The sequence below is a fragment of the Ictidomys tridecemlineatus genome, chromosome X (genome assembly GCF_052094955.1).
Source record: "Ictidomys tridecemlineatus isolate mIctTri1 chromosome X, mIctTri1.hap1, whole genome shotgun sequence".
NCBI classification, from domain to species: domain Eukaryota; kingdom Metazoa; phylum Chordata; class Mammalia; order Rodentia; family Sciuridae; genus Ictidomys; species Ictidomys tridecemlineatus.
The window spans coordinates 113,782,925-113,917,431 of NC_135493.1; the positions used below are offsets into that span (position 1 = coordinate 113,782,925).

The 134,507-nt window shown below is 37.7% G+C and overlaps 1 protein-coding gene, 1 non-coding gene and 2 pseudogenes across 3 annotated transcripts; 2 read left to right on the forward strand and 2 right to left on the reverse strand.

Annotated features, from left to right (window-relative positions):
- Positions 1-10,810: 10,810 nt before the first annotated feature.
- Bend2 (BEN domain containing 2) lies at positions 10,811-76,454 on the forward strand. Of its 2 annotated transcripts, XM_078035079.1 has the most exons (14): positions 10,811-10,948; positions 15,801-16,007; positions 30,679-30,830; positions 34,677-34,751; positions 35,418-35,522; positions 36,161-36,575; positions 40,011-40,118; positions 42,071-42,220; positions 43,579-43,614; positions 44,259-44,408; positions 47,730-47,852; positions 49,172-49,279; positions 68,185-68,388; positions 73,691-76,454. In XM_078035079.1, exons 1-14 carry the CDS (start codon positions 10,933-10,935, stop codon positions 73,894-73,896), a joined length of 2,055 nt encoding a protein of 684 aa, XP_077891205.1. In that variant the 5' UTR covers positions 10,811-10,932; the 3' UTR covers positions 73,897-76,454. The 2 variants fall into 2 exon arrangements, with proteins under 2 accessions (XP_077891205.1, XP_077891206.1); XM_078035080.1 differs by lacking the exon at positions 35,418-35,522.
- LOC101968175 (mitochondrial import inner membrane translocase subunit Tim9-like) lies at positions 16,363-16,795 on the reverse strand (annotated as a pseudogene).
- Positions 21,120-21,858, reverse strand: LOC110597558 (dnaJ homolog subfamily A member 1 pseudogene; annotated as a pseudogene).
- Trnaa-agc (transfer RNA alanine (anticodon AGC)) lies at positions 64,301-64,372 on the forward strand. The gene has a single exon. It is a non-coding gene; the product is annotated as a tRNA-Ala (tRNA).
- Positions 76,455-134,507: the final 58,053 nt, after the last annotated feature.

Sequence of the window (134,507 nt, forward strand, 5' to 3'; positions counted from 1 at the left end):
CTGTTTTCTTCTCACTAAATACTTGTAAGAAAATGAAAATAATGAAAACACATGATGGCCTCAAAAACTAAGGTGGACAGGCAAGCTTTTGCTAGTCTGGAACAAGGTTATTGATGCTGGATTGAAAAACTCCATCAATTCTAACATGTCCCTCTCTCCCTTCACAAATGAACACATCTGATTTTTGGATGTGTTTTATAATCTGCAGCATCTTCCATTTGTGCAGTTATTATAGTGACTTGGCTGTGCTTCTTCATCTTGTGCTTTTTCCTTCAGGCCATGTTAATTTCAAAGTACCCAGCCAACCCTAGCCAAGTAGGCAGAGGAGACTGATGCCATTCTTGGTGGTGGAGCATGGGGTGATGCATCTACCATCAGAGGCAACACACTGTATGTAAAAGCTGAAGAAAAAAGAGCCCTGGCAGGAGAAAAGGCTACACTTCCTATTTAACAAAACAAAACAAACAAACAAAAAACCTCATTGTCAGGCACATTGGCACACACCTGTAATCCCAGCAACTCATGAGGCTGAGGCAGGAGGATAGCAAGTTCAAGGCCAGCCTCAGCAAATTACCAAGGCCCTAAGCAACTTGGTGAGACCCTATCTCTAAATAAAATATAAATAGGACTGGGGATGTAGCTCAATGGTAAAGTATCCCTGGGTTCAATCTCCAGAACAAAAACAAACAAAAACTTATTGTCAAAGAGGTGGGATAGAAATGCCCCTGTAAAGAATGGATTAAAAAATGTAGCATATATACACAATGGAATTTTACTCAGCAATAAAAGAGAATAAAATCATGGCATTTGCAGGTAAATGGATGGCATTGGAGAAGATAATGCTAAGTGAAGTTAGCCAATCCCCCCAAAAAAATGCCAAATGTTTTCTCTGATATAAGGAGGCTGACTCATAGTGGGGTAGGGATGGGGAGCATGGGAGGAATACATGAGTTCTAGATAGGGCAGAAGGGTGGGAGGGAAAGGGAGGGGGCAGGGGATTAGCAAGGATGGTGGAATGTGATAGACATCATTATTTAAAGTACATGTATGATATGTCAAAATACATTCTGCTGTCATGTATGACTAAAAAAATAAAAATAAATCATATGGTTAAAAAAAAAGAATAGTGAATAATCCTTACTTAATACCATGCTTTTGCTATGGCCAGTAATAAAATTTTAACTAGCTAAAAAAAAAGTACATGTATGAAGACACAAATTGGTGTCAACATACTTTATATACAACCAGAGATATGAAAAATTGTGCTATATATGTGTAATAAGAATTGTAATGCATTCCGCTGTCATTTATTTTTTTTAAATCAATTAAAAAAAAGGAAATGCCCCCGTAAAGGTAGTAAATAATGACAGTCAACTTGGTATATAAAAGACAAGTTAGGAAAGATCCCTGACCTCAGGAAGCTTATAGTCTGCCTGGAAAGAAACAGCAAAAAGCATAGGAAAAAAGGCATAACGTGTCAAAAGACCAGCTTAATTTAATGATACTATGTATAAAGAGATTAAACAAGGGCTGGAGCTGCAGCTCAATGGTTAAAGTGCTTGCACACATGTGAGGCACTGAGTTCAATCCTCAGCACCACATAAAAATAAAGATATTGGGTGCCCATCTATAACTAAAACAATAAAAAATTTTAAAAAGAGATTAAACAGAAGTCTCCCATCCATGTTTTTGATTTCTGCAGTTTTAGTTACCTGCCTGCAGCTGCAATCCAAAAATATTAAATTGAATGTCCCAGAAATATGGCAATGTATAAATTTTTAATTTTTTTTGTAGTCGTACATGGACAGCATGCCTTTATTTTGTTTACTTTTTTTAATTCGGTGCTAAGGATCAAACCCAATACTCCACACATGCTAGGCAAGTGTTCTGCCACTGAGCTACAGCCCAGCTATAGTTTTAAATTGTGTACCTTTGCAAGTGAAATCTCATGTTATCCTGCTCCATCCTGCATGGGATGTGAATCATCCATTTATCCAGTGTATATATAGTCCCTTAGAAGTCATCTCAGTTATCAGATCTACTGTCATTGTATACTAGTAATTGTGTTCCAATAACTCTTATTTTACTTAATAGCCCCAAAGTGCAAGAATCACAAGACTGGCAATTTTATTATAGTATATTATTATAATTCCTCTCTTTTATTATTATTGTTGGTAATCTCCTACTGTGCCTTATTTACAAATTAAACTGTACCATAGATATTTGTGTATAGGAAAAATATAGCATATATAGGATTTGGTAGTATCGCAGTTTTAGTTATCCACTGGGAGTCTTGGAATGTATCCCCTTGAGAAAAAGATTCAAGGGTTGATTTAAAAAAAAAAAATTATTTGCTTTTACCTACTTTGTAGACACAGCTTCTTTCTGGAACTTTCTTCTTGAATTCTAGGACTTTCTTCTTGAATTCCAAGCCCACAGGCATCTCATACATGTTGTACCCATGTATTTTCCCAACTTCTTTTTGTCAGTTCCCCTCTCTCCAATTCCTGCTTTGTAAATTAACAACACCCTCACTTATCATACATCTAGTCTTCCATAAACAGTGACTTCCAATGACATCTCCTCCCCTGCCACTGCCCCATAGCCCTGATGAGGTCACCAGGTGTCACTCATCCCACCTCTCATGGGTCCCTCTGACCTTAGGTCTTCCTAGTCTGTTCTTCCTGGAGCTTACAGTCAGATACACACTTCGGCAATGCTAAGTTCCCACCCTATGAGCACTTTGAAGGCTGATACTTTTGTTTTCATATTTCCAGGGTTTAGCATATTATCCCCTCATAGTAGACACTTAGATAGATGTTGGTTGAATAAATAAAAAAGCACAAAAGTAAAATTTCTTTTTAAAAACATGACCATTTCCAATACATATCCCAGTTTAAAATAAAATAATTCTCGGGCTGGGGATGTGGCTCAAGCGGTAGCGCACTTGCCTGGCATGCGTGCGGCCTGGGTTCGATCCTCAGCACCACATACCAACAAAGATGTTGTGTGCGCCCAGAACTAAAAAAAATAAAATAAAATATTAAAAAAAAAATTCTCTCTCTCTGTCTCTCTCTCTCTCTCTCTCTCTCTCTCTCTCTCTCTCTCTCTCTCTCTCTCCCCTCTCTCACTCTCCCCTCTCTCACTCTCTCTTTAAAAAAAAAAATAAAAAAAAATAAAATAATTCTCATTGATATTTGCACTTCATTAATCTGGTGTGGCTCCCCTCACTATCATGGAGCATGTCAGGTATTTGAACAATAATGAAAGACAGGTGATCTGGAGGACCCTTACTGTGGCAGAGGCAGATAGTCCTGGAAGTTTGGGCCTTGAGATAGAAGAGATGAAAGAACTCAAATCTCTAACTGAATATCTTGAAATGTTTGACTAATAGGGCATTATGTAAAAATGTGGATGTGTAACCGATGTGATTCTGCAATCTGCATTTGGGGTAAAAATTGGGAGTTCATAACCCACTTCAATCTAATGTATGAAATATGATATGTCAAGAGCTTTGTAATGTTGTGAACAACCAATAAAAAAAAGAAAGAAAAAAAAAGAAATGTTTGATAGATGGATCAGTTTTGTTTTATTTGTGTGTGTGTGTGTGTGTGTGTGTGTGTGGGTGTGGGTGTGTTTAGGATTTGAAAATCTAACTATAGGGCTGGGGTTGTGATTCCGTGGTAGAGCACTTGCCTAGTACATGTGAGGCCCTGGGTTTGATTCTCAGCACCACATAAAAATAAATAAATAAAATAAAGATATTGTGTCCATATCAACTAAAAACTATTTAGAAAAAAAATCTAACTATAATCTATAAAATTTTAAGTTTTAAGAAAGCTCTCCTATGTTCTATAGACCGTTTATATGTCTCCAAACTCTTGGATGTTTCTTTTTCTTTGAGCCAAGCTAATATTCTTGGCAATTTAGGAACAACCTTTTTATGCTGTGTAAGTGGAATATAAAAAATTAAAAAAATAGAAGGTAAAAGTTGTGCTGTGTTGGTATCTACTATAAACTTCTGTTTCCGGTAGCAAATATTGACTTTATTGAATATCCCCTTCTCTTTTAAAAGCTTTATTGTAGTACATTTAAAGCACATACAAAAATAATATTGTAAAAGGAAACCCCTACCCATTACACAGCTCATGATGAACTCATGACTATTCTTGTTTCATCTATACATCCATTTCCATTCTTCATTCTCTATTCTCCATTTCCATGTGATTTTGAAGCAAACCTGACACACCATTTAATCTATATGCAGTAGAAGACAGGAAAGGTAGCAGAATATAACAGTTACTAATAGGGCATCATGTAAAATTGTGGATGTGTAACCGATGTGATTCTGCAATCTGCATTTGGGATAAAAATTTGGAGTTCATAACCCACTTGAATCTAATGTATGAAATATGATATGTCAAGAGCTGTGTAATGTTGTGAACAACCAATTAAAAAAAAGAAAAAAAAATCTATATGCGTCAGTGTGTGTGTTCCAAGGATAAAGACACTTTTAAAAAAGTAACTACACCATTATTGTACTTTAAAAATTAGTTATTCAGTTGGTCATGGTGGCCCACACCTATAATTTCAGTAACTTGGGAGGCTGAGACAGAAGGATCACAATTTTGAGGCCAGCCTCAGCAACTGAGCAAGGCCCCACTCAGTGAGATCCTGTCTCAAAGATGGGGGGATGTGGTGCAGTGCAGTGGTTAAGCACTCCTGGGTTCAGTACCCATACCAAAAAAAAAATATTCCTTCATTAATTTCTAACACCATTCTCTAATAAAAGGAACCAGGAATTCTTGGTGAAATATTTGGTTCTAAAATTGGGAAGGGGAATATGCAAAAGGATCCTGGAGTATCTTTTAGTATCAGAAGTATGTGCTCAAAAACAAACAAACAAACAAAAAACCCTAAAACACAAAAACAAACAAACAAAAATCCACAACAGTGATCTGGGTACAGTGGCACATACCTGTGATCCCAGCTACTCAGAAGGCTGAGGAAGCCAGCCAGGACAACTCATTGAGACCATGTTTCAAAGTAAAAAATAAAAAGAGCTGGCAAAGAAACTCAGTGATAGAGCATCCCTGGATTCAATCCCCAGTACCAAAAAACAAACAAATCAACATACTAAGATCATCGAAAACAAGCGAGGCCTGAAATATTACCATCACAGTGTAGAGGAACCCAAGGAGACATAATAACTAAATGTAATGTGGTCTCCTGGATGGGATACTGGAATAGAAAAAAGAATTAAGGTAAAAACTAAAGAAATCCGGACTCTTTAGTTAATAGTTGGTTCAAGGGGCTGGAGTTGTGACTCAGTGGTAGAGTGCTTGCCTAGCATGCATGAGGCACTGGGTTCAATCCCTAGCGCCCCTTAACAATCTAAATAAACAAAATAAAGATATTGTGTTCATCTGCAACTAAAAATATCTTTTAAAAAATAAATAATTGGTTCATAGTTATGGCAAGTGTACCATACTAATCTAAGCTGTTAACAGTGGGAAAGATGGATATGAGGTAAATGGGTACTCTCTCCACTTTCTTGGCAATTTTCCTGTCATATAAAACTCTTTAATTTTTTTTTTTTTTGTACCAGGGATTGAACTCACAGGCACTTAACCACTGAGCCACATCCCCAGACCTATTTTGTATTTTATTAGAGACAGGGCCTCACTGAGTTCCCTATTGCCTCACCTTTGCTGAGGCTGACTTTGAACTCGCAATCCTCCTGTCTCAGTCTCCCGAGGCACCGGGATTACAGGTGTGTGCCACTATACCCAGGAGTCTAAAACTCTTTGAACATAAAAGTTTATGTAAAAGTTAACAATACTCTAGGAGAGAGCAGAGTGTCCTGAGGCCCACTCTCTTGGTTGAAAGAAATAGGGGATCGTAGGATGAATAGAGGCTCCCTGGCAGGACACAGCAAAGGTCAGACACCCAGGTGGGGTTTTCTTCGCCTCCGGAAACAAGGCAACAGGAGCAGGTCTTGGAGTTGGCACCTGGCAGCCATCAGCATGGCCTGCCAGTGCGTGAGGAGGTGGCGGCTGAGGTTACCCCTCACCATGAGGCCTCCTCCAGCTGCTGCCCCCTGAACTCCACCCCACCTCAGGGTCAGTCCTAGACTCAGCCTGGGAGGCCGACGGCAGTTCTCAAATTGTACTCTTGAGGTAAACTTTTTGCAGGTAAAATAAAAATAGGGAGGTGTTAGCCTGTCCCTCTGTCCTGCTCTCAGATTCTCTCTCATTCTCAGCACCCCTCGTAGCCTCATCTCTCCCTCACTATTTCTGTCTGTGTCTGTCTGTCTGTCTTTCTCTCTCACACACACAGGCTCATACTTGCCTGCTTAATGAACAGGTGGGATCCAGTTTCACAATCACTAGAATGTAGCCTCGTGGCCTGCTACAGTTCTTCTGGGGCTTTTCTGTCTTTACAAAGAGAACAGTTTTGTCATCTGTGCTCACTTCTTGCCCACCACCACCATCCCTTTCCGTCCCACACTGAGAGGACTTCTGAAGGCCCTTGGGTCCTCATTTGGACACAGAAGAGGCTGCAAAGCAGCAAGAACACAGAGGCTCAGCCCGAGTGTGGTTTTCATACTTGTCCCTGCCACTTCAAGCGGCGTTCAGGGCTGCATGCCTCAGGTGGCATTCCTTTGTGCATTGCACAACCGATCCTCAGGTTGCAGTGCTTTTAACAGAGCAGGTTAGAAATGACCGAAGTCCAGAGCACGCCATCAGGGTGAACATGGCTCTGTGAAAAGCTCTATCACACCGGGTGACCAGGTGCAGTGGCCTATATGCTGTGTGCCTGTAAATCCCAGTAGCTTGGGAAGTTGAGGCAGGAGGAACACAAGTTCAAAGCCAGCCTCAGCAACTTAGCAAGGCCCTAAGCAACTTAGTGAGGCTCTGTCTTAAAATTTAAAAAAATTTTTAAAGGGCTGGGGTTATGGCTCAGTGGTAAAGCATCCCTGGGTTCATTCAATGCCTAGTACCAAAAAAAAAAAAAAAAAAAAGGATAGTGGTATCACTTGTATGCCCTGTGAGCACAGTGGGTTGAGATGCTGTAAGTTAAATGTCACTTTGTTCCCTCTTCTTGATGGCACAAGGGGCACTTCTTACTGATGATCTAAACCTGCCCAACTGGTGAGCTGGTGTGCAGATTGGATGTCATGATCCCAGGACAGATACCATGTGGACCAGAGAGCAGTGTGTCCTGGCCTGGCTGCCTGTGACAGTGAGTTCCCTGGTGCTTTTCAACCTCAGCATCTCTCTGGCCAGATATGGGAGAGTCTATGGGTCATGGCCTGGGCATCAGGAGTTTCAAGAGTTCTCCTGGTGATCCTGGGTACAGCCAGGGTGCAGAAGCAAGCATCTGGCAGAGTGACAAATGCCAGCTGTGACAGGTGTCCCCTCGCCCCCCCTCCCCACTCCAGGGCAGTGGTGCCAGACTGGGTCTGTGCTGCAGTGGTCTCCTTTCTTCCTCAGGCTTCTTGGGGGTCGAGTGCCCTTTCCTTCCCTCTGCTGATTCCAAGATCCCCAGCAAACTTTCCTGAATAAGTAGCCCTTGACCCCAGAAACATTGGGGCCGTCTCTGCAGCTCTACAAACTGCAGTGCACGCTGTCCTCTGGCCCTTGTTTTCAGCTAGGAGGTGATGCCACTGAGTCACAGGCCAGGGTGTCTCCCTCCCAGGCTTTGTGGCACCGTGGTTTCTCATGAATGAAGCGTGAGCGGGCTTCTTTCTGAAAGCTTGGACCCTCTGGGATTTTCAATCTGGACCTTTCCCCTGGTTGTCCTAAAATACAGTCCTTCAGGGGACCAAGATCACTGGCCAGGTGGCTGCATCAGGATCACTAGGTCGGGAAGTTCCCTGTGGTTGCTGAGTTGGGGGAAGGATGAAGCAGGCTACCTCCCCACAGCGTATACATTTTTCTTTTTCTTTTTTTGGTACTGGGGATTGAACCCAGGGGCACTTAGCCACTGAGCCCTATCCCCAGCCCTTTTTATTTTTTGTTTTGAGGCAGGGTCTCACTAAATTGCTTAGGGCCTCACCAAGTTGCTGAGGCTGGCTTTGAACTTACAATCCTACTGCTTCAGCCTCCTGAGCTGCTGGATTACAGGCATGTGCCACCATGCCCAGCAGCATATACATTTTTATTGCTTCTTTCTCCTGCTGTCATCCATATCTAGTTATATTTCATTTTTACTGGCTATCCTATTTAAAATTTCTTTGTAGAAATAAATTCACAGGGGCTGGAATTATAGCTCAGTGGCAGAGCACTTGCCTTGCACTAGTGACGCTCGATCCTCAGCACCACATAAAAATAAACAAATAAAAATAAAGTTAAAAAAAAGAAAGAAATTCACATTATCTTCACCATATATAATTTTTGTATGCTTTTATGCCAGACACCTGGGAGTGCTAAATCCTTTGGTGAAATGAGGCTAACCTCTAGCCCATGCAGTTAGTTAACTGTTGATAAATTCTGGATCACTTTTACTCTGAAGGTATCTCTTTGTGGTCCCAGTCTGAGGAAAGGTGTGGTTACCAGCTTCCCTCCATTTGTGTGTCTCAGATTCTGACGTTTGTCCTTCAATCTCACAAAACCACTAAAAGTGCAGCCCAGCCTCTTTCTGCCTTTTTTTTTTTTTTTTTTTTTTTTCAGTGATGGTTCTGTGATGGGGATCTTACCCAGGGCTTTATGCATGCCAGGAAGTGTTCTACCACTGAACCATATCCCCAGCCCTCTTTGGGTCTTTTCATGATCAATAAATGCCCAAGAGCAGGGGCACTAGGTTCAACCCTCAGCATCCCATAAACATAAAGTAAAGGTCTTAATTAAAACAAATAAAAAATTAAAAAAGGTATTGTGTCCACCTACAACTAAAATATACATTGTGTGTGTGTGTGTGTGTGTGTGTGTATATCCCCAAAGGCAAAAGCAATTCTTTCAGCTTTTCATACCTCTCTATATTTCTGATATTTCCCAGATCATAGTACAATCATTGCTCAGTGTTTTGTCAGCTTAATGTTGTTCATTAATGTTAAAATATTAAAAATATGTCATCTAGCTTTTGTAGTTGCCTTCCAGGGGAATGGCTGCATTACATTACCCAGTACACCATTATAGGCAGTGTAACTTCAGGTTGCCATGACTGCCCTTACTGTTGACAAAATACTTGATGTATTCATTGCCCAAGTGGTCCAGCTTGCACGTGAGAATAAATGGTCAGCATTACGTGCATCTCCTCCTACTTCTCCCACAGCTGGCACATCTCTCTTACTTGTTGGTCACTATTATTTTGCCATACAGGGCAGATCGGAAAATTTAAAGCTAGCTGTATGAATGATAGTAAGGAAATCCTTTCTTTCTTCCATTCTATCTTCCTCCATGGAGAAAAGGCATCAATCAAGTCAATAAATGGAGAGAATTGACCAGCTATGAAATGGATAGGGATTGTTGAACATGTGTTGAATTTTCAGTTACATTCCCTGAACAAACTGTGTGTACCTGCTGCGTTCTAGGTGCCTAGGAAATTCAAAAGGGCAAGTGGATCAGTCCAGCTGAGGCAGTAGGATCACTTGATCCAAGGCTATGTTCCCACAGCATAGAGATTTTTATTGCTTCTTTTTGTCCTCCATATCTAGTTATATTTCACTTTATGCTGCCTCAGAGATCCGGGACCAGCCTGAGAAAAATAGTGAGATTCTGTCCTAAATACATTTCTTTCCTTTCTTTTTCTATTTGGTATCAGATGATTGAACCCAGGGGTGCTTAACCACTGAACCACATACCCATTCCTTTTAATTTTTTTTTTTTTTTTGAGACTGCCTCGCTGAGTTGAGTTGCTGAGCCTGGTTTTGAACTTGCAATCCTCCTGCCTCAGACTCCAAAGTTGCTGGGGTTCTAGGCATGTGCCTCTCTCTCCCCTCCAGAAATATATATCAATATCTATCTGCCACAAGCCTTGTGGCTTTGAGCAAGTTAAATTCTCATAGCTTCAATTTTCTCATGTTTAAAATGGGATGCTAATACTGATTTCTTATGGTGTTGAGCACCAGCTAAGGTTAGACATGTTACGTGGCTTGTGGTGAGCACTAACTAAATCCTAGTAGTTATTAATAAAAGAAGCAAACAGTGAACATGACTGTTTGGAGAATCACAAATAGAGCCACATAGCTGACATGGAGGATTCAATGGATATACAATAATAATTAAAGGCAAATTTCTTTTTTCTTTATTTTTTATTGGTCCATTGTAATTGTACTTAATGGTGAGATTCATTGTTACATATTTTTATATGCATACGATCTCAAATTATAATTTGGCCAATATTGTTACACATGGGGCAGATTTTAATAGTTGCATTGGTTTGGGATTTTTATTTTTCCCTAAGCGTCTTTGGCAGTGAGTAAGCACCCGAAAAACATTGGAGAGTCTTTTATTTCTCTCACATTGTACACTTTTAAACTGATGTGCTGTGTGGCGAGCATTTTGGGAAGGGCAGAACTGCACGATTGGCTACCGGCTCCTCCCCTATATGCGTATGTATATATTACGTTATATACTATATTAATATATGCATATATCACATGTACATTTTATGTAATATATACATATGTCATGTGTATTATATATAAGATAACAGTTTTATTCCAAATAGTACACCTTTTAAAAAAATAGGTAGAAAGTGGGGGAGGTAAGGCGCCAAACTTGGAGTTGACCCTGCCCCCCACAGCGTTGCGCAAGCACGCTGGGCACTACTGCGCAGCCGTGGAAACCACTTTCAGGTTGGGAATTTGGCGCCCCTTCCTGTTCGGCGCCTCAGTTTATCGCGGACGCCTCGTGGGCACAGTCGCGATAGGGCAGCTGTGCAGACGCTGAGTCTCGGGCTCTTGGAGTCAGAGAGAGCCACCTCACAATGCCGGAGGAACAGGGTAAGAGACCTTCTCTTAACTGTCCCGCTAGCCTCTGCCTCTGACAGGGTTTGGACCGCGCCCACTTAGACGGCCGCATGGACGACAGCCGGATTGGTTGTTCATCTGCTGGGTGTGTCCAGTGGCGGCCTCTGGGCGCTGGCCGCTGGCCTCTGGCTGCCTATTGGCGAGCCAGCGGGGGGATCTCCAGTTGATTAACCCGCGCGCGCGTGGGAACCTGGGCACTACCGACCGGTAAGGGCAGTACCGACCGGTAAGACCCAGGTCCAGTGGCTCTTTGGTTTGAAGTGGCCCTGGGCCTTAGGGAATCCCTAGTAACTAGAGGAGATCCTAGGATTTGCTGCAGCAATGGAACATGAAGAGTCCCCGGGAGCTCCAGGTAATGCGAGGGCTCGCGGCGTCCTGGGCGTTCGTGGTGTCTTTGGGACTCCCAGGGCTCCAATGGATCCTATTCTAGAGCTCGCCGCGTCCTGGGAGCTCATAGTGTCCCTGCGGCTCGTAGCATCTCCTGGGTTCCAGGGGGTCTTAGAAATCTCGGTGGTTCGAGGTGAACCTAGGATTTGCGGCGTCTCCAGGGCTCGTGGCTCTCTAGGACTTGGGGTGATCCTAGGTTTAATGGCGTCCCTGGGGCTCGAGGGGATCCCAGGGCTCGCGGCGTCTCTGGGACTGGACGCATACCCTGGGCTCTAGGAGATGGGAGTTAAAGGTTATCCTAGGGCTTGTGGCATTTCTGGGGTACAAGGTGATCCTGGGCTTCGTGGTGGCTTCCCTGGATTCGGGACGATCCAGGGGTTCATGGCGTCCCCGGGACTCGAGGGGATCTCAGGGTTTGCGGTGTCCCTGGGGCTCACGGCTTCTCCAGCGCTCAAAAAGAAGGGAGCTCAAGGTGATCCTAGGGCGCGTGGAGTCCCCATGGCTCACAGCGTCCCTGGAACTCTTTCTTTCCAGAGCTTCGAGTGTTCATAAAACAATTTCGGGAATCTAGAAACTGGGCCACCCAGAGGGGCTTCCCTGCGCCATGCCTTTCCAGGAGAGGCGGGCGGAGGGAGGGGGGACTTTACAGCCAGGGCAGGTCGCACCCTCCCCTCGTCGTTTTTCGTGCAGTTGCGGAGCACAACCGTGTTAAAGTGGGAAAACAATTTAACTTAGCGGCTGGGTCACTTGGCAAGAGAGAATTTTCTTTGCGGGAAGAGCGAGTCTGCACTTTTGCTGCCTCGAATTTCAGCAGAGCCGCGGGGCATTGGTTTGTGTGGTTCCCTCCGTTTCTCTGGCGGCAGAGCTTTTGAGATTTGACTATTTATTAAGTATTTGGTGCTTTCTGGAACGAGTTGAACCTTTTTCATTGTCTTCCTTGGCGGAGACGGGTTGGGGATAAGGAAGGACCCGTACTCTCAGACTTTTATTTTGCTTTAAAGAGTTGGCAAACCAAGCATGGTTACGCACACCTGTAATCCCAGCGATTTTGGAAGCTGAGGCAGGAAGATCGCCATTTGGAAGCCAGCCTCAGCAATTTAGCGAGGTCCTAAGCGATTTAGCAAGACCCTGTCTCAAAAAATAAAAAGGACTGGGGATGTGGCTCAGTGGTAGAGAGCCCCTGAGTTCAACCCCCAGTTCCCCTCCCCCAAATTTACGAACTGGCGTGTTGATTCAGATAACATCTTTCTCTATTGCTATGTAGATTTTCAGGCTTTGGTGATAACCGACTTTGGTTACAGACAGCGGCAGCCTTTTTGATTTTCAGGCTTTGGTGGTAATCGCCTTTGGTTAAAAGTCAGCGCAGCCTTATTGTTTTATTGTAAATACAAGAATGAGGGAGACCATTTGTGTACAGTGAGTTGAAATGCATTCTATCCTGTATAACTAATTAGAACAAAAAGGGTAATTAAAAATGCGGAAGAAAATAAAGATGTAGCGTGTTGAGGAGACATCTCAACGTATTGAGCCTATTCTTTGCTTCAGGGAGGCAGATGCTAGAGTCAGGAAAAATTGCAAAATGTGGAGATCCCTGTAAAGCGCGTGGGGTTTGGGTGCGCTCGTGTCCCAGGCCACCTGCTGTGTGGTCGTTGGATAGAAAAGGATCTAATTTAGGCTGTTGGGGATTGCTTCCCTCCCTCCTTTGCGGGTTGTCTGCAGTTCTGATTGCTCTGAAGTTTTGTAACACGAGGTGGTAAAAACCGTTTAATGTTTACAATAGCAACTTTTCCGCGGGCTAGGTGCAGTTTGGAGCGTGACTTGTCTGGCCCGCAGCAAGTGCTGGGCAATGGGATATAATTTGGCTGCCTTATCCCCACGTGGCGGATTTTGTAGTCTTCAAAGTTTGATAGGGAGAGTCTTACTAGAAAATTTAGCAAGTGATTGGTTGGTGTATTCACACGAGGTGTGTGTGTGTGTTTGTTTGCTTGCTTTTTTAAATTGGAGCAGTCTGGCTGTTGTAAGCAGCTCCCTATTTCCGTAAGAGGTCCTGGGGCTAAATGCCTTTTCCACTCCTAGTTGTGCACTATGCCTTAAGGGATAAACTGATGGCAAGTGAATAGCTTGCACTTTGGGAACTTGTTCTTAAAAAGAAAAAAAAAATACTTCTAAATGTTGTATGTCTTTTAAAATTTCATTTTGAAGGCTGTGTGTATACCTAAATGATTAAATGGAGTTTTACACATTTACTGAAAAATCTTAGTGAAGTTGTCAATAGATTTACTAGTTCAAGTGTGAAAATTCGTTAATATCCAAAATTTGTCTTAATACAATTTCAATAACATTTTTTATTTTCTTCTGATGGTAAAACCTAAAGTTTACTGTAGATTTTCACAGGGAGGTCTAATAAGAGAATTATTTTGCTACTTAGAAATAGTCACCCAAATAATCTTTGATATGTTTTCTGTGGCTTTCAAAGTGAGTAGTATGATGCATTTTTCTGTTTTGAATCCTTTCCCCTTCCTTAACAATATTTTACAAGCATATCTAATATTTTACAAGCATGTTTTTTTTAAAAAAAACATGCTTCTCATTAATTATATACTATAATTTATTTAATTTTTACTTAATCCTTTTGTTTAGATTATTTGATAGTTTCTAATTTTTTTCCAAGAAGAATATTAGTATTTGGAGTGACTTTTAAAACCCAGCTACACATTTAAAAAATATTTTTTAGTTGTTGATGGGCCTTTATTTTATTTATTTGTATGTGGTGCTGAAAATCGAACCCAGTGCCTCATGCATGCTAGGCAAGCGCGTTACCACTGAGCTAAAACCCCAGTCCCCCAGCTACACATTTTATAGATGAGAAAACAGAGGCAAAAGAGTTGATGTATCTGTCCCAAAAGTCATACTTTTGTATAACTTCAAAATCTGATCTGGAACCTTCATAATTCCTAATTTAGTACCATTTGTATACCACCATATCACCTCTGTCTAACTGATGACTTTATTCATCTCTTTTGATCTATTTGAAATATAGGAATCCAAGTTATGATGAAACCAAAAAACGTGATCTCTGAGTAAATAGTTTACACTTAAATATTCTTTTTTGGCCAACTCTAAGAAATAAGTAAGGCCATTTAGATATTAGACACTCTGCATAATGTGTTGTTTTTCATATCCACTAAAATGGTGTACTAAGTTGATATTTTTCCATCTAATTCCTTTGTGGCTACTGGATCTCACATTTTGTGAGATTCAGCTTGAATTTAATTTACTTCATAACATTTACTTTTGTACTTTATTTCTACATTTCTTTAAAATAATTTTTTAGACACAAAAATTTTTTTTAGACACAAAACATTTTTGGACATAATACCTTTATTTTACTTATTTTTATGTGGTGCTGAGGATCAAATCCAGCACCTCACATGTGGGAGGCAAATGCTTTGCCACTGAGCTACAACCCCAGCCCTATTTTTACATTTTAATCATCACAAGTATTATTATTATTTTAATAACTTTATTTTATTTATTTACTTTTTTATGTGGTGCTGAGGATCAAACCCAGTGCCTCATACATGGTAGGCAAGCCCTCTACCACTGAACCATAATCCCAGCCCCACAAGTATTATTTTTTAGAGAACAAAATTTGAAATTCATGGTCAGCATAAGTGTGGCCATGTAACATCAGTTTCATCATTTAAGAGTTAAAAGCAAATCATTGAAGGAACGCATTGTAGCATGGAACAAATGGTGACATTCCCTCCCTCCCATCAGGATTGAACCCGGGGGTGGTCTACCACCAGCCCTTTTTATTTTTTATTTTGAGACAGGGTCTCCCTAACTTGCCCAGGCTGGCCTCAAATTTGTGATCCTCCTGCCTTTGTCTCCTGAGTAGCTGGGATTATGGATGTGTGCCACTGGGCCAGCATATTTCTAAAATTAGAAGAAATTTATTGCTCCATTGTAGAAATGTATTGCTCACTGGGCACAGTGGCACATGCCTGTAATCCCAGCAGCTGGCCTGTAATCTCATCAATTTGGGAGGCTGAGGCAGGAGTATCACAAGTTCAAAGCCAGTCTCAACAATTTAGGGAGGCTCTAACAACTTAGTGAGACCCTGTCTCTAAATAAAATATTAAAAAGGGCTGGGGATGTGGCTCAGTGGTTAAGCACCCCTGGGTACAATCCCTGGTACCCCCCCTCAAAAAAAATGTATTGCTCTAAAAAATTGGAAGTACTAGAAAACAATCCTCTAAATGTGTATACATACATAATACATATATGTATTATATAAATGGTTTGCTAGCTAACTTTTAATGGTTACAGATATAAAAAGACTTCATACAATTTTCCAGCTAAAATAAGTTTTTTAAACACCCATAACTTATGTAATGCGATATCTAATTTAAACTTTCTCTTTGTTTATTCTTAGATTATATTATTATTACTATTGAAGATGAGAATGAGAACAATGTTGATGATGATGATGATGATGATGATGATGATGATGATGTAGTGGTAATAGAGGATTCTGAAACAGAGATTGCTCCAGACACATCCACTGAGGACACATCGTCCATACAACCAAGTTTTCAAAGCCATGATGATAACTATCAGCAGCCATCCCAAATGGCATATGGTAATTTTTTTAGTGATATTTCAACTTATTTTAGTAATTTTTTTCTATCGTACATGATTAGACATATATTTTGCTTTAAAATTAACAATCACAGTGGAGAATACAATGGTTTATTTTTCTAATCAAATGACCAAGCTGCTGAATCTTAAGGCCTCAACAAATGTATCTTATTATTGTCTCTGAACAATAAGATCTTCTGTTGTTTTGTCATTAGTTTCCATTGCCAAAGAGTCATGACAGATGGTTTAACATGGTGCCTACTGCTTTTGGAGGATTCCATCTGATGAATCCTCATTTCCAGTGCAATAGCTGTTGGCAATCTTTCATTGAAAGTCCATCCAGCAGGATTTCTCTATCATGGTTGATGGAGGAGTCCTGCTTTGGCTGCCAGGGCATCATTCTGCTGATTATGATATTCCTGAAATCTCATGGATATTCTTTGTGTCATTTTAAAATATTTCTTTTTTTAAAAAAATATTTTTAGTTGTGAATGAACACAGTTCCTTTATTTTATTTATTTTTATGTGGTGCTGAGGATCGAACCCAGTGTCTTACACGTGCTAGGCAAGCACTCTCCCACTGAGCTACAGCCTCAGCCTCTCATTTTAAAATATTTTTGTAAGCAATGTTCTGAATAGGTGGTCTCTTCAGGTTTTACTTCTATTCTTTTGAAGTCTTTTACACAGTCCAAAAAGAATGTTTCTTAAGTTTATCGCAGATTTCAAGGAATTCCCTAAACTGTTTTATCTGATCAGATTCTGGTATTTGTGCAGCCATATTCTTTTGGTATGCTTACTAGTCACCTTTTCTTTTTTTTTAAATATTTATTTTTAAGTTTTAGGTGGACACAATATCTTTACATTTATGTGATGCTGAGGATCAAACCCAGTGCTTCGTGCAAGCTAGGCGAGCGCTCTACCACTGAGCCATAATTCCAGCCCCATTAGTCACCTTTTCTGATGCATGAGTTTCCTTTCTTTTCTAGAAAAGTGGTTGTCCAGACTTTGCTTGAACCTCTGTCTCCAGTGAGGCTTGATTTCTTACTTAATCACAGGCTCTCACATCCGACACTGGTATGAGGCTGGGGGACTGCAATGCAGGTTGAGGCTGGGGGCTGAGCATCGGGGTCAGGGCACCTTGGCCTCTGGGTGAAATTTTGCTGTCTGGTCTCCATTTCTAGTAAGTCAGTTAAATATTTCTATAAGCTTTACGTTACTTAGTTAGGACAAGGAGGCCAAACTTCCTGGTAATATCACAGTGTTTACTCGTGCTTGCATTTTCTCTTTATTTTAACTTTTCCATGTCTTCCTTTGTCCTTTTTACTCTATTAAGGGATAGTCTCAGAAAAAATGGGGAGACGATATTCTCTGTCTCTGAAAAATTATTTATAGTTGGCAACCATGATTATAACTGGTGGAGAAACAAAAGTAAAAAGCTGAAATTACAGGAAAAATAGTTTGGGTCAAGAATCCAATGGAGTAGATGACATGATTGTCTAGGTAGAAAATGTCAAGGAATTGACATAGATCTCCTGGAACTAATATGTGATTATTATTGTCATGAAATAAGGTTGATATACAAAAGCCAATCACTTTATTATGAACCAGCAATAAGCAATTGGAATTTGAAATTCAAAACACAATACTCTTTACATTAGCATCCAAAAGAGTCCAGAAAAAGTGGAGTCCTGTAGCTACTTGCTGTGGCTACCTGTTCTTCCAGTTGTTGCTTCCCTACCACCCTACCACAGTAATGAAGAAAATGTGAAACTATTTGCATTCTAAATTATCCAGAAAACCAAGCAACTTCTTACAATATTTCTTCAACGGCTAGGTGACGATTTTTTCTTTGCCCTTTACCTAGAGAACTAGGTTCTGCTCTTTAAAATGTTGCTCAGGTTGGAGGTTGGTACACTTTTTTTTTTTTTTTTTTTGTAAAGGGCCAGACAGTGAATACTTTAGGCTTTGCAGGCTATAAGGTCAAGACCTTAAACATTTAATCCTGCTATTACAATGAATGAAAGCAGCTGATATGTAAAACATGTGTGGCTCTATTTCAGTAAAATGATTGAATTTCTTATAAAATTTTCTTGGGCTGGGGATGTGGTTCAAGCGGTAACGTGCTTGCCTGGCATGCGCAGGGGTGCTGGGTTCGATCCTCAGCACCACATAAAATAAAAAATAAAGATGTTGTGTCCACCGAAAACTGAAAAATAAATATTAAAAAAATCCTCTTTCTCTTCTCTCTATCTCTTTAAAAATTTTTTTCTTATATATTTTCCCTGAATTTTTTTTCTTTCAGTTACTTAAAAATGTAAAACAACAACATTTTTAGCTTATGGCCTATAAAAGCAGGCAGCAAGGTGCATTTGGTCCCCAGGCTATGTTTTGTTGATCCGTGTTCTAACTGATCCCAGAAAGTCTTTTAATTCCATTTATCAGTTCTAGTTTGAAAACTATGTGGGGAAACTGGGTGTGTCGGTGCATGCCTGTAATCACAGCGGCTCAGGAGGCTGAGGCAGGAGGATCATGAGTTCAAAGCAAGCCTCAGCAAAAGCGAGGTGCTAAGCAACTCAGTGAGACCCTGTTTTTAGTAAATACAAAAGAGGGCTGGGGATGTGGCTCCATGGGCGTGTGCCCCTGAGTTTAATCCCTGGTACCTCAGGCCAAAACAAAACAAAATGCAACTATGTGGGATCAGCTGGATATTTCCTAACTGTGTAATAGAACATCAGCTAACTCCAGTAGCTCTCCTTAGTGGGAAAGAACTAAAAACTAAAGGAAAAAAATTTTCAAATGTGGCTACCCTTTGACCCATTGTTTTTACCTCTGGGAATATATCCCATCGAACTACTTTCAGAAGTGCAAGACTGTATTTTCTGCAAAAGCAAAACTTTAAATGTTACTTGAATATCTATGCATTAGGGACTGGTTAAATAAATCATGGCTTATCTACATAAGAGAAAACTAAAGAGTTGTTAAAGTGACTATAGTATATTTAAAAGTATTGATTTGGGAAGACCAATACATGTTTAACAAAAAGGAGGTTTCAGAGAAGTATTTATGGTCCAACCTCTTTAATCTGCCTGGCACAAAACTCAGAATAGGTAATTTCAGGGCTGGGGCTGTGGCTCAGTGGTAGAGAACTTGTTTAGCATGTGTGAGGCACTGGGTTTGATTCTCAGCACTGAATATAAATAAATAAAATAAAGTCCACTGAAAACTAAAAAAAAAAAAAAAATTAAAAAAGACCACTTAAAAATAGGTAATTTCACAAAAAGTAGCTAAGTAGTCTTTTATATTTTATGTGTGTGTGTGTGTGTGTGTGTGTGTGTGTGTGTGTGTAATATTAAACATTTTAACCCTTTGTAAGTGGATAATTCAGTGTCATAAAATACATTCACAAGGGGCTGGGGTTGTGGTTTTGAGGAAGACCGCTGGCCTAGCATGTGTGAGGCCCTGGGTTTGATCCTCAGCACCACATAAAAATAAAATAGGACTGGGGCTATAGCCCAGTGGCAGAGCACTTGCCTAGCATGCATGAGGGACTTGGTTCGATCCTCAGCACCGCATAAAAATAAACAAATAAAATAAAGGCATTCTGTCAATCTACAACTACAAATAATTAAAAAAATAAAAATAAAATAAAGGTATTGTGTCTATCTACAACTAAAAAATAAATGTTTTTTTAAAAAAACTTTCCATCATTTTCAACATAAAATCTGTGTCTATTGGACAGGGATATGCCTCAGTGGTAGAGTATTTGCCTAGCATATGTGAGGCACTGGCTTCAATCCTCAGCACCACATAAAATAAAGGTATTGTGCCCATCTATAACTAAAAAAATAAAATATAAAAAAATCTGTACCTCCTCTTTCCTCAGCCCCTGGTAGCCTCTAATCTACCTTCCGCCTCTATGAATTTGCCTAATTCCAGGTACCTCATATAAGCAGATTCATACAATATTTGTCCTTATGTGTGTAGATTATTTTACTTAGCATGTTTTCAAATCTATCCATGTTGTAGCATGTAGCATGTACCAGAATTTCATTCCTTTTGTTTTGTACTGGAGATTGAGTCCAGGGGCACTTTACCACTGGGTTATACCTCCTGCCTTTTTATCTTTTATTTTGAGACAGGGTCTCATTAAGTTGCTGAGGCTCACCTCCAATTTGAAATCCTCCTGCCTCACACTCCTAAGTTGTTAGGATTACAGGTGTGTGTCACCATGCCTGGCAATTTTTAAGACTGAATAATATTTCCATTGCATGTATATACCACATTTGTTGATTAGTTCACCTGTTGGTGAAAATTTGGGTTATTTCCACCTTTTGGCTATTGTTAATATGCTGCTCTGGACATTGGTATACAAATATCTGTGCATGTTCCTTCCTTCACTTCTTTTGGGCATGTACCTAGAAGTGAAATTGCAGGATTGTACGATCATTCTGTTTATTTAAAAAAAATTTTTTTTTAAAAATTTTTAGATGGATAGCATAACTTTATTTTATTTGTTTATTTTTATGTGGTGCTGAGGATCAAACCCAGTACCTCACATGTGCCAGGCAAGCACTCTACCACTGAGCTACAACCCCAGCCCCCTGTTTAATTTTTTTAACAATATATATTTTTAAATATTTTTTAGTTGTACTTGGACACAATGCCTTTATTTTACTTATTTTTATGTGGTGCTGGGTATCGAACCCAGGGCCTTGTGCATGCCAGGCAAGTGCTCCACAGCTGAGCCACAACTCCAGCCCGCCCTTGTTTAATTTTTAACTTTTTTTTTTTTTTTTTAAAGGAGCACTAGGCAAGTGCTATACCACTGGGATGCATCCCCAACACTCTGGCCTAACAGATGCTAGGGGAACTTTTTTAAAAGTAGTTTTTACAGGTATCAAACAGCTTCTTACACACTGAAGTCATCATACATACTGAGCAAAGTCAGAGCTTTTATATTTGCATTTATTCTTCATTTAACTTTTGAAACACCACTATAATTTAATATTGAAACAAAAACAATAGCAAGTAGTGAGCATATTATGATTATAGTCCTTCACTCATTCACTACTGCATGTAAAATGCCTGCAGTGGGTGTTATTCACTGGCCCCATTAAGAGGTCTAACACTGAACACCACCTCTGGGATGATGTTCATCATCCTCATATGCTTCTCCATTATAATGGCACCGTCTTTCTTGATTTGGATCAAAGTCCACCAGTTCTACCTGATCCATTTCATCAGTCTCTTCTACTTCCTTCCTCTCAGGTAGGAGTTTTTCCAGCAAAGAGAGTTTGTCAGGAAAAAAAAAAAGCCATTTCAGGAAAGTTTACCTTAAACTCGATGATTAGGTGGCCCTTTTCATATGGTCTATGATAAATTGGCATACCTTCATTTAGCACACACTTTATATCTCCATGCTTGACAATCTGACCTAGATGAGAGGTGATTGATGACTATGGTTCGATTATCAAGAGTAGATATTGGCTCCTGGAAGCCACATAATGCTTCCACCAGCTGTATGTCCATACACATGAAAATGTCTTCTTCTCCTTGTTGAGTAAAAACAGCATGGTCCTTCTGATCTAACCCAATGATAATATCTCCTGGTTCCAGTCCTGGCTCTTGGTCTCCTTTACCATGGAATATTATCTTCTGTCCATCTTTTCATGCCTTTGTCAACATGAACTTCCAGAATCTTCTTCTCTCGAACTATCTTCCTTCCATTGCAGCTTTTACATCTATCTTTAGGACTGATCTATTCCCCCATGGCACTCCATGCACACCGACTGAATTTGCTGAAGCTTTCTAGGTCCTATCTGATGAATTTTTATTTGCATTCCAGTACCTCGGCAGTTGAGTTAGGGTTTCATTTTTTTCATTTCTCTTCCCCTTTCCCCTCTCTTGTTCTCCTATATCTACTCTACTGATCTTTCCTGTATCTTTATGATAGCTGATCCCTTCCCCACTTCCTTCTTTCTTCTGTTTAAACTTTTTTTAAAAAATATTTATTTTTTTTAGTTGTAGTTGGACACAATATCTTTATTTATGTGGTGCTGAGGATCGAATCCAGGGCCTTGCATATGCTAGGCGAGCGCTCTACCACTGAGCCACAACCCAGCCCCTCTTCTGTTTAAACTTTAAAGGAACTTCCATTCTGTTTTCTTTAGCACCTGCAGCATTTTACATTCCCACCAGCAATTCATAATTTTTCTGTATGCTCATCAACATTGGTTATTTTTCATTTTTTTCATGATAGCCATCCTAGTAGATGTAAAGTGGTTTCTTATTGTGATTTTGATTTGCATTTTCCTAATGAGTAATGATACTAAACATCTTTTCATGTGCTTTTTGGATGGTTTTGTGTCTTCTTTGGAGAGGTATCTATTTCTGAAGTTCTTTGCCTATTTTTGAATTGGGTTGTTTGTTTTTTTGTTGTTGAATTTTAGGCGTTTATATATTAGATATTAATCTTTTTCAAAAAAATTTTTAGTTGCCAATGGACCTTTATTTTATTATTTATATAGTGCTGAGAATTGAACCCAGTGCCTCAAACATGCTAGGCAAGTGCTTTGCCACTGAGCCACAACCCCAGCCCCCCCATAGTAATCCTTTATAAGATATATGATTTGCAAATATTTTCTGCCATTCTGTAGATTGGTTTTTTTTTTTGCTTCTTTTGTTTGTTTGTTTGGTACTAAGGATTAAACCTAGGGGCACTTTACCAATGAGCTACATCCTCATCCTTTTTTTAAAAAAAAATTTTTTTTTAGTTGTAGATGGACATGGTTTATTTATTTATTTATTTATGTGGTGCTGAGGATGGAACCCAGGGCCTCATGCATGCAAGGCAAGTGTACTGCCACTGAGCTATAACCCCCAACCTCTCAGCCCTTTTTTTATAATTTATTTTTAGTTGTAGATGGACACAATACCTTTATTTTATTTGTTTATTTTTTTGCGGTGCTAAGGATTGAACCCAGTGCCTCTCACATGCTAGGCAAGTACTTTACCACTGAGCTCCCACCCCAGCCTCATCCTCAGCTCTTTTTATTTTTAATTTTGAGACAGGATCTTGCTAAGTTACTCAGGGTCTCGCTAAATTACTGAGGCTGACGTCTGAACTTGTGATTCTCTGGCCTCAGCCTTCCGAGTCACTGGGATTACAGTCATCCCCCCGCCACACCTGGCTTATTTTTGCATTCTTTTTTTAAAAATAGTTGTCGATGGACCTTTATTTTATTTACTTATATGTGGTGCTGAGAATTGAACCTAGTGCCTCACACATGCTAGGCAAGCAAGCGCTCTACCACTGAGCTATAATCCCAGCCCTGCATTCTTTTTTTTTTTTTTTTTTTTTTTTTTGTGGTGCTGGGGATTGAACCCATAGCCTTGTGCCAGCTCTGCATTCTTGATAATATTCTTTGATGCACTAGCATTCATTCTTAATGTTGCTGAGTATGATGGCACACACATGTAATCCCAGCTATGTGGATGGCTAAGGCAGGAGGATCACAAGTTTGAGGGATAGTCTAGGCAATTAAATGAGATCCTCTCTCAAAATCAAACAAACAAAGAAAAAGGCTGGGGAATGTAGCTCAGTAGTAGTGTCCCTAGGTTCAATCCCTAGTTCTGGAAAAAAAAAAAGTTCTTAATGTTGATAAGTTCAGTTTTGCTGTTTTTACTATTGTTGTTGGTGTTTTTAGTGTCCTATCCATGATATTGTTGCCAAATCCAATTCATGAAGATTTTTCTCTATATTTTAAGAGTTCTACAGTTTTAGCTCTTACGTTTAGGTCTTTGATCCATTTTGAATTAATTTTTGTATATTAAGATAATGGTCCAACTTTCGGCTTTCGTATGTGTATATCTAGTTTTCCTGGCACCATTTGTTGAAAAGATTGTTCTTTCACAATTAAACGGACTGGCACCCTTGTTGAAAATCAATTAAGGGTTTATTTCAAGTCTCTCTATTCTATTCCACTGGTTTATATGTATGCTTTTATGTCAGTACTACACTGTTCTGATTATTGTAGCTTTGTAGTAAGTAGGTAAGTCAAGAAATATGAGTCTTCTGACTTTATTCTTTTTTTTCCAAGATTTTTTGGCTGTTCAGGCCTCCTGGCAATGCCATATAAATTTGAGGATTGACTTTTCCATCTTGGTGAAAAAGGCTGTTGAGATTTTCATAGTCATTGCATTGACTTTGGATTATTTTGAGTTTTTGGTTTAAATCTTAGGTTGTATTTCCATTTACTTAGGTCTTTCATTTCCTTTAGCAATGTTTTGTAGTTTTCAGAGTATAATTGTTTTCCCTCCTTGGTTAGGTTTCTTTTTTTCTTTTTTAATATATATATTTTTTAGTCATTGATAGACCTTTTTATTTTGTTTATTTATATGTGGTGCTGAGAATCGAACCCAGTGCCTCATGCATGCCAGGCAAGTGTACTACCGCTGAGCCCTAGCCCCAGCCCCAGCCCCAGCCCAGTTAGGTTTATTTCTAAGGATTTAATTTTTTTTAGATGCTATTGTAAATGGAATTGCTTTTTAAATTCCCCTTTTGTTTGATTATTCATTATTGGTTTGTAGAAACACAACTGATTTTTGTGTGTTGATCCTGTACCCTTAAACTTTGCTGAATTGTTATATTAGCTCTAGTAGCCTTCTTTTGGATTCTTTGGGATTTGCTGTACACAGGATGATGTAACCTCTGAATAGAAATAGTTCTACTTTTTCCTTTCCAAGTTGGATAGCTTTTTACTTCTTTTTATTGCCTTATAGCTCTGGCAAGAACTTTCAGCACAATGTTGGATAGTGGTAATGAAAGCAGGCATCCTTGTTTTGTTCCTAATCTTAGGGGGAAAACTTTCAGTCTTATCATTGAGTATGATGTTGCTTATGTGTTTTCCATAGCTACTCTTTATTTGGTTATGGAATTTTCCTTTTATTTCTAGTTTTCTGAAATTTTTTGTCTTGAAATGGTATTAGATTTTGTCAAATGGTTTACTGTATCAATTGAGATAATGATGGAGTTTCTCCCCCCATTCTATTAACATAATGTATTACATTGATTTCTGTGGGAGACCAACCTTGACTGAGTTAATTCCCCTGCTGGGCCATGTGGCGTCAGGCACCCATGCTGCTAGACTGCTCCGCTCTTCTAGGATTGGAGTGACTGTCTTCGTGCCTGAGCGTGTCTTGCTACAGCCCCATGGGTGGAGCTGTGCTCACCTGTTCCTTTGTAATATAACCCCTTGCCCTGTTTAGGATAGAATGTTCCATGGAAGTGCCTTGTGTGTGTCCCCTTTCTTACTTGCCCTTGGGTGTGGCTTACCTAGATGTCAGTCAACCTGCTGACAGTGGACCTCTTGAAGATAGACTCAGCCCCCTGAAACCTGACCTTTTGCCTCATTTGAATAGCTTCTCCTCAATAAAAGGGGTCAGCGTGTGCTCTCGCTCTCTCTCTCTTTCTGCGGACCCTTAAGGTCAGAGGAGCCTTCACAGCGATCCCAAAGAAAAAGGTATTTGTGTCTCTTGGTTGATTATTTTACACAGCCAGCCAGCCCAGTTTACCTGGAGTGACACCTGAGCCTTTTAGTTATGAACAGAAACCTGGCAGATTTCTTCTGTTGAAGCTACCTTTGCATGATCAGGATATTGTGGCCATTAAACATATATCACTGGACAGTCAGTGCCTCTAATACTGGTGATGTTAGAGGTGATGTTTTTGGTAAAAAGATGGGGTTTATGTTTGCCAAGTTGCTTTTTAAACTCTTTCCCTGATGCATACCTGTGTTGGGTTAATAGTATGTTTAATAATGATTTGATTGTTTGGGTTGCAGTATTAAATTTTTGACTATCAGTGAATCATTCAGTCTGATATTAACTTATACAGGGAGAAAGAATTCTTGTTACTTATATTAACTACTGCTTTTATAGTCTTATAGTGATGAAATAGGAAGTTAAAGTAAGGTTATTGAAATTAAGTTTATTTGATATATTATGGTTGAATGCTTTTTAAATTGATGACTACTTTTAGGCCAATTGTGAATTTTAAATTTGTTATCTAAGGTTATTTCCTTTTTCTAATGATCTGTCCTCTTTAGATTAACATTTAAATTTATATTATGATTCTGGATTCTTCTTTTTTTCAGTATTGAGGTGCTGAAGCACTGAGCCACATCCCTGGCCCTTCTTTTTTAATATTTTATTTAGAGACAAGGTCTTGAAAAGTTTCTTAGGGTCTTGTTAAGTTGCTGAGGCTGGGTTTGAACTTGATCCTTCTGCCTCAGCCTCCTAAACTGCTGGGATTAACAGGTCTGTGCCACCACACCTGGCAGGATTCTGTATACTTTAGGTAAATTTAAAGTTGACTTAAAATTCTGGTCTGAACAATCAGCAGTTACTGGGCCTGATTGGCTTTTCCTCTCTATGCATAAATTTTTTCACTATTTTGCTACATAGATGGATTAGCTCTTTTAGCTGCTTGTGAGTAACTTGTCTGGTTTCAGGGTTCTTGGCTTAAATATTTTTTGTGAATTTTATTCTGGTAGCTCTGGTCTGTTGAGATTCTCTGTTTCTTTAAATTTTTTTTTTAGTTGTAAATGGACACAATACCTTTATTTTATTTATTTTTATGCTGTACTGAGGATCACCCAGTGCCTCACGCATGCTAGGCATGTGCTCTACCACTGAACTACAATACCACTCCTTCTGTTTCTTCTTTTTTTTTTAATATATTTTTTTTTGTTATAGATGGGCACAGTACCTATTTTTTTTGTTTATTTATTTTTATATGGTGCTGGGGATCAAATCCAGTGCCTCACACATACTAGGCAAGTGTTCTACCTCTGAGCCACAACCCCAGCCCTTCTGTTTCTTCTTGAGTCAATTTATCTAACTTTTTTTTTTTTTTTTTGGTGGTGCTGGGGATTCAACTCATGGCCTCTTACACACTAGGCAAACACTCTGCCCCTGGGCTGCATACCCAGCAGTTTATTTAGTTAATTAAAAAAATTATTTTTTTTATGTAGATGGACACAGTACCTTTATTTTATTTATTTTTATATGGTGCTGAGTACCGAACCCAGTGCCTCATCTGTGCTAAGCAAGCACTCTACCACTGAGCTATAACACTAGCCCTTAATTTTTAAGTTATTGGAACAAATAGCTTTCTTATACCATATTCAAGCAGTTAGAAAATATTTAGGAAAAAATATACTCCACTGATAATAATTACAAGAAATATCTAAAGGAATTAACAAAAAATAGCAGAACTTGTAGGAAAGAAATGTGAATACCAAGAGTCATAAAATGAGGCTCAAGTGGAAAGATGCAAATTATTATTGGATGTGAAAAAATATTTTATACAACTTAAGAAAACTTAGAAAAAACCTGGGACAGATGTTGATTTACCATATTAAATAATAAAATATTTTAAAGGTACAATTATTAAAATATTGTGATACTAGCTCTGAAATAGGGAGCCAGATTTAATTCAATGGAAAGTTCATAATCAGAATAAAAAATTTTTAGTTAATGTACTATAAGACACTAACATGGGAAAAGATGGAGGATAAATCATGCTGTGACAGATGCTATGCTACGGTGGGGGGCAGCCTCTTAGAGTTTATTTCACATCACATAGTTGAATAATTTTGAGATGGATTAAAGGGTTGAATACTAATAAGGAGAAATATGGAAAAACTAGAAAACAGTTGAATATTTGTCTAATCCTAGTGAAAGATTCAATATAAGAGCAATTAAAGAAATCACTACAAATATTAATGAGTGTGATGAAATAAAAACAAAGAAGCTGGCCTGGGGTTTTGTGGCTCAGTGGTAGAGTGCTTGCCTAACATGTGTGAGGCACTGGGTTCAATCCTCAGTACTACATTTAAGCAAATAAATAAATAAAGGTTCATTAATAACTAAAACAAACAAACAAACAAAAATCACAAAAAAACAAGCCCTTTCTTAAAAAAAAATTGGACTCCAAAATCATACCACCACCTGAGAAAAGTGTTTGCTGCAATTGTACATTTTCAAGGATTATTGTCCTAAAGATAATAATCTCAAGGCCTCATACATATTAGATGGGAAACACTGAAGCCCCAATTAGGCAATGAGAGGAAGATATGAAAAATATCAATTCATGGAACAAGAAATATTAATGGATAGAAAACACCTGAAAAATATTCAGCTGAATTCATAATGAGAGATATGCAAATTAAAATGGTAGACAAACTTAAACCTTTATTATCAAATTAGCAATTTAAAAATTTAATTCACTTTAGTGAAAATGGAGACAAACCATTACATTTTCAGGCTTCTTGGAATGCAAATGGGTGTAATCTTTTTAGGACATTTTGGCAGCACCTATCAGAAATCCTCCAAATGCTTATAACCTTTGACTCAATGATTTTCCTAGATACAGATTATAAGGAACTATTCAGAAATGTGCAGAAATATTTCCATTTGAATTGTATACATCATTACATCAATATAGTTAAAATTAGAAGCCATGTAAATGTCACTTAATAGAAAACAGATAACATAACCTAGGGGCATATGTAAAAATACTATGAAGGCGTTTAAAAATACTTTAAAAATTGTAAGTGACATGCAGAATTGCTCAGAACATATGTATGTTATGATTTAAATTTTATAAGAAAAAAAGAAGGAAATACATCTAAGGTTTACAATATTTATTGGTGACAGATTACTTCCCTATTTAGATTCTGAATGTTTTATAAGGAGCTGAATTTTTTGGTTAAACTTTTTATAGATGTTGATTACATACACGATATGCATGCACCATAAACATACAGCTTAGATAATTTTCAAATGATAAAGTATCCACACCAGGAAATGTGAGTTCCCCAAAATCTACTTCCATCACTTTACAGTCACTGACCCTCTTGCAAGGTAACCATGATTTTGACTTCTCCAGCCATAGAATACTTTTGCCTGTTTTTTGCTTTATATGAATTGAATCATCACTATATTTTCTTTTTTGTTGTTTTCTTCTTCTTCTCTTTTTTAGTACTGAGAATTGAACCCAGGGTGCCAGTGCTTTTTATTTTTTTTTTATTTGACACAGGGTCTTGCTAAATTGCTGAGGCTGGCCTCGAACTCTCAGTTTACCAAGTCACTGGAATTACAGGCATGCACCAACATGCCTGGCTTGTGTCTGTTTTTTACTTAAGTTTTTTTATGGTTGTGAGGTTCATCCAGGGACGCTTAACCACTGAGCCACATTTTCAGCCCTAAAAAAGCCCTAAAAAATATTGCTAAAAAATATTTTTTTAGTTGTAGATGGACATTAGGTTGCATTCATTTGACCTGGGATTAACTCTCCCGTCTCCTTTATCTCCTGTTGATTTCTCTCCTTTGGGTCTTTGGTCATTAGTGTCTCCACGGTAAAATGAAGGGGAAACACAAAAGCAATGAAACCTGAATCCCTTAAGTTGTCTCTCACTGCTGCTCTGGATGGATAAAGTGAATTACCTTTTTTTTTGTACCAGGGATTGAACCCAGGGGTGCTTAACCACTGAGCCACATCCCCAGCCCTTTTTTGTATTTTATTTAGAGACAGAGCCTCATTGAGTTCTTAGGGTCTTGCTCAGTTTCTGAGACTGGCTTTGAACTTGTGATCTTTCTGCCTCAGCCTCTGGAGCCACTGGGATTACAGGTGTGCGCCATCCTGCCTAGAGTGAATTGGCTTTTTGTTGTTTTTAGATATATATGTCAGTAGAGTGTGTTTTGACATATTATACACACATGGAATGTAACTTATTCTAATTAGGATCCCATTCTTGTAGATATATGTGATATTGATTAATGTGCCCCTCCCAGTATCTGTGATGTAAGGTGTTCAAATAGAATTTCTAGTACAAGATCAATATTGTTGTGGTCAGTGTCTTGTTCTGGCTCCATGGTTAAATAACTCAGACCCATAAGTGAACCTCAGAATTCTAAACTTTTTGGCTTGTATTTCACATCCTTTTATGTAGGTTTAATGTACAGTCTAATAAGGCAATTATAATTTTAGAGGTGAAGTTTTCTTTAGAGCCGCTCTGAACAGGTTTGCACGTGCAGGTGAGGAGGCAGTGTCTGTAGGGGTCTCTCTCCTCCACACGGTGGCAGTGGTGGGGCCCAATCCAGAGCTGACTCCTGGTGCTCCTTTTAGAGGCATGCTGCCTCCCCAGGTCAAGAGCCCTTTTGATGGGCTGGGGATATAGCTCAGTGGGTAGAGTGCTTGCCTTGCAGGCACAAGGCCCTGAGTTTGATCTCTAGCAACACACACACACACACACACACACACACACACACACACACACACAGCCATTTTGAGCTCCTTTACAAAAGCAGTTAGCAATGGTGTTCTGTTGTTCACTTGTCCCAGCACTCACTCTAGGGATTTCTAAGTTGTTAAGCATTCACTTCACATTTGGGAATTGCACTGGATTTTGATTTACATTCCTGGGCATGGACAATATAGCCCTTCAGTTTTAAAATACTTACTCTGAATTGCTCATGGAAGAATTCTTGTTTTGTCACCCTCTAAAATCCAATCAGAACTCTAGTTTGAGGTGGTTTTCTCAGAGCATATCAACATTAAAGTTGTGTAGGCTGAGTGTGAAGTGACCTTTTTATGCATTGCTTTTCAGGTATTGAAGGTGCTGTAGTCCCAGGTGAACAAGCATTTTCACTAATGAATCGTCCAGCAAATTTAAAAAGATACAGTGCTAACTCAGTGGGGCTGGATTTTATGCCATTGCAGAAAAGAGGACGATCATCTACTCCAAGAGACAATAATATGGTTTGTACACTAAAGTGAAAATCTTTGTTTTTCTCATTTTGCTGTATTTCTTTTTAAATTTTATCCAATGAAACGCACAGGTCTTAAATGTGCAGTTCAATAAGTTCTACAAATATTTGTACCATATCTCTCTATCAAGATAATGAACATTTCCATCAGCCCAGAAAGTTCCCTCATACACCTTTCTTAGGAAGTTTCTATCTTCTCTAACCTTGGTGGAAATATTATTTTGGTGGTTTTCCCATCCTACCTTAATTTTGCTTGTTCTACAACTTCATATAAACATAATTGTACAAATGGAGCATGCTGCACAGATAGAATTATATATTTTGTGTTTCAGTTTCTTTTCCTTATAATGATATTTTGGAGATTTATTTTATAATATCAATATTTCATTCATATTTATTGCTCATTGGTATTTTATTGTATGGACGTCCATAATTTGTTTATCTATTTTCCTTCTGATGGATATTTGGGTTGTTTCCAGTTTTTGGCTGTTATGAGTAAAGTGGCTATGAACATGCTTATGGAAATCTCTTTGTGAACATATGTTTATGTTTAATTAGAATGAACACTCAGGAGTAGAAATACTGGGTCATGGAGTAGAAGACAGTTTAACTTTTTAAGAAAGTGCCAAACAGTTTTCTAGAGTGGTTATATTTTTCACATTTTCATTATATTCTACTATTTGATCTCTGAAAGTCAAATACAATAGGTCATTAAACTATATAATTGGGATTAAAAGAAAATGCACTTACATAAGGATATGGGTATTAACGTCATATAAGTGGTAAGAAAATTCTCAACTTTGATCAACCCCAATATTTTAATCTTTGGGGATAATGTTAATTGTCTACCAAGTGTCATGGTTTTGGATACAATCATCTGAAAGCACATTTGAGAGCATGAAGCACTATACAAGGGTATGAAGGTAGTATTGTATTTATAATTATTGGTCTGTATTATAATGTCATATAATTTTGGCTGTCTGATAAGTGTGCAATTCAGAGATAATTCAGGTCATTTAAAAAAATTTCTTTTTGTTGTAGATGGATAAAAATGCCTTTATTTTATTTATTTTTATGTGGCGCTGAGGATCGAACCCAGAGCCTCACACATGCTAGGCAAGTGCTCTACCACTGAGCCACAACCACAGCCCTTAGGTCATTTGTAATCATGTGTTTTGGAACAAATACGTTGATGACTATTCAGTATGTTTGCATTTAAATTATCCTGATAGTCCATATTTCATCCTTAGAATAAAAAGTTATTATAATTAAATGTAGGGCTGTGGTTGTAACTCAGAGGTAGAGCACTCGCCTAGCATGCGTGAGGCACTCGGTTTGATCCTAAGCACCATATAAAAATAAACTGAAGATGTTATTTCTACCTATAACTAAAAAATAAATGTTTTTTAAAAATAATAATTAAATGTAATGGTTACTTGCCATTTATTTACTTATTTATACCCTGTTTTATTCCAAAAAAGGACTTAAAGTGATTTAGAGATTAATTTATCAAGAAAAACAAGTGCTCAAGTGTTTCCTATCTTGTCCACGGAGTGTCACTGTTGGATTATTTGAAAATCAAAAACTATGAAACATTTAGTTCTTTGTTCATGGTTGGAAGTACTTGCTTTGAAAGCAGTAATGGTGATAGATTACTAGAGGACTAGCCTTTGTGCCCTGCAGTATAGAAGGGAGTAAACTTGATGAAAATGAACACAGTTCTGCAAGTACATCTTTTTGTGTAGCCATAATGTATACAATGGGTGGAAGTCCTTTGATATCACGAATAGGGCTTTGGTGCTTCATGAAAATGAAAGAAGTCCTGAGCGTTTTGTTCAGTTTATTCTTTTATCTTTGCTCTTGGTTTATTAATAAGGCTTCCTTAGACAAGAACATGACTACAGTACCTGACTCTGAACAAGGTGGAAGTGTCATTAATGAGTCTATAGACTTTGAAAACTTGTGTAGTGTTGCTAATTGCAAAATACATTCACACTTACCAAGAAAATGATTCAGATTTTTTTTTCAGTCTTCATATAACTGTGTACTTACTCTGAACAGATGCTCAAGGAAATATTCTCCTGAATTTGTATGCTTCTTTTCATTTACAATGATTTCTTACTATTTGTTTCCCTCTTTCCTTATCTAAAAGGAAATTCATAGCATTTTCTTTCAAGTGCTGGGGATAGAACCCGGAGCCTGCCACATGCTAGTCAAGTGTTCTGCCATTGAGCTACATCCCCAGCCCAATTGACACCAATTTCAAACCCTATTTCTTTGGCTTTCCTAATTTTGAAATAATTTTTAGAAGAGTTATAAAAATATTACAGAGTTTTCATGTATACTCTTCACATGGCTTCCCTTAATTTTAATTTACCTGTACAACATAAAATTATGGTAATTGTACAGTAATCAAAACTAGGGAGTTGACATTGGCACAGTCAATGTTTGTGTTTGAATTTGCCATTCTCCTCATATCTCTTGAATTTAGTAGTGAAATTAGCTTCTCCCAGTCTGTCACAGTTCCTTATTCTTTCCCTTTCAGAACCTTGACACTTTTTTAAAAATGTTTTTTTAGTTGTAGATGGACACAGTATCTTTATTTATTTATTTTTATGTAGTGCTGAGGATCAAACCCAGTACCCCACATGTGCAAGGCTATTTAAATTTTTTTAAATTGTTGATGGACCTTTATTTTATTCATTTATTTGTATGCAGTGCTGAGAATCAAACCCAGTGCCTCACACATGTGAGACAAGGTGCTCTAACACTGAGCCACAACCCCAGCCCACCATTATTTATTTTTGATTTAAATTTCCAGCTTTGGCCATTGGAAGAGCCTTCCATTTGGCTCCTACTCCCATCCTTTTTTAGGGGGTGGTAGTGGGGACAGTGTGCTAAACCACTGAGCCACATCCCCAGCCCTTTTTATTTTTGAGTCAGGGTCTTGCTAAGTTGCTTAGGGCTAAGTAGCTGAGACTGGCCTCAAATTTGCAATCCTCCTACTTTAGCCCCCCAAGTCACTGGGATTATGGGCATGTGCCACACATCTGACTCCCCATCCCCCCCTTACTTGAGTACTTTCTTATTTTCTGAAATCATAAGATGTTCTAGGCTCATCTGAACTTTCTCTATCCTAGCCCTGAAATTTACTTTTTTTTGAAGGAACCTTGGTTTATTTCACTGGAGAATAGTATTTAGAAACCAAGATCTGGATAGTATGTGTGTTCATTGCTGCTCTTATACCATTGTGAGCACAGAGGTTGGAAATAAACCTGTATATCCTGATCCATGCATACATATAAATCTATATTTCTGTATCTATACATATTACAAACTGTTTATACTGATATTCAGTAGCTTTTTTAAAACCTTGGTTCTTATGTAATAAATTCTTTCATTTTTAGTCTTTATTATTTATTTATTTGCTACCAGGGATTGAACTCAGGGGCACTCAACCACAGAGCCACACCCCCAGCCCTATTTTGTATTTTATTTAGAGACAGGTCTCACTGAGTTGCTTAGTGCTTTGCATTTGCTGAGGCTGGCTTTGAACTCGTGATCCTCCTGCCTCAGCCTCCTGAGTTTCTGGGATTACAGAGTATATGCTCCTTAATCCCTTATTAATCAATGTTTTCTTTTTCATTTTCATAACAATGTGGATTTTGGTCTTACTTTATTTCTGCTTTATATTATTAGACTTCCAAAATCCTTTCGAACATAGGTAAAAAGTAAAAGTAATTGAAATGGGTAACTATTTAAAGTGTTATTGTTTTCTGGGGCTTAATTTGGCTCCAGTGATGTTAAGCGTTGACAATTTGTTTTGCAATATTCATAGGGGAGCAATGTATCTGGAGCTTTCTATGATGGAAATCCTCGACATCAACTTAGGGAACTTCAGCACTACTGCGAGGTATTAAGATTTCTCTTAAATATAATTGTCTGAAACACTGAGATAAAATTTTCTTTTTTATGTTTATTTGAATGAATGACTGAGGAAATGTTTCTGGCCTTTTATTTAAGTGTGGTTTTGCCTGAAATTTCTGTGTATTTGTGTCATCACATACTGATGGGCACATAGGGGACATGTACTCAGTGGTTTTATAAGATTAATTGTTTACTGCATGATTTTAAAGTACTGTGAAGCCAAAAGTCACATCTGTTATATTTGGCTCTTTAAGGAATGCTTGCTTCTTTTAGTTCTTAAGTCCTTGTGTGGATGGTGACTTTTTGGACTTTTGGTAGATATGAACACTTCTTTCCTTAAAATAGCACTTTCCTCGATGTGAAATGGCCACATCCATGGTGTAGAGGGGCTGTGACACATTTACCTACAGCACTGGAGCTGCTTCTTCCAGTGTCTGCGTGGGCTATAGTGGTATAGTGGCAGTGGAGGCTCCTTGTTTCAGCCAGGTGGGCTCCGTGTCACCCACAATCAGGCCTCAAGTAGGAAACACAATGTTTTTGATGACTAGACAACTTTAGCTGTACCTAGCAGTTAAATTTGGCTTAATGGCATTTTCACACATTTGACTTTCCTTTTGAAATAGGAATTACTAATTTTTTTAAATTTTAATAGGGTTTGCAAGAACTTATTGAAAACACAAATAGGCAGGTTAACCAGCTTTGTGGAATCATTTCAAAAATGCAGCAGTCTTGGGAGAAATCACCAATGCAAAAGTGTGTAAGTATTTTAAGAACATTTTACAACTTTGGCAAACCTCTGTCAGCCAGAAGTGATAAGGACTAGTAATTGTGAGATTAGCAAGGCTTATTTATACTTCAGCAGCACATGGGGGACGAAAACTCTGTTGAAAGAAAGCTGAAGTTTAGGTTTGACACTGAGTGTCAAACTCAGTGACACTGAGTATTTTTACATTAATAATCATCATGTATTGGTCTGGGGCTGGGGCTCAGTGGAAGAGCGCTTGCCTAGCACGTGTGAGGCACTGAGTTTGATTCTCAGCACTACATATAAACAAAATAAAGGTCCATCAACAACTAAAAGATAAACAAAAAAGAATCATCATGTATAAAATGTAATTAAAATGTAGTGTTAAGGGGGAATAAAATCCATATATTGTAAATCTGGCATGTGCCCTTAACAGTAGAAAATGATGTGACAAAGGAATATAGGCGTGAATGTTTCTACCAACTTTTTAATTCTCATTTTTACTCACAGTTGTTTATACTGCGTTGGTATCATTTTAGACGTCACGTGGATTCACACAAGGAAGTTTTGATTGTGTGTCTTGTGGAGAAATTAAAGCCTATGTACTGAAGAAAAGATCTTAAACTCATTCTCTGTTCTTCCATGGACAGGGAAACTGCAGCACATCCGTGCCAACGGAAAACTGGGCGAACTGTGCCCAGGAGGAACCTGTAGGAGCATCTAATCAGCCTGAAGCGTGCCTTGAACTACAGCAGCCTGATCACCAGGAGACTTCATCCCTTCCCAGGATTGTCTCCACACATTCGTTGCAGCCATGTCTCCTGCCAGAGAGCCCACTTCCTGGTCTCACTATAGTATCCTGCATTTTCAGCGGAGGTGTGGAAAGTACCAACAATGTCATCCCACCTGCCCAGCCTGACATAGCAGCACCTATAGCAGTTCTGCCACCAGGAGAAACCAGCGTGGCCAGTAGCCATGTTGAGATGGATTACCTGGCCGTTGTGGGGAATGAGGGCATGAATCCAGATGCTACCTTGCCGTGTGTCTGCATCCCTCCCAATTTTGGTGAGTTTACAATGACATATGGTATAAATGGCATTCTTTAACTTAGATTTTAAAAATCCGGCATGTAAACTAGTGTTATTTTCTCAATCAAAAGTTTTATATTGAGATCACTGTAGATCTATGTGTAGTTTTAAGAAGTAATGCAGAGGGATACTCTTTACCCAGATTCCCTCAATGGTAACATCTTGTGAAACTGTAGTTGTATTAATTTGTGTGTCTGTGAATTTAGTTCTGTGCAATTTTATCATTTGAGAAGGTTCAAAATTCAGAACATTATATCATCACAAGGTTCATTTCTATCACACAAGGTTGTATTGCACTTTTTTTCCTTTTATTGATTTTATTTTTTTTTTATAAATACACGACAGCAGTGGAATGCATTACAATTCTTATTACACATAGAGAGCCAATTTTTCGTATCTCTGTATATAAAGTATGTTCATGCTAATTTATGCCTTTATACATGTATTTTGTTTTTTTGCATTACAATTCTTTTATTTATTTGTTTATTTATTTTTAAACACATATATCATGATTTTTCATATCTCTGTACACAAAATATGTTGACACCCAATTCAAGTCTTCATACATGGTATTGCACTTTTTTAAAAAATATTTTTTTTTCATTGTCCATGGACCTTTATTTATTTATTTTTATGAGGTGCTGAGGATCATACCCAGGACCTCACACATGCTAAGCAAGCACTCTACCACTGAGCCACAACCCCAGCCCCTGTATTGCAACTTTTATAAGCAAACTCATTCCTCTCTATCCGCCTTTCCCTTCTGCTTTCATGTATTTCTAACCCATGGCAGCCACTGATCTGTCCTCCATGTCAACATCATTCACTGGAGAGTCAACCAGATTGTGTGTATCAGTATTTCCTTCCTTTTTATTGCTGAATACTCTACCCCATGGTATAGGTGTACCATGGTTTAACCATTTATCCATTGAAGGGAATTTAGTTATTGTTTTTTCCTAGTTTTCGACTATTAGAATTAAGACTGCTAGGAACATTTATGTACAGATTTTTGTATAAATTTAAGTTTTTGTTTCTCTGACACAAATTCTCAGGAGGATAATTGAGGGCCACATGTTAAGTGTATGTTTAGTTTTTCTTTCTCTCTCTTTTTTTAGTGTGTACATGTGGTACTGGGGATTGAACCCAGGGCCTCATACATGTTAGGCAAGCTCTCTACTACCGAGCTATACCCACAGCCCCTTGTTTATTAGTTTTTATAAAAATAACTTTATCGAGACATAATTGATTTCTTTGTTTACTCATGCTGCTATAAGAAAATGCCATAGACCAGATAATTTATAAAGAAGAGAAAATTATTTTCTCTTAGTTCTGGAGGCTGGGAATTTCAAGATCAAACCTTGCCTCTGTAAATTCAGTTGTCTGGTGAGTGCTGCTTCCTCCAGAGGGGAGGAACACTGTGTCCTCACATGTTGGAAGGCAGAAAGGCAAACTCAGAGACCACTGCATGAAACCTTTTCTGTAAGGACCTCAACACTCTTTATGAGGGAGGAGCCCTCATAGCCTAATCACTTCTTGTTTTTGGTACCAGAGATTGAACCCAGGGGCACTTAATCACTGAGCTACATCCCAAGCCTTTCTTTCTTATTTATTTATATCTTGGATACCAGTGATTGAACTCAGGGGCACTGAGCCACAGCACCACTGTGTGCGATACAGGAGCTGGGGTTGTGACTCAGTGGTAGAGCGCTCGCGTAGCATGTGTGAGGCCCTGGGTTTGATCCTCAGCACCACTGAGCCACATCCCCAGCCCTTTTTTTTTTTTTTTTTTTGTATTTTATTTAGAGACAGGATCTCACTGAGTTGCTTAGCACCTTGCTTTTGCTGAGTCTGGTTTTGAACTTGTGATCCTCCTGCCTCAGCCTGCTGAGCCACTGGTATTACAAGTGTGTGCCACCATGCCTGGCCTTTTTTATTTATTGACTTTTATTTTATTTTATTTTTAAAATTCTTTCTTTCTTTCTTTTAGTCATACATGACAGCAGAATGAATTTTGACATATAATACATACATGGAATGTACATACATCAATCATATTGTCAATTCTATTCTGCTGCCCTTCCTATCCTCCTTACTCCTCCCCTCCTCTCCCATCCTTTCTCTCTATCCAATCTAATGTGACTCACTTTTTTTTTCTTTTTCTCATTACAACATCATATATATATTCTGTATAATAATGAGGTTCTCCTTCCATCTTCCGTGCAACTCCCCTTCTCCCTCTTTTTCCTTCCCTTTTTTATTTTTTGAGACAAGGTCTTGCTAAGTTGCTTGGGGCCTCACTAAATTGTTGAGGCTAGCTTTGAACTTGTGATCCTCCTAAACCGCTGGGATTACAGGCATGCGCCACCACATCTGGCCCTCATCACCTCTTAAGGGCCTCTTCTCTTAATTCTGTCACGTCAGCAATGCTGAATTTTGGAGGGGACACATTCAAATCATAACATTGATATGCAAAACCTGCACATACTTATCTGGGATGGTGGTGAGGCAGGAGGGTCACAAGTTCTGGGCCAGCCTGGGCAACTTGGTGTCTCAAAATAAGAAATAAAAAGGGCTGGTGATGGAAATAGCTCAATCCTAGGTACCAAAAATAAATAAATACCTGTAGTACTTAAGGTGCACAATTTGATGACTTTGGCCATATGCATGTTTAGCTCAATGAGAAACTGCCTGACTTTTCCAGCATGGCTAGACCACTTTGTATTCTTATCAGCTATATAGGAGTGATACGGTTTCTCTGCATTCATATTTTCTGCTTTATTTTTCTCTCCTTTCCCAATATTTTAAAGTTGATTTTTAAAAATTGGTGCATTATAGTTATACATAAAGGTGGAATTCATTGTGATATGTTTATACATGCATGTGACATAATTTGGTTAATATCATTCTGCTGTTCCTCCAGTGTTCCATCGCTCCTCCCTTACCCTCATTCCTGTTCTAAGACTTCACTGTTCTCTTTTTTAATTTTCATTATCATATCCTTTTTTTTTTTTACTGAGGATTGCTTTACCACTGAGCTTCATCCTCTGTCCTTTTTATTTATTTATTTATTTATTTATCTACCTATTTATTTATTTATTTATTTTGAGGCAGGGTCTCACTAAATTACTTAGGGCCTTGCTATGTTCCTGAGGATGGTGTTGAACTTGCAATCCTCCTTCCTCAGCCTCCTGAGTTGCTGAGATTACAGGCATGCACCACCACACATGGCATCATATCCTTGTTTGATTGAAGATTTTCTTTAGCCTTTCTTTAGGGATAAGTCTGTGAGGGATAAGTAATTTTAGTTTTCCTGTATGTGAGAATGTCTTTGTTTCCCCATATGTTATTCAAAGATAGTTTGGCTATTGTATAAATTCATAGTTGAGGGTTCTTGAAAATATTTTTCTTGTAGATATGCCAGGAATAGAAGAAGCCAGCCTGGAAAACAACCCTGAGATAATGAATTGCCCTGCTGTAATGGGAAATGACAATGACCAACATTCTTCTTCTCCATCGAATAGTGAGTTTCAGATGATATATATTATATGTAGCTTTGTTGAATTTGGATCCATCAGCATCCTTAATGCAAATCAGTTATAATTCACTTTTTAAATTAAACTTTTTATTTTGAAATGATTTTAGATTAACATGTATTTATACGAAATAATACAACATGATCCCCTGTACACTATACACTTTTTTTTTTTTTTTTTTTTTTTTAAAGAGAGAGTGAGAGAGGATAGAGAGAGAGAGAATTTTTTAATATTTATTTTTTAGTTCTCGGCGGACACAACATCTTTGTTGGTATGTGGTGCTGAGGATCGAACCCGGGCCGCACGCATGCCAGGCGAGCGCGCTACCGCTTGAGCCACATCCCCAGCCCACTATACACTTTTTTCCAACCATAACCTCTTGCAAAATTATAGTCAAATGACACAAGCAAGATTTTTTTTTTTTAAAGAGAGAGTGACAGAGGGGAGAGAGAGAGAGAGAGAGAGAGAGAATTTTTAATATTTATTTTTTAGTTTTCATAGGACACAACATCTTTGTTTGTATGTGGTGCTGAGGATCGAACCCGGGCCGCACGCATGCCAGGCGAGCGCGCTACCGCTTGAGCCACATCCCCAGCCCACAAGCAAGATATTGACATTGATACAATACACAGATGTGATTGAGCTGTCCCCAGTTTTTTTTTTTTTTTTTTGGTATTGGGAATTGAATCTTGGAGAACTTTACTGCTGAGCTACATCCCCAGTCCTTTTTATTTTTTGTTTTGAAACAGCGTCTGTGCTAAGTTGCTGAGGCTGCCCTTGAACTTGTGATCTTCCTGCCTCAGCCTCTTGAGTCATTGGGATTATCAAGCATGACTCACAGTTCCTGGCTGCCCAGTTTTACTTTTAGTACTTTATATGTGTTTATATCTATTTTTGTGCAGATTTATTACATGAGTAGGTTTGATTGCCAGCATCACACTCGAGATACAGGACAATCCTATCACTGCCAGCTGCCTCATCTTGCTTTTATACTATACTCACCTCTCTCAGCTTACCCTTTCCTTCCTCAGGGCCTGTTTTCTAATGCCTGGCAAACACCAGTCTATAATTTTACCATATTAAGAGTATTATATACAGATTGCAGAATCACATCGGTTACACATTCACATTTTTACATAATGCCATACTCGTGACTGATGTATTCTGCTACCTTTCCTATCCTCTGTATTTGGGGTAAAAATGGGAGTTCATAACTCACTTGAAACTATTGTTCGAAGTATGATATGTCAAGAGCTTTGTAATGTTGTGAACAACCAATAAAAAAAAAAAAAAAAAAAAAAAAAAAAAAGAGTATTATATAAAGGTAATCTTACGGTATGCAGGTTTTTCCCCCCTGAAGACTCATACAGGTTGTTGTGTATGTCAATAAATAGTTTCTCTCTTGTTATTGCTGAATAGTTTTCTGTGGTTTGGTTATGCAATAGTTGTTTGTAATCATTTACCCATTGAAGGATATAAGTTTTTTCCCCCCAGTTTTTGGCATTAAGAATAAACCTCTGTGAACATTTCATGTACTGGCTTTTGTGTAAATATAAATTTTCTTTTCTCTGTTATGAATGCCAAGAGCACAATTGCTGGGTCTTATGGTAATAGCATGTTTAGTTTTACAAGAAACTGCCAAACATCTTTTCATAGAGGCTATGCCATTTTACATTCCCAGTAGCAAGAATGGGTGATTCAGTTTCTCTACATCTGTCTGTCTGATTTTTCCATTGTTCTTTCTTCCTGATGCTCCAGATTTCCTTCTTTCATCATATCCTTTCTGTTCCAAGATCTCCTTTAGCCTTTTGTATGGGTAAGTATGCTAGGGACAAATGCTTGGAGTTTTCTTTGTTTGAGAATGTTTTTAGTTTACTTTTTTCCAGAAGGATGGTTTCACCTCATATAGAGTTTATAGTTGGGCATCCTTTTTTTTCAGCCATTGAAAAAGTTGTACTGATAGAAATGCCGGGAAAAGCAGAAGCTAACCTGGATGGCAATTGTCAGACAATATATTACCCAGCTTTATTGGGAAATATCACTGACTCAGAATCTGCTTCTTCATCTATCTCCATCTCCTCCAATCTTGGTGAGTTTAAAGTGACATTTGTACAAATAGTACTTTAAAAAATTTGTTTTTAGTTGTTGATTGGCCTTTATTTATTTACTTCCATGTGGTACTGAGAATCGAACCCAGTGCCTCACATATGCTAGGCAAGCACTCTGCCACTGAACCACAACCCCAGCCCACAAATAGTACTTTTTAATTTAGATTCATACGCATGTTTATGTGTGTATGAGGTACTGGGGAGTAAATACAGGGGTACGCTACCATTAGGCTCTATCCCCAACCCGTTTCATCTTCTATTTTGAGATGGGGTAATGGGATCTTGCTATGTTGCTGAGATTGGCCTTTAACTTAAAATTCTCCTGCCTTAGCCTCTGGAGTCATTGAAATTACAGGCATGTGCCACTGCATTCAGCGACATTTTTTTTTTTTTAAAGATGATGCCTGCAATCCTGATGTCTTTTAAAAAAAATTTAAAAATTTTTTTTAGCTTTCAGTGGACCTTTATTTTATCTATTTATATGTGGTGCTAGGAATCGAACCCAGTGCCTCACGCATGCTAGGCTACCACTCTACCACTGAGCCACAACCCCAGCCCTCAGCAACATTCTTAATATTAATTCTTAGTGATAGCTTTTTAAAAATTAAGCATTTCATTTTTAGCTGTTTCAGAATCACAATCAAATATAAGAAATAATACAGAGCTCTTGTGTCTCCTCTCCCCCTCCCCTGATAGTAGTATTTTATAAAAATACAGTAAAATATCACAACTTTGATTTTGTGATTGGTGTAAGTCACAGATTTATTGCAATGTCCCCAGTTTTATTTGTGTCTATTTGTGTGTGCACATGTATATTTAGCACTATGTTATCTTATCCCATGTGTAAGTTTGTGTGTCCACCACCACAGGTAAGGGAGAGATGATATCCATCAGCACAAGGCATTCTCCAATTGCCTGACGATAACCATACCCAACTCCTCAGGTTGCCTTTCCCTGCCCGCCCCAACTACCAATGATCTCTTCTCCATCTATATAATTTTTGTCTCTTCAAATGGTTTTATAGGTGAAATCCTATTTGGGATGGCTTTGTTTTTCACTTAGCTAAATTTCCTGGACTTTTCTAGGTTGTTGTGTATATTCAGTTTATTTTTTTTATTGCTGAACATTATTCCATAGTTAGAATACACTATATTTTATCACTCACCTGTTGAAGGACATTTGGATTTTTTCCTAGCTTTTGGCTATTAGAAATAAATGTTCTATGAATATTCATGTGTATATTTTTACATAAATTTTAGTTTTAATTTCTTAATTGTTCTTTCTGTTGATGAGTAGCTTTTCATGGTATAGTTATGAACAATTTTTTTTTTCTCTGCAGTGCTGGGGGTTGAACCCAGGGTCTCACACATGCCAGGTAAGTGCTCTGCCGCTGAGCTACATCCCAGGCCCTTTTTATTTTGAGATAGAATCTTGCTAAATTGTCAAGGCTGGCCTCTAAATTTAGATCCTCCTGCCTCAGCCTCCTGAGTAGCTAGGATTATAGTTATGTACCATCATGCTTGACTAGGAACACTTAAAAAAAAACCTGTTCACTCATTGAAGAACATTTGGGTTTCTCTTTCTAGTTTTTGGATATTACAGGTAAAACTGTTATAAACACTCATGTAGTGACTTTTGTGTAAATATAAATTTTCTTTTCTCTGCCACGAATGCCAAGAATATAATTGCCTGGTCTTATGGTAATAGCATGCTTGGTTTTATAAGAAACTGCCAGTTTTTTAGAAAGGCTGTGCCATTTTACATTCCCAGTAGCAGTGTATGGATGATCTTTCTGATCATTCCATTGTTCTTCCTTCCTGATGCTGCAATATTCCTTTTTATGTAATGTTTTTTCTGTTTGTAGACCTTCTTTTAACTGTTTTTTGGGGCTATTTCTTCTAGGGATGCATTCTTTTAATTTTTACTTTTTATGAGGATGTTTTTATCCTCCCTCATTTTTTTCCTGAAGAATAATTTCACTCAGAATAGAATTCATGATTGAGAATTCTTATCTTTCAGTAATTGAAAAGGTTATACTGATAGAAATGCCAGTTAATATAGAAGCCAGCCTGGAAAACAACCCTCAGGCAAGGAATAACTCAGTTTCACTGGAAAATGATGAAGGCCAAGATCATGCCTCTTCATCTCTTGTCATCCGTCCCAGTTGTGGTGAGTTTGAAATGATACATGGTCTATAGCACTGTTTCATCTAGATCCATTAACATCCTTAACACAAAGCTAGAAGTAGCTTTTTTTAAAAAAACTAAACTTTTAATTTTGTGGTATTTTTTTTAATGTTTATTTTTTAGTTTTCGGTGGACAAAACATCTTTGTATGTGGTGCTGAGGATTGAACCCGGGCCTCATGCATGTCAGGCGAGCGCGCTACCACTTGAGCCACATCCCCAGCCCCCAATTTTGTAGTAATTTAAGAGACACAAGAAGTTGTAATAAATAACACAGAGGAATACCTTTCACACTTTACCCATTTCTTTCAATAACAGTCTTGCAAAACTGTGATAGAGGGGTTGGATTAGTAGCTCAGTGATAGAGCACTTGCCTCGCACATATGAGGCACTGGGTTCAATCCTCAGCACCACCTAAAAATAAAATAAAGGTGTTTTGTCCACCTATAACTAAAAATAGATTTTAAAAAACCTGTAATAGAACATTGCAACCAGGATGTTGACATTGACACAAACCACAAATCTTGTTGAGATTTCCTCAGTTTAACTTTATTAGTTTGTATATACAGTTCATTTGGTTCTATTGAATTTGGTCATCTAAGGAGCATTGATGTCCAAGATGTTTCCATTACTACCAGGATGCCGCATCTTGCCCTTTTATAACCCCCACCTACCTCAGTATAATTCTTTAGGGATTCATCTGACTTATTGCATGTATTGGTAGTCTTTTTTCATTATCATATACTATTGCCATGGGATGGATTACTATAGCTTATTTACCTGTTTTTCACCCGTTGAGGGACATCTGGGTTGTTTCTAGTTTGTAACTATTACAAGTAAGTTGCTATGACTGTTTACAGGGTTTTATGTAAACCTAAGTTTTGATTTCTTTTGGATAAGTACAAATACTTGGTTGTATGAATTGCATGTTCAGTTTTATAAGAAACTGAAATGGTTTTCCAGTGAGACTGTACCATTTTATATTCCTGCCAATTATGTGTGAGATATCCAGTTTCTCTATATCTCTACTTCTGCTACATTTATTGTTATTCTTTCTTCATTTTTGTTGTTTTAAGATTATTTGCTCTTTCATCATTCTTTTATATCAGAAGATTTTCCTTTAGACTTTTTTTTCATTTTAACAAAGTCTTACTAAGTTACTCAAGATGGTCTTGAGCTTGTGGGTACAAGAGATCCTCCTGCCTCATCCTCCTGAGTAGCTGGGATTATAGGCATGAGCCACCATACCTGGCTAGTCATTCTTTAAGTATACTTCAGCTAGTGACAAATATTTCTACTTTTCCCTTGTGTGGGTATGTTTTCCCACCCCTCCTGTTTTGGTACTGGGAATTGAACCCAGGGGCACTTTACTGCTGAGATACATCCCCAGCCATTTTTTTTTAAATTTTGAGATGGGATCTGATTAAATTTCTGAGGCTGGTTTCAAATTTGCAATCCTCCTGTCCCAGCCTCCTGAGTCTCTGGGATTATAGGCATGTGCCACTGCACCCAGCTGCCCTGTATTCTTTTTTTTTTTTTCAAAAGATTTTTTGTAGTTGTAGAAGGACAGCATGCCTTTATTTATTTTTATGTGGTGCTAAGGATTGAACCCAGTACCTCACACATTAGCTAGGCAAGCGCTTTGCCACTGGGCTACAACCACAGCCCCTCCTCTTCATCCTTACAGGATTCATGGTTAAAGTTTCTTTTCTTTCATTTTTAAAAATATTCTATTTATAGCAATGTTGGCAAAAGCACAAACCATCCTGGAAAGGAACCCTGAGAAAATTAACTTCCTTTATTAGAAGGTGACATTAGCCAAAATCTTTCCTCATCATCTCACTTCATCCCTTATTGTTCTGGTGAATTTGAAATGGTACTTATTATTTGTAGCACTATTTATTATAGAGTCATTAACATCCTTAGTGCAAGATAGTGGTAGCTTTTTCTAATTAGACTTTTTTTTTCGGGAAAAATTTATCTGCATAGACAGTTGTAATAAATAATGCAGCGAGATCTCATGTTTTCATTCCCCAGTTTTCCCCAATGGTAACATCTTGCAAAACCATAGAAAAATTTTACAACAAGGATATTGACATGACACCATCCCCAGATATTATTGAGATGTCCCAGATTAACTTATATTTTATTTGTGTGAATGTTCATGTGTGTGTTTTGGTAACTTTTATCATGTATATAGGCTTATGGATCTTTGAGCACAGGCAAGCTACATTACCATCCCTCATATTGTTTCTTTTTTTTTTTTTTTAGCCACATTCCTGGCCCTTTTTATTTTTTATTTTGAGAAAGCGTCTTGCTAAGTTACTGAGGCTGACTTTGAACTCAACAATCCTCCTGCCTCAGCCTCCCGAGCCACTGGCTCTCATATTGTTCTTTTATAACCAAACTTCGTTCTCTCCAGTCACCATTCCCTCTCCTCCTATTGTCTCTAAGTTATGGTTACCCTATTTGTCACTTCAGTATTATATAAATGGAATCGGGAACCTTTTGGGGTTGACTTTTTTCTCTCTATAATTCTCTGAGGGCTCATGCACATGTGTTTATCAATCGTTCCTTGGTTTTTGTTGCTGAGGTTTTTGGTGCATCCATGGTCTAGATGCTCTATGGTTAGTTTATCTATTCACCCATTGAAAACCTATGGGTTTCTTATTTTTGGCTACTAAGGTGTAAAGCTGTTTCAAACACTCATTTAAAGTTTTAGTTTTGCCTTTTCATTTCACTTACTCACACAAGTTTTCATTTTTCTGTAATGAATGCCCAAGAGTATAATTGCTGGCTCCTCTGGTAATTACATTTTCAGTTCTATGTGAAACTGTTTCCCAGTGTGGCTGTACTGGGTTCCATTCCCCACCAGCCATGTATGAGAGATCCAGTTTCTCTGTAGCCATATTGCTGCTCTTCTGCTCTTCTTCCTTCCTTCCTGATGCCATTTCTTCTACCGTATTCTTTTTTTTTTTTTTTAAACATTTATTCTTTAGTTCTCGGCGGACACAACATCTTAGTTTGTATGTGGTGCTGAGGATCGAACCCGGGCCGCACGCATGCCAGGCGAGCGTGCTACCGCTTGAGCCACATCCCCAGCCCCTTCTACCGTATTCTTTCTGATCAAAGTTGTTCCTTTAATTATTTGAAGTGTTAGTCAACTAGTGACAGATGATTTTATTTTTTTCTTTTGTCTGTGACCATCTTTTGTTTCACTTAATTCCTGAAAAATCGTTTTGCAGGATATAGAATACGTGGTCAGGAGTGTTTTCTTAACCATTTGAAAAATATTTCCTTTACAGAAATATCAAACCAAGAAGAAACTGGCCTGGAAAAGGACCCTCAGGTGATGAACAACCCTTCTTTATTGGAAAATGGTAGTGACCAAGCTACTTCTTCATCTTTTTGTCTTCCTGCCAGCATTGGTGAGTTTGAAATGATATGTAACCCTGTGTAGACCATTTAAAGAAATTTTTTTAGTTGTAGATGGACACAATATCTTTATTTTATTTATTTATTTTTATGTGGTGCTGAGGATTGAATCCAGTGCCTCACACCTGCCAGGCAGGCGCTCTACTACTGAGCCACAACCCTAGCCCCACGTGTAGACTATTTAATCTAGATTCATTAACTCCCTTTGTATGAGATAGTGGTAGCTTTTCCTAATTAAAAATTAATGAGAAACTAAAAAAAGTTTTGAGAAAATTTTAGCTGCACAGTATTTCCTTAATGAGATTATCTTACAAAGCTATAGTACAATGTCAAAGTCAGGATATTGATGTCAATACTATTATAAGTTTTTTGAGATGTCCTCAGTTTTACTTGCGTTTGTATGTGCATAGATATTAAGCTTTATATAGTTTCCTTGTATGTGTAGGTTTTCAAATCCTCCATCACATATAAAATATAAAGCATCAGGATCCCGCCTATTGTCACCTTTCTTCTTTAAACCTCCTACTTCTATTTTGTCCTGTCTCTACCATTGGCTGATCTGCACTCCTTTATAATTTTGTAGTTAACAAGGATTTATGTAAATCAACTCATATAGTCTATAATCTTTTGAGATTGGCTTTTTAAAAACTTACATAATTCCCTAGAGATTCATTCAAGGTGCTGCCTGTATCCATAGTTCTTTTTTTCCTGCTGTGTACTATTCCATGGTATGAATCTACCATAATTCATTTCTGTTTTTACACTTTGAAGGATATGCTGCTTGTTTCTAATTTTGGGGTATTAGAGGTAAAGCTGCTATATGAACACTCAAGTACAGGTTTTTGTGTAAACATATATTTTCATTTCTTTGAGATACTGTCTAAAAGATACTGCCCAAAAGTGTAATTGCTGGGTCACAGGGTAATTGTATGTTTAGTTTTACAAAATACTGCCAAGATATTTCCCAGAGTGGCTGCACTACTTTCCATTCCCTCCACCAGTGTAGGAGTGATGCAGTTTCTCCACATGTACATTTCTGCTCTTTCTGTTGTTCTTTCTTTCTTCCTTATGCTGCATGCAAGATACCTTCTTTCATCGTATCCTTTCAGATTGAAGATCTTCCTTTAGCTCTTCTTTAAGGGTGAGTCATCCAGTGCCAACTTTTTAAAAAAGTTTTTTTTTTTTTGACAATGCCTTAATTTCTTCTTCATTTCTGAAGGGTAGTTTTACTTGATTTAAAATCCCTGGGTGAGATTTCTTGTTTTTTCAACACTTGAAAACGTTTTATGTATTGTAATGTTGTTCAAAACAGAATCTGGCCCAGAAATAGGACCTGAAACAATGAATCGCCCAACTCTAATGGAAAATGGCAGCAACCAAGATAATAATGCAGCATCTCCCTTCATGAATCCTGGTTTTGGTGAGTTTGAAATGCTACATATTATAAGTAGGACTCTTATATTTTCCTAGTGATAACTTTTCATTTTGAGATATTTCAGAAACACATATCAGCATAAAAATTAATACAAGGAGATCTTGTATATTTTTATCCATTTATAATTATTAATATTTTGCAAAGCTATAATAAAATATCATTAGAATTTTGGCTTTGATACAGTTGATTAATGTTACTGACATTGATGTATTCAGATGTTCTCAGTTTTCCCTGTATTTCTGTGTGTGCATACGTGTGCATGAGAAACTGTGTGTGTATGAGCAAGACATCATATTTAGTAGCCTGCAGTTTTATGACGTGTAGGTGCAGATGTTCACCACTATAATTGTGATACAGAACATCTTGTTGCTTTTTAATAACAACATTCACCTCCTTTATGTCATTCCCTTCCTGGCCTCATCCTTAGTTCACCCAGCTACTAGTGTGTTCTCTATTTTTTATAATTTTGTCATTGTCAAGAATGTTAAATAAATGGACTCATATAGAATTTAACATTTGGGATTGCCTTTTTCTACAGAGAATAATTCTTTGGAGATTCATCCAAGTTTTTACATGAGTGGAAGTTTATTTTTGCATTGTAGTAGTTCCTTTTTTTTTTTTTTTTTTTTTTTTTTGCTGAGTCTGTTCCATGGTATGAATATCCCACAGTTCACAATATCTGTTCACTCATTGAAGGACATCTGGATTGTTTCCTGTTTTTGGCTACTATGAGTAATAGTGGTATGAGCAATAGTGTACAGGTTTTTATGTGAACATACATTTTTCATTTCTCTGTGATAAATGCCTAAGAGTGCCATTTGCTTGCTGGGTGTTGTGGTAATTACATGTTTAATTTTTAAGAAATGTATCAAACTATTTCCAGAGTGAGTAAACCATTTTATATTCCCACCAGTAATGTATGAATGATTCACTTTTTCTGCATTCTTACAAGCATTTGGTATTTCACTATTTTTTTATTTTAGCCATTCTGAAAGGTATATGGTAATATGCCATTGTGGATTTAATTGCTTTTAGATAATGATGTGCATCTTTTAGTATGCTAGTTTTCCATCCATATATCCTATTCTCTGAATTATCTGTTCCTGTCTTACAGTAGTGTTTTTTTTTTTTCACAGTTGAGTCTCAAGAGTTAGTTCTTTTTTGGGGGGGGTGTGTGCCACAGATTGAAACCAAGGGTGCTAAAGCACTGAGCCACAACCCTAGCCCTTTTCATTTTTTTAAATTTTGAAGCAGGGTCTTGCTAAATTTCTGAGGCTGACTTTGAACTAGTGATCCTCCAGCCTCAGCCTCTCAAACTACTGCGATTACAGACTGAACCATTGTGCCTGGCAAATGTTTTTTTTTTTTTATTGGTACATTATAAGTATGAGTGGGATTTATTGTGACATATTTGGACATGCATTTAACATAATTTGATTAATTTAATTCCTAGTACCTTCACTTTCCCTTCCCTCCATTTTCCTGATCCCCTTCCCCCACTCTACTAGTCTCCCTTCCATTGCTTTAAATTAGTGCATTATAATTCTATATGAAAGTAGGATTTATTGTGATATTTGTATATATACATGGTGTAATTTGGATAGTTTAATATTCCCTGATACCTTTTCATTGCCTTCCTTTTACCCTACTCTACCCAGGGGTTCTGCTCAACCTTTCTTTCCTCTACTTTACTTATCTCCCTTCTATTTTTGTGAGATCCCTTTTTTATTCCTTTTTTTCTCTTGAGCTTCTGCATATAAGAGAAAACATTGAATCCTTAATTTTCTGAGTCTGGCTTATTTGACTTAGCTTGATGTTCTCCAGTTCCATCCATTTACTAGCAAGTGCCATAATTTCATTCTTCTTTAAGGCTGAGTAAAACTCCATTGTGTGTGTGTGTGTGTGTGTATTACATTTTCTTTATCTGTTCATCTGTTGGCAGACACCTAGGCTGGTTTTCTAACATGCCTACTGTGAATTGCACTGCTATAAAAATTGAAGTGGCTGATTGCTGATCACTATAGTATTCTAATTTTAGTTCTTTTGGATAAATACCAAGGAGTGGAATGGCTGGGGTGTCGAGAGCCATCCATGGACTATGTGTGGATCAAATTGGCATTTTCCCATTGAATAGGAAAATATGGTATTTGGGAACTTCCCGTGGCAATTCTGCTGGTAAGAACACCCAGATGCGTGTGAGTTCTATTCATCTCTGCCAGGTCCCACATAGCACCGGAGATGGGGTGACCCGCTGTAGCCACATAGCTTCTCAGAGAAGGTATAGCCTGCCAAGATGCCAATCAACCTATTCACTGCAAGACATCATGAAGCAAGACTCTACCCTTATAACCTTATTCCTGCCATTGATGTACCCACTTAAATAAAACGACCCAGAGCTATTTTCTAGTTGTTCAGCTTCAACTGTGTAGGCTGGACGTATTAGGTGTTACATACTTTTGAAAGGTATAATTCTGCTTTGTCTTTTATTTCTTCACTAACTATTTCAGACTTTATTTTCTCAGGTGGCTTATTCCCTCCTATGCAGGAAAAATGACCCTGGCGGGGCACTGGCCGCCTCATTCTCTTAATCATTTCCTTTGTTCTGCAGAAGCATTTTTGTTTGATGGCATCCCACTTATTGATTCTTGGTTTTATTTCTTGAGCTTTAGGGGTCTTATAGAGGAAGGTGGTGCATGCACCTATATAATAGAGTGTTGCTCCCGTGTTTTCTTCTAGCAGTTGCAAGGGGTCTGGTCTAATTCCTAAGTCTTTAATTCATTTTAATTGGATTTTTGTGCTAGGTGAGAGATAGGGTTTTAGTTTCATCCTTCTATATATGGATATCCAGTTTTCTCTGCATCATTTGTTAAAAAGGCTGTCTTTTTTCCAAAAAATATATTTTTCGCACCTTGTCAAAAATCAGATGGCTGTAAGTATGTGGGTTTGTCTCTGTGCCTTCTATTCCACTGGTCTTTGTGTCTATTTTGATGCCAATACTATGCTGTTTTTGCTACCATAGCTCTATAGTATAATTTGAGATTGGCCATCAAATGTTATTGGTATTCAGATGGGGATTGCATTGAATCTGTGTATTGTTTTTGGTGGTGTGGTCATTTTGACAATACTAATTCTGCCTATCCAAAAATATGGGAAGTCTTTCCATCTTCTAAAGTCTTTCAATTTCTTTCTTCACGGTTTTATAGTGTGCATTGTAGAGATCTTTCACCTTATTTGTTCTATTAGTTCTCAGGAAATTTTTTTTTAGAATATTGGGAAAGGGATAGTTTTCTTGATTTCTTCAACAGCAGAATTGCTGTTGGAGTGTAGAGAAGCTATTGATTTATAAGTGTTGATATTGTATATTGCTACTTTGCTAAATTCATTTATCAGTTCTTGGAGTCTTCTGGGGGAACTTTTTGGATCTTCTAAATACAGGATTATGTCATCAGTAAACAGTGATTGTTTGATTTCTTCTTTTCCTATTTGTATCCCTTTGATTTCCTTATTTTGCCTGATTGCTCTGGCTAGAGTTTCAAGAATTATATTGAATAAAAGTGGTGAAAGTGGACATTCTTGTCTTGTTTCTGATTTTAGAGGAAAAGCTTTCAGTTTTTCTCCATTCAGTCTGATTTTGCTTTGGGTTTGTCTATGTGCCCTTTATAATATATGGCCTTTGTAATCTATCCCTAGTTTCTCCAACATTTAAAAAAATTTTTTTAGTTGTAGATGAACACGATACCTTTATTTTATTTGTTTATTAATTTTGTTCTAGGGATCGAACCCAGTGTCTCACGCATGCTAGGCAAGTACTCTGCCTCTGAGCCATCACCCTAGCCCCTCTCCAACATTTTTAACATGATTGGTTGCTGTACTTTATCAAAGGCCTTTTCTGCATCTGTTGAGATGATCATATGGTTCTTCTCAATTCTACTTACATGGTAAATTAGATTTATTAATTTGCGTAAGTTGAATCAACCTAGCATCCCTGGGATGAGGCCGACTTGGTCATGGTGTATTATCTTCTTAGTACGTTTTTAAAAAAATATTTTTAGATGTAGGGCTGGGGTTGTGGCTCAATGGTAGAACACTTGCCTAGCATGTGAAATACCCTGGGTTTGATCCTCAGCACCACATAAAAATAAATAAATAAAATAAAAGTGCTGTGTCCAACTACAATTAAAAAATAAATATTAAAAAATATTTTTAGGGGGGCTGAGGTTGTGGCACAGTGGCAGAGCGCTCACCTAGCATGTACAAGGCGCTGTGTTCAATCCTCAGCACCACATAAAAATAAAATGAAGATATTGTGTCCACCTATAATTTAAAAATAAATATTAAAAATATTTTTAGTTGTAGATGGTCACAGTACCTTTATTTCATTTATCTATATGTGGTGCTGAGCATTGGACCCAATGACTCACACGTGCTAGGCAAGCACTCTACCATTGACCCACAATTCTAACCCCCTTAATAAGTTTTAAAATGTAATTCACTAATATTTTATTAAACATGTTTGCACCTATGTTTATCAGGGATATTGGTCTGTAGTTTTCTTTCCTTGGTGTGTCTTTGGGTGGTTTTGATATTGGTGTTATACTGGCTTCATAGAATGTGTTTGTAAATGTTTCCTCCTTTTCAATTTCCTGGAATAAATTGAGAAAGACTGGTATTAGTTCTTATGTAAAGGTCTGGTAGAACTCAGCCAAGAATCCACCTGTCTTGGGCTTGTCTTTTTTGGAAGGCTTTTAGTTGATCTTTCAATTTCATTACTTGGCTGTTGGTCTGTTTATGTTTTCTGTATCATCCAGGTTCAATTTGGGCAGGTCATATGTGTCTAGAACGTTACCAGTGTCTTCTAGATTTTTCTGTTTATTGGAGCATAAATCTTCAAAATAGTTTCTCATGATTCTCTGGATTTTAGAAATATCTGTGGTGATATGTTCTTTTTCATCTCTAATTTTATTAATTTGGATCTTTTCTTTCTTTTGGTTAGTTTTACCAGGGGTTTATTAATCTTATTTATCTCAAAGAACCACCTCTTTGTTGCATTGATCCTTTGTATTGTTTTATTTTACTCTTATTTCATTATTTTTGGCTTTGATCTTTATTATTTCCTATCTTTTACTGATTTTAGAGTCAGTTTACCCTTTTTCTAAGCCCTTGAGTTAGAACATAGCTTATTTATTTGGAATCTGCCTTTTTTTAAAAAAATATTTTTTTGTTGTTGATGGATCTTTATTTATTTATATGTGGTGCTGAGAATCGAACCCGGTGCCTCCACATGCTAGACAAGTGCTCTACCTCTGAGCTATGGCCCCAGTCCAGAATCTGCCTTTTTTAGTGTAGTCACTTGTTATGGTTTAAATGTGGTGTCCCACAAAAGCTCAAATGTGAGACAATGTAGGAGGGTTCAGAGGAGAAATGACTGGGTGTGAGAGTCTTAACCCAACCAGTGAATTAATCCCCTGATAGGCATGAACTGAGTGGTAATTGAAGTGTAGCTGGAGGAGGTAGGAATTGGAGCTTGGCTTTGGGGTGTATATTTTGTATCTGGAGAGTGGAGACTCTCTGCTTCAGGATGACCATGTGGGCTGCTTCCCTCTACCATGCTCTTCAGCCATGATGTTCTACCTCACTTCAAGCCCTAAGGAATGGAGCCAGCCTTCTATGGACTAAGACTTCTGAAACCGTGAGCCTTCAAATAAACTTTTCCTCCTCTATGTTGCTCTGGTCAGATCCTTTAGTCACAGCAGCAAAAAAGCTGACTAAAACAGCACTTAGTGTAATAAATTTTCCTTTCAGTACTGCTTTCTACTGTCCCATGTGTTGTATCTTTGTTTTCATTTATTTCTAAGAATTTCTTTTTTTCTCTCATTTCTTCTTTGATCTATTCTTCATTTAAATGAGTATTGTTTAATCTCCTTATGTTTATGTGGTTTCTATTATTTTTCTTGCTGTTGATTTCTAGTTTCATTCCAGTAGATCGAATGCATGGTCTGATAGAATGCATGGGATTATATTCATTTTTTTCTATTTGTTAAGACTTACATTGTGACCTAGAATATGGTCTGTTTGGAAAAAAGTCCATCTGCTGCTGATAAGAAGGTAAATTTGGCTGTTTGGGGGTGAAATATTATGTAGATGTCTATATGTCCATTTGATTTATCCTGGTATGGAGGTCAGATATATCTTTATTGATTTTTATGCTTTGATGATCTTTCTATTGATGATAAAGTATGTTGAAATCACCCAGTATTATTGTGTTGTCATCTGGGATTTAATATCAAGGAGTATTTTTTCAATGTAATTGGATATGCTAATACTTGAGGGAGGCATATACACTTACTATCATTATATTTTCTTGTTGGATTGTTCTCTTTACCAGAATGTAGTGGCCTTTTTCATCTCCTTTGATTTATTTTGCTTGAAACCAACTTTGTCAGTTGTGAGAATATCTTCCTCCAGCTTGTTCATGGATTCCATTTGCTTAGAACACTTTTATCTATCCTTTGACCTTGAGTCTGTGAGTCTTTGCCTATGAGATGAGTCTCTTGCAAACAGTATATGGTTGGATTTTTTTTTAATCCATTCTGCTAATCTACGTTTATGTTTTTCTGTCTAGTTCTTTCATCATTTTCTACAAGCATGTGTTGAGGTCTTCAACTATAATTGTGGATATGTCAGTTTTTACTTTGTGTAATTTGAGACTATTATGTATGTAAACACTAGGGTTATTATGACTTCCTAGAGGTTAATAGTTTTATTGTTATATAGTGTTCTCATTTGTCTTTGGTAACTTTCTTCCTCTGTAGTTATCTGCTACCTATATAGCTAGCCTGCTTCCTTGTTGTATTAGTGTTTACATGGTGTATATCTTATTCTTTTACTTTTAACTTACTTATGTCATTGAATTTGTAGAGCTTGTAAATAGCATATAGTTATGTAATTTTGGTGGGGGGGTACTGGGGATCAAACTCATGGTCTCATGCATGCTAGGCAAGCACTCTATGACTGAGCTAATGACTGAGCTATTCACCCATCCCCGTTACATCTTTTTTTTGAAATTTTTTTAGTTGTTGATAGACTTTTATTATTTATTTATTTATTTATATATGGTGCTGAGAATTGAAGCCAGTGCCTCACACATGCCAGGAAAGTGCACTACCGCTCAGCTCTAGCCCCACATCTTTTTTTTTTTTTTAATTTACTTTGTTAATAATTGCTTTTTAATTGGTGTGTTCAGACCATTTGCTTTTTAAAAAACTGTTTTTATTTGTAAGTTGGACATAATATCTTTATTTTATTTATTTATTTTTATGTGGTGCTGAGGATTGAACCCAGCGCCTTGCACGTGCTAGGCAAGCGCTCTACCACTGAGCCACAGTCCCAGCCCCCAGATAATTTGCTTTTAAGGTAATTATTGATGTTGTAAGGTTTAAGTTTTTCATTTTATCATTTTTCTGTTTCTTTCCTCTGTTTTTTCATTGCTCTCATTCTCTTTCTTTCCTTCCAGTGGGTTACTTTTAAAATTTTTTAGTATCCCATCTTGATTTGATTATGATTTTTGAGTGTATTGTTTTGTGAATTTTCCCAGGGGTTGTCTAGGTTACTATATACATATGTGACTTCTCACAGTCTGTTGGTACCAACAATTTACCATTTGGAGTGAAGAGTTGAAACTTTAATTCTTCATAGAATCCTATGCCTTCCCCCACTTTTAAATATTATTGTCTTAGGTATCAGAGTTTTTATTTTGGTTTCAGTCATCTGGCATGATTTAGAAAACTCATGATAGTTTTGTATTTATTTATATTTCTGCTCTTTCTTCCTGTTGCTGAGTAGTATTCAATGGTATAGATTTACTGCAGTTTGTTTAACCATTTACTTGTTGAAGGATGCTCAGGCTGTTTTCAGTTTTTGGCTATAACGAATAAAACTCATGAGGCAGAGGCAGAATTACAAGTTTGAGGCCAGCTTGAGCAACTTGGTGTGACCCTGTCTGAAAATAAAAAAGGGCTGGGGATGTAGCTCAGTGGTAGAGCACTTGCCTAGCATGTGTGAGGTCCTGAGTTCAACCCTCAATACTACAAAAACAAAGCAAAACAAAACAAACCCCACAAAGCTGCTAAGAGCACTCATGTGCTAGTTTTTGTGTCAACATGAACTTTTATTTCTTTGGGATAAATGCCCAGGAGTGAAATTACTGGGTTATGTGGTAATTGCAGGTTTTTTTTTTTTTTTAAAGAGACTGCCAAACTATTTTCCAGTGTGGCTGTTCCATTTTTATATCTCTCCAAGCAAAGTATGATTGATCTGATTTCTCTACAAGCGTATTTCTCCTCTCTTTCTACCCTTTCTACTCCATGATTCCTACTATGATCAAAATCTTTCTGTTTCAAGATTTTCCTTTAGTCATTCTTTAAGAGTAGAAATTTTGGTGAAAAATACTTAAAAGTTTTTTTTTTGTCTGAGAATGTTTATTTCCCTTTATGCCTGAAGAACAGTTCTAGCTGGATATAGAATTTGTATTGAAGAGCTCTTTTAGCCCTTTTATGTATAGTAATATTGGTAAAAGCAGAAACCAGTATGGAAGACAGCTCTGACAGTGAATTGCTGAACTTCGTTGGAGAGTAACAGTGGCCCAGATTTTTCCTTCTCTGTCCCTCCAAATTATAGTGAATCTGAGATGACACCTACTAAAAGTAGTACTATTTAACCCATATTCATCAGCATTTTTTGCAGTAGCCTAGTGGAAGCTGTTAAGTTCCTCTTTTGAGGGTTGGTTTTAGGTGGTATTCAATATAATGAATCATTTATTGAGTTAAAAAGGCACTGTGCTAATCAATTGATAGTACTTCTCACTTATAATGAGCCCATGATGTGTTGATACTTTTATTTCCCCCATCCCCAAGGTCACAGAGCAGGTGAGTGACACTTGTAGAACTCTACCCCAGCTCTCTTTGACTTTAAAGCTCATGTTTCTGACCAGTCCACTGTACCACCTGCCTAGCTGTAGTGGCAGACATGAAGGATCCTTAGACTCTGTGGCTTCTTAGGGCAAGTCTTTCAAATATTTTTTAGTTACTTTGTGCCTTCATTTCTGAGAGCTTATCTCTTATTAATATACTAGAGCAGAGGTCAGCAAACTTTTCCTGTAAAGGGCTAGGTGTAGTATTGTCTACCACAACTATTTACCTCTGCTGTTGTAAAAGATAGGTCAACGAATGGGTGTGGCTGCACTCCAGTGCTTCTTTATGCACACAAACAGTGGGATCAGCCCATGGACTACAGTTTGTTGACTCCTATTCTAGAGGACAGCCTTTTCCTTTAAAATATTTTGTTGCACAAACTAGAAGAATCTTTGAAAATTATACTTTTTGCACTAAAATGAGCATTCTGGTGCACTATTATTAGAATTGCAAACTGGTGCAAACTTTCTGAAGGGTAGTTTGTATAAAAATCCATAAAAGTATTTAAGCTAGTTGATTCAATAATCTCACTTTTATCTGACGGTATATTAAAAAAAATTACATTGAAATTCTGGTATAAGAATGTCCTTTCATATAATGTTGAAAAATTGAAAACAAATAAGCAACAGAAGGGAATTAGGTGATTTCTGGTCTAGTCATGGTATGTGAGGGAGTGAAGCATGATGGTTAAGACCATGGGATCTTGTTGAGGGCCACAGCCGAGTTGGGATGACACATGGCATTTTTGCCAGAAGTAGTGGTTGAGAGGTGATGCTAGCGCGCCATTAAGATGATGATTTTTGAGTTCTGGAGGAGTTCCCGTTGAGTTCCGCTTGAGCTCTCGCGGGGATTCCCGGAGAGTTCCCATTGGTTGGGGAAGTGCCGGAGGAGGGATTTCTCGTTGCTGGTTCCTGGAGAGGCTGCGTGGCGTTCGGGGGAATTCCCGGGAGCGTGTGTGGAGAGTGCTGGTGGAGTTCAGAAATAAAGTTTGTTCCTGCTTCAGTGGCTCATGATTTGTGCCCAGCCAGACTGCGGCAGGATCTCAAGTCCCACTGCCAGGTTCAATCTCAGCTGTTTGTATTACTAGCCTTGGGTCTTCAGCTACTTTCCTAACCTAAATATTAGTTCCTTCAGCTGTGAACTGAAAAAAGTAATAATACCTACTTTATAGAACTGCAAGGATCAAATAGGATAATGCATTTAAATCTCTTAGTACAGGGCTGGGTTTTGGCCCAGTGGTAGAGTGCTTGTCTAGCATGTGTGAGGCACTGGGTTTGATCTTCAGCACCATAAGAAACTAAATAAATAAAATCAAGGTATTTTTTTTTAAAAAAAATCTTTAAAAAAAATCTCTTAGTACAATGCCCCAAACTAAGTGCAATGCAGATGTCACCTATCTGAGAAATCATGATGACAGGGATGCAGAATTTTTTTTAAAAAATCAATGGATATTTTTTAAAGAGAGAGAGAGAGAATGAGAATGAGAGAGAATTTTTAATATTTATCTTTTTTTAGTTCTCGGCGAACACAACATCTTTGTTTGTATGTGGTACTGAGGATTGAACCCAGGAGGCATGCATGCCAGGCGAGCGCGCTACCGCTTGAGCCACATCCCCAGCCCAAATCAATGGATTTTTATCAGCAGAACTTAACATGTTCTATTAATATCAGAGGGGTCCCTCTCATGTCCCATTTCAGGCACAAAATGTCCCTCAATAGTAACTGCTGCATAATCTACTAACAACATAGATAAATTTGTCTGACTTTTATTTTATTTCTATTAAATGGAATTGTTAAAAAAGGAAAATAGAGATGCTCAAATTACAATGTTATCCGAAAAGTCAGGATTCAAACTATAAAGTCTGACTTTGATTTTGTGTTAAAAAATAAATAGAAAAATAATAGAAGACATCAGAAAAAGATTATGGTTCAGAATAGTTGGCTTATAAACAGACAGACTTAGATTTGAAAACTGATTTTATAAATAGTGCAACCTTGTTCAAGTAACTTACCTTTTCTGGGTCTTGGTTTCCTAATCTAATGAGTAGAAATAATTGATAGAGTTGTCAGGACAGTGAAACTGAGCCTGTAGATGTACAATATTTGCCTGACATACAATAGCTGCTACATTTATTTTATTTATTTATTTTTATGTGGTGCTGAGGATCGAACCCAGGGCATCGCGTATGCTAGGCAAGCACTCTACCACTGAGCCACAACCCCAGCCCCAAGACTATAAATCTTGACAATCATTCTTTCACCTGGATAAACCTGATTTTATAATTTAATGGGTAATGGGTAAAAACTTCTAAAGAATAAAACTTGTCCATAGACTGGTGGACTAAGGCAAGCCTAATTGATTATTGTTGCTTACAATGATTAATAAATTAGATTTTTAGCATGGAAAATTGTTATCAAAAAATAAAGGAAGGGCTGGGGTTGTAGCTCAGTGGTAGAGCACTTGCCTGGCATGTGTGAGTCACTAGATTCAATTCTCAGCACCACATATAAATAAGTAAATAAAATAACTATATATTTAAAAAGTAAAGGAAAAGCCAAATTAATAAAGAAACAAAACCAGGCTTTTCATTGCTTGCTATTGGCCACACCAAAAGAGGATCTCATGATTAATCCAATCCTGCATTACAGAAATCTGTATTGAGGTCCTGGAACTTGTAGGCACTGAGGACACCACAAGGAAGAATATTCTACCTGCAAGGAGCTCACAGTCTAGAAGGAGGCACATTGATGGCAACAGATAAATTCCAGTCCAGTGTGGTGGTGTTGAGGAAGCTCAAAGAACAGAGCAACTGCTTTAAGGGAGTTTGGGGAGGCTCTGCTAAGGACAGGCATTTGAGCTAGATTCTGAATTCTTTAGCTAGAAGGGCATAGGAGGGCTGTTTTTAATAGAGGGAATAACTTACAGAGAAGATAGACCTGGTAAATAATGTAAATAAACCATGTGCTATAATGTTTGCAATGGCACTATTGTTTCTTTACAGATTGCCTTTTTTAAAGTTCTAACTTATCCATTGGGTTATTAAATGGTCTCAGTATAATGACACTTTTTAAGAAATATTGCCGCAGTCTGGCTGGGCACAAATCACGAGCCACTGAAGCAGGAACAAACTTTATTTCTGAACTCCACCAGCACACTCCACACACGGGCCCAGGCGGACAGTAGGGGTCTAATACACACAGCTTAACATAACCATTATCATCTCAATGGCTTGCTGGCGTCACCTCTCAAACCACTCCGTTCTGGCAAAAATGCCATGCATCATTCGGACTTGGCTATGGCTCTCAGCAAAATATCTTTATTTTTTTAATTTATTTTTATGTGTTGCTGAGGATTGAACCCAGTGCTTCACATGTGGGAGGCAAGCACTCTGCCACTGAGCCACAACTCCAGCCCACTTTTTTTTTTCTAAAACACAAAGACCTCAGCATTGACACCCCAGATCAGTGTTTTAGGAGCCCTCACACTAGAAGAAATGAGATAAATCCACAAAGCATCCTCATTGGGTAGAACTTCTAAACTCTTAGAGGTAGAGAAAAGAATGACAGGAAGAGAAAAGTCCATATTCATTCCAAAAAAAAATTTTTATTCACCTCTATGTTAATTTCATTTCTAATTTTTACAAATACTTTCTGCAGTTTGCAGAATATTTGGCAGCAACTTTCCCCAACTATGATTTCAGTAAATATGGAAAAGATTGGAAAAATTGTCTTTCTGATATCAGTTCTCTGATCCATTATTTGTATTCTGAACTTCAGTAAGTAATTTTTCATCTAAATATGGTGACTGCTACGTAAGTTCATGCTGTATACAACTCCAGAACTGATAGCACTATGCACAGGGTCTTCAGGCCATGTGTTAGACATCTTGTTTACTTCATTTAGCGAGCAGGAGATGTTCTTCCAAAAGCATACTGCCTGTTTATTTTGTTATTTGATATTTATATGCCATAAAATAACTTAAAGATAAGTGTAATGTTATAATTAGGACATTTGAAGCTAAGGGCTATACTAAAAAAAAGTTTCAGCTACAAAAATGTTTAGCAAATCATTTTCAGTATCTCACTGAGTAACAAAGAAAAGCCAGCTGTGTGTTTCTTGGATATTTCAGTGGTGGCTAAGGATTGCACAGGAGAAAATGCAGGCCCTTCCTTAATTGTTCATTTCCAGGAATGGAGTACCCCAGTGAAAATAATTCATGTCATGAGGTTAAAGTATCACAGATATTTAATACCCTGTATACTTATATAGTAACAGGAACCTGGTTTCTTTCTCATCCATTCTGTCTTCAAAGTCCATTAGAGATTTATTTTTACCCTAAATGGGCCATTAGAGAAGAGTGTCATATCTATTGACTTTTCCTGATGAAGCATTTAACTTAGTGACAATTCCTAATTTCCACCAACCTCTCTGAAATACCTACTTTATTCTTACCATGTTTACAGTCACTTCTGTCCCTCTAGTGTAAGTTGATGGAAACTGTTTTCCAAGAATATTTGTAGCTGAGCTTATGTTTTCCTGGTAAACGGCTTGATTTCAGTGATAGCTCAAGCACCATCTGTCTGAAACCAGATCTGCTTATTTTTAACATTCCATTTTATAGCCTTCAAAAACTGCACCCTAACCAATTTGCATATAAAATTAAGATACTGCCTGGAAAATGGTAATTTGCATATTTGCTTAGGCATCAGAAGAGAATCAGCATCTGCCAGGTGCCTGCTGTATGCTAGACAAGAGACCAGATAGGTCCTTGCCTCTCAATGTGGGTCCACAGCCCAACAGCAGCAGCAATGGTCCTAGACAACTTGTAAAAAGTGTGGGCTTGGGTTCTACATCATATTCACTGAGGCAGAATTTGTATTTTAGTATGATAACCACCCCCATGTGATTTGTGAGCATACTGAAGTTTGAGAAACTTTAACCTAAGCAGTAGTTCCTGCCCCTGGTGTGTATTAGAAACACAGGAGACACTTTTAAAAAATGTTTCTCATGTCTGAGCTCCCCTTGCCTACCACCAGAGATTCTGGTTTAATTTGTCAAGGGTCAGACCCAGCACATTTGCTTTTTGAGAAAAGATCCCTAGGGTAATTCAGATGTACAGCCAGATTTGAAAGCTACCAGGGAAAGAGAAAACAAAGCATTAAAAGCACCCCCCCACCAAAAACCAAACCAAAACAACAACAAAAAGAAAAAAGCCCAAAAGTGGTCATCCCTAAGAAGCACATTTACTTGTTAATTTATGGAATAAATAATATCTCATATTTATTTTGTGCCAGCAGTTATTGTTCATTCCATTAGACAGAGCTAACAAGTCCCCTGAGAACAGAGAGTTATGGGAGAATCAAATCAAGGGAGAATCCACACCTCAGTTTCCTTTCAGATAGTATTGAGGCACACAGTATTCATATGGTGTCAGCCCACCTTTTTAGAGGTAGTTGCTTCCCTATTAACCTAGGGGGCCTGGTAGAAGTTGGCAGATGTACATATTTCTTACTTGTGGGACTTGGTTTATAGATACCAAAACTATAGACAAAAATAAAGACCCTGCCAACCCCAATATACCAGCGTCTGCAAACTTGAATGATGGAAGGAATGGTGATGGTGGCAAGGGCAGTTCTCAGTTGCTTCGGCAGATAACTGCCTCAGAAACAAGAGATAATGGGAATTCTGAGCAGAACAGTAATGCTAACTCTGAAGGCATTGATAGTACACTGGTTCTCCTGAAGCACTTTGTGAATTTCAAATGTTGGATTAATGAGCTAATGAAATAGAGATGCTTAGATCTAAAACTGATAATTTTTAAACGTTAAGCTTAATTTCTTACTTTTCTTGTGGAGAGCAGCCCTTTGCTGACTTTTGACTAGTGTAAGCTCTTGGATGAGACATCATCATGAACACAAATCATAAAAAATGCTGGTGAGGATGCGGGGGGAAAAGAACACTGGTGGGATTGTAAATTGGTACTACCTCTATGGGAAATCAGTATGGAGATTCCTCAAAAGATTAGAAATGAGGGTCTGGGGATGTGGCTTAGTGGCAGAGTGCTTGCCTAGCATGCATGAGACCCTGGGTTCAATCCCCAGCACTGCCAAAAGAAAAAAACAAAACAAAACTAAAAGACTAGGAATGGAATCACTATATGATCCAGCAATAATCACTTCTCAGCATTTTCCCCCTAAAAAGTCAGCATACTGTGTATATTCATGTTTACAATTCACAATGACCAAAGTTATGAAACCAGGCTAGATGTCAATCAACAGATAGAGAGATAAAGAAAATGTTATATATACAATGGAGTTTTATTCAGCCGTAAAGAACAACAAAATGATATCATTTGCAGGGAAATGGATGGAACTGGACAGCACAGTGTTAAGCGAAATAAGCCAGAAAGTCAAGGATTGTATGTTATCTCTCATATGTGGAATCTAGAGAGAAAAAGTATTTTATAAAAGGAACCTCAGGGGCTCCGGGTGTGGCTCAGTGGTAGAGCACTTGCCTGGTATGTGTGAGGCCCTGGGTTTTATTCCCTGTACCACCAAAAAAAAGAAAAAAACAAAAGGAACCTCAGGAAAATAGAAGGGAGACCAGTAGAGTTGAGGAAGGAGATCAGGGTAAGGGAGAAGGAGAAGAATAGGGCAGGTGCTAGGGAGTGAAATTGATCAAATTATGTTATGTGCATGTACAAATAAGTAATGATGAATCCCACTATTATGTATATAATCATAATCACCAATTAAAACTTTTTAAAAGGTTTAATCTGTCTGTTTCCACAGTACACAACCTTAACAAATACAGCAGTTAGAGTACTATTATAATGGAAAAAACAAAATATAAATATATATCACTTCAATAATTCTGTCTGAACAAGATCCCAGGTAGTATTCTACTGAGGTTTATTTATTTGGGAATTTTTCTGTTTTTGTTTGTTCATTTGTTTTCGTATTGAGGATTTATTCCAGGGACACTTTACCACTGAGCTACATTCCTGGTCCTTTTTATTTTATTGGTTTTTTTGTTTGTTTGTTTTGAGACAGGATCTCTTACTAAATTGCTAAGGCTGGCCTTGAACTTAGAATTATCCTGCCTCAGACTTCTGAGTCCCTGGGATTCCATGTGTATAACACCTAGCTCAGCTCTTTTTGATTTTTTAAATAATAGGCACTATGTTATGTATAGCTATAAAGTTACCTCTTAAAACCACCTTCATTGTGTCTCAGAGATTCTGATATATTGACTCTCTATTCTTATTTGATTCTAAAAATTTTAAAATTTCTCCCTTATTTCCTCTATATCTAGTCATTGTTCAAAAGTATATTATTCTTTCTCTATGTATTTATGTAATTCCTACATTTTTCTTTCTGTTGATTTCTAATTTTATTCTATTATCATCTAATAAGATACAAGCAATTATATAATTTTTAGTATTTACTGAGACTTGTTTTGTATCCTAAAATATCATCTATTTTGGAGAAGTTTCCATAAGCAGCTGAGAAGAAAGTAAGTTGAACTATTGTTGGTTGAAATACTCTATAAATGTCTGTTAGTTCCCATTTGATTGATAATATTTTTTAGGCCTGAAGAGTCTTTACTGATTTTGTGTCTGGATTACCTATCTGTAAGAGAAATGTGATGAAATTGCCTAGTTTTATTGTATTGGGATCCATCTGAGTCTTTTTTTTCTTTGTTAAAATTTGTTCCATGGGTCTGGAGTTGTGGCTCAGTGGTAAAGCACTTGCCTAGCATGTATGAGGCACTGGGTTCAATTCTAAGCACCACATATAAACAAATAAAATAAAGGTCCATTGACAACAACAAAAAAAACAATAATTTTTTTTCTTTTTTTTTTGTACATGACAGTAGAGTGTATATTGACATATTATACACACATGGAGTATAATGTATTCTAATTGGGATCCCATTCTTGTGGTTTATAGGATGTGAAATTTCACTGGTGGTGAGAAATACTATATTCTTTCTTTCTTTGCAATATTTCAGTACTTTTTTTGCATTTTTATTTGTTCTTTTCAGTTTTATATGAAAGTAGCCATTTGAGTCTTTATATGAGTAGTATTTTTAATATAATTAGATGCACTGACATTTGGGGATTAGATACTGTCATTATTTCATGTTATTGGATTATTTCCTTTACCAGTATGAAGTGACCTTCTTTGTGTCTTACGATTAATTTTGGCTTGAAGTCTTTTTTGTCAGATTTGAGAGTAGCTACACCTGCTTGCTTTCTGTCTCCATTTGTATGGAATATATTTTTCTATCCTTTCCCTGTGGGATAACTTTGAAACACCTGTGGATATCTTTGCCTGTAAGGTGAATCTCTTGCAAACAACATATATTTTGGTCTTGTTTTTTAATCTACTCTGTCCAGACTAGCTAAATTAAATAATAAAAATCATCTGACAATTAGCTCTTATATTTAAAGAAGTGAAAAATGACTGAGCTGCTTTTTAAAAAAATTTTATCTGTTCTTTTTTCTATGACTGAGCTTCTGATAGGCAGGATCCAGAGTGGCCCCAAACTTTTGAGAAAGATAAAGGATCTCAGTTTGGGAGCTTGGGTTGTAGGTCTCTAACCCTGAATTTACTATAACAGGGAATAGGGCAACTAAGTGCATTGTAAGGAAGTTAGACACCACAGATTGTGTGAGGTTGTTATACTATCCTATTTTTAAACATTGGAAACTATTTAAAAGGGGGGTAAAAAAGCTCTCATGATTAACATACCTTAAAAAACTATTTGTTGCCATTTACATTTTCTTTTTCTTATGAGCATTTTAAACATTATGGTTTTTATATATAATTGCCCTCTAACATGATATGTATATATTTTTTCTCAAGATTCTATACTCTTCATAATCATTGCTCTTAGTAAGTTTAAGACAGTCAATTGAGTTAAGTATCCCAGTGTGTTTATCTAATCCCCTCTTTGTTTTTTGGTTTGAGGGTTTTGGGGAAATAGATCATCAATCACATTACAAAAAAATTTATCTTCATTTGGGTGACTTTTTTTTAATAATTTAGATTATCTTCTTAGGTTCTTAGAAATTGAATTATTAGGTTAAAGTATTAACTTTATTTCTGACCCTTGATAAATATTAGTAGGTTAATCTTCCAGAGTTAAGTCCTTGGACCCACTGAGTGAGTTTCTAAATAATCTCTCTTGCTGTATGTTGAATCTGGATGATTTAACAATTTATACAGCCACCTATTAAATGACAGATGTTCCAAGATAAAAACATGCTTGTTGTCTTGTAAGAATATTTCTCTAATATTTCTCTAATATGTTTTCATCAACAAATAATTCTGTATTTTATGCAAAATAGAACATTAAATTTTAATCACTATGAACTGTAAAAAATGATGACAATTAAGATATAGAGTAAAATAAAAATAAGCTTAACTTGCTTCTTAAGATATCTAAATCTGCAGTTTGTTGACTTTTTTGGAGTGGGGGTACTGGGAATTGAACTCAGGGGCACTCAACCACTGAGCCATATTCCCAGCCCTTTTTTAATTTTATTTAGACACAGGGTCTCACTGAGTTGCTTAGTGCCTTACCTTGCCATTGCTGAGGCTGGCTTTGAACTCGTGATCCTCCTGCCTCAGCCTCCTGAGCTGCTGGGTTTAAAGGCTTGCATTCCTGTGCCTAGCTTATTTGTTTATTTTTATGTGGTGGTTTATTTTTATGTGGATCAAACCCAGTACCTCAAACATGCTAGGCAAGTGCTGTACCACTGAGCTACAGCCCTAGCCCAAGGCTTTAATTCTTTTAACCCCTTAGATGCTCGAGCCGAAAATTTTAGAAAAATCACTTTCTTTCAGAGCCTTTTAAAATAAATGCAACCTAACATCTGCCATGGAAATTGACATTGTTTTCTTTTGCTTCTAGGATATTTTGGAAATCCATCTAGAAATATACAGATACCACAATCAGTAATGGAGGTGGCAAGAGCCAAGCCTCGCCCAGAGCTGTCAGCCAGATACCTTATTCGCAACCTGTTCACAGAAGAAGTGCTGATCAGAAGTAATGTCTATGGCAGTGTGGGGCGTGGCATGTGTGCCCTTAACCCCAATAGGATTAATGCTCTCCGAGGTTAGTTACATGTAGAGTGTTAGAATAAATGTGAGTCACTTGTGTTAGAGAAGAAGGTCAGCAAGAATCCATTCAGTTTGTATATGTTTTAAAGAGAGATGGAGCTTGTCCAAAGTACCTCGTTAGGTAACAAAAGGTTCATGAATTGTATTTCTCTTTGCCTTTGTGTTCTTAGGGCTAATTGCCTTGCCTTAAATGGCTCTACTAGTACAGGAAAGGGGTTATTGACTTAATTCCCTGCTCTGGCTTGCCAGGGATGTAGATACTCAAACACCTTCATTAACTGGGGCTCAAGGCTGAAGCTAGGGCTGGAAATGATACCTCAGTGGTACAGTACTTGCCTAGCACGTGCAAAGCCCTGGTTTCCCTTCCCAGCACCACAAAAATGTGTGTGTGTGTGTGTGTGTGTGTGTGTGTGTGTGTGTGTGTGAAAGCTGAAAAGTTTCATCTTTTTCAAATTACAGAAGTGTCAACAATACCACAATAGGCTAATTTGCTATTTTTTTCCTAGTATATGTTAGCATAATGTAGTCTCTGTGACATATATAAAAGAAGTAAGAAAGCTTCCAAAATCATTTCTGTGGAATCTTAAATTTGGACAAAACAGGAAGCAAAATATTTCTTATTTGTGTCACTGGTACCCAGCAAAGCATAGCTCTGAACCCCACCTGATCTCATTTGGTTCCTTCCTCATACCACACAATTTTTCATATCCAGCACATTGGAACAACACTGGTGTTTTATTCCAAAGAAATGTGGATTACAGCTCCTTTTGTTGTCATCTGACCTGTTTTTTTTTTTAACCTTTAAAAGACTTAATGTTTGGCTGTGGCTGTGGCTCAGTGGTAAAGCACTTGCCTAGCATGTGTGAGGCACTGGGTTCAATCCTCAGCACCACCTAAATAAAATAAAGGTATTGTGTTCATCTACAACTAAAACAATATATTTTTAAAAAATTAATGCAACCCATAGTAAGAAATACATCTAACATGGTGACTCAGTACATATGTGTGTATATATGTGTGGTTTTTTGTTTTTTTTTTTAAATGAAGCAAAAGTTTCAGAAGCAATACTTACTCTTTTCATGAGAGTTGCATTCCAGTGTTTTCTGTTCTATTACATTTCTTTAAAAAGCACTACTGTCATTGATTTTATAACCCAGTAATTGTTTACAACTTATAATTGAACATCACTGAGCTGACCTACCAGAAAAAAAATCCCAAATCCAGTTCCTCTTATCTTAAGGTAAAAAATGGGTTTTAGCTAATTTGGAAGGTAATGTGTTTATAGATGATATAGTGTCTTTCTAATTAAACATTTCTGGTACTGGAGATTAAACCTAGGTGTGGATTAATTTTGAGACAGGGTCTTGCTGAATTGCTGAGGCTGGCCTCGAACTTGGGATCCTCCTGCTTGAGTCTCTTTGATTACAGGCATGTGCCACTGCATTTGGAATCTAATTAAATATTTTTAATGTGAGGGAAAAATGTGACTTTAAAAGTTCTTTAATATCTGTAATTTTTAAAAAAATTGATGAAAAACATTTCTTTGTGTATTTCATCATCTCTTATTGAATTTTATTAAAATCAAGATGTCTCCTGCAATAAAAAATATTCAGCAGGAATTTGACGTACTGTTCACATAGGGCATATATTAACAGATTTCCCATAAAAGTCAAAACTTCTATTGCTTTGTAGAAGGTCAGTCACGTGAGTTATTTCAGCAGAAAGAAAACAGTGGAGTCATTGTTGTCCCTAGGGGCAAAGCCAGTCCCAAAGATTGGAAGCAAACAAGAAAGCATATTTCACTTTAATGTAAGTATAAAATGAACTTGGAGAACTGAAAGAGTCAGAACAAAGGTTGAGTGACCAGAGATGAGAAGAGATGCCTGCACTAGAGGAAGGCCTGAGCTTATGGCTTCTGATGTAATCTATGAAAATATCACTTCATCATAAACTATTTCAAACACCCTGAGATGTACAGAGAAGAATGTAATAATATAATCAATCCTTGTGTACCCATTGCCAATATAGACATTTTAAAAATAATTAAGCTTTATAATTAAGACTCCAAGCCCATCATCCCTGTTCCTTCTCTTCCTCCCCAGAAGTAATCACAGCCCTGCAGGTGGAAATATCATTCTCATGCTACCTATGTTAATAGAGCCATAAATGATATATAATATTCTGTATTTGTTTTGATGTATATAACTGGAGATATACAGTGTGTATTCTTTTGCATATTTTAAATCATTCAACATTTATGTTTTAGAGACCTGTTCATACATTTTAACTGATGATCAATATCCCATTGAGTGAATAAACCAATTTATTCTTCTATTCTAATAATATTTCTTATCCTAAGATTTTGATATCTTGGGGGAACATGGTAGTCAAAGGTAACTGTGTCCACTAGTCATAGATTTTTTTAAGGAACTGTGTCATGAGAGATTCAGTACCACCTGAGGACTCTAGAGAATAGTTGATATGGAGAGAGTAGGCTACAGATTTGCAATTGGGGAACAGCCCTCACTCCTTCCATGTCTGTGTATGATAGAACTGTAAAATCTTAGCAATAAGTACTTTATAGGCCCTTTAATACTACATCCCTCTCAGAGCAGGAATTCCCATAAGTCACACACATACCCTAGATATCGCTTCCAGAGCTCAGTAAAGTCAATCAAGTTACTTCACAAGCTGGGCCTTCAAGTAGTTAAAGACAGCTATTACTTCCTGCTGGAGTGTTGGGAGATAATATCCCCCCCCCCTTCATGCTCCTTCAAGTTCAAAACAAAGTGAGAGACAGATACTTAAATCAAGCAGGTGAAGATAAAAATAGCAGCTTGTATGATTTTCGAGTCTTGATTCTTGAATCATACAAGTCCAATTCTTCTAGACTTTCCAATGTGGAGATCTCTCCACATGGAATCATGAAGGTTGGAAAGGAGGTATTCTACTTAATCTTTTCCTTCTTAAGTCTTATGCCTTTATAGTTAAATATCACTATTTCTTTCTGTAATTCTTTACCTAAATGTTTTCCTGATTCTTCATGATCAGATTCAGTAACAGCCTTCAAATGTGCTCAAATCAACCCAGAAACAGTAGCATTATTACCTATGAATCTTAAAATGGCATTTACTACTTTTAAATTTATGGTCACCTAAGACCCCTAGGTCTTTTTTTTTCTAAATAGTGACATTTACTCAGTATTTATATTGTTAGTATTTAGGCTGTTAACCATTTCCACTTTTTCTATGTTTAACCTAAGTATAGTATTTCAAAGTTATTTCTCTTACACTTTGTTCAATTAGGTCAGCTTAGGTCAGCATTCCCCAAACTGTGTTTCCTAAAGACAGCTGCATGTTAATGGATGTTTCATGAATAAAGTGCTTTTTAGTTAGATGGTCAGGAAAGACTTTAAGCTGGCAAACTCCCCAAGGATCTAGTGGACCCTCAGTTTTGTTTTGTTTTTTTGTACCCGGGATTGAACTCAGGGGCACTCAACCACTGAGCCACATCCTCAGCCCAATTTTGTATTTTATGTAGAGACAGGGTCTCACTGAATTACTTAGTGCCTTGCTTTTGCTGAGGCTGGTTTTTAGCTCCCAATCCACCTCCGTCAGCCTCCTGAGCTGCTGGGATTACAGGCATGTGCTACTGCCCCTGCTGGGCCCTCAGTTTTAAAGCATATTTTAAATTCCGTTGGCTGTCAAGGCCAGCAGGTCTCCCCAGTCCTGGCCCTCTGTTGTTTTATGCACTGACACCTCCCTCATTTGTGTGCCCCAGCAGCACAGCTGCACCTATAACCTTTCAATCAGTGAAAGTTGCTGCTGTGAGGCATCTTGACTGTGATTTTCCAGAGCATTTAATGTGCTCATGGGCAGTGTAAATCCCCAAGTGGGGACTAACTCCAAAGCATCACATTCCCCATTTGCCCAATCAGAACCTTTTCCCCAAGAAACTTCTTTTTAGGACTTGTGTTTCAGAGAACACATTTTGGGAAACAGCAACCCATTTTGGCCCTTTGCCACCTGTAGTGAGCTTTGCAAGTGCTGTATTTGTCTTCCAGTGTGTAAATTATCCATCCCAACTTTGCTGTTATAGGCACATGGGATAAGCCTTTCCCTAATGAGCCTGATACTGAATCTAGTGACCTACCAGCAAATCTTCCTTTTAGGCTACTATTGACCTATCAGATAGTCCTTTGGGTATGAAAGCCTTTTATTAAATTTGACACATGCCTTGCTAAAAAATTGGGATATGCTGTCTTAATGCATTGTTCTGATTTAGCAGCCAATTAATCTTATTGAAAACCAATTGAGATTTATGTCACCAACTAATGCCAACCTGTAGAGATCACTGGATTCTATCCTAAGTGCTCAAAGGCACTGAGGTAATTATCTAAAAATATCTAGGGCAACTCTGCTCTTCTAAATAAGCACCTCTTTTGTCTTTCCCTTTGTCTGTCCTCCCACTTATCTCTAAGAGTGCTCCTTGAATTGTATCACTCTCTCACCTTCTCTTATTCAAGTCTTCCTCTAATTGCAAGATCCCCAAAGCCTTATTCTTTTTATCAGAGATAAATCTAGCAGTAGCAAAAAAGTTAGCAGTTACAACTTCTTGTGTCTCCAAGACTGAAGACACCACAGCCTCTTGTGCATTACAAAATACCTTTATTTGAGAAAGTGGGATGTATGTTTGATATATTTAAGAATAAGGGCCAAACACTGTGGTGTATGCCTGTAATCATAGTGGCTTGGGAGGCTGAGGCAGGAGGATCTTGAGTTGAGAGTCAGCCGCAGCAACTTAGCAAGGCACTAATAAGCAACTTAGTGAGACCCTGTCTCAAAATTAAAAAAGGGCTGGGGATGTGGCTCAGTAGTTAAGTGCGACTGGGTTAAATCCGCAGTTTAAAAAATAAAAAATAAAAAAAGAATAAAACCTTGATCTTGGGTACTTAAAGCAGTAGAAGATTTCTATTTGTGTAGGTAGAGCAAGATCATGGGAGATTATTGTAAATGTGCTTTAAGGATAGTACTATTTTGTATTATCCCTTTAGATTAGAAGATCTGTTCAGCTTACTTAATAATAGTTGTAGTCCATTTGATTTAATTAGTGAAAGTCTTAAAAGACCCTAGGCTGGGGATAGCTCATTGGTAAAGTGCATTCTTAGCATGCATGAAATCCTGAGTTTGATTCCCAACACAAGAAAAGCAGTAGAATTAAGGGTGAATAAATGAATGAATTAATTTCTCTGAGCAGTGATTTTAAGTAATTGTTCTGTTTTGGAATTTTACTACCAGAGTTTCTCCAGGACAACTATAAGACATGTGATCTATCGGAAACTGGATATGATTGGAAGCTGTGTGTGACAGCCATCAACAGCTGTATCCGAAGTCTTAGACATGACTTCAAGAAGTCCACGGCCAAATCTCAGAAGTTTCCAGCAGTGGCTTCTTCCACAGAGTCAGAGCAAAGAGATTCTGACCTCACCGACTCAAGCACTTAAACATCAACCATCCCACTTTGTTTAAAATGTTAGATCTTTCTATAAGTTCCCCAAGTTATAATTCCCAAATTAGCCTATTATAGCAACAAAGTAGTTTTGCATTTATGCCTGAAAAAATGGCCAAGCTTTTTTTTCTGCCTGCAAGGGTTGCTGAATTGTAGTAGGAAGATATGAATGTTTTGTCTCCGGACAAAGTGATTGGCAATATGCTGCCACAAATCTCTGATTGAGGGAATAGTAGGAAACTTTTCCCTAAAAATCATTCTCTTTGCTGTTTGAATGCACAACAATAATAATATGCTTTAGCACTTAATGATAAGCAAAATCTGAGCATTAGTAAAGCACATATAGATAGGTAGGAAGCTATAGTTGGAGGTGCAAATCACAATTTGCTTAGTAAGTTTTTTGTAGTAGACATTCCGTATTTGCCAAGTGACTTGAAACTACAGAGCTTAGGTGTGAACTCTGCTGATTTAGAAGGGAGATATGGTTTAAATATGTACAAAACACCCAAAGTGGCTTTATTATATATCCATCAAAATCCTAGGATTGGTATCACATTTGTTTGACCTAAGCCTTCCAGAGACAAGACCCATGTTCTTTTGATTTACTTTTAATAAGAATAACATTCTTTTAATTATCATTGTTTTTTGTCAAAGAAGTTCACTCAAGGTGGGACTCTCTGTCTCCTCCTAAGTGATTTTAATTTAAGAATATGTCACTATGAACAATAAAAATCTAACCAAATTCAGACACTGACATTATTCTTCGTTTTCAAAGTGTCTGGGTGAAGGTTTTCGTATGTTTGTCATGTTTTACTGATAGATTCTACTATTTGGAGTGCATATGTCTTTAAATTTTAACAATGTTTAAATGAAAGAAAATATTGATCAGAAATTTAATTAGATAAAAGTGATCTTTAAGGATATTGGTGGGACTATTGGAAATTTTTTAAAATTTCATTTTGCTCATGAAGGACTTTATTTTTAACCTAAATCCCTTATTTTGAAGAAAATTCTTTTTAAATTTTGAAATAGGGTCTTGCTAAATTGCTGAGGGTCTTGCTAAGTTGATGAGGCTGGCCTTGAACTTGGCGATCCTCTGCCTTGGCTCTCCAACTCTTTGGAATTATAGGTGTGTGCCACTGCACTTGGCCCTAAGAAAATTCTGGAATGTCATAGTCATAGGAAGTATGTGTAATTTCATTGTTTAAGAAATATTTTGTCAATTGTAATGCTATCTTGAATCTTTTAGCCTAACAAGCAATTTTTTTCCTTGTAAGACTTAAACTAACTGACCTTAAGTAACTTCAGTTTTCTGATAAAATAGAGAAAGCAATTCAATAGAAATCATGTCCGCTAGTCACTCGGTCACATACTATAATTTGTGGGAAAATTGACATCTTATTTTTGTGATGTGAGATATTTTAAGATGCTTTTATGTGACTGATTTATAGAATTGTGCTTTCCTATGATACATCTTTTGAAAATTAAATTCAGTTTTTAGAATATTTTAGTGAAATACAGGGTAACTTTATGAAGATAAGATATAAAAGAATTATTTTAGGAGCCTGGGGAGATAGCTCAGTAGTATAGCACATACTTAGCATGAACAAGGACCTGGATTCAATCCCAGCACCCCTCACCAGAAGAAAAGATTTATTTTTAAGGGTTTGTTCTCCCTTTTTTTCCCCCAGTGGTGGGGATATAAAGTTATTATTTATCAATTAAAAGTAAAATTATTCATTTGGCAGGAATAAATTTCAAATTGTAAGTTCAGATTTCAAATTGAAGTTGTATTTTTTGGTAGCTGAAGTATTCCTCAGACTAGAAGCAAAGCCACAAAAACAAAATTTTACATTTGCAAACATTTTTCAAGATTTATGTGATTAGATCTATTATGGTGACTGCTTGTGTAAGTTACTTAGAGCAGCCCTGTCCAATAGAACTTTCCACAAAAATGGAAACATATATAATGAGAAACTAAAAATTAAATAAATTTACATTATACAGTGTGGTAGTCAGCAGGCACATGCAGCTATTGAGCACCTGAGACGTGGCTGATGAGAGGAACTAAGTTTAAAGTTTTATTCAATCTTAACTAACCGAAGTTTAAAATTAAATACACAATAAATTTACAATTAAAAAGTGGCTGTGTTGAATGGCACAGTTTAAAATACCCTTTATTTTAGTTTTTAAAAATTATTTTTGTGATACTGGGGTGGAACCCAGGGCCTTGCATATTCTAGGCAAGCACTGCATCACTGAGCTATATTCCTAATCCCAATAATGCCCTTTATTTGGAAAAAAAAGTGTTCAAAACAGTTCCCATGATTTGAAACATAATGATCATGTAACATCTTTTAGAATGACATTTGATTGAGCAAAACAAATTTCATAATGATATTTTCATTTTATTTTAAATTAAATTGGACCCTCAATGTCTTCAAAAATTTTTAGGTTAATCCTGTTATTGTGTTAGCCCAATAAATGTCTGTTAATATGACTTGCTTTTGATGAATACACTTATCTTCAACATTTGTCTTTCAAATAAATATCATCAATAAACATTTGAATTGCTCTTTCTACTGATGCTTCAGTTTTTATTCATTTGGCAGGAATAAATTTCAAATTGTAAGTTCAGATTTCAAATTGAAGTTGTATTTTTTGGTAGCTGAAGTATTCCTCAGAATACTTTACGGAAGCTTTATGAATGTTATCTACAGTGTTTTTTATTAATAATATTTTCAGCCAATTTCATAGATGTGATACTAGCTAGAATGTTTGCTTGCTTTCTTGATAAGCAAGAACAAGCAAATTTTTATGACCTTTATACTATGCTGAAAATAATCTGCCCATCTCCTGTGAGATGGACCAATTGGTAATCTCAAGGAATTAGTTAACCCATTAAGTCTCAAGTTTTCGATTCTGTGAATATATCAACAAGATCAACACAGGTACATAAATATTGCCAATCAATCTAGAGCTTATGTATGATATTAATTAATATATATAAATACATTCTTATTATAATATTATTTCATAGTGTATAATTGTCTATTATATACTATAAGTTTTTATAGGTGTTCCACATCTGGAAGGATGGGACTAAATGGGGTTTAAAATCATATGGAAGGTCACTGGGTGATAGGTACAAATCTCAGTGTACAGACACAGGTGGGCTGGAAGTATAACTTTAGTTTTCTGTAACAACTTAATTTCTATTTTGAGGATCCATGCACTGGGAGTAGAAACTTAACCTTGGTCATTTGAGGCTTTTGATTTCTCTTGGAAGACAAGGAAACAACCCATGGCATGGATGGAGGTAGGTTTGGTAGAATAGCAGTGGATGAGTGATTTCATCTTCTCCATACTTGCTTCGAAGTTTTAGGGATCTTATACAATGCCAAACTGTGTAGAGGTTTTAGAGTCAGATTCTTATCATTTTCCTTAGCCATCATCAGCTGAGATGTACCTTTGTCCCATGTGGTCTTTAGCCACTCACCAAAAGCCATTCTTATATTCCTGGCCTGAGCCATTTGGATTGAGTGGCTTTCACCTCTGTTCCTTCCAAGATCCTCTCAGGCTCATTGGAATCATTTTGCTGTTGCTTCATTATATTTCAAGAAATGGGTTTTGTGCCATTCTCTGTATATCGTATTTCCACACAGGACTGGCTACATAATTTGCAGGCCCAGTACGAAATAGTTAATTTTCTCTTGATATTATTTAAATGTTTATTTTTTCACTTTTTACTTGGGAATAAGTTTGTACTTAAAGAATAGTTGCAGAAATGGTACAGCGAGTTCCCATATATACTTCATTCAGCTTTCCCTGATGTTACCAACTTATATAACCATGGCACAATGATCAGCACTCAGAACTTAAACTTGGGTACAATACTGTTAAGTCTAGACTACCTCTGTGTTTCACCAGGTTTTCTACTAACATTCCTTTTCTGCTTCTAGTATTCAATCCAAAATTCTATGTGGCGTTTAGTTGTCATATCTCCTCAGACTCCCCAAATCTGATAGTTCCTTGGTTTTTCCTAACCTTGACAATTCAGAAGAATACGGATTAGTTTTTCTGTAGAATGTCCCTTCATTTGGGTTCATCCTTTTTCTCTTGATTAGATTGTGGAGATGCATTCTTAGAAAGAACCCCCAAGAGATGGTGTGCTTTTCTCAGTATTACAATTATTTAATAGAACAGTTAATGAGAAAGTTTAGTAGTTTTTACAAAATCATAGTCACTAGCACTAAAGCCAGGACTAGACCTCAAGTGTCACTTTTATGCTAGGATTATCCATTGGTTAGGGTAATTAATTATAGGTTAGGTTACCACTAACCAATAAGTCCCTTTGTACAATTTTCCAGTACCAATGAATTATTCAGCAGCTGTCTTCTAGGACTGTGACTTCTTTGGCTGCAGTACAACACATTTTGGTTGCAGCAAAGCAAGGCTGGGCAGTAGACAGAAATTCTGGAGGAAATAAAGGGGTTTTAGACACTATGAAGTTAAGTGCTTGCTCAATATCCCTGCTGCTTTCTGAATGGTGATGATAGTCACCACTTATTAAGCCCTGCTGTGTGCAGGCACTGGGTTTTCTGTGCGGGCTGGTCTACCTGACCTTTACTCAGCATTATCACTCTTCCCTTCTGGAATCTCTGCTTTGCAGATGAAAAGATGAGAAGCACATTCCTCCAGGTCCATCGCAGTAGAGTTCTTGTTTAAACAAGTTTGCAATGAGAGAAACCTGCATGAAATTTGAAGGCAGAAAAGATAAAGCCATTTTTTTTTCCACAGCCAGACCCATGGGCAGATTGTGAGATTCATGGAAACTTCCTGAGGAGCTTATGGGAATCACATTTCACAGTTGTGCATAGGGGTAGAGATAGGGTGAGGGAATTTTCAGAGATTTTTGAGATCTTCAGCGGCTTTCGCGGAAGTTTTTGAGGATTTTTCACTTTGGTGCTGCAAGCTGTCTCCACCGTCTATTTCCTTCATCTGTGGTGAAATTTTTACAAAATCATAAGGTCAAAATTTGACCTTATCCTTCCTATCCCTTAACAGTCCTGCAAACAGCTAATTCCTTTGCTAAAACCTTTTATACCTGGTATGCCTAGCATGGCTTCTGTTTTCCCGACTTGTGGGAAGCCTTCTGTAAATTGCATGAGGGTCTTCTCTGGGCATGGAAGCCAGGGAGATTTAGGTTTGGTGGAACTATCTGTGGCTCTCCCACAGCAGTAGATTGCCCAATGCACGTGACCTTTATCTCCACTCGGCTAGGAAGATCCCTCATAGTAGCTCCAGAGATGGGCGTAACCCATTGGGAACTGGACAGCCCAACTTTAACCTTTTTTGGTGAAGAACATTCTATGGAAGGCCTTTCCAGATATAAATAAAGCAGGCGTGGGCTCCATTTTGCCATAGTCTAGAAGCTTGATCCATCTGATTGACTTGCCCATCCTGCCCAGCTTTTGAAACTACTTTCTGTGTTCTGTGGTTCTTTTGCCGTTCTATTTTTCCTAGCTTTTATTTCTCAGCCGGCACATTCCACCGAGGGGAACCCCATTTCCACCGCACCAACTGACCCCTCACACAATGTAAAGTGTCAGTGCATTTGATTCTCTCACCACCCTTGGTGTTGGTGCCATTAGAAATCGAAGGACTCATGAGTCGATTGTGCCCATATGCACTGATGAGCAGTTTAATGAATATTTCACTTATTAGCAATAAAGCTGAACAGCTTTGTTAACAGAACATAAGTGCTTATGTGAGAAGATCAAAACTTAATTTCTTTTTTTCCTTTTACCTTTCAAATATAAAAGCCTCTTTCCATATGAAAGCACTTCCAGGCACTCTGAAAGCATTCAGAAATCATAACCCGAGGACCAGAAATGGATACATTCCCTTTCTTCCAGTTGGTGGTATTAGAGCCTTAACATCACTTACTTGCTTAATTATTTATTTTTGCTGCTAACTTGTGCTTCCTGAGAGCAAAGATTGTCTTTGGTGCCTACCACAGTGGTCTGGAATAGTAGGTGCCCAATAAACAAAGGCATTCCTCATTACCCTACCTTGTCATGTCTGAAATTCTGTCTTAAGTTTTATTTCTTTGATTTGAGCCTAATTTGACCTTTTCCTTAGAAAAATAATGTAATTTCTGTCTATGCATCCCTTATGCCTTCATTAAGTTAAATCCATTCCTCAAAGTTGGTTTGATTTGGAATATGAAGAGGGCATAAGTACTGCTTAGTCTTCAGAGAGCCTTTTACACAAAGATAAATGTGTAATAAGGGCCACAACATCCTCTGTAAAAGGGAGAAAATGGAAACAATGTGCTAATGCTTTTTACAAAGAGGTAAAATCATGATGTACAAATATAAAATGAACATAAATTAGAGATTTGATTTAATTCCTTACTAATGAGGGAGTGGTAAGATGTTACAACCATTTCAAAGGACAATTCAAAGCTCAGACACACGTATAAATCAGGAATATTAAAACGAATGTGCAAATGGAAGCAAAATTGGCTTCTTCCACAGTGGGGGAAGGAAGTTAATTGAATCTCTACCAGACAGAATTTATTTGCATGTCTATAGATGCATTTCTATCAGTTATATACAATTTACAGAATCAAAAAAATGGTTCAAAGATGATGAAGGCTGCAGAATCAGAATCAGCTAATCCAGAACCTCGAAATATGTGCTCTAAATAATACAATTTCCCACTGAAGCACAATTTCCACCTATGAATGTAAATATCTATAAATAGAGAATTGGTCACTGCCTCTACAAGGGGAAAATGAGTATCCATTAAAATAATGCCGCCAATATTAAAGTGAAAAACAAGCCATCATTTGAAAATTGTGTATTTTTCATATATCTGTTAGAGGACCTGCCTCCATTATATGATTAAAAAATCCTCTAAGTCAGGGCTGGTGTGGATCAGTGGTATGGCACTTGCCTAGCATGCGTGAGGCACTGGGTTCAACCTCCAGCACCACATAAAATAAATAAATAAATAAATAAATAAATAAATAAATAAATAAATACATAAAGATATTGTGCCCATCTACAACTAAAAATATTTTTAAAAAGAATCCTCCAAATCAATAATAAAAAGAATAACCCAGTTGAAAATGGGCAAAATTCTTGAGTGGGCACCTACTATCCATATCACTGTTAGGCACCAAAGACAATCTTTGCCCTTAGAAAGCTCAGGTTAGCAGCAAAGACAAATAATTAAGCAAGCAAGTGATCACCAACTGGAAATAGACTTTTATATTTGAAAGGTAAAAGAAATTAAGTTTTTAAAACAATACTTTTAAAAATTTTATTTGTTTATTTATTAATTTTTTATATGGTGTCAAGAATCGAACCCAGTGCCTCGTGCATGCTAGGCAAGCGCTCTACCACTGAGCCACAACCCCAGCCCCTAAGAAATTAAGTTTTGATCTTCATTATTTTCTCATAAGTATACATATTCTGATAACAAAGCTGTTCAACTTTATTGCTAATATATTAAATATTCCCAAATAAAAGAAGATAAAGGAATGGACAATAAACACATAAAAAAGTGCTCAACATTATCAGTCATCATCTTAATGCAACTTAAAAGTTGCAATCAGATGCTGATATATACTCGTCAGGATGACTAACATTGTGAAGACCGAAAATAAACAGTGTTAGTGATGCTGTGGAACAATTGGAATGCCATATCCTGTTGGTATGAATGCAAGATGGCATAGGCACTATGGTAAAATGTTTTATGTTTTTTTTTAAATAAAATTAAATGGACAGTACCAGTGACCCAGCAATGATAAGTATATTCCTAACAGACATGAGTGCATATGTCCACAAAATGACTTCTATAAGAATGTTCCATTCACAAAGCAACCAAAATTGTGGTAGGAATACCACTCAACAACAATAAAACCCCCAAACTACCAATACCTGCAAACAGATGAATTTCCAAAATGTTATGTTACATGAAAGAATCCAGACACAGAACATGTACCATGTGAGCCCATGAATGTTAACATCTAATAGGTAAAACTACTGCATGGTGCTGGAAGTCAGAACAGTGGCCACCTCTACATCTGTGGGTGTGAAATTAACTGGAAGGGAGCCTTTCTGGGGTAATGGAAATGTATTACATATTGATGTGTGTGACAGGCACATGAGAATGTATACTTGTAAAAGTCCTCAAATTGTAGTCCAGGTATGTGTATTGATTTGGGTTCTGTAAGTTAAACCTCAACAGAGTACTGTTAAAAAGAATGTGGTCAGTCTGGATAAACTGATTTGAAAAGCATGTCCTGACTTGCAAATGCATATTCCCTTTTAAAATTTTTTTGCAAGGATATATTTCTTAAGTTCAAATAGCAAGTAATGGGACAATAAATGGAGTACAATTCCTTTTGTATTATTGAAAACCATGTGTATTTATTTATTTATTTGGTACTAGGGATTGAACCCAGGATGCTTAACCACTGAGCCACATCCCCAATCTCCCTTTTTAATATTTTGTTTAGAGACAGGGCTTCACTAAGTTGCTCAGGGCCTTGCTAAGTCACTGGGATTGGCTTTGAACTTGTTATCCTCCTACCTCAACCTCCCAAGTTTCTGAGAGTACAGGCATGAGTCACTGCGCACAGCCATATGTCTTTAATATATAAATACATCACAGAAGTTAGAGGATAGTTGTCCAGAAGTTTACTCTGGTTACTTCTAGTGGGGAGTAGAAAGGAATATGTGTAGGGAGATGTTATGTTTCAGTTGTTTATATTGTAAATGAATGCATAATTTAAAATAGGCCAATTCTAATTCAAATAATAGCAAACAAAAATACAATGCTTGATCTAGAAGAGTTCTGAAAGGGACATTTACATAGTTGGGCTGGGGCTGACTGGACCTGAGATCTCAATTAGACATCTTATGAGAAAAAGTTCTTGTGGTCAAATAATGAGATTTTACTGGGCTTTCAATAAAGTTGTAGTTAAAGGCCTTCTGTAAATCCAGTTGTCAGTCTATTTGCTTCTGTAACAAAATACCTTAGACTGAGTAACTTATAAAAACCAGATATTTGGGGGCTGGGGTTGTGGCTCAGTGGTAGGGTGCTTGCCTCGTATGTGTGAAGCATTGGATTTGATCCTCAGCACTGCATAAAAATAAAATAAACAAAATTAAAGGTATTGTGTTCATCTACAACTAACAAAAAATTTTTAAAAACCCCAGACATTTATTGTTCACATTTCTGGAGGCTGAGAAGTCCAAGATAAAGGCATGGCAGATTCAGTGTCTGGTGAGAGCTGCTTCCTGGTCTATAGATGACCATTTTTTACTGTGTTCTCACATGGTGGGAGGTGGGGAGGGACCTCTCTAGGTCTCTTTTATAAAGGCCCTAAGTCCATTAGTGAAGACTCCACTCTCCCAAAGCTAATCACAGGCAAAGGCCCTACCTCCTAATACCATCACCTTGTTAGTTTTTTAAAGTGTGAATTCGGGGGTTGGGGGGCCACAAACATTCAGCCATAGTAGCAATCTGGGGCAAAAATACTGTTTTGGCCTCAGTCCTCTAGCACTGTGTCTTTCATATTGCAAGTCATCTCTTCCTCAGTGGCTGGGGCAATCAGTCTGATGAATTGGGACTGGCATTGTTAAAAATAGGATAGAATGGAATAGAAACTAGCAGAGAACAATATTATTTTGGAACTTCTGTCTGTTTTGTATATGTAGAACCTGGGTTCCATATAAAATGTATTTCTTATTTGGGTCAGAGAGACACATACATATTTATGGTCCAAAATATTTTCCTTGTCCCTAAATGCTCAGTTAAGAGTCCTGCTTAACTGAGCTATCCATTCAGGATCATTAAGACCTTTCACTCTCACTTGCACAGGACAATCCAAACCCAGCCCAAGGAGGCAGTTGTACATTTGCATTGTTAATATAGTCCATTTCTGAAGAATGTTGACATCTCAAGTTATTAATGGCACCATGTAAGTGGGTTTCTAAGTAAGTCACTTTCTTAAAAGTAATGTCGCTGAAATAAATGTTACATCTGAGTGGATATTATTGCTCTATTAGCACTTGTGTTTTCAATCTAATTGTTTGTTTACTTCAATGATGAATGCTGCCCTTTTAAAGGACTTATAACATGTGGCTATTTTTGTGTTGCCTGGTAAGATGTTGAGAGCCACAGCTGAAGGGGCCCCAGCAAACTTCCAGCTGCCAGCAAACTTCTAGCTGCCAGCTGATTGGCTCCTCTGCGGTGATGCTCATTGGGCTGTTTCCCCGCCCTTTCAGACCACGGAGCTGCTCATTGGGAGACTTTTTGGCTCTGCCCACGTGACCCAGCCAATCGGCCTCAAGAGCAGGAGGAGTGGAGGTGGGGCTTGAGAGGCTTGTGGGAAGCTGGTGGTGGCAGTTGGGCTCTGAGGGAATTCCTGAAGAGCTCCTGTGGTGTGTGTGTGTGTGTGTGTGTGTGTGTGTGTGTGTGTGTGTGTGTGTGTGTTTTCTAAAAATAAAGTTAGTTTCTGCTTGATAAGTGGCTTGTGAATTGTGCCCAGCCGGACTGCGGCAGTAATACAATGTGCTGTACTGATACTTAGAACAATTATTGTTTAAACACCCTTTTGATTGCCTAAAAATACTAGCCTTAAAACAAGAGCTGTTACCAAATGGGCAGACTGTGGACTCCTGACAGCAGCTTATCAATTATTAAGAGATATTAGCCATTTCCTAGACTTGAGGTATGTATCTGTATGCAGGTAGGTGTGCAATTATAGGTGTGATACCAAGGCAGCAGGATTCAGGAGGAGGCAGAGCTGAAGTGTGATACAGTCACAACAAAGGCTTCAGCCAAAATCTCGGCGGTTCTCTATGGGATGGTGTTATGGTTTGGATACGAGGTGTCCCCCACATTGCTCCTATATTAATGCAGTAATGTTTGGAGGTGAAATGATTAGATTGTAAGAGCTGTAACCTAATTGGTCCATCCTAGTTTGAATGGACTGACTGTGTGGTAACTGTAGGCAGGTGGGGAATGACTGGAAGATGCGGGTCACTAGGGGTGTGCTCTGGAAAGGGGTATCTGCTCTGTAGCCCCTTCCCATTCACCCCTGCTTCTTTTTTTAAAAGATATTTATTCTTAAGTGTTAGGTGGACACAATATATTTATTTTACATTTATGTAGTGCTGAGGATCAAACCCAGTACCTCGTGCATAGTAGGCGAGCGCTCTGCCACTGAGCCACAACCCCAGCCCTCACCCCTGCTTCTTGACTGCACCATAAGCTGAACAGCTTTCCTCTGCTGGGCGCTTCCCCCTTGAGCTGCCTTACCTTGAGTCTAGAGCAATGGAGTTGGCCATCTATGGACTGAGACCTCTGAAACTGTGAGTCCCAAATAGACTTTTCTTACTCTAAGTTGTTCTTGTCAGGTATTTTGATCATAGCAATGCAAAAGCTCACTAAAACACATGGCCCTTCCCAGTTGTCCTTAAGATAAGAGGGCCACGATTTTATACCTCCTCACTTATCAGTCATTGAATGTGAACTACACCTGGGATGGACGTATGACCTTGGATGACACAGCTCTTTCTGGCTGAGGGCAATTCCCAGAGAAATGTCAGCCTCTAGCACTCATGGAAGATGGGGTGTAGGTAATGGGAATGAAGTGGAAATCTAGCTGTTACCATGACATCCACCCCACAACTTTCTTTATTAATTGTTTTTGGTACTGGGGATTGACCCAAGGGCACTGAGCCATATCCCCAGCCCTTTTCATTTTTTGAGACAGGGTCTTGCTAAGTTGCTGAGGCTGGCCTCAAACTTGTGAGCCTCCCACCTAAGTCTCCCAAGTCGCTGGAATTACAGGTATGTGTCACCATGCCCAATTCAACCTCACAACTTTCTTATGACATATTAATGTATTTATTGGAGTTACATTCTGTTATTTGGATTTTTTAGTTGTAGATGGACACAATACCTTTATTTATTTATTTATTTATTATTATTTTTTTTTTTGAGAGAGAGAATTTTTCAATATTTATTTTTTAGTTTTCGGTGGACATAACATCTTTATTTTTATGTGGTGCTAAGGATCGAACCCAGCGCCCCGCGGACACCAGGCAAGTGCGCTACTGCTTGAGCCACATTCCCCAGCCCAATTATTATTTTTTAAATATTTATTTTTTAGTTGTACACAATACCTTTATTTTGTTTATTTTTTTAATGTGGTGCTGAGGATCAAACCCAGGGTCTCACACATTAGGTGAGCGCTCTACTGCTGAGCCACATCCCCAGCCCATATTTATTTATTTATTTATTTTTAAGAGAGAGAGAGAGGAGAGAGAGAGAGAGAGAGAGAGAGAGAGAGAGAGAGAGAGAGAGAGAGAGAGAACTTTAGTATTTATTTTTTAGTTATTGGCGGACACAATATCTTTGTACGTGGTGCTGAGGATCGAACCTGGGCCGCATGGGATAATATCATTTTTTTGTATTTGCTAAGATTTCCTTTGTGAACTAGAATATGGCCTATTTTGTAAAATGTTCCATGTGCTGCTGAGAAGAAGGTAAATTCAGCAGTTTTAGGGTGAAATATTCTATAGATGTCTGTTAGGTCCATTTGATTTATAGTATTATTTAGGTTGAAGATATCTTTGTTGATTTTATGGGTTTTTAAAAACATTTATTTTTAGTTGCAATTGGACACAATGCCTTTATTTTATTCATCCACCTCTATGTGGTACTGAGGATTGAACCCAGGGCCCCACACATGCTAGACAAGTGCTCTACTGCTGAGCCACTACCCTAGCCCTTGACTTTGTTTTGATAACCTGTGTATTGGTGATAAGGGTGTTTATCTGAGATTTAATGTCATGGAGTATTTTTTTAATGTAATTGGATGTGCTAACATTTGGGGCATACATTTTTACTCTAGTGATATCTTCTTGTTCAATTATTCTCTTTACCAGGATGTAGTGGCCTTCTTTGTCTCTTCTGATTAATATTTGCTTGAAATCTTCTTTCAGATAGCTACCCTTGCTTGTTTTGGGGGGTCTGTATCCATAGAATATTTTTTCCATCATTTCTCCTTCAACCTGTGTGTGTCTTGCCTAAAAGATGAGTCTCTTGTAAGCAGCATATAATTGGATCTTGTTTTTGATCCATTCTGCTAATTTTTGTCTTTTCATTGGGGAGTTGAGACCATTAGATTTCAGCATTAATATGGATATGTGTTTGTTGGTTTCCTGCCATTTTGATGTTTTGCTATATTTAATCCTGTCTTGATTCTCATGTAGTGGATTACTCTTGTATTGATATTTCTCTGTTTGGGATTTTTGATTTTTTGTTTGTTTTTGTTTTTATATTTTTGGGTACTGGGAATTGAACTCAGGGGCACTCAACCACTAAGCCACATCCCGACCCATTTTTTTTTTTTGTATTTTATTTTAGAAACAGGGTCTTACTGAGTTTCTTGGTGCCTTGCAATCACTGAGGCTGTCTTTGAACTCATGATCCTCCTGCCTCAGCCTCCTGAGCTGCTGGGATTACACGTGTGTGCCACTGCACCTGTTTGGGAGATTTGGGAATTGGTTTTTAGTTCCTCTATGTGCAGTTTATCTTTAAATATTCTTTGAAGTGCTAGCTTGGTGCTAGAATTCTTCTAGCTTATTATATGGGAAATTTTTATTTCCCACTCCAATTTGAGCTTTGCTGGGTTTAGTAACCTTGGCTGGCAGATGTTTTCTTTTACAGCTTAGAATATCTTATTCCAGGTCCTCCTTGATTTTAGGGTTTGAATTGAGAAATCAGAAGTGAGCCTTATTGGTTTGTCTCTAAATAAGACCTGATATTTCTCTCTTGCAGCTTTTAATATTCTTATTTTCTATGTTAGAGGCATTTAGATTATGATGTGTCTTGCTGAGCTTCTCATTCGAACAGATATATTTGGGGTTCTGTAAGCCTCCTATATGTGGATGTCTGTCTCATTTCTGATGTGGGAAAAAGTTTTCTGTAACTATATCATTAAAAAAAATATTCTTTATGCCTTTAGCTTGTACCTCCATGTTTTGTTCTATCCAAGTGATTCTCAGGTTTGGCCTTTTAATGTTGTCCCAGAGTTCTTTATATTGTGATCATACTCTGTCATTTTTCTCTTTTTTACATTGGGTGTACTCAAAATCATATATCCTGTCTTCAAGGCCTGAAGTTCTGTCTTCAAGGGCTGAAGTTCTATTTTCTGTACAATCTAATCTGTCAGTGATGCTTTCAAGAGAATTTTTAATTTGATTGATTGTGTCTTTCATTTCTGTAAGTTCTGATTGTTTTTATTCACTGTTTCTATTTGTTTATTGAAGTAGTCTTTCATTTTATGTATTTGCTCTATTTCTGTATATCTTCTTTTAGTTTGTTGAACATTTTAATAATCTATTCTTCTGTAATCTTTCTCTGGGATCATTTTGGGGGGATTGTGAATTTTGAGGGGAGATTTGTTTGCTTATTTTTTCATAATTTCAGAGGTCTGGGTTTGTGCATCAATTGAGAGGGATTTTCCTTCCTTGTTTTTTCCACATCTTTTTGTGTGTAAATATCTTATTTGTTCTGGGACTTCAGTCTTTGATATATGGGCAGATATCAGGGTTTGGGACTGAGGTCCCTCTCTGTTTCTCCTTAGGTCCTTGTTTGTGCCCATACATTTTCAAACAACTGCCTTTGGCCTCACTGATTCTTTATATTGTTCAATTTATTCTATTTTTGATGCCTTCTATGGCATTTTTCATTTTGCTCATTATTTTTTAAGCTCTAGGATTTTTTAAATTATTATTTCAATTTTTGGATTAAGATTCTCTGATAGGGGCTGAGGCTGTAGCTTAGTGGTAGAGCACTTGCCTAGAATGTATGAGGCTCTGGGTTCGATCCTTAGCACCACATAAAAATAAATAAATAAAATAAAGACATGCTGTCCATCTACAACTACAAAAAATAAAAGATTCTCTGATAAATTATAGAATTGTTTCTTTGAGTTTTCTTTCTTTTTTTTTTTTTTTGGAGGGGGTTACTGGGGATTGAACTTAGGGGCACTCAACCACTGAGTTACATCCGCAGCCCTATTTTATATTTTATTTAGAGACAGAGTCTCACTGAGTTGCTTAGTGCCTCACTTTTTAGGCAAATAGGCAAACAAATCTGAGGCTGGCTTTGAACTCATAATCCTCCTGCCTCAGCCTCCCAAGCTGCTGAGATTACAAGCGTGTGGTCTTTTGAGTTTTCTTGAAGTTCATCAAGTTTCCTTAAAACCACTCTTTTGAATTTTCTGAGAGATTCCACTTTAGAGTTTATTTCTGGTGTCTGGTTTTGTTCATTTGGTGACGTCATGATTCCCTGGACATTTTCGATGCTTTTGATGCTTTATGCATGTGATGACATCCATGTATTAAAGTATTTGGAATTTATTTCAGTGTAAGAAGTCTGGCTTAGTTTTTGTCTGTCCTTCCAAAGATTCTGAGCAGGCCAATTATTATGTTCTCTGTGCCTGTGGTCACTACTGCAGTTTCAGAACTGGGTGGTGTTTTAAGCCCAAGTTTATTGTGAATTTGCAGTTGGTGTGTTGCCACTGTTTCTGCAGTAGAGGATGCCATAAGTCCAAGATTCTTGTAGGTTCATAGTAGGTGTATTGTTCCAGAGATGGACTTAAAGCGGGCCTAACAAGGCTAGTTTATCCTACTGGGTTTTCAAATTTTTTCCTGTGGCCAGGGTGGGTGCAGAGGCTCCATCCATAGTTACCAGCCTGTAGTCAGGGATTGTGGGACTCTTCCTGGTGCTGGGCCTTGCCATGGTAGGCCCAGACTGGGCTCCAAGGCAATACCTCTCCTTTTCCCTCTCCTTTCCTTAAGTGAATAATGACTCTGTGCTATGCTGTCTGAGGTTGAGGGGACAATGAACTGGCTAGTTCCATGGTCAGTATAATGTGAGATCACACTAATGAGACCAACACAGCCCAGAAGTAGGAACAAGGTCCACACTGAGGTTTATTTATAGCCACATTCTGCAGCAGTCAGCTGGCAGTGATGGGGGACAGAACATGAGTCTGTCCTATAGAGCTGTGAATCTCTGGCTAGTGCCAGGTTAGGTCTGAAGGCTTCATCCATAGGCACTGGCCTGGGATTATATTTCACTGGTATAGGCCTGGCACTGAGTTCCAAGGCAAAGTCCTATATTTACTTCCCTTTCCTTTCCCCCAGCAGACTGCATTCCTCTCCACCCTGTGCATTTTCATGGCTGGGGAAGGGATAGTAGAGGCTGTCCCTTGGCTGCCTAGGCTGATGTTAACCTTGATTGCACCTAAAGCCCACAGCAACTGGGATTAGGGAAGTCCCAGGGTGTGCTTTAGGGTTATATCATAGTTGGTGGCGGTATGGATTAGAACACAAATCTATCTTGCTGGGGTCTTGAGTTTCCTCCTGATTCTGGGGTGAGTCCACAGAAGCTATACAGAGACACTGGCTTGGGATCAGGAGCTGTGGGGTTTTGCCTGGTACTAGGTTTCACCATGGAGGGCCCAGTATTGAGTTGTAAATCAAAGGATTACTTTTATTTCCCCTTTCTCTTCTTAAGCAAGTGGTGTATCCCTCTGTGCTGTGCTGCTTGGAATTGGATGAGGGGTAATATGACTTTGTCTTTCACACTTTCTCCAGTGTGTCTTATTGTTTAGTTAAAACCATGTACTGTGATTTCTCACCTAGTTTCTTTAGCTCTTGTGTAGATACCTTCATGTGTGGATAGTTGTTCAAATTGATGTTTCTGTGGTTAGAGGATTGGTGGACGGTCTTATTGTTTCATCTTGCTCTACCCTTTCTTTTTTCCTTTTCCCCCTTCTTTTGGTAAGGCTTAGGTGCTTCTTATCTGACTTAGAACTTATAAAACAAATTTAGACAAATAAAATGCTACTTTTAAATCTACTTTATACATTGAAAATTCAAGTTAGATTTATTTTGCATGAAAAGAAATCTGCTTCTTGAAAACCGTTGGTTTTTATCCATCTCCCATCCCCAGCCAAGGTGAGTCCAAATATGGAAAGTGAAATTCAAAGATAACAGAGGATAAAAAGAAAAAGTTCATGATGCTAACTGTGACTAGTATCAGACCCTGCCGAACTTCTGCATCCTTATTGTAACCGAACAAGAATACTTTGGCCCTTTCTGCCTACACTAGTCATTTTCTGGGATAAGTATAAGAAAGAACAAGGGAAGTTCACTTCCAGTTGTTATTTAAACATTGTTTTAAGCAAAGTCCCCACTGCTTTTTGAAGTATGATTGACAACAAAAAATTGTATATATTTAATGTCTATAACTTGATGTGTTTGGAGATAAATATATACCCATAAAACATCTCCAAAATCTATACCATAAATCTCTCTATCTCACCTAAATTCCAGTTGTTAAATTAAGTGTTTGTTTCCTTTTGTTTTTTTCCTTCCTTGCCGCAGTTTTTAAAAAAATAAATTAAATTGTGTATATTTAAAGAATAAAACATGATATCTATATCTACCTCTATCTCTCTGTGTAAAATATATCATACCTACATAATGGCTACTATGGAGGAACAAATTAACATATTCATCATCTCTCTCATTTAGTTACCCATCCCTTCCCTAGGTCTTACTCTATGCTTTATGCTTCATTTATTCAGACAAGAGTTGATATTATCCCAATGGAGATGAAAAACAATAGTCCCAGAAATAACCCATGCATTGCCAAGAACTCAAAGTCGAATTTATTGGGGATAAAACTTTATTTATCTTAGAATGGATGTGGCCTTTAAAAACATGGATATAAAGCAGGAGGAGGAACATAAATATAACCCTCAAGTCTCTATAAATCTATTTAAAGTACAGAGTGGTGAAGAAAGATCTGAAATTCTTTTAGAAAATAAAGGATCCCTTTGAACTATTTTCCATTGTCCTACCTGTCACTTCAAAGAAAGGGTTGCTATGATCTTTAGAGACTTTCTTCTGTCCAAAGAAGGGTGTGAGGATGCTGGAAAGGAAAATTTGAACTGAGTGTTCCATCCACAAATCTCCCAGCTCTCGCCTGCATTTCCTCATAGGGTTGTTGCAAGAAATGATCAATGAATGGCTGCAAATCATCTTGAAAAGAATAAGGGGCAGAAGAAGTGTTCCTTAATAATTTCCTCCAAAAGTGGTGCAAATTATGGAATTGGGAAGGTTAAAGTCAGGCCTCACTCTGATCTTCCAGAGAGTGGGCAGGTTTGCCCAGGCAAGGATATTGTTTTCACTGCTGGTCTCCAGTGAAAGACCAGGCCTCGCTACAGGTGGTAGCAGTGTTGGGTGTCTCAATTCCCACCTAGGATCAGAGCTATGCAAAATCCCATTGCAGTGTCCAGAAGCCTTTGGAGTGTTGAGCTGTACTGCATTTTAGAGTATACACAGGCAAATCATTTGTGATATTTATAATACAAAGAATAGTTAACCCCATCTTTGGCCCTTTCATTCTCATTAATTCTAGTTCTAAATATTCTTCTCTTCTTTACTTCCTCCCTCTCCAGAAGTTTTCATAGGTCCACTCTGGCGTTCTATTGTCAATAAGGCTATTAATACCCAGCTGTGCACACTGAGAGTTCTCACTAAATCATGTGTTCACCACGAATTCTCTACATTTTAGAAGATCAAAACCAGATGTTAATGACTTATTGCTGACATTTAGCTATGAGTAGAAATTGTGCAAAACATGCTATAGTTTTGTTTTTCTGAATGAAAGATGGTCTTAGTTGGGATTCCCATAGAAGCCGATCCTAACACAAAATTCAAGTGCAAAACACTTTATTGGAGATGAAAGAAACACTGGTGGGAGTGCAGAAACTGAGAAAGGCAAGAGAAGAAGTCAATACAATGTGATATTGAAACCTAAACCTGCTGAAAGACTCTTAAGAGGCAGTGTAGAGAACATGCCTCAGTGTTCTCCCATGGGTGGGTGGGGAAGCAGAAGCATGTATATACTAAGGCCAGTTAGTTCTTGGACTGAGGTCTGTTGGGGAGTACTGTGATTTGAATAGGTGTCTTCCAAAGGCTCATGTGTTAAGGGATTGGTCCCAGTTTGGTGCCATTGGGAGATTATGGAAACTTTGATGTGACCCTAGCTAATGGTCTTTAGGTCATTGGGTGTGTGCCCTTGAAGGGGGATTGTGGGATCCTGGTCTCTCTCTCTCTCTCTCTCTCTCTCTCTTTTACTTCCTGGTCAGGGGGTGAGTGATTTTGCTCTGTCTCCGCCATGATGTGCTGCTTTGCCAAAGACCCAAAAGCAACAGCATCAATCTATCATGGACTGAAACCTCAAAAACTGTGATCTAGAATTAAACTTTTCTATTTACAAGTTGATTACCTCTGGTATTTTGTTACAGTAACAGAAAATCAAACACAGGGACCATTAATTTTTCTGTACTTTCATTCTGCTGTTCTTATGACAAAATGGGCATTATGCCTATAGGTTAGGGGTTTGGGTGAGTGTTAACAAAGAGGCTATTGGAATGTTATCTTCGGAGTATTGAGCCTTTGGAGTGTTGAGCTGTGCTGTATTTTAGAGTATACACAACACAATGTTATCTAAAATAACATTCAGATTTTTTCAGAATAATTGGACATTTACACTACAAAAGAACTTTTTTCTGATGAAGAGTAAGAAGCAGGTTTTGTTTATTTGGATTTAGGAAGAAGAATAATAATACTTTCTTTACTTCACAGACTTGAGTACCAAATGCATTCATAATTTCTGTGAAATAGAAGATAATAGTGGAAATGATTTCACAGTTTTCAAGTGGATAGAAAAATGAACCCAGGAAGAGCAGTAAACTAGAAAACTATCATGTTCATTTCTCATTTTAATATTTTAAAGTAGTTTTGCTTCTGAACCCAAAATATGGAGTTTCCAGTGGTTTAGTTTGTGACATGTTTTTTGATTCATCAGAAAGCTATCTTGGAATCTGAATGATTTCAGTTTGGGCCAGGTAGACATCTGCTCCTGATTTGGCCAAATGGAAGTTGAGACTGTGCTAGTCTCCACTAAAGAGAGGCAACAGTATGAGTAAGTTTGGATTTGGAGGGATTCTCTTTCTAAAAAAAGTCATTAATTTATTTAAAAATAATAATGAACTTATTATACCTTAACATAAAACTAGTAGCACAGCAATATAAATTAGATTTTTTTAAAGAATAATATTTTCTTTTTTCTCTAGATTTTTTTATTCATGCCTTATATTATACAAAATAGTAATACTTGTTGTTACATATTTGTATATGCACACAGTACAGCCATATAATTTGGTTAATTTCATTTCCCAGTAACTTCCCTTTCCCCCTTTTGCACCCCCCCTCTACTCTTCTAACTTACTGATTGGAGGAAGTCTCTTTATAACCTTTTATAGCCTATTTAGTATGTGGTCAATTTTTATAAGTGTTTCATATGTTCTCAAAATGAATATGTATTCTCTATTCATTGAGTGTAATGTTCTGTTTATAAAAGTTAGATCAAATTGTGTTTTTAGTATGGATTAAATCTTTGTTATTTTTTACTAAATATTTTTACCACTATTGAAAACTTTGTGAGAAAAGTTAAGCAAACTCTCCTATGATGATAGGTCTGTTATGAAAATTTGCTTCACATTTAACAAAATACAACACCCCTTTATGTTTAAATCACTAGAAAAACTAGGGATGACAGGAACATATCTCAACATCATAAAGGCCATCTACGCTAAGCCTCAGGCCAACATCATTCTAAATGGAGAAAAACTGAAGGCATTCCCTCTAAAAACTGGAACAAGACAGGGATGCCCTCTTTCACCACTTCTATTGAACATAGTTCTTGAAACACTGGCCAGAGCAATTAGACAGATGAAAGAAATTAAAGGGATATGTATAGGAAAAGAACTTAAACTAGCACTATTTTCTGATGATATGATTCTATACCTAGAAGACCTAAGAAATTCCACCAAAAAACTTCTAGAACTAGTAAATGAATTCAGCAAGGTGGCAGGATATAAAATCAACACCCATAAATTAAAGGCATTTCTGTATATCACTGACAAATCCTCTGAGAAGGAAATGAGGAAAATTACCCCATTCACAATAACCTAAAAAAAAAAAAGATATTGGGAATCAACGAAAGAGGTGAAAGATCTGTACAATGAAAACTAGAATCCTATAGAGAGAAATCAAAGAAGACCTTAGAAGATGGAAAGATTTACCTTGCTCTTGTATAGGCAGAGTTAATATTATCAAAATGACCATATTACCATATTACCAAAAGCACTATACAAATTTAATGCAATTCCAATCAAAATCCCAATGGCATTCCTTATAGAAATAGAAAAAGTAGTCATGAAATTCATCTGGAAAAATAAGAGACCCAAATAGCTAAAGTAATCCTTGTCATGAAGAGTGAAGCATTGCTATACCAAACCTTAAACTATACTACAGAGCAATAGTAACAAAAACAGCATGGTATTGGCACCCAAACAGACTGGTAGACCAATGGTACAGAATAGAGGACACAGAGACTAACCCATAAAATTATAATTATCTTATTTTAGATAAAGGTGCCAAAAACACTCACTGGAGAAAAGATAGCATCTTCAACAAATGGTGCTGGGAAAACTGGAAATCCATATGCAACAAAATGAAATTAAACCCCTATCTCTCACCATGCACAAAACTCAACTCAAAATGTATCAAGGACCTAGGAATAAAACCAGAGACCCTGTGTCTAATAAAAGAAAAAGTAGGCCCTAATCTCTATCATGTGGGATTAGGCCTCAACTTCCTTAATAATACTCCTATAGTGTAAGAATTAAAACCAAGAATCAATAAATGGAATGAAATCAAACTAAAACGTTTCTTCTCAGCAAAAGAAACAATCTGTGAGGTGAACAGAGAGCCTACAGCCTGGGAGCAAATTGTTACCCCTCACACATCAGATAGAGCACTAATCTCAAGGGTATATAAAGAACTCAAAAAGCTAAACACCAAAAAATCAAATAGCCCAATCAATAAATGGACCAAAGAATTGAACAGACACCTCTCAGAAGATGATATACAATCAATCAACAAATATATGAAAAAAATGCTCATCATCTCTAGCAATCAGAGAAATGCAAATCAAAACTACTCTAAGATATCATCTCACTCCAGTCAGAATGGCAGCTATTATGAAGACAAACAACAATAAGTGTTGGTGAGGATGTGGAGAAAAGGCACACTCATACACTGCTGGTGGGACTGCAAATTGGTTCAGCTAATATGGAAATCAGTATGGAGTATGCCTTGGAAATCTGGGAATGAAACCACCATTTGACCCAGCTATCCCTCTCCTTGGACTATACCCAAAGGACTTAAGAACAGCATACTACAGGGACACAGCCACATCAATGTTTATAGCAACACAATTCACAATAGCTAAACTGTGGAACCAACCTAGATGCCCTTCAATGGATGAATGGATAAGAAAAAATGTGGCATATATACACAATGGAATATTACTCAGCACTAAAAAGAATAAAATCATGGCATTTGCAGGTAAATAAATGGCATTGGAGAAGATAAGGCTAAGTGAAGTTAGCCAATCCCCAAAAAACAAATGCTGGATGTTTTCTCTGATATAAGGAGGCTGACTCATAGGTGGGTAGGGAGGAGAGCATGGGACGAATAGATAAATTCTAGATAGGGAAGAGGGGAGGGAGGGAAAGGGAGGGGCAGGGGATTAGCAAGGATGGTGGAATGTGATAGACATCATTATCCGAAGTACATGTATGAAGACACGAATTGGGTGTCAACATACTTTATATACAGAGATAAGAAAAATTGTGCTATATATGTATAATAAGAATTGTAATGCAAAAAGAAAAGAAAGTACATATATGAAGACATGAATTGGCGTGAACATACTTTACATACAAAGATATGGAAAATTGTGTAATAAGAATTGTAATGCATTCTGCTGTCATGTATTCAAAAAAATAAAATCAATTAAAAAAGAAAGAAAATTTGCTTTATATATTGTGAAACTACATTATTAAATGCATAGAGATTCAAAATTTTTTTTTATCTTCTAGTGCATGGTTTTTAAAAGATTTATTCTAATTTGTTATATATGACAGCAAAATACAATTCAATTCATACTACACATATAGAGCACAATTTTTCATGTCTTTGGTTGTACACAAAGTAGAGTCACACCATTCATGTCATCATACATGTACTTACAGTAACGATGTCTATCTCATTCCACTATCTTTCCTACCCCATGTCCCCTCCCTTCCCCTGCCTCCCCTTTGCCCTATCTAAAGTTCGTCTGTTCCTCCCATGCTCCCCATCTATCCCCATTATGAATCAGCATCTTTATATCAGAGAAGACATTCAGCATTTGGTTTTGGGGGATTGGCTTACTTCACTTAACATTGTATTCTCCAACTCCATCTGTTTAGAGCATGCTTCCTTTTATTGGCAAGTGAGGTCCCACTTTATTCCGACTAAGGAATTACTCTTTAAATTTTGCTTTGCCTGATATTAATCTTTTAAATGAATTATTATTATTATTTGTCTAATTTATGTTTTATTTTAGTTTACATATGGCATTATGTTTTAGGTGTGCTTTTATTTCTTTCTTACTGAATATTATACGGAATGGTGGGGTTCTTTGTAGCATATACAAAAACAACATTTGATTATAATTTCCCTTCTCAGTACATCCTCAACCTTCTTCACCTCCCTCTTCCTGGTCCCCTTCCTCTACTTTACTGGTCCCTCTTTTTAAAAAAAATTTCTTTATTCATATATGAGAGCAGAATGCACTACAATTTTTATTACACATATAGAGCACATTTTTTTCATATCTCTGGTTGTATACAAAGTATATTCACACCAATTTGTGTCTTCATACCTGTACTTTGAATAATAATGTCCATCTCATTCCACCATCATTTCTAACCCCATGCCCCCTCCCTTCCCCTCCCACCCCTCTGTCTTATCCAGAGTTCATCTAATTATGGTCTGCAGTTCTATCTATTTTCCTGCAAATGATGTAATTTTGTTCTTTTTAAAATGGTTGTATAAAACTCTATTGTGTGTATATATTAGGTGTGCCTTTTTATAAATAGCCTATGTCTGCCTTTTGCTTTTCACCCACTCCATATAAACATATTTATCTATGTTTATATGTTTAAGAGTAATTAAAACATAGGTTATTGATATATTTGGGTTGATTTTTGCTTTGTTGTTGTTCCTTTTTATGTACTTCATTTTTTCTTCTCCTTCTGGTTTGAAAGTTATATATTCTATTTTTTATTACTTATCCCATGTTCCCATTTTTCATTGCCTTTTGACCTTTTATGTTGCTGATGCAATGTTTTTGACATGGTTGATCATTCTTTTGCTTGAAATAGAATAAATATGTGATAAATATTTATCCCATAGCATAACATTCACTATATATTTGAAGGTTATTGCTGTGCACCTAATGACACAGTGAATATGCTGGTTTACTATGTGTTCACAGAGAGTGGAAGCAAGCTATGGAAATCTTCTGAAACTTTTTTTTTTTTTTTTTTGGTACCAGGGATTAAACTCAGGGGCACTCGACTACTGAGCCACATCCCCAGCCCTATTTTATATTTTATTTAGAGACAGGGTCTCACTGAGTTGCTTAGCACCTCACTGTTGCTGGAGGCTGGCTTTGATTTCATGGTCCTCCTGCCTCAGCCTCCTGAGCCTCTGGGAGTACAGGCGGAGTGCATGCCTGGCTCTGAAACTTTCTTTAGTGTATCCATCCACAGAACTTGAATGATTCCCCTGTTTTTCCACTTTAGCTTTTCTCATGGTTTCTCACCCACTGTCTTTAAAAAGCAGCCTATGGTATTGTTGACAGGAGTTGCAAGAGATAGCATGAAGGAAGTTTCAGTATATCAAGTCATGAAGACCAAGCTACTCACTTCTGAAAAGTGAATAGCTTTAAAAGGGGCCCACACATCTAAATTTGTGTGACTTCTTTGTCCTGTGGCATGTATACCTTCAACTGACTTTTGAAAGCCTGCTATTTGGGTCCATAATTTTGACAGATGGGCCTATAATTAGTAAGTGCTCATTAAGTACTCTGTCCTGAGTATTTCTGTCCAGAGGAGGAGAATGATCTTAGCAGCTGCAAGGGTGATAACTATCCTACAAATTGGAATGACTCCAAAAGTAACCAAAGAACTTTACAAAGATCAAAAGCCAACAAACAAAAAAAGTACCAGCACTAACTGTAGGAAGAGCTACAGAAAAGAAAAAAAATAGTTTCATGACCTCTTGGTCACCAAATCTTAAGGGCATCTGGCCCTTATTTTCTTCATAGTGTTTAAGCTCTGTATACTCCTACTTTTCCTCTCACCCTGTCTCTACTGGCTCTTTGTCCTCTTGTCTCCTAGCTACAGGTGTTTTCCAAGTGTTGATCTGGAGTCCTCCTGTCTCTTCCTTGATCCTCCCCTACAAAGAACATTCCATTCTGATGGCGTCAAATATAAGCTTTATATTGATTCTCAAATCCACATCTCTGGCTTCTACCCAAACTCTAGGCCTACAGTTTAATTCCTGTTGAATATTTCCCCCTAAAAGTCCCCCTAAAGCCTTGACTCACTCTGCCTCATACTCTTTCTTAAAACCAACCTCAATACCCTATTACCCAGCAATTACACTCTTATTTGTAATAGCCAAAAGATATGTGTACTCAGTGTACCAGAAGACATGTGTAGGAATGTTCATAGAAAATGATACATCAACACTACATTGACTTTGACCTAGGATGGCAAAGTCAGCTCATAATTAGAAAATCAAACAATGTAATTTATCATATAACAGTAATGAAAAATGATCTTATAGTTATTTTAACAGATAGAGAAACTTCATTTGATAATTTTAAATAACCAACCACTCATGGGGTTGTCCCTGTGGCTCAGTGGTAGAGTGCTCGGCTAATATGTGTGAGGCCCTGGGTTCGATCCTCAGCACCATCTAAATAAAATACAAAGATTTTGTGTCCACCTACAACTAAGAATAATATTTTTTAAAAAATAGTCATGATAAATTCTCTTAGTGTAATTGGAATAGAAGAGAACATCTTTAATCTCCAAAAGTCCTATTGCAAACATTACATTAAATGATAAAATGTTGAAAAATTTCCCTTGAAGATCAGAAACAAAACAAGAATGCCCATGATAAGCGCTGCTTTCAACATTGTGAATAATGTTCTGGCCAGTGCTGAAGACAAGCAAAGAGAAATATAGCCCTAAGAATTGGAAAGAAAGAAACAAAACTGTTATTATTTGAAGATGATATGATTATATTAATCACAAATCCAAATAATCTGACAGATAAACTATTGGAATTAATAAGAGAATTTAGTGCAGTCTTTAGACATAAAAGCTCAGTATCTGCAAATCCAGTATATTTCTCCATACCAGCAACAGACAGAAAATGAAATTAATATCAAATACCTAAGAGTAAATCTAGGGCTGGGGATGTGGCTCAAGCGGTAGCGCGCTCGCCTGGCATGCGTGCAGCCCGGGTTCGATCCTCAGCACCACATACCAACAAAGATGTTGTGTCCGCCGAGAACTAAAAAATAAATATTAAAAATTCTCTCTCTCTCTCACTCTTTCTTTAAAAAAAAAAGAGTAAATCTAATAAAAGATGTATAAGATTTCTATCTCAAAAATGATGAAACAAAAAAATGATGAAACCTTATTTTGAGATATTAAAAAATGCTGCAAGAGGAAGATATGCCACAGTATTTATTAGCAAAATAGTTACCAATTCTCAACAAATTTCTTTCTTTTTTGAGAGGGTACCAAGGATTGAACTTGGGGATACTCGACCACTGAGCCACATCCCCAGCCCTTTTTTGGATTTTATTTAGAGACAGGGTCTCACTGAGTTGCTTAGCACCTCGCTGTTGCTGAGGTTGGCTTTGAACTCGTGATCCTTCTGCCTCAACCTCTCGAGCCAATGGGATTATAGGCATGCACCATTGTACCATGCGACAAATTTATTTCTAAATTCAATGCAATTCTAATAAAATTTTCAGTAGAACTTGACAAACTGATTTTCAAATTTATATGGAAGTGCAAAAAGCCAAGAATAGCCATTACTTTTTTCAAGCAAGAGAGTAAGGCAGGAAGACTTGATTCACTGGGTAGCAAGACTGTTGTAAATCTATAGTAATCAAGACAATATATCATTTTTTTTCAAGGAAAGAGAAATAGACCCATGGGATAGAATGGAGAACCCAGAAAAATAAGTCCATAACAGGTTAATAAATGACCTAGAACAGAAGAGAGATGTCAGTTATTAGAATAAATAGCACTGAGACAATGGGATAGCTCAGCCTTGCAATATAGAGACATTATTAGACTGTGCATATCTTACATAGTGATCACTGGGAGCAGAGTTGGATACAGGGATGGTGGTGTGTGCTGTTTATTGGTGGAATGGTCCAGGAGAAAGGGAGGGAAGGAAGAGGGACAAGGCAGGGGAAGGTACTAATCAAGAATATGTCACAGCTTCAGCCTGATCCCACAGGGAGTTCTGTAGCTTGAATTGCTCCATTGAGTTAGTTCCCATTGAAGAAAGGAGAATTTCGAACTCCCATGATGCTTAGTCATTGGCTAAGGGCTGTACCCCAAAGGCAGACATAGGTAAATCTTCCTGGGAAGAAGGATTTTCATTTATCTGGAGAAATTCTCCAAATAAAGGAACATCTGTAAGTTATTAGCAACCAATACACAAGAGCTGGAGGGAAGGGTGAATTGGTTGGTAAAAGGAATCATTATGGAACAGCAGTATTGTCCTCTACAATGGGGATCTGGTTGGTACTCTTGAGTTAACTTTTGTTTTCATGTGGCATGGACCCTATGTATGAACCAGAAATCTGGCATGAAGCTGGCTATGACAAATCAGAGTGATTTGGAGCAAAGGCATACTATGCTTCCAGGGGGTGAGAAGAATGTTGTGACAGGGACTCAGGTATTTCCAGAGATGAGATTGAAGCCACCAGAGGAGTGGGCCAATACTGTTCTAGAAAGTGGAGTCAAAACCCAAACAAAGGATTGGGGTTGTGGCCTAGCATGTGTGAGGCACTGGGTTCGATTCTCAGCATCACATATAAGTAAATAAAATAAAGGTCCATCAACAACATAAAAAATATTTTAAAAAACAAAAATAAAAACCCCAAAGAGACCACAAGTTTACCCAATACAGATGTTGACCTCAAGGCCAGCAGGAGTCCCTAACACTAGGGAGTTCAAGGATACCTTCTCTCCAAGATGGTCGTTTCATTTGAATCTCCAATATCCAGGCTCTAGCCAAGAGAAGACCTATGGGCTTAGAAATAAGCACCATTATGGGTTTTTGAATAATAATATATCAGGCTAAGAAATAAAGAAACTTTATTTTGACCATGTATTTTAATTGTATGAGCGAAATTTCAGCATCTACTTTAAAACACTTTAAGGGCCCTAGATTATTATATTCAAATACATAAAAGGTGTAGTCAAAAGTTTGACCTCTGGCAAGAAGATTGTAAACCTTCTGTGTAGGTGGTATAACCCACACAGGAAGGAGTCAGATAATTCCATCTTATCATATTTACTTATTTTCATGAGATTTGAAACTTATCCTCTTTTGTTTCAACCCACATGTTACTAAGAGCAAGTGGTAAAAATTAAAAGACACAAAGGAAAAAAAAGAAGATTAGATCATAAATTGTATTGGGATATCTCTTACTAATTTAGAGAAAATCAGTTTAGACTTGCATCTCGTACCACAATGCCAGATGAATAAATTATACATAAGAAATTAATCCAAAAAGAAAAACAGTGAGTTTTAATGAGGTCTCTGGAGTTCTTTAAAATTTTACAAACTTTAAAATGATAGAACATCACACTTGTGACTGACAAAGTTGGCTGCATAAAAATTAAAGTTATGTATATAATAAATTGAACAATGCAAGGAAAATGTTTTTTCAAAAATATGAAAAACAGTTTTAATATCTTAGCCAATTACAACCATTACTATCTCAATAATAAAGAAAAGACACAAGAAATTACAAATTGGGAACTGTACTTAGCAAACAAATATATGGGAGAGTGTTACACCTTCATTTCAACCTTAAAATATTTATTGAGCAGCTACTATAGGCCAGGCACAGTTCTAGGCACCTTCTCAAAGTAGTTCTAGGTACAGTCACTAAAGAATAAAAAAATTACTAATGAAATACCAATGAAATTGATAATTTATATACTACTGATGGAAATAAAATTACACAATCCCGGTTGGATTTGGTTATACTTGTCAAGTGATATAGCATGATATAGAAGATGTTCATTACATTGTACTTTATAAAGAAAGAGGGAAAATGCATAAAATCATCATTTATTCAACTTTCCCCCAAATTATGAATGTTTCAACAGGAGAGACAGTCCAGATATGAGGCCTCTTAGATCAGTAAAGTCTTGTGTCTGTCACTGTATTTGAATGTTGAAAATCTCTTTTCATAGAATACACATTACCTTGCTTGAAATCACACCTTCAGTGATAAAGATCCCTAAAATTTAGGCAGTGCTCCTGTTAGAATCCTAGAGCTAATAATGTGATTTATATAGTTAATAAGGTTTCAGTTGGATGAGATATTTCGAGCCAAGACCCACCTAAGCATCAGTTTCTTACCTAAAAGACAGAGAACTTTTAGAACATAAGAAATTAAAGAAGCTCATGTCTCCAGTTATGTGCTTTTACTAGATTTTCTCAGTTGTGAGCATCTCATGGTCCTCAGTAGGGCTGGATGAGAAAGCCTCAGCCTATCTACTGGACACAGGCCCTAAACTTCTCAGATGGAATGAGAATGAATTTTATGTCCCACAGGAATTATGACATTTATAGACAGGACAAGACCTCTTTATCTACTAGGGAGTTCAAAAGAAAAGGGGCAAACTCCCTGTGTGTCTAAGTATAAACAGCCTGACAGCCACGGTGCTTACTAGGAGCTCTCCAGGGTACTGAACAACTGTGGGCATCACTCTCTGGTTTGATGGAAGCGTCCTCAGGCTACTACCTCTCAATAGATTCCCTACCTCTGCTCACCTTGGCACTGGCCCTCTGACCTCTGACTCCTTGACACTGTCATACCTAATGGGACTTCAACTCTTACTTGTTCTCTGCATTTACTAGCAACTTCATTTATTAGGCTCTTTTTAAAAAGAAGTCTCTTTGAGGTTATTTTTGTACTATGGGGAAGGAAGGGAACTCAGGAGAGACAGACCAGATATGGGTCCTCTTAGATCAGTAAAGTCTTGTGTCTGTCACTGTATTTGAATGTTGCTGGGCTACTTGAAGAATTATTGGAAGAACACATGGGGAAAGCAGAGGGAGGAGATCATCACAGAGCTGAGAGATTCAAGGACCTGTGTGTGACTTGCCTGTCATAAGTTAAAATTCTTCAATGACTAGATTAGCAATAGAAGTTAACATTATCTTACGTATAATTGGTGCTGGTAAATAAATGAATATTAAACTAAGTGCTAAAAAAGTACTAGTCCTGGCTCTTTTTTAAACCTAATTAGCTGTATAGCATTGGGTTAATCATTTGAGTTCTCTGTATTATTTAGGGTAACTGCTGCAGCAAATAATTCCTAAATATGATTTTATTCGTGCAAAGATGCATTACATATTCCTGGCTGGCTGGCTTTCCTGGACAATTATCTTCCTACTGGAGACTTAGGCTTCTTCTGTCATGTAGCTTTGCTGTTACATTAGTCCTTGGATTAATCTTCATTTAGCGAATCAATGAGGAAGGAGAATGGGGGGCTTATGCACAGGACCCATCACATATTCCTAGCTAACCTTAAGGGATCATGGGAAATGGAGTTTTGCTCTATGCCAAAAAGGAAAAGGGACACAGTTTTGTGTACAAATGGCCAGTCTCCACTATACTTTCTGGGTTCTTGTCTCTTCAACTGTAAAAAGATGCAAATAGTATCTGTTTTTCCTCTCTACAGAGTAATTGTGAAGACAAAAAGAAATCATTTGTGTGAAGGTGCCTTGAGAATTGTAGAACTATGTATACAGAAAGGAAATCAATTTTGCTTGATTTACCTACTTTTGAATGTTCAATTTAGGAGGGATTAAATGTCTTCTTTCTTTGGTAGGACTCCTTTTAGCTGGTTCCACAAGATGCCAAATGTAAATATATTTAATGCTATCACATAAACTACTTTTTCATATGAGATGAAAATAGAGATTTTTTACATTATCCTTTGACCTTTTTTTTTTTAATTTGAATGCTTTGATAGAAGTATACTAGGATGAAATTAAAGGAAAGTACTATTTTACCATCAAGGTTCTTTTTTAAAAAATAAATATTTATTTTTTCATTTATTTTTTAGTTGTGGGTGAACACAATTTATTTTATTTTTACATGGTGCTGAGGATCGAACCCAGTGCCTCACACATGCTAGTCAAGCGCTCTACCACTGAGCCACCACCCCAGCCCCCAAACTTTATTTCTTGCTAGGTTTTTTAAAATGCTAATAACCTCTCAGACAATAAAACCTACCAAAGGTTTGCTAATAGATGGTAAGTTCTACTATCTTTGACATTTTCCCTGGAATGGCTATTGAAAACAGGTTATTTATTATGACTGTTGTGTGTGACATCTAATTATTCACATGCAAACTGCACACACACCCTGTCCCTTTTATTTTTTTTTTTTTCCTGAGGCCCTTCATCCTCAACAGCCAGAAGCTGTTGTTCCCGATAACTCCCAAAGCAAGCACATTTAAAAAAAAAAAAACAGCCTCCTCCAACTTCTTCCCTTTCCTAGGTTTCCCATGAATCAGAGGATCTGATAGAATTGCATTATGCTTACATTCCCAGCAACACTTCAGTGATTTCTGAACACTGATCACTCTTTAGTTTCATTATGTTTTGACCTGAAGCTAGCATCAGCCATCTGGGAAGGGCCGTTATTTAAGCAAACATCACTCAGCCAATGACTGAGGCATTGGATCATGCTGAACTGGGAGATTTCTTCTAGGGATAAAAGGAAATAATAAGAAATCATAATAGCAAGGGACATAGTTTGAGACCCAGCTTAGTTTCCTGAAAGGAGTAAAAGGAAGACTTTTTTTTTTTGAAGCCCTGGGGCCTTAGGATAGTTTACCAGAGCATACCAAGCCTCAGGAATAATGTCTAATTTATCTTAGAGCAGACTAAACTCGCAGCTTAAAAATTCAAAGGAAAGATTATACATATTGAATTATTCTCAATATGGATAAAAGAACTGAATGTGAACATGACCTAAAGGAAATTAGACTGCACATTATCATGCATTCTGCTGCATCGTGGTATTAACTTGAAGATATAGAGCCTTGGGTTTTGTGGAAGGATATAGAAGCTGGGATCCAAAATGAAGCAAAGAAGGAGATGCCCTTGGAAATATGAATTGCTATAAAATGAAAGCAGAGTCTAATCAAATAAAAGCCTTCTATGGAGAGACTATCCCTCACATCTGGGTATCTCGGCTATCTATCTCTTATCAGGAAATAAAAAGTAGGTCAGGGAATCATATCAATGCAGAGCTCTTTCAGCTGGACAAGCTTTGAAAAAATTAAAAACACTCTCCTCTTAGGGCCTCTCTCTCAGTACATTTTTTCCTTTATATTTTAGAAAAAGTCTCCTTGTACTAGGCATTTGCTGGCAACATTTCTACTTGGATTTCATCCTGGTCTGTCTTGGGCTCATTCTGTGTGTCTCACAAATTCATACCAATTGGTGCCAAAGTCAGGTATGCTTAAAAATGCTGGAGTCCCACAGAAGTTTGGATCCATTATTTACTTATTGACAATTTGGCATTAGTGAGTACTCTCATTTTGATGATTAAGCCAGGTTAAAAATGAAGAGGAGACAGTTTTGCTTCTAGAAAAATTTGAATGTTATACTTGGAAAAAAAAAAAAGTTTCCCCTTTATAGGACAATAGACTTGGATGCTGTGAGGAGGGAGACATGGCAGAATGTGATCGAGGAGGAAGAACTGGGATTCAGAGGTTCTGGAATTTGTTCTTTTACTGGATTTGGGACCATGGCAGATCTTTCTGAGCCTCAATATATCCATTCATAAAATAATAGCATTTTAGTCAACCTTTTCACCGCTGTGACTAAAAGATCGGACCAGAACAATTGTAGAGGAGGAAAGGTTTATTTTGGGGCTCTTGGTTTCAGAGGTCTCAGTCCATAAGTGGCTGGCTCCAGAACATCATGGTGGAAGAGTGTGGTGGAGGGAAGCAGCTCACATCATGATCAGGAAACAGAGAGAGACTCCACTCTCCAGATACAAAATATATACCCCATAGCCACGCCCCCAATGAACCACTTCCTCCAGCCACACCCCACCTGCCTCCTGTTACCACTCAGTCAATCCCATCAGGGATCAATTCACTGATTAGGTTGAAGTTATAACCCAGTCACTTCTCCTCCAAACCTTCTTGCATTGTCTCACACGTGAGCTTTTGGGGGACACCACACTTAAACCACAACAAATAGTAATAGTGGTAGGCAACAACTGAGAGGTTGGGTGGTGTAATGGGGAAGTGTCACTTCAGAGACAGATGGCCAGAGTTCAAGCATTAGCACAGATGCTATTTATATAACACTTTTGTGCCTTGGCCAGCCTTTCTTTTTTTTCCTTCCTTCTGATTTTACATCTAGCTGAAGGTTGAACCAACAACCCCCAGAGTGAAACATTTATTTTGTGAACCTACATTGACATATCATTACCACCCAGAGGCCATAGTTTACGTTAGAGTTCACTTGAAGTACATTCTATGGATTTGGACAAATGTATAATAACACATATCCATCATTACTATAGCAGACAGAATAGTTTCACTGATCTAAAAATCCACTGTCGCTCCATCTATTCATCATTCCCCTCCCACAGCTCTTGGCAACCACTGATCATTTTACTGTCTCCATAGTTTCTCCTTTTCCAGAATGTCATATAGTTGGAACCATATAGTATAGAGCCTTTTCAGATTGACTTCTTTCACTTAGTAATATGTGTTGAAGTTTCTCCCATGTCTTTTCTCAGCTTGATAGCTCATTTCTTTTCTTTCTTTTTTTGTGTGGTTTTTTTTTTTTTTTTTTTGCAAATATTTATCAGGTGCTGTATCTGATACGGCAGTCACTGTTTTGGGCAACTGGATGCATAAAAAGTAAGTGATGTTGCTATTCTAGGCTCTAGAGATACAGAAATGAATAAAATAGTCTCTCTTTTCTCATCTTATTATTTAAAATTTTTTTGTTGTAAATGGACACAATACCTTTATTTATTTATTTATTTGTTTGTTTGTTTGTTTGATTGTTTGTTTATTTATTTATTTTATGTCGTGCTGAGGATCAAACCCAGAGCCTCATGCATGCTAGGCGAGAGCTCACTGCTGAGCCACAACCCCAGCCCTAAAAATAATTTTAAAAAATAAATAAATAAAAGGCTGGGGTTATGACTCAGTTGTAGAGTACTCGTCTAGCACGTGTGAGGTGCTGGGTTCTATCCTTAGCACCATATAAAAATAAATAAATTAAATAAAGGTATTGTGTCCAACTATGACTAAAGAATAAATATTTTTTTAAAAAATATTTTTAACTGATGCATAAAAACAAAATTATGCATACTGATGGGGTAACAGGTGATGTTTTGATACCTGTATACATTGTACAATGTTCCAATTCAGGTTAAATACATTATCTCCTCAACCATTTATTATGTCTTTAGGTGAAAACTTTTATAGCTTTTTGAAATGTATAATACATTTTGCAAAGCTTTCTGTTCCTCTCTAAGTACCTGTTGCTCAACTTTTTTCCATCCCCCCCATTTTCCCTGGCCTCTAGTAACCACCATTCCTCTCAACTTCTATGAGATCAATATTTTTACATTGCACATATGAGTGTGATCATGTGGTGCTTGTCTTTATGTGCCTGGCTTACTTCACTTAACATAAAAAATATGTAGTTCTATCCATATTGTCACAGTGACCAGATTTCATTTTTTTATGGCTAAACAATATTCCATGGTGTATATATACTACATTTTCCTTATCCACTCATCAGCTGATGGACACTTAAATTGTTTCCATTTCTTGGCTATTGTGAATAGTGCTGCAATGAACATGGGAGTGCAAATGTGTCTTCAAAATACTAAATTAATTTCCCTGGAATATATACCCTGCTGCTGGGTCATATGGTAGTTTCAATTTTTGAAGAACCTTCACACTGTTTTCCAGAATGCCTGTATTAATTTACCCCACATCCTAGCCAGCACTTGTTATCTTTAGTCTTTTGTATAATAGCCATTCTTATTGAGGTGAGGTGCTATATTCATGGTTTTGATTTTCATTTCCCTGATGATTAGTGACATTAAACATTTTGCATATACTTGGTGATTTGTATTTTTTCTTTTGAGAAATGTCTGTTCAGAGCCTTTGGCTATCTAAAAATTGGGCTATTTGTTTTCTTACTGAGTTGAGTTCCTTATAGGTTTTGGATATTAACCCCTGGTCAGATGTTAGTTTGCAAACATTTTATCCTGTTCTGGAGGTTGTTTCCTTCTCTGAGCAGAAGCTTTTTAGTTTGATATAATCCCATTTATTTATTTTTATTTTTTGCTTTAGTCCCCTGTGCTTTTAGGATCTTAACCAAAAAATCTTTGCATATTTCATTCTCTTTAAGTTCTTCATGCTTGTTTTACATTCAAAAATTGAGTATTTACCCCAGTCTTCATAATCTGGCTTTGTGCCTGTTCTTTCAGAAATTCTTTCTCTTATAAGTGTATTTTATTTGTTTATTTTTTTAATGTGGTGCTGAGGATCAAACCCAGTGCTTCACACATACTAGGCAAGTGTTCCACCACTGAGCCGCAAGCCCTGCACCTCTTTCAGAAATTCTTAGCAGGCTGTTAAATTGTTCTGACCTTGTGGTCACTGCCACTGTTTAAGCACTAGATGGCGCCATAAGGCCGGGTTTGCTGCGTGTCTGCAGTTGGCATGTTGGTCACTATTTCACCACTAGAGGGCGCGCCAAAACCAAGTTTGTTGCAAATCTGCAGTTGGTGTATTATTCTCCATGGTCTGGAGGAGTACCTAAAAAGGGTATTTCGACCTAATTTGCTCCTTGAGCCTCACCTGAAGTGGATTATGGATGTCAATTATACCCAGTTGATTAATGGTATTGTTAGGTCCAATCATCTCATTACTGATTTTCTGCCTACTGTATCTGTCCATTTCTGATAGAAGAGTGTTGAAATCTCCAACTGTAATAGTGGATTTATCTATTTCTCCTTGCATTTCTATAATTACATGAGAATATAAGGTCTGGGCCTTAGAGAGTTGAGAGTGTTTTGGTTAGCAGAAACCTTTAAATAAATAAAAATGACACTAGATAATGGTCTACTAAAGAAATGCCTTTGTTTGAGTTTCTGAAACAGGCCCTGAAACAAGAATTTGCATGCAAAGATGTAATTTATTCGAGAGGTGACCCCAGGAAACATTGATAGAAAAGATCAGGGAATTGAGACAGGGAAAAGAAGAAAGCTGATTTAAGATGCATTTTAAGCTAGTTACTACTACAGGCAGCTGAATTTTGATCTCCCTGAGTAAATCTGGGAGACACATAAAATGAGCCTCAGAGTTCTCTCCACATAGGGCTATAAAGCTGGGGCAATTATCTCCATCATTGTTTGAAGGAGATATTGAGGGCCATTAACTCTCCAGTATTTAGTTTGGCCCCACCTGGGCCAAATGTTCTTCAGCAAGCAGATATAAAGCCACCCATGGAGCCAGGTGTTTGTAGTAAGCAGCCTTCCATGTATAGGGAACATCAAGGAGGCCTGGGCGGAGTCTGGGCAGCATCTGCTAAAAGAAGTGTGTTGGGTTTACAGTGAGGCCCGGGGAGAGGATCAGTCTTTCCTAGCTTGAGTGATCAACAGTTTACAGAGAAGAGACTCCCAGGTAGGAACCAAGCTCCAGGTACAAAAATGTAGTGTGTTCTCTATGACTGGCACGTGGGAGTAACTGGGGAAAGAGTTCTGCATGGTTAAAGCACTGGTGAGCCGGTGGGCGTCTTCATGGGAGAATGCTCTCTGTCTGCCCAGCTCCTCTCCAGACTCTATGTTGAGATGCAGAGAGCCATAGATGGACTTTAAGAAGGGTTGTGACCTGGCCAGGTTAGTTTTTTAAAAAGATAAATCTGGCTGTGGTACTCGGAACTAGTGGATGCCCCTTCCTGTTGATTCCTGTTGCTATGCACATGGTCACCCACCAGTTTGTTCCCAGCCAGGCTGCATTTTCCCCAGTACTTCCAGAACCCAATGAGATCTCGGCATGAGCTGGGTGGTGGCCCCTCTTCAGGGACCTGGCTTGTAGGTCTCACTCTCATAGGGTCCCTCCTCCAGACTTCTAGGTTCTGATAACCCCCAGCTTCCTAATTTCCTCAAAGCTTAGGGGTGGCTGTTGTTTCCCACAGTTCCTACCTCTGTGGTATCTCAGTGTCCTCTGGTACTCATTTAAGCAAGTAGTTTCCACTACCTGTTTGCCCTTTGCTGAAATAGCTGTTGTGCTTTGCCTTTCTACCTGGACCCTGGCTGATGCAAAGAGGGGCATTTGACAGAGTATCCGAGGAATAGGCTTAGATGGGAACTATATAATTTGTGATTCACATGCTTGTTTGATCTCCCCTCCTCCCCATAAAGCTCTCAACATCCAGGGTGTAGGCGTAAAGATGGCAGATGGTTGGGCTGAACCAGCCTTGAGGGTTTGTAGAAGATGCTCAACAGGGCACATAGGCATTCATTGTAGTAGATAATAATAGCAGCAGCAGCACCAATAGATATGCTTATAATTTTATATTTACTGTGCACCAGGCACTCACTGTTTTGTTTGCTACTTGGGATTGAATGCAGGGTCTCACCGTGGTAGGCAGGTGCTCTGCCATGGAGCTACAATCCCAGCCATTTTTAACTTTTTGAGACAGGGTCTCACTAAGTTTCTGAGGTTGGCCTTGAAAATTTGAGATCCTCCTGCATCAGCCTCCCGAGTAGCCAGGATTTCAGATGTGTACCACTGCACACAGCAGGCACTTGTTGTTTTAAGGGCTTTACAAATAGTTTTAAAAATGTTTTTTAGTTGTACATGTATACAACACCTTTATTTTATTTGATTTTTATGTGGTGCTGAGAATTAAACCCAGTGCCTCGCACGTGCTAGATGAGCACTCTACCACTGAGCTATAACCCTAGCCTTACAAGTAGTATTAATTAACTTAGCTCTTCTGCAAGGCTATGAAATGGGTCTGTACTAGTCTCCATTTGACAGATTAGGACACTGAGGCTCCAAGAAGCTAAGTGATATGCCTAAAGTCAAAGAGCTGATAAGGAGCCAAGTTGATATTTGAACCTGGGTAGTCGGTCTGTCCTCATGGTTGGAGCTCATAATCATGATAAAAGGTGATTTATTTTCCTTCTGGATTCTATAATTCCATAGAAATGTGATTCCACAGAATACCTCCATGACAACCTGAGGTTTCGCTGTAGGATTTCAGCGAAGCCCTCACAGAAACTCAGAGAGAGCTAGACTTAGTCTATAAAGATGACACTGGAGAGAGAGGCTGAGAGAAGGCATGCATGACTGAAGGCAAGTAACTCCCACTCTGCAGAGGCACAGATGGAAATGAGACAGAGGAGCTGAGAGTTTATTATTCTCTGAAAGCTTAATTAGGTCATTGGTGAGGACAGAATATTAAAAAAATCCTATCAGCTAAAGACCTGTGGGATTTAATTCCCTCATTCCTGCTCTTTAGTCTTAGAATAAATGAAGCCCTTTTCCTAGTTACAAAAATGATGTTGAAAAATGATTGATTGTCCTAATGAGGAAAGAGAACAGCTGCCTGAATAGCAGATGTAACTTTTATAATCATTTCCTCTTCATCGGTTTTCTCCCTAATGACCCTGGCACTGATGATAGTGTTTAAGGAGGAGGGTGTGTGATGGGCAGAGGCCTGGAATGATCAGGAAGCTTGGGCAAAGAGGAAAATGGTCGACATGAGTCACTTATAATAGACTGTATTTTTAACAAGCCTAAAGTTATGGCTGTTTACCAGGCTGGATGAAGGTGACAGAACCAGAGTTTGTGGCAACCCAAGGTCTCAGGATTGAGAGCTGGACATGGTAGAAAAGCCACCCATGGCTTGAGCATCACAGGTACTTGAATCTGCTTTAGCTTCACTAAGCCCTAGAGTGTCATGCACAGAGGAACATGCCCACCAGGAGATAATTGGTAGAAAATCCCAAAGAGATGAAAAAAATGATAGCATAGGTACCTGCACGTGGTGGTTGAGGGCATAGGACCTGCCAGCGAAATTTGCTTCCAAACCCTGATGCTATCGCTTACCAGCTGTCTGACCATGGACAAGTATCCTAACCTCTTTGAGTCTCAATTTCTGTGATCTTGAGCAAGCATCTTAACCCTTTCTTGTCCCTGTTTCCCAATCTGTAACAGGAATACTTATTCTATGGGATTATTGAGGGGTTTAAATAAGTAAATGTTGATAAAACACTCAGAACAATGCTGTATATCACATCAATTTATATGCTTCTAAAATAATGCAAATGAACTCCTCTGGGTGAAGCTGTGAGTCAGCCACATTTTTCTGCTGTCTGCAAAAGTGTGATTCAGCAAACTTTGTTTCCAGTGCCTTCATGGTTCCTGGATCTCTTTCCCAGTTCCTCGCCTTAGTGGCCTGGGGCCTCTATTTCCTTCATGGTTCCACTGTTGTTCTGTTGTTGAGCACGCATATCTTGCACTGATCTCAGGAGGTGCCAAGGAACCAATTTATGGTGAGAGGCTAGTGATGGATAACTTTCATCACATCCTTCCTCTCAGCTTTATTAAATCAAAGGGCTGAAGTGACATTTCAGGTCCTGTCCAGAAGTGGTAGACATCTCAGTTCCCACTTTGAAGACCAGTTTTGTGTGGACCCTCTTTCCCTCATTACAACTCAGAAAGCCTGAACTTGTGATGTACCCCTAGCTAATACCCTAGACCCACACCACCTCACCATTCCTGAAATTGCACCCCCAAAGGCACTGTGAGCTCAGCCTATAGGTGTGGCCATTGTTGGTTCAGAACACGTTGGATCAGACCTGCTTGATTATACTCTTATCTACATATCACTGTAGCTGTCTCCCAAGTATGGGTTTGGTACATATAATTCTCCTGATAGTTAAAGAGTAAAATTTCTTTTAGTGTTCAAAGCATTTGTGTTCATATCTCATGATATCTCTGTTTTGCAAGTGGGGGAAAATCACTTGCAAACTAGAAAACCTATCTGAAAGTGGCTTCAACAATATGAGAAATTTATTGCTTTCAGTAAAGAGAAGACAGCAGGATGGCAGGGATCAGCTGTGGTTCTGTAGAGACTGCTTGACTTTCTCCTTGAGATTCCCTTGACTGTCTCCTCTAAGGAGAGGCTTCATTCTCAGACAGTAGAGGGCGCTGCAGCACATCTGCAGCTTAGATCCACACCCCAATACATCTGAGGAACATAGGAAACACCTTTGCTGGTGGCTCTATTTTATATTTTATTTACTTATTGGTACTGGGGACTGAACCTAGGGGTGCTTAACCACTGAACCACATCCTCAGCCCTCCTTTTTTTAAAAAAAATATTTTTAAATTGTTGATGCATCTTTATTTTTTATTTATTTATTTATATGTTGTGCTAAGGATAGAACTCAGTGCCCCATGCATGCTAGGGAAATGCTCTTCTACTGAGCCACAACTCCAGCCCTTTTTATTTTTTATTTTGAGACAGGGTCTCATTAAGTTACTAAGACTTGCTTTGAACTTGTGATCCTCCTGTCTCCGCTTCCCAAGCCACTAGAATTACAGGCATGCATCACCATACCCAGCTAGTTTTTAAAATTTTTTTTTTAATTAACAAATGATAATTGTGTAGATTTATGGAATGTAATGTGATAATAATAATGTGAGGTTTAACACACACATTTTAGAATGAACAAATCAGTCTATTTAACAAATCCATCACCTCAAATACTTAACATTTCTTTGTGATGACAATGTCTAAAATCTATTCTTTTAGCTAATTTTGAAATAAATAATACATACTTATTAACTACAGTCAACTGTGCTTGCAATACAAAACATTGACCAACATTTCCCCTTTCCTGTCTCTCTCTCCCTAGTTTCTGGTAACCACTGTTTTCCTCTCTACTTCTACTAATACTTCTGTTTGAGATATCATATATGACTGAGATTCTATGGGATTTGTCTCTCTCTGCCTGGCTTCTTTTACTTATAATGATGGGCTCCAGGTTCATCCATTCTGTTGCAAATGGCAGGATTTTCTGATTTTTAAGGGCTAAATAGTATTCAATTGTGTGCATATATATGTATATATGTATATGGTACATTTAAAATGCATTTATTCATTGAGAGACAGTTCTGTATTTTTATAATTTGGCTATTGTGAATAATGCAGTGAACATGAAAGTTCTGGTATCTCTTTGATATGCTGATTTCAGTTCCTTTGGATACACATACACATACACACAGAACTGGGTACAATTTTGGGGTCATGTGTTAGTTCTACTTCTAGGTTCTTAAGGACTATTTCCCCAAATGTAAATATTAATTTACATTCCCACCAATAGTGTACAAGGGTTCATTTTACTCCCATACCCTTGCTAATATTTATCTTTCATCTTTTTGATGGTGGCCTTCCTAACAGGTGTGAGTTGATAGCTCATTGTGATTTTGATTTTCATGATGATTTTGACTTGTATGACTAGTGAAATTGAGCATTTTTTTCATATATCTGTTGATGATTGGGATGTCTTCTTTCAAGAAATGTCTGTTCAGTGGACTAGTGTTGTGGCTCAGCAGTAGTGTGCTTGCCTAGCATGTGTGAGGCACTGGGTTCGATTCTCAGTACCACATATAAATAAATAAATGTCCATCAACAACTAATAAAATATTTTTTAAAAGTCTGTCCAGTCAAAAAACTTAACACCAAAACAAATAACCCAATCAATAAATGGACAAAGGAACTGAACAGACACTTCACAGAAGAAGAAATAGTCGATCAACAAACATGAAAAAAGTGTTCATCTTTTTTTTTTTTTTGTACTGAGGATTTAACTGGGGGGGGGGTTAAATCTACATCCTTGATTCATTTTATTTTGTGAAACAGGATCTCGCTAAATTGCTGAGGGTCTCACCAAATCGTGGAGGCTGGCCTCAGACTTGCAATCCTTCTGTCTCAGCTTCTGAGTCAATGGGATTAAAGATGTGCACCACCATGCCTGCCAATTTGTGTGTTTTTATCTATGCTTTAGGAGTTATACCCAAGAAATCTTTACTGCTCAGATCAATGTCATGAAACTTTCCCCAACCTCAAGAAACTGATTTTCTTCTAGTAGTTTTATAGTTTCAGGCCTTATATTTAAATCATCTAATCTATTTAGAGTTGATCCTTGTATTAAGGTTGAGATAAAAGTTCATTTTCATTCTTCTGCATGTGGATATCCAGTTTTCCCAATATAATTAATTGAAGAGGCTGTTCTTTTCCAATTGTGTGTTCTTGATACCTTTGTTGAAAATCAACAGATTCCAGTGGTTTCTATTTTAAGAAACTCCTTGAAAGTGTTCTCTTATGCCTCATTGGTCTGAATGTGATCATATGCCAAATCCTGAACTAGTCATGGAGGCTGGGATATTGCTATCCTTTCTACATTGAATAGGGTGTCGTATGTCATCAATAGGATATTACAAAAGTGACAGTGTGTGATTTCCAAGACTAGGTCATAAAAAGCATTGAAGTTTCTGCCTTCCATTACTTTCTATGGAGAAAGCCAGCTGCCATGCTATGAGGACACCTCAGTGTCTGTGAAGGGACCTTACATAGGAACTGAGGTCTATAGACAGCAGCTTGCACCACTTTGCTGGCCATATGTGTGAGCCATCTTAGAAATGAATCCTGGTCCAGTGCCAGGCAAGCCTGAGGTGACTAAAGCCCTGCGTGACATCTTTTTTAAAAAGTTTACTTGTTCTTTCCAGGTATACATGACCATAGACTGTATTGTACATACATAGAATAAATATAACTTGTTCCAGTTAGGATCCCATTATTGTGGTTGTGAAGCCAGATTTAAAGATAGTTAGTATAGTTAGGTAAATTGAGTATGATAAAGAGAATGGAGTCTGTAAAGAAGATAGAGTCAGATCAGAGCCTGAAAAACCAGAGCAACACCTGGGGAAATTGAAATGTTAATGTCCCCAAGTCTATGGCCCATCACAAAGAACTGTTAATGAAGCAGCTCTGCAGCAAAACCTTCAGATGCTAATCAAAGCACCCCAGGCCCTTCCTGCCCAGAGTCCACCTGTCTCCCACCTTTTGGCCTTCCCACCTGATTTCTATCACTGCAGGATTGAGGGAAACAAAGGACAGGAATATGGGAGGACTAAAAGAAGACCTTAGATTTAAAAAAGGGAAGATTTCCCTCTTCCACAGATTCTGCCTTTTGGGTCCCCTTCTTCCTCCAGGGAGAAGTCTCTTCTGCTATCCTTTAATAAAGCTTCCACTTTCCACTCTACCCTAGTGCCTCTCTGGTGTTATACTTCAGCATTTGGGGAAGCAGAGACTCACCACTGGTAAACAGTGGTAACAGCTGTACATGATGTAGAGTTACATTGGTCATGTGTTCATATATAAGGATAAGAAAGATATGTGTGATTCATTCCACTGTATTTCCTATTCCTATCCCTCCTCCCTTCCCTTCATTCCCCTTTGTCTAATCCAATGAACTTCTAATCTTCCCCTCCCTTGTTGTGGGTTAGCATCCATATATCAGAACATTCTGCCTGACTGGCACCTTAACTGCAACCTCAAGATGGACCTGAGTCAGAGCCACCTAACTAAACTTCAGAAAATCATGAGAAATAATGAATGGATATTGTTTTCAAGGCATTAAGCTTTGGAGTGATTTGTTATACAGCATCATACAATTAGAACAGTGATCCTCAGTGGACATTGCATTGATTTCTTTTTTTTTTTTTTTAAGTCCAAGAATACTCCTCCTCTCTTACTTTTTTCCTAAATAATTGGAAGTAAGATGAACAATTTTCAAGGAATCCCATCTTTACTTGCCATTACTTTTCCTACTTCATTGAATAGGCAGCAACTATGTTTTTCGAGAAGTCTCACCTAAGTTTTTAAAAAATTCCAAGCTTCCAAATTGTGCCACAGAGAAGACACATATGGAAAGCAATGAAGTGGAAAGGTGCCTCAGTAACAATGTGGAAAGCTGACTTAGAATCTATCCTTAAGGCATACAGGCTGTACCAGGTCTGACAAAACACCTTCAACTTTACAAATAAGGTAGGACTTCCCTCTAGCGATGTGGTAAAGCTACAGAGGATTATAACATCCCATTTACTCTTTTTCCTGATTAGAAAGGTAAAAACTTTTTATTACAGAAAACATGGGGGGAAATGCCAAAAAGAATAAAGAAACTAGAAACCACCTATAATTTCACTACAGAGACTGCTATTAGCATTTCTTCATTGCTTTCCTATATGCATTTCACCACAAAATTAGGGTATGAAATACACAGTTTTATATCCTGCTTTGCCTGTTACATTCTGAGCATCTTCTCATGTGGCTAAATATTCCTTGAAAGCATAGTCTCTCATGGATGCTCAAGGTTTTATTAAGTAAATGTGCCCCCACTTACTTAGCCAACCCTCTTGGTTATTTCTATTTTTTCCTCTATTATAGATAAAGCTGTGAGGACAATCTTTGTACATTCTTCATTATATATTTTTTCCTGATGATCTCCTTAGTGTAATTCCTAGAAATAGGATTACTGGGTCAAGTTTATAATGATTTTCTAAGGCCATTGATCCATGTTGTTAAATTGCCCTTCAGGAAATCTTACCAATTTATAGTGCTTGAGAAAGGTAATGAGACTGTTCATGTCACTACATTTGTCAAAGCAGAGTAGTATAATTTCTAAATATTATCATCAATTTGAAAGGTGAAAATAGTATCTTGTTTTAATTTGCATTCCTTTATTAGTTGGAACTTGAACACTCTCACACATTTATTAACCATTTGTATTTCTTTTGTGAACTGTTTATTATATGCTTTGTCTATGTTTTCTATTAGGATTACATTTTTTTCAAGAAACTGTTTTTTTTTTTAAACAGAGAATTTTTTTAATATTTATTTTTTAGTTTTCGGTGGACACAACATCTTTATTTTTTTTATTTATATGTGGTGCTGAGAATCGACCCCAGTGCCTCACACATGCTAGATAAGTGCTCTACCACTGAGCCACCACCCCAACCCCAAGAAACTGATTTTTAAAATATTTAGATGAATATTAAAAATAGTTTTTTGTTGAAAGCCAAATATGATGTAATGGGAAAAAGGAACTGAGATAAATAGGCCTTTAGTGTGCAGTTTTATGTTTATCTGGCTAGGAGTTAGACGCTGTTATTGCTTATTGTAGCTTCAGGTGTTAAAAACAAAGACATAAGAGAAAATTATAATCTCTGTCTCCTCCGTTGTCTTTGGATGTTCTTAGAGACTTCTTATATGAGGCTGAAGACATGCAGTTCCTTCATTTGTATTTCTTTGTTATTATACAGGAGCCCTATTTGTGGTGGAAAGGTGTGACAGAGGGAAAGCATTCCATAGTTCTGTGATTAGGCAGTCTTTCAGTGAGGCTGTCACCTCTTCATGTAATTCTTTTTTTAAAATATTTTTTTTTTAGTTGTAGATGAACACAATACCTTTATTTTATTTATTTATTTTTATGTGGTGCTGAGGATCCAACCCAGTGCCTCCCACATGCCAGACGAGTGCTCTACCACTGAGCTCAACTTAGCACCCCCTTTGGTGAGAGAGGAAGGCTAGAACTGTCTGGAGTTGTGTGTGTTCCTCCTCAGGGGTCAGTTAGACTCTGGTACAATCTCAGCAGGTTAGACTTTGGTAAAATAGTTTTCCTTGAGGGCAGGCCTGAAGAACAGAATGTTGTGAGAATACTTCAAATTGGCTACTTTCCTACTCTGTCAAAATCAAGAGGTATTTTCTCCCCAATCTTAACTGTAAGAACCTGGCAGGGCTCCTGGAGGTAAAACTAAGAAAAGTGTGGATTCCCCTAACACTCGCCCTGGCCTGGTTTTTGATTCTCAAGCTTGTTGAGTCTCCAGAAATTCATCAATTACAGTTTAGATTTTCTTACTGGTACTAGTTCCCACAGACATTTATGCTCCTGATGATAAAATGTGAGTCTTTGTATTGGTCTCTCCAAATTTTGGGGCAGTGGTTGGCCCTGTGACCTCTATACTCTGATGTATCTAAGAAGAGTTGTTGAGTTTTAGTTTGTTTAGTTTTTTCTTTTTGTGAGGAGGAGAGTGATTGATGTGATAAGCTATTTATGTGCTGGACCCAAGACAGAATGTCTGTTTTCTCCCTTGTTGTGACCACCAAAAATGTTTCCAGACATTGTGAAATGTCTTTTAGACGGAAAATCACCTTTAGTTGTGAATCACTGCTACTGTACTATGTAGAATACTATATGTAATGATATCTAATAATATGTAATTATATATTCAATAAAAATAGAATAAAGTGGGTGAGATTTTGGTGGGAGAGAATACTATGGTTTTCATTGGTAGCTGGCATGGTGTGGCAGAGATTAGCCAGATGCTCATCAAACCCATTTCCTGTTCCTAGGGACTTAGTTAACTGTATTTCTTGGCTTCCTGTTTTTTAGGTGGGGTCAATTCTGGCTAATTGTACCTGGATTTAGTCCCTAAATCATCCCATGTGACCTCTGTATTCTTTCACTTTATTTATTACACAGCCTAATTTGGAGGTGCAGTAGAGTAGGGGTAACCATAAGATATAAAGAGGCTGGATGCTAGACTTCGTGCTTGAAGAAAATCCACGCAGGAGAGCCTCTGAGCTAGAATACCCACATTGAATTTTGCATGAGTGAGAAATAAATCTCTGTTAGAATTTAGGATGAATTAATTACTATAGCATATCCTATCCTAACTTGACAAATTTGGGGGCTCAGAAGGTTTAATAATCAAGAATAAGGTGACTCCAAAAGTTTAAAGACTTGAAAAATATAGGAGCAGACATTAACATTTATGCATATCAATGAACAATATACATTGATTCCCATTACTTAAAAATTGTACATTATAAATAATTATAATTTCACAAAAACCATGTTAGCAAGATGATAAAGCTCTTCATCAGTGCTCAGTTCTGCAGTGTCTCCTTCAGGTCCCAGTGTCTCAGCTAGACACTAAGAATCAAGGTAGACACAGTGCACCATACCTCCCCATAATCTGATTCTGATTTTACTGGACAGGAAGTTCCTTTCCACGGTAGGAACCAGAAGAAATTTCCCATTTTTGTAGAGGTTGAAGAATGAGTCTAAGAGAACCACATAGCTACATGCAGATAATAAACCAATCCTACCCAGTGGCAGATGTTAGATGGAGGCCAAACATCCAGATGTTTAATCCTTCCTATTAAGTGGAAGGTGAAGGGTGGGAGGACACTGGGTTAAACTGATCCATTGTTTTCTGAGACTACTTAAGAGAACTTGAAGTTGCTGCTTTTAAAATGCAAACAGCATGGCTCTATTTACATATTTTCTGTGGGAAGTGGCAGGTTTTAATTTTAACTGCACACCACCTTCTCAATTGTTCCCTGAACAGAGTAGAAACATAGAGAAAATTACATGGAAAAAACTGATAATAAAACTGCGGACTGAAATGAGTTTAAAGTTCATACAAAGTGCATTCCCTAGCTGGCACATTCTATAATCCATGCACATTTGATCAGGAAAGCTATATGGTCTTTTATAGTGTTTTTGACTGCCTGGATAGACTCACAGGAAAGAAAATTCATTCTCAAAGGAAGAAAGTGAGCAGACTCATGATATGCACAAAGAGATAGCTCTAGGCTGTTAAGGATTTTTCCCATCTGATATAAAATTCTTTTTTAAAAAAAAAAAAGGATTGGTTTTACGCTTTGGCTTTTCTTAGGTTCGATTCCAAAGCACAAAACCATCTTTTATTTAAATCATGTGAAGGAATGTTAAATGACATGACAGATAAATTTAAACCTTCAGCCACATAAAAAGATGCAAAGGAAGGATATCCTTTTTCCTTTTCATTGGTCAGGTTCCTCTGTATGCAGCTTCATAAATTCAAGTGCTTGACTTTGAGCTGCGGCTTACTCTTGGAAAACCTTCCTCATCACCTCAGCGATCACTTTCTTATTTTGGGACCTGGGTTTTCTTGCATGCTAAGCAAGCACTCTACCACTGAACTCTACCCCCAACCCTACAAATCACTTTCTTTAGGCCACATTTATAGATATTTGTCGTCTTCTTCCATTAGGCTCTTTGCCCTTTATAAATAACCCCCCAATATCTCAGTGATTTCCACAGCAAAGATTTGGGTTTTGTTCAGGTCATGATCTGATGCAGGTCTGTGAGCTCTCCTTGGTGGTTCTAATCTAGTATTTCCTCAGGGATCTGGGCTACTTCAAGGCCCCAGAGATGCTGCTCAAAGGAGACATGCTTAAAGGCAAGGCTAGCAGAAGGCTGGGTTAAGGTGACCAGGACCTGCAGGTGGTCTAGGGACAGAGAGAGGGTTTGAAAAATCTGTGGGGCAGGAACTGTTGACACTTTGCTCCCTGATTTCCCAAACTCCTCAGGCCATAGTTTACATTTTGGGAAAAATTTTCCCCTTCTTTCTCCCTTGAAGGCTCTTGCTGTCTGTTTACATACTTCTACCTGCTAGGATTGATTTAGGAGGGAAAAAGGATCCCACAAGTTATGACTTGTCCCATGTGGGAGAGCTGCCACAGGGTGTGACTGCGTGGGAGCTGGGACTACTCCAACAAGAAGCAGAAACCAAGCAGGACTTTAGTTTTGTTTTTTTTTTTTTTAAGTTGTTGATGGATATATATCCATCTCCATCTATCATGTGTATGTATATATCTGTATATCCATGTATGTGTGTGTATACACACATACATGGATATACATATATATACACACATACATATATTGCACACACGTATATGTAGTTTTCTATGCTTATTGTATATTAATACCCAAATACCTAAATGACACACACACACACACACACACACACGTAGTGTTGAGTATATAACCCCATGAGTCACATTTGCTAGGCAAGTACTCTACCACTGAACCACAACCCCAGCCCAGGGCTTTGATTCTTGATGATATTTTCCTCCTAATTAAAAGAACTTTTTCTTGCATATTCTTGCTCACTACTCTCATCTGCTTATTCTTCAATGTAAATTTTAGAATCAATGTGTCAAGTTAAAAATTTTCTAATGGGAATTGACTGTGATTGTGTCAATATATCACTGCTTTTCATTAAAACTGAATTTGATAATAATAATCAGAGAGGTCTTTTTTTTCTCTTTTTTGCTCATTTATATATTCATTTACCCAGGAACATATATTGAGCACTTACTATGTGCTAAGGAAAGTGACCCCATTGACTATGGACACTGAGAGACACTCAAGAAAAAGAGAAGGTGAAGGATAGACCCTGTTTTCCTATGACTGAACTTACTTGCCTTACCCTAATCCCAGCCCTGTTTGGTTCTGTTATTACTTAAAATTTCAATACTATTTTCATGGATTTTTGTATTGATTTTTAATTTAAAAAATATTGCATTAAAAGAGAGAAACAGATGAAAACTGTTTTTTTGGCATCCCTTTTAGTTTTGCATCTGAGGTGAGTGCCTGGTCCTCAGCCTTGGAGAGGGTGGGATCCTAGAGGGATTAGCAGTAAGGTGGCAGTCAAGAGGGAATATAGGATCATAGGCTTCCTCTCAGGGAGCCGGGAGAACTATCCAGAACCAGGACTGGGAGATTTTGTAACTTAGCTCAACTCCTAAACAACATTGAGTAGTATAGCAATGTGGGTTCTCTAAATGGCTGCTCTGACTGCAGGTGTGGAAGGTGGCTTGGAGCTGATGAGGGCATAGCATGGGCATTGCTTTTTCAAAAGGAATAATATCTGTACCTCCAGTATGGGAGCCAGTGGCCACATGTGGCTCTTGAGCACTTGAAATTTAGTTAGTTCAAGTGTGATAAGCTCTAATTGTAAAGTTCATCCTGAATTTTTATCTTGATGGTCTGCTGAAATGATAATATTTTGGATACTTTAGATTAAATATATTATTAATGTGAATTTCATCCATTTAATTTCTTTCTTTCTTTCTTTCTTTTTTTTTTTTTTTTTTGGTACTAGGGAATTGAACCCAGGGGTGCTCAACCACTGAGCCACACCCCCAGCCCTTTTTTATGTTTTATGTAGAGACAGAGTCTTGCTAAGTTGCTTAGGGCCTTGTTGTGTTGCTGAGGCCGGCTTTGAACTTATGATCCTCCTGCCTCAGCCTCCTGAGCCACTAGAATTCTAGGCATGTGCCACTGCCTGCAGCCATCTGTTTCATTTATAAGTGCAGCTACTAGAAAATTTAAATTACATGTGTGGCCTTATGTTCATAGCTCATATTTGTATTGGATAGCACTGGACTAGGTGGTATCAGGGATGTGTCTTGAACCCCTTTGTGGCTCTTCCTCTAAACTATGCTTTCTGACTGTGTTCTCAGCATATAGATTTTACTGAGATGCCACCAACTAGGCAGATGTATGTCAAGGCTCACAAGTATTCAGCAATGGGACCCAGTAGGGGAAGGCATGGGAAAGTGGTGGGTAAGTATACTGGCTATCCTTTTGACCCGAGAGCATGAACACCTTTCTCATATCATGCATGCCTAACCTTTTAAATTACTCTCTCCCACAGTGAAAGATTCTCACTTCTCCAACCTCCTTTGCAGGTAGAGACCAGAGCTCAGCCAACCAAACACACACAGATTAGTATTTGCCTTAGACAAAGTCATTAGCGGGAGGGTGGCAGCACCAACTTTCAGAGGCAGTGAACTTCAGTGCTACTGTGTGTCTGGTGCCAGCTGTTGTGATGGTGCCCAGAGGGTGGCAGGGATGTCTCTCTCAGACCAGTCCTTGGGTGAAATTTGTGGACATTGTTCTTTACTTCATTAGCTTCTAAACTGCTTCTCTAACCTTTCAGAGATTATATTCTTCAATTTTTTTCATAGCTAGAATGGATTCTGTTGCCTGCAACTGAAATACTGATTTTTAATTTATATATGTGTATATGTATATGCTCATATACATGTACGTATGTATACATATATGTGCACACACATATATAGTTTTCTATGCTTGTTGTATATTAATACCCAAATACCTAAATGATACTTCAAGCAGCAAAGGGCTCTTGCCTTAAGACTGACTTTATGTTCAGCACTGTGACAGCCACTGGAGAGATTTAGAAAAATGAGCCTTGTGGACCTCATTTCAGCAACTCGCACAAGATGATACATGGCGATTGGCAGAGAACAGGTTCTGATTTCTCTCTAGCTTGGAGGACTTGTATTACCTTTTATAATCAGATTTAAAAAACCTAAATTTTTTTCATCTAATTTTTACCCTTGGGCATTGTGATTAGTGCAGGGAAGTGTTCAGTGGATATTTGTGTGTGCCTTAGTCTTTGAAAAAAATCACACTATTTAAAAATAGGCTCACAACGTTCAGAAGCCTTCTATCCAGTGTGATTGCTGAGAGTGTACATTTGGAGATGCCTTCCTCCCAGCTTCACTTCCCCTTTCTAGAGCTCCAATCTCCCTTCTGCACACCAACATCCCATGGAGATAGGTCCCTTGTCTGCATTCTGCTCATATATTCTTGCTCTGTGACTTCTATTTCTTTGTTTAACTCTTCAATTTGCATTTTCTAATGTAATTAACTGCTTGCCCTCTTTCTTGGCATCTGTTCTCAAGTCAGCCTGGAGACTGAGGCTGTTCTGGACCTATACATGCACACACACACACACACACACACACACACACACACACACACACATATGCATAGTCACAAAAAATCCACTTAAAATACCACCTCTAAGTGAGTTTGCTAGCTTACTTTCTACCCTTAGGAAGGAAAATAATGGAGTGGGTGTGCCTTATAAAAAAAGGGGGGGATACACTTTCAAGTTATACCCCTATAATGTCGCAAACATCAATGCTGATGTTTGAGTTCCTATCAAAGTAGACCCTGAGGGGAAGATTTAGGTGCAAGTGGTTTATTTGGGAGGTGATTTCAGGAAGGAGAGTGAAGCTATGCAGAAAGCAGGGTGGGTTAATGAGCAGGTTACTACTGGAGTCAGCTTGACTCATCCCTGCTGAGGATTCTGAGACATTGTATAAAACTTAAAACTATTGCACCCAGGGTCAAGGAAGTTGGGGCATTTCTCCACTAACTCCTATCCTCATGGGTTTAGAATTGTTCCTGGGGTATTGGGTCCCCAGCATTTCTGGCTTACTGTGTATGGACTGAAAATGCATCTATGGCAGATAGATAGTCTCAGGCAGAGAGATCCAGGTGCTAGAGACGGGAATCTGTCAGTGTGTGTTTGTGGGAGAACTGTTCACCAAAACTATTAGGTGGCCTGCAGGTAGGCCAAGGGGGTATTGGCAGGGCACCAGTGGCATTGCCCATATCCAGATAATAAAAACTTCCCTGTGAATTCATTATCTTCCTAAATCACAAAATATTCATTGAAAAACATACTTTTTCACTATATAGTTAAAAAGCACCTAGTATGCTCCCAGCATGCATTTTGGCATGGTGATATAGCACTGAACAAAACAGATGCAAATTCTAGTATGGTATGCTATACTAGAATAGCATATTCTAGGAACTATTTTCAGTAGTATTACATTCTGCCAATCACATGTGCTTAACAGATTTTCAATAGCATATAAATGTATTTGATACTCTCATGTCTTTGATATTCTGCTAATTGGGTGAAATATGACATTTACTCTTTTAAGAACCTTTCTTGGTTAAAAAGCATTTTTAAAAATGTTAGAGCTTGAAGTATGTTCCTAAAGATAACTAAGGCATGAAAAGGTGAACTCACTTAAGATACAGAGCAGAACCAGGCCTAAAACTTTCAGATATGTTCATATATTTTTTTACAATAATTCCACATGGACTGAAATGGGCTGTTTTATAAAGCAAGTAAGCAAACTAGCAAACAAAACCCAAAAAAGTGCACCTTAATTTGAGTGCACCTTATGTGTTGTGGTAGAAGTATAAATTGGTGTAAACTCTTTGTAAGACAATTGGCAATAAGCATTAAGAACTTTAGAAATAAATATTCTTATTGATAGAGTAATTCAGCTTTTAGGGATCCATCCTAAAAAGGTAATCAGGAAATTGTGAAGGATTTATATATAATGAATGCAAACAATCATTCAAAAGTATGTTTTCAATGACTATTTTGTGATTTGGGAAGATATGATTAGTGAGGAAATGAGGACATATAACTTCATACTTTGAAGGATCTCATTCTTCAGAATGATCCAAACAAAGAAGAAAAATACAGCAAGGCACTAGGTATATTTGGGTTGTGGGAGAGATGGACCCTTTGTTCTTTCTTATATAATTGTATTTCCCATAATGGACGCATGTTACTTTTATAATCAGAGAAGACCACCTAATTTTTTTGGTCTCAGTGCTACCTCTAGGCATTGTGATTAGTGCTGGGGAAGTGTTCAGTGTATATTCGTATGTGCCTTAGTTGGAAAAAAAGGAAAAAATTCTACTGTTTAAAATTAGGGTCACAATGTTGAGAAGCCTTCCAGCCAGTGACTAGAGAGGGTCCATTGAGAAATGCCTTCCTTCATGGCTCTGCGTCCCCTTTCTAGAATTTCATCTCCCTTCTGCCCATAGGCATCTCCTAGAGATGGGTCTCTCCTCTGAATCCTGCTCATACATTCTTGCTTTGTGGCTCCCATTTCTTTGTTTCCTCCCTCCCCATCAGCTTCCCTCTTCCTTGGGTTTCTTTTTATTGCTCTTAGAGAAGCAGGTTCCCATGCTGCTGTTTTTCAGCCTTTCTCCCTACTCTGTTTCAGCAGTGGTTTCATGGGGACTTCATCTCATCTTACCTGCTGTGTTTTGCTTTAAGAGCCGCCTTTGGGATTAGACATTTACCATGAAGATGAAAGAAAATGAGACGCCTATTAAATATATCACCTTTGGACTTTACAGAGACGTCAACTTTGCCAAACACCACAGGATCCCACAGCCCCCTATGGCAACACTTCCCGAAAAGCATGCTCTCTTCCAAAGCAACCAAAGAACACAGACCCCTCCCTTATTTCCCCCAGACAAGGCTGTTGTTTTTGTCCCTCAGGTTGCTACCATGTGGGAATGTCGTGGTATGAGAAAATATCAACACCCAAAATGCAGATCACACTTGCTTTCCATCAACTGTGAAGGGGCCATTAATCATTCTCTATCCTTGTATCCTTCCCCTGTCTTTATTACAGAGGAGCTGTTCTTATAATTTCTGAGGAGGATCTGTGGGTGGTGACTAACCTTTGGCATTGTCCATGTGGTCTGACTGATGGGGGAATAGTCTAGAGTTTCCTAGCATCAGCCTGGAGAGTTCAAGGGCAGCAGAGGAGGTCCTGTGGTCAGATGCAGCCAAGCAGAAGGGAATGAAGATGTCAGGGTAGGATCAGCCCAAAGCTGGCTCTCTAAGGCCTGTTGGTGATGCATTTTTTTTTTTTTTTTTTTTGCTTCTTTGCTGACTGAAGCTCTGAAAGCATTTGCTTTTATTTTTTATTCCTGGCTCAGCTGAGTAAAGAATGCAGTCCGAGCAACATTCATTAGAAAACCTCTGCTGATAGGGGATATATTGAGCATTATTCTTTTGGGAAACTTGCACTACTTATCTGGGTGATACTGCAGTTCAGGCCCAGAATATACCATGTTCTATCTAATAAAATTCAATGCTGGAAACAGAAAACCCATTAGGAATTCAAATAAAAAAGATCCTGAATCCAGAGAATCAGGTGCCTTCTATATTTTTGGAAGGGCTGGATGAGCAGGAATGACTACCAGAAAGTCACAGAACTGACTGACCCAAAGAAATGCTATCTGTGACACAATTAGAGAGGTGGGGACTCAGAGGCTGCCACTGACATACACCATCCAAGGACCGGAAGTCCCCCTTGATATACCTCTTGAAACCCCGGAAGTACAAATTAAATATTGGGAATCTGCTGCAGAAACACTCCATCTCTGCTCAAAGTCAGAAAAGCCACAGGAATATGTTCCCTGCATCATGTATTACTTCCCATTGGCGAAGCCTGTTCATGTATAGACATCCAGTTGCAAGGGAGTCTGAGAAATATTCTATAGTTGGCCCTTCTTATTGATGGCTTCCATATCCTTGGATTCAACCAACCATGAATTGAAAATACATGGAAAAAATTGTGTATGTCTGTTTTGAACATATATAGACTTTTTTCTTATAACTAACTCCCTAGAAAACACACTATATCAACTGTGTATATAGCATTTGTATTGTACTAGGTATTATAAATAATCTAGAAATGATTTAAAGTACATGAGAAGATGGGCATAGGTTATTTGCAAATACCACACCATTTTATATAAGGAACTTGATCAGCTATGAACTTTGGGATCCAGAAGGGATCCTGGAACCGATTTCCTGCAGATATTAAGAGATGATTGTATTTAGCTTCCCTGAATTTTTAGTATAGTAAACACAACAGAATAAGGTGTGAATGGATGCTGAGTGCCACCAGATCGTGTCTAACACATATACCTTCTAAAATGGCACTGGTCTCTAAGCATGTATGGAGCCTGGCTGAGAGTGGCTGAGTTTCTGCAGTGTCTGAGGCAAAAGGGTGGTGGTGGGGCACAGGTAAATACAAAATATGTTAGAAGGAAGCAAAAAGAGAGTCCATCAGAGAATAGTGCCTGGTCTGATTTTATATATATATAATATAATTTTTTTTGCAATATTCAGGGAAGTGAGAAGACTATACCCCAGGTAGGGCATGGGCTTAGCTTTGGGTATATTAGCAAATGCCCATATTTCAGTTAGAGGTGGAGGGACTCACAAACAAAAGGGATGGTTCTTGTAAAGAGCTAGTAAGGGGTTCAAGTCTCTGGCAGCTAATCTCTCTAGCATGAAGAGAGTTATGGAATAGGGGAAAGCATAGAAAAATATCACGTTCTGCCAAGACCCAGGCAGAAGAGACCAGATGATCAGATGGCCTTTGAACCCAAGGAGGCAGAAAGGGATTGTAGGAGACAGACTTCTAGGCCCTGATTCTGCACCCCTCCTTCTATCCATACCCTTTGCCTTTTAGCTTTGCATCTTCTCTTACAAAAGGCAAAGCAAGGTTCTCAACTCCTTAATTTTGGATTTGGCCTTGTAACTTACTTTGGATAATGGAATGTGGAAAGAAGCAGCACAAGTCTAGTTTTGAGCTAAAGCCTAAAGAGTTCTTATGTATTTTTATTTGCCTTTTTTCATACTCCTACCATCTTCATGAGAAGAGCTTTCTGAGTAGCTACTGCTCATTTAGCCTAAGAATTAACCCATGTGGAAGAGAATTAACCCAAGACCATAGAAAGGAAATAATCTAGAACTTGAAATAGGGCTTCCTACCTGGACTCGAGCAAGTTCATTGAAACCTTAGGCAACCTAATGATATATGAAAAAAAAAATGCTTACCATGAACACTGAAATTTTGGTGATTGTTGTTTTATAGCAATAGCTGACTGATACAGAGAATACCTCTGAATATAAAGGGTATTTCTCGGTGTCTCAATGAAGAGCCTCAGGAGAGCATCTTCAAATCCCAGAGAGGCATGTATGAATCTGAGGCATAGTGGGACAATCCAATGTATCTGGGTGACTTTTGAAGACAGCCAGAACAGAGCCACAACAGGACAGGAACTGGCACCCAGCTTGTAGCTCACCTTCTCCAGGCAGGCTTTCCTAAATGAATAACCTCAGAGAGATGTCTTCATCTTCAGCTCTCCTCACTTATGGCCTATATTTCTCTTTTAGATCTGGTCATATACTACCACATTTATAGTGACCTAGTTCCTAATATTATCTGATAAATGGACCCACCTCACTATATTGTTATCTAAGCACATGTGTATATTTTATCCATATGGATATAATGAAATATTTGGTTAAGCATTTTGTTGAATATCCACATTTTTTTTGGTACTGGGGATTGAACCTAGGGGTGCTTAACTACTGTAAAACATCCCCAGCCCTTTTTTATATTTTATTGAGAGATAGGGTCTCACTGAGTTGCTTAGGGTCTTGCTAAGTTGCTGAGGCTGGCTTTGAACTCGTAGTCTTCCTGCTTCAGTCTCTTGAGCTGCTGGGATTACAAGCGCGTACCACTGCCCCCAGCCACATACATGATGTTCAAAGCAGTGTTTTTTGAGGTTCAGTTACTTCTGGACCATCTTCATGGTATTTGTTGTCGTTCATTGTGTTGATGTGGTGAATTATGTTTACTGATTTGCATATGGGAACCATCCTTGCATCTCTGGAATAAATCTCATGTGATCATGTTGAATAATCTTTTAAACGTACTGTTAGATTCATTTTGATAACATTTTATTTGAGAATTTTTGCATCTAAGTTCATTAAGGATATTGGCCTGTAGTTTCTGTTGAGAGCCACAGTTTAGTCAGAATGACGCCTGGCATTTTGCTAGAGGGAATGGTTGAAAGGTGACCCTGCTCAGGGATTAGGGCGGATCCTGCTGCCTAGGATGCTGGCTACTTTGGAGTTCCCATTGAGTTCTTGCGGGGGTTCCTGGAGAATGGGCGTGAGGAGCCCGGTGGAGGGAGTGTGTTCCCGGGAACTGTATGTAGAGTGCCCTTGAGAGTTGAGTAATAAAGAGTTGCTGTTTGAACCTACAAAGCTTTGTGGTGGTTCAGTTATTTTGTGCCCAGCCAGACTGCGGCAAGTTTCCTTTCTTCTTTTTCTTTTTTTTTATCCTTATTTTTAAAAAAACATTTATTTTTTAGTTGTAGTTGGACACAATATCTTTATTTTTATTTATTTTTATGTGGTGCTGAGGATCGAACCCAGGGCCTTGCACATGCCAGGTGAGCGCTCTACCGCTGAGCCACAACCCCAGCCCCAGCCCATTTTGCATCCTTATTTTGGTTTTGGTGTCAGGCTAAAGTTGGCCTCATAGAATGTGTTTGGAAGAATTCAGGAAAATTGTTATTGGTTTTTCTTTAAATTTTAGGTAGAACTCAGCCGTGAAGCCGTCAGGTCCTAGGCTTTTAATTTATGGGAGACTTTTTATTACGAATTCAATCTCGAGACTTGTGATTGTCTGTTTGGATTTTTTATTTGTGATCCAATCTTGGTAAGGTGTTTATGTCCAAGAATTTGTCCATTTCTTCAAGGTTATCCAATTTGTCAGCATGTAGTTGTTTACAATAATCTCCCCAGCCTTTTTTTATATTTTATATAAAAATATAATGTCTCTCTTTTCACATGTGATTTTATTTATTTGGATCTTTTCTCAATTAGTCTAGCTAAAGGTTTGTCTATTTTATTTTTCTTTCTGAACAACCATCTTTTTGTTGCACTGATATTTTGTATATATATTTTTTTGGTTTCTGTTTTATTTTATTTCTGCTCTGCTCTTTGTTATTTCTTTCCTTATACTAATTTTGGGTTTTAGTTTTATTTGTTCTTGTTTTTGTAGTTACTTGAAATGCAGTGATAGATTGTTTATTTGAGACCTTTCTGCTTTTTGATATAGGCAGTGATTACTATAAACTTCCCTCTTAGTATTGCTTCTGCTGTATTCCATGAGTTTTTATATGTTGTGTCTCAATTTTCATTTATTTCAAGAAAATTTCAATTTCCTTCTTGATTTCTTCCTTGATTCACTGGTTGTTCAAAAGTAAGTTGTTCAATATCTATGCATTTATATAGTTTCTGAAGTTTTTCTTGTTATTGATTCCTGGTTTTATCTCATTATGGTCAGAAAAAAATATTTGATTTGATTTAGATGCTCAAAACTTTGTTGACTTATTTTATGGCCTACCATATGATATATCCTACAGAATGTTCCATGTGCTGATAAGAATAATGTATATTTTGAATGGAATGTTCTGTACATGTCTGATTAGGTCCATTTGGTCCAAGGTGCTATTTAACTCTGATGATGTTTTGTTGATTTTCTTTTTATATAATCTGTTCATTTCTTTTTTTCTTTTTCTTCTCCTTTTTTTTTTTTTTTTGTACCAGGGTTTGATTGAACCCAGGGACGTTGAACCACTGAGCCACATCCCTTTTTAAATTTTATTTTGAGACAGTCTTGCTAAGTTGATTAGGACTTTGCTAAGTTGCTGAGGCTTGCTTTGAACTTGTGATCCTTCTGCCTCAACCTTCTGAGACACTGAAAGTGCCATCATGCCTGGCCTAATCTGCCCCTTTCTGAAAGTGGGGGTTGGGTTCTCCAACTATTATTGTATTGGAGTTTATCTCTCCATTTAAGTCTATTGATATTTGCTTTATATATTTGATTGCTTTGATATTGGGTGCACATATATATAAAATTGTTATTTTCTCTTGCTAAATTGACCTATTTATCATTACATAATGACCTTCCTGGTCTCTGTTTACTACTTTCAACTTCAGATATATTTTTTTTTTTCTGATATAAGTATAGCTCCTCCTGCTTTGCTTTGTATTTTACTTACATGGAATATCTTATTCCATCATTTTGTTTTTTTGTCTCTAAGTGTCCTTAAAGGTTAAAGTGTGTTTCTTGTAAGCAATTTTTTCTAAACTCTTACAAAGATTTAAATTAATTTTGCATTTTATTTTAATTATTCATTAAAGTGGTACATATGTTTCACCATTCTATTCTTAATCTTACCTTATTTTGTTTAGTAGAGCTGCTGCTAAGCTCATCTGGATTTGGAATCTTTTTTTTTTTTTTTTTTTTTTTTTAATATTTATTTTTAAGTTCTCGGCGGACACAACATTTTTGTTGGATGTGGTGCTGAGGATTGAACCCAGGCCGCACGCATGCCAGGCGAGCGCGCTACCACTTGAGCCACATCCCCAGTCCCCTGGATTTGGAATCTTGATGGACTCTTTTTGAGCCTTCTGCTGAATCACAAGACTGACCCTGGGAGAAGCTAGTTTTTCCTATGTCCAAGAACTCTGGACCAAAAAAAATGACCAAAGAAACAAGTCCTTTCTGGCTAGAAATTTTAGGAGAATGTAAGTCATTGTTAAACTTTCCATTATTGTGGGTCAGGTCCAGGCTTAGGTTGAAAGTCTTGTTATGCTCGAATTCGGGACCCCCAAAGACCACCAGAGACCAAGATCGATGTAAACAGCAAAGAGGTGTTTATTGCAAGCTAGCTTGGTCCTCTGCACACACA

What these genes read in the sequence shown, in the direction of transcription:
- Bend2 (XM_078035079.1), top strand. An exon ending in TTCTTCTTCTCCATCGAATA is followed by an intron (nt 40,119 to 42,070) that starts GTGAGTTTCAGA and finishes CTTTTTTTTCAG; the next exon opens with CCATTGAAAAAGTTGTACTG. An exon ending in TTGTCTTCCTGCCAGCATTG is followed by an intron (nt 47,853 to 49,171) that starts GTGAGTTTGAAA and finishes TGTTCAAAACAG; the next exon opens with AATCTGGCCCAGAAATAGGA.